Below are 142,829 nucleotides of genomic sequence, written 5' to 3'. Positions count from 1 at the left end.
TGAAGCAGCTTTCATCGCTCTGCCTTGAAGAAAGTGGGATTTAAGTTAAAGTCTGTTTTTTATGGAAAATTTGTTCCTCCTCGTGGTTTAAAAAAACCGTAAACACCATCAGGACAGAGAGGACACATCACCACCAGGGGGCAGCATGAAGATGACTCCGTATCCATACCACATATTTAGGCACTCTGGTGTAGACTCCATACACTCTTCGACTTCCACACTCCTCCGGTCCGCCCCAGGACACCAACCCAAACACCACCCACCTCTGGCTGACTTCTTCCTCCATCACAAACGCACCCCCACTGTCCCCCAGGCAGGTGTCCTGCCCCCCCTCAAAGAAGCCGGCACAGAACATATTGTCAGTGATGTTGTAGCTGACAGAGCGCGATGCATAGCTCGCCTCACACTCAACCTGGGAGACCACCGGAAGCTTCACATACTGCAGGAGGTCAGAGGTCATCCCAAGTTCAGTGGTCAATGCAGGGTCAGAGGTCAGTGTGGGCAAGGGAGAGGAAGAAGTAGAGGCATTGGGGTTGGAGATTCCCCAACCAGCAACTACACCCAGAGAGTTGGGGAGAGGTGCAGGGGGGTCATCCTGGGTTAAAGAGAGAAGTCAGAGGTCAACCAGCAGGTAGGTCAGGAAAACATTTACATCATTATTTTGGTCCTCACTGTCCTCACATAGCAGCCGTCCTTCCTAAAACTGTCCTCCCTCCCTGACAGATCTGCTTTCAATGCCCTGGTGGTGGTGACATCACCAATAAAAAAACAAACTTGTTTCAAAGATGTTGAAAATCTTTGTGACACAAATACAATGTCATTTAAAGCTGAAATAACAGAAGACAGTCCAAAGACAGTATGTGTGTGGATCCACACTGTTCTGGTTTACACATTTGCCTAATGTGAACAAGCTCTGGTTAGCTCCTGGAGCTCTGGAGGACACATATGTGGCAACTGGTGGTTCCACAGCAGTGATGTTCTTTTCTATGTAGATGACCCCCAACTGTACAGCCACATAAAGCCCACTGAACGTAGTGTTTTTAAAATGTTCCTGTAGCTGTAGAGAGAGAAAAAGAACCCCAATAAGAAAAATTTACAACAACCAATCATATGCATTCAGTATACATATCCACCAATCCATTCAATCACCCAAACGTCTACAGCTGGTGCTTCATTGGTGGATAAATATACTTGATGTAGATGATTGGCTGGTTTAAATGTTTCCTGTTCTTCTGATTCTTTTTCTCTCAACTCAAACATGGATGTCATTTAACGTGCTGTCTGCGATATAGCTCTTGATAGCCCTGAAGAAGGCCACAGGCCAAAACATGTTGGTCAAGTAATAAAGCTGTGCTTTATACTACAAGGGCTGCTGGAGCTTCAGCCTCTTTAGGACATTCATTCATTCATGAAGGTCCCAGCAGAGCACTCAGTCAGGCTAAGGTCTGGACTCTGACTGGGCCGTTGCAGCACCTTGATTTTATTTTTCGGCCATTGTGTTGCAGATTTGCTGCTGTGCCTGGGATCATCGTCCTGTTCATGACCCAGTTTGGTCCAAGCTTCTCCTGTAGGGCAGATGGCCTTGCATGTGACTCTAGAACACTTTGGTATACAGAGGAGTTTATGGTCCAGTCACTCCCTCCAAGGAGCCCAAATCATCAGTTGTTCCCACGCTAACCCAAAGAGGCAGTCCCAACAGCATCGCCTGGGTCTGCTCCAGGGCTCTCTCCCGGTAGGACACCAAAACACCTCATCTAGGAGGTGTCTAGGAGGCATTCTGGTTAGATGCCTGAACCACCCCAGCTGGCTCCTCTCAATGTGGAGGAGCAGCGCTACACTGAGTCCCACCTGAATTACCAAACTCCTCACCCTGGATCTAAGGCTGAGCACAGCCACCCTTCAGAGGAATTTTATTCTTTCTGTCACTTCTGCCATCAGTGAAGGTGGGAATGTAGACTGAGCATGCTCAGCTGCCTTCACCACAACAGACCAGTGCAGCGTCCACATCTCTGTGCCAGCTGATGATTTTTATGATGTCCTGAGACATAAAATCTCGGATTGGGCTATGCCAAGCAAACGCACCGACATGGAAACTAAGACCTGTAAAGGTGAGGAGGCCTTTGCTGTCTGGATCCTCCAACTTCCTGTCTGAAGATCTCAAGAAAGCCAACTCAATGTAATCTTTGAGATCTCTTCACTTTCATCATTAAGTTTTCTTATGTGATTAGATCCGAAGTCGTTATATTTATTTTTATTGTTGGTTTTTCATAAAGCAAATTTTTATTATTATTAAATATTTGTACTCAGTGACACAGCCTTTAATTTCTCAAAATTTAATTTCCTTCAGGCTCACTTTCTCTACCTTATAAAAATGTGTGGACACACAGAGAACGTGGGAACCTCAGGAACCCTCTCTCTGTGACCCGTCTTTAGACGTCTGCTTTGGGAGGATCACACGGCTTTGTGTAGTGCCAGCTGGAGCTATTTTCCCACCTGTCCATGAGGTGGTGGGAGACAGACTGGACGGATAAGCTGGTTAAACTCCACCCGCTCGCTCAGCCTCAGCAGGGCAATGTCATTGTTGTAGTTGTTGGGTTGGAAGTCCGGATGGAGGAAGATCTGGTCCACTGAGCGGTTGGTGGCCTGACGTTTGTCTCTGGCATCGTGGAAACCAAGGAAGACCTGAAGGACGAAAAGAGACAATCACTTCCTGTTAATAACCAGCGGATCCATTAGGATCCACGAAGTCGTGAAGAAGAAACAATCTGTTCTTCCAAAGCACCGCTGAGGAAAACTGACAGTAAAGAACCTTGACGTGGTCGGCAGCCACAGGGACGACGCTGGTGTCCCTCCTCAGGGACCTCAGGACGTGGGCAGCCGTGAGGACCCAGGACTCAGACAGCAGGGCCCCGGAGCCGAACCAGCGGTCCTCAGGGACCCTGGACAGGTCCTCCACACTGAGCAGAACCTGCCAGGGGAAGAAGCCCGGCCGGGCACTCCGACCGCCCACAATCCGCTTTGCCTGAGGGGGGAGAGGTCGGGAAGGACGGCCGCAGGCTGGAGGAGACACGGACAGGCATCACACAGGCAAGTGAAGAAAAAGACAGGTGGAGAGACAGACGGGCAGTTACCTGGCAGACAGCTGGGAAGCGCAGTTCTTCCTTCGGAATCAATCCAGTCTCCATTTGGACCACAGCTGTATGAAGCTGCAAGCACAGTGATACGGCTGTGAGGAGGGCCTGTTGGCTATTAAAAACTCCACCTTAATAATCACTATGAGCCAGTTCTTTCATTATTTTCAGCGAGAGGCATAACGCAGCCCATCAGGTCCATTTTTCTCTCAGCACATTAAAGATCAGAAAACAGTAAAACACATTAGAAACATAAAATCTACCTGAGTAGAATCACATTTCAGAGAACAAACAGGTTCTGTGAACAGGAGGAGGCTCCCCTTACTGTTCAGCTGCACGCCGCCGTCCTTGCACACGTATCCAACAGTCGCCCCGAACAGCGTGCTGTTGTCATGGTTACCAAACACCACATCAGCCCTGTCAACCATCTTTGGACTCCCACAATCCACCACTGTGACAGATGGGACAAAAACACCAATCAGCTTTGAGTCTGAGCAGAAAGGAGGCAGACAATCAGACCCAGTACCACACCCAGACCCAGTCTGAGAACTAAAACCAGAACCAAGATGGATGGGATGTGCTGATTTAGATCTACAGATGAAATCAGGAGTTTCTTTTGGGGGTTTGCGATGTTTCATTTAGTTTTAAAATAGCAGTGTCAGAGAACTCCAACAGCTCGATATGGGCAGCAAGCTCTGGAGATCCTTTTAAAGAAGTCATGCTGCATACGCACGGAGTTAGACTGTCAGTTTGTCCTGAAGGTGGCGTCACGGGAACACATCAATATGAAGAGTGCAAGACATAGGTGCACATAACTGAAGTCCATGTGGTCTTAAGCAGCATAACGCGGACACCGTGTGAACTAACAGACTGTTGCACATCTGCACGTGGGATCCAGAGGATCCAAAGACAGACGACGGTTTGCTGTAACTAATGTTCAGGTATAGAATTTATAAATGCAATGATTCACTGAAGGGCTCACAGACACGACTGCAGCTTCTGGTTTCATGTGTTTTATTGGAAAATAACTTCGAGGCAAACACATTAACACTGCTTGCTTCTGCAGTATCTTTATCAGCCAATCAGACTTGCTCACTAATCTAGGCTGTGATTATTCAGGATGCTGGACAGAGATCTTGGCTTCATCCTGGAATCTGTTCCTATGAAGAGAAGAGAGGAGAGCCAGAGGAAAAGTCTGTGAGTAGAGACCTGAACCTGCAGGTTTTTACCTGCACACTCAGTTACCTGTCAACTTCGTCCTACAGGAGGAGGCCGCTGTACCTTCCGAACACAGCACAGCAGGACTGATGTGAAGCCTCAGTTAGTGTGAAACTGTGAAATCTCTTTCAGAGCTCACGGCTCTGCTGACACACCAAATCCCACTAAAATGACTTCATCCAGTGTGTTTGCATCTAAAACTGCCCAGTGATGGTTCAGGTTTCATACAACTAAACAACCATAAGCCTGTGAGGCTGAGAAATGAAGCCAGTGTGGAAGCACCAACACCTGCAGTTCCTCTGGTGTCCAGCAGAGGCACCCCAGTGAGTCAGTCCCCGTAGACTCCCATGTTATACCTTTCCATGTTTACAGCCTGATACAGAAACTGCTGTACAGGGGGCGAGAGTTTCTGTAACTCACCTGTTTGCATATTAGGGGCATGGCCTCTCTGACTGACAGGTGGATGGTGACACAGGCGGCTGTAACTGCTAGCTGTCTGCTAGGCTTCACCTCAGCCAACTGTTGTCCCTGAACTGGACCTCTAGACTGTGTTTGTGCTGTTGGAGCCTTTTTAATAATATGACCGGTGTGCCTTCATTGGTCGAACAGACTGTCCAAGAAGGCGGAGCTCCAGTTTGCTGAGTGAGATTCCAGTTAGCACTGATATGTGTGATACAGTTAGCATTAGCTGATAACTCCACCTTCTCTTCCAAATATGGTCACATGTGAAGATTTTAAAACAAACCAGCAGGTGACGCATGTCACTGTTTTATATGCTCAGTTTTTATCATCGCGTTTCCTTCTAAACCTGAACCTGACGTTCAGAAAAAGAGTTTCATCACCCTGATTTTAGCAGTTTTACAGGAAATGAATCAGTTCCATTAACTGTAGTCACAGGAGAGCAGAGCATTCAGCAGAAAGAAGAATGTGACACCAGCAGCTGAGCATCAGCACTGTGGTCTGACCACATTTAAACACAGAACATAATCCACAGGGCCTGGGCGTATTAATAAACCTGATCAGGAAACACTGATGCCAACCAGACTAAATCCTGCTTTTATACTCAATGAAACACAAACACTGTTGAGAGGTCAAAGGTCGTGCAGTCTTACTTTGACACGGAGGAGGGCGGCTGCTCCACGATCCGTCAGCCTGACAGTCTATCTGATAATGATCCAGATATTCCCGGTCCTGAAGCAGAGACAGCCGAGAGGAGACTCAGAAACACACTGAAATCACTCGTGAATACAACAAGCAGCAGGCCACCGCCCACGTCCCCGAGGGCCAATCAGAGCAGACGGATTTGCTCAGTAACACTTGCAAAACGTCGGTCGGGTTTCAGAACTCGGTGTAGCGTTCAGCCGTGTGATTTACTTCTCACTGCGCTCATCACGTGGTTAGCCTCAAACTTTTCCACTGTAGTTCTGTGTTCAGGCCTCTTTAACGGTTTTATACGCGGCATCATTTTCCTCACTTCACTGCTGACATCACACAGGTATGTCTACCTTTGAATCATGAGGACTAAACCTGCACGGCTTCCTGGTCATGTTCTCCAGGAGGGGAGATGCTGTCTCAGACTGAGTGATCCGATTATCATTCAGACACGAACATCACAACGGCTTCAACTGACCAGGTTCACGCTGAAGTACGCAGGTATAACCCCGCCCACATCATGGGACCCAAACAGGAAGCGCAGAGCACATTTTAGGATTATTTTTGTGAAGCTGTGTGCGGTCAGCTCCAGAGGACAGACTGCCTCCCAGAACAGCTGCGTTTAGTGTCAGACCGCCGAGGAGGACGTCGCCCTGCCATAGAAAGAAATACGGTTGATACATTTTTATGGCTCCTTGTTCAGGTAAACAGATGTGAGGGAGATGTTTTTGATTTCAGGAATCTTAAACTGTTCTTATGATTTGAGATAAACATGATTTTTAATCCTGTTTTTAATCCTCTTACATTTAACACTCACACCTAGTGTGAGTCCTTCCGCATCGAGGCTTTGAAGCGTGTCGAGTAGTCAAGGGAGATTTTAGCGAAGCGCGGATCGAGGCTTATGTTGATGACGTATGTGGCATTCAAAGTCTCGCGAGCAGGCCGTACCACAGGAAACAGTTTGTGCATTTGGCATACGGTTTAAAATATAAGGAGCAGCAAAATGCAATGGGACCCCCCCCCCACACACACACACACACACACACACAGAAGCTCAGCTTCATCTGTGCCCTGTGAAAGGTTATTTTCTAAATCATCTAAAAATAAAAGAAACCACCTGAAGCCCAGCACAGTGGAAGAGCTGTTATTTTCAAATAAAAATGAATAATTAAAATGTCCTTGTGACATAAGCACAGTTACAAACCAAGTCAAACAGTCACGTCATAAACCTCTCCCCAATTTGTTTCTTCTGTCCCCTTTGACCCCACCACTGTGTCATAAAGACCATATAATAAGTTCCGATTTATGTATCGGCATCACAAACACCAAAGCCACTCTGAGGTTATAATCACTGTTTTACATTTACTGCCCACCTGATGGCGCAGTAGAGCAAATGAAGCACCATGAAGCTTTGGCCCATCGCTTCACCAACTGACTGGAAAGCCTCAATGCTTCATGAAGCTTCATCTCACCATCACTACTCACACTGGTGTCTTTGCACACAATGATGTCATCACTGCTGACCTGCTGTTCCTCCAGCTGATCTATGATTTCCTGGTTCTCCGATTCTTTGATGAACAGGTGATTTTCCTAAAGCGGAGCGCCTCACATACAAGAGCAGACTGCAGGAAACCGAGCGCGGCTCAGACTCAACTACACGTGTTTGTTCATGTGATCAGCGACTGATATGTTGGCCTGCTCCAGTATTTTTGAAACAGAATCACATGATATGATTCGATTGAACACACAGCGGTGAATCACTGGGATGCGACAGGACTTCTGCAGGAAGCCAACACGAGAGTCCCCGTTACCTTCAGCAGCCGGTATCCAGGCTCACAGGTGAACAGGACGTGGTCTTTAAAGGAGTATTCTGACTGGATGGGGTTAATCAAGGCATTGGGTGGAGTCTCAGGCACTGGACACTGACTTCCTGTTAGGAAAAATAAAAGCATTTACTCAAAGCTGTGTGTCTTTCTGTAGCACCTGGACATTTAGTCACCTGTAGCTGTGTAGGTGAGCCTCCAGCCGAGGTTTTCTCCAGAGTTATCGCTGTGGAAGACGACCGTGGCGACGCTGCTGTTGGTCTGGATGACTCCTGGAGAGCGACTGCCACAGAACGGACCAAACTCACCACTTACTGCTTTAATCTGACAGGGAAACAGCTGATTAACGGCTGAAACACATCACCCAAGTGTGTGCATGTGTGTCTTTCTCCACCTTAATGTAGTCGTAGGGGCAGCTGACATCAGGGTGATCCTCCACATCGAAGTGGGGATCAAACTGGAGGCGGAGCCTGAAGCCCTCCTCCACCTCAATACGGTATGAGCACTCAGAGCTCTTTGGGTACGGAGCAGGGAAATCAAGGCTGCTTAGAACACCGGAGCGTTCCCTGAACACATCACTGCTGCACTCCACTGAAAACACACACACACACACACACACACACACACATACACACACACACACACAGAGTAAATGGGTGGCACATTTCCACTTCCCATCCTCTGTCAGCAGCTGTGCATTCTGGTCACATGACCTTTTGAGGCCTGGTGCTTCACTCAGAGCTGTGTCCCCAGCATAACCCACAACCTCAAAAACCACCACTGAGCTGACATTTGTGGACATACATTCAGACATCCAGTCTAATAGGAATGGGATCTAATAAACATGTTGATGGTTTGGAGGAAGTAACTATTGAAGTTAACTCTGAAAGATCATCCAGAGTCTAAAAAAATACCAGCAGTGCTGAAAGCAGCCGAACATGAAGTCTTTGAGATGGTTATGAAGAGTTGGCTAAGAGCTTTTCTTTGCACGCTTTGAGGTACAGCAACCAGAGACAGCCATCCAACATCCATCAGCAGGCAGCAGCAGCATCCTCAGGCTGCAAGAGCAAGAGGTGAGGCGTATGCTGGAAACTGTGAACCCCAGGAAAGCTGTGGGGCCCGATGGTGTCTCTGGACGGATACTGAAGGTCTGTGCGGCTCAGCTAGCTGGTATTTTTACCAGCATTTTTAACCAGTCCCTGAGCCAGGCTGCTGTCCCTTCCTGCCTGAAGTCCTCCATTATCGTCCCCATCCCCAAGAAGAACACTATCAGAGGTTTGAATGACTACAGGCCAGTAGCACTCACACCAATTGTTATGAAGTGCTTTGAAAAGCTTGTCCGGGCTCACGTCATCTCCAGTCTCTCCCCCAGACTAGACCCCCACCAGTTTGCCTACAGAGCCAACCGGTCCACAGAGGACGCCATTGCCACGGCCCTCCACTCTGCCTTCTCTCACCTGGAGCAGGGGGGGAACTACGCTCGGCTGCTCTTTGTGGACTTCAGCTCGGCGTTTAACACCATCCTTCCTGGCAGACTGGTGACTAAACTGTCAGATCTGGGGATACCACGCTCCACCTGTCTTTGGATCAAGGACTTCCTGACAGACCGTTCCCAGAGGGTAAGAGTAGGTCCCCACCTCTCTTCAGCCATCAGCCTCAGCACCGGCTCTCCACAGGGCTGTGTGCTGAGTCCCCTACTCTTCACCCTCTACACACATGACTGCACCTCCATACATGCCAGTAACTGCATCATTAAGTTTGCGGATGACACCACTGTGGTGGGTCTCATATCAGGCGGGGATGAGTCAGCATACCGGGACGAGGTGCAGCAGCTGTCAAGGTGGTGCAGTGAGAATAACTTGATCCTGAACACCACTAAGACAAAGGAGATGGTAGTAGACTTTAGGAGGACAACACATGTCATTCAACCTCTGTTCATCGAGGGGGATGAAGTGGAGCTGGTTTCAGATTTTAGGTTCCTGGGAGTACATCTGCAGGATGATTTGACCTGGAGTATCAATACGACCAGCATTGTCAGGAAGGCCCAACAGAGACTGCATTTCCTGAGGGTTCTTAGGAGCAACTATCTGACCCAGAATCTGCTGGTGTCCTTCTACCGTTGCTGTGTAGAGAGCATCCTGACCTACTGTCTGTGCGTGTGGTTCAACAGCTGCACAGCAGCAGACAGGAAAACACTCCAGCGAATCATCAACACGGCTCAAAAGATCATAGGCTGTCCCCTGCCCTCCCTCCAGGAACTGTTCAATGCCCGCTGCCAGAGGAGGGCACAGAACATCCTCCAGGACCCCTCACACCCTGGACACTCCTTGTTTCAGCTACTGCCATCAGGCAGACGTTTCAGGACAATGAAGGCCAGAACAAACAGACTGAGGAACAGCTTTTATGCCAGGGCTATCATTGAACTGAACTCTGTGTGGTTTGGACAGTGATGTGGGGTGGTAGTGCTGACTGTGTGCGTGCGTTGGTGTGTATTGGGGCTAGATTCGTCTGTTAATTTACTATTGTGCACTGTATTTTAGTAATCATTTTTATCACTCATATTTTTATTATTTTATTATTTATTGTCTGAGGCACCTAGAAAGGAATGCATTTTAAATTTCGTTGTGCAACTTCTGTGTACAATGACAATAAAGATTCTGATTCTGATTCTGAGCTAAGCTAATAGCTGCACATGGGCATCAAACTCAATCACAGGACAGGCCCAAACTGCAAACACAGTCTAAGTTGTGAGCCAAACAGGATTAATAATTACTGAACATCTAAACATGAAGATATTTTAAAATGACAGATGAGAAAATGAGAACATTTCAAGCTGATGAAACTTTGCAAATTTCTTTTTTTGATGTAATATCAGCAAAAAGTCCAGAAATCAGAAACAACAAGCTATTTAATTTCTCTCTTATTCCATTTCTTTCTTACTGACAGATTTCCTCAGAAATTCAGATTCAGAGGCTGTTTCCTCCAGAAAGACTGAACCTGCTGGTGATTTAAACCTTTGCCTCATAAAGTTCAGTGTTACGGTGCTTATGGCGTGTTCTGTCTTCAGGACTTTGCTGCGCAGCGTTTCCTGTTGTGTGATGCAGTGATGCACTGGCAGCTCACCTGTGCAGGTCTCCCTCTGCATCTTCTCCCACATCTGTCCCACCAATCCACTCTCTTCCCCGCACATCGCAGGCGAGGAAAGAGTCACACAGGTTTACTGCCGATGTCAGCGAATAGGTCCTCTGCCTCCCACCTGCTTTCAAAGTCCACTTTTTGTTTGGCCATTTTTGGGGGTCAGGCAGCTTAACTGTTACTGTAAAAAGTGCTGATCAGTGGTTTTATCTGCTGATCACTGATCAATGTGTGTCATTGGCAATGTGGGAAAACAGGTTAGTGCACAGGTCTTGACCTGTGCGACAGTTGTTGCAGTGCACGGTGAGATTTGTAGTATAAGTGGTGGGAGCGCTATTTACTGCCGGGCCATTAATCATAGCCATATGAAATTATCTCACGGGCCATTTTCAGTCACAGGTCAGAGTTCAGAGGCCTAACAAACATAAAAACATGGTCACGTACGAGGACTGGACTAAAAATAAGTGAAAAGCAGCAGTTGTCCAAAGAAGAACTTTGAAGGCTGGAAAAATGTTGCTCAAGAGCACTTTAAAAATGACTGGAAAGTCTGAGTGCTGGGAAGCAAAATATTAAAAAATGGGGAGGGGGGGCTCAAGACTTTTGCACAGCACTGATCTCTGATTTCAGTTGGTCCTGTTTTAATGGTTTCTGTGACCTGCAGTAGTTTGACATCAGGATGTGTTGGTGATCAGAGAGAGCTGAAATAAAAAGGCTGTTCCTGACAGAGGTCAGTGCTCTCCAACAAACCCTCAGACACACATTAGTGTGTGTGTGTGTGTGTGTGTGTGTGTGTGTGTGGGGGGGGGGGGGGGGGGGGGGGGCTCCTCCACACAGAAACATGCAAATATTTACCACCAATCAGCTGCCACTATCAGATCGCCATGTGGACTGTGACCTTGCTGTGACTGTCAGTGCACTGACACCCCGCATTCCCAGATCTGAACCCTGAACCCGAGTCACAAACTCTGCTGATTAGCTGCTACACAGCAGGAGGGGTCTAGGTTATTACAGACATGTGAACAATGAATAACAGAGATAACTGAGAGGCTCCACGAGGACAGCAAAAATTCAGACCGAGGCGTGGATGGACGAGCGCGTCACTGAGACGAAGTTTCATGTCTGCACCCCGTTTCAGTCACACTGAAGAAGGTTTCTGAAAGCTGCTTTTGGCCCACAGGTCAGCTGTTGTTGAAGAACCTCATAAACTACCCATCATGCAGTGCTTCCCAGCTGACCCCCTCACAATCAGAACTCAGGTCCCGCAGGGGCGTGGGAGAGCGTCCTCTGGGTGCAGGTCAATAACATGTTATCACGGCTGCAGTAATCAGCGCTGGGGCCTCTGTTACTCAGTCTGTACGTTAACGATGTACACAGTCACTTTCACGCAGCAGCTGTTAAGCTAGGCTAATGTGTTATTCATACTCATTATGAAGTGCAAAGAAAGTCCTTTCCAAATATTTACGTTGATAATAAAAACATAAAGAATGTAAATACAGTTAGAAACAAACCAGTTAGCTTAGCTCTTAGCTTCTCAAAGCAAATTACGATGATTAACTCAATAGGGTTCGCCTTACATGGGGTTTCTATGAATCAAAACTGTGGGTTTGCCCTGCCCACACCTGCCCACTGTGGGCCCATATGGCATGGCTGCTGGGACATTAGTTATCATAAGGAAAGAGCATACAGGGAAAGGTGACTGTTGAGAAGATGAAACCACAGAACATGTTTTATTACACTGTCAGAAATATGAGGCTGAGTCAAAACCTCAGTGACGTGGATCTTTTTAGTTCTATGACTGAATGGAGTACAATGACTAGCATGGCCTCACGGGCTACCAGAGGCCCACACCCGAGACTAGAGTCCCTCAGAGGTCCTTGGAGACCTGAACACCATTGTGTGGATCAGCTGGGGAATGTTTGGACACATCAGCGCGCTCACCTCTGCAGGTACAGTTGTCAGAGTGCAGCAGGTAACCATAGCGGCAGGAGCAGTAGTATCCTCCAATGTAGTTGTGGCAGAAATGATCGCACAGCAGGTTCTCGTCGCTCTGCTTGCTGCACTCGTCTACATCTGCAGAGGCGGAGTCAGAGGACAGTCAGAGGCGACAGGAAAGGGGCACCAGGTGACAAAACATGCAAGGTGAGCACAACTCTGTGCCGTCTCTTCAGGCCACCTCTTTGAACGTGCACCTGGAAGGTTTTGATTTGATCACTTATTATTATACAAACCCTGCAATATTCACACACTACACAAGTCTGTGCGTGCTCTGCATGGAGAGCTGAAGGAAACGTATGAACGGAGGCAGCTCACAAGCCCCTCCCACAGCTAAAGGTCAGAGCTTCTGTTCAGACTAATGGAAGCACTCACTCTCTAAGGGAAGCATGTACAGTGTAAAGAGAATTGGTCCTAGCACAGAACCCTGTGGAACTTCGTTATGACTCTGGTTCTCACCCACAGCGCTGTAGTGAGCCATGAATCCAGAGAACCTCTCCTCATTGGAGAAGTCGGAGGAGAAAAGGAGACTGAGGGAATTTCTGGGGGAGGTGATGACCTGCTGAGCTGGCACTGCCTCCGTGTCCGTCTCCTCCTTCCCACAGAACAACGCTAGCACTTCCCCTTCAGCCTCAATCTGCAGACAAAGAAATGGGAATACGTTATTCTGATCCTTGAATTTCCTGAGAGACAGAGACTGTGTGACATCAGCCGCAGGAACACACACACACACCAGAGGTGGGAAGTAATGAGGTACAAATACTTTGTTATTGTACATAAGTAAAGTATATGTACTTTACATGAGTATTTTTCTGACAATTTTTTTACTTTTACGCCATCTTTACACAAATATCTGCACTTTCCACTCTGACAACCTTGTTATTTTAGGTTTAACTCATTATTTTACGTCACTGCGCCTTCAAACATCAAAGCGATCTGAGTCTAAATGGAGGAACAATCCTACTGGTGTGTCCATCACCAGGCTTAGTGCATACAAATAGATGAAAGAGGCCATTTTAAATCAGACCTTGGATCTGTGTATGTGTGAAGTTATGATTTTCATACTGTGAAACATCGTGAAAAACAAAGTGAGCTACACTAACTTTGTGTTATTCAGATCCTGCAGCTTGGTGCAGGATAAACAGGTCAGTTTGCTGTACTGTGGTGAGTTTACAGTGAAGCTCTGTGTGGGACTGGTGCAGAGCAGCTGTGCTGTTCGTGGTCAGAGTTACAGGTTACATCAGTGCAGCAGAGATTAGTTTGAATTAAGCTGATGATGCTGAGATTCATTCACTGGATTCCACCTTTATAGCAGCTGTATGCTCTCAGTTGTCAGAACCTGAATGTTGTTTTGTTATTGGACTTCTGTGCAAAGCACAGTTTGTCCATAACGAACATAAGAATGTCCATAAGGGCACCAGGACACTCTAGGTCACAGGTTGATGATTGATTTTGTAATCATAACATCAGATCTGCAGTCATATGTTCTGGAGGTGAAGGGAGTCATCAAGCTGAAGAAGCAGTCCCATCGGGCCTGGTTAGCCTGTGGGACTCTGGAGGCAGCCAAGCCAAGCAGAACATGGCTCGGACGGTGGTGGAAGCAAAACCTCGGGTTCCTCCACCTGCTGGATCCACTTTAACCTCCCCTTTATTCTCAGTTCAGTTAGCTTTGCTGGTAGAAACATCCTCCAAAGAGCTGCTTTTACTTTATTACTCTGACTACATTTCACAGCCTGTACTGAACTTTTAACACAAGTATCTGTACTTCTACTTAAGTAAAGAATGTGTGTACTCTTGCTACCTCTGAGACACAAGCAGCATTGCATTGTGGGAACAATGATGACTACGCTGCGGTTAACGGACCTATGATAATGAGCAGGAAACGACAGATAAAACTCGACGTCGTTCTACAGACTGAACTTAAATCATGGACGTAGCGTCCTGATGAGTTTATGGTCTCAGTCTCTAGTTTCAAGTCTTACTGAATAAAACATGATGTTCTGTAAATCACGGTCAGACTATGGTTACAGATTTGGGGGGGGTGTTGACAATTTGTTACCAAAAATTTGTGAAGTTTTAAGTCTAATCTTAAAAATAGAGAGGGTGTCTGTCTCCTGAATCCAAGCTGGGAGCTGGTTCCACAGAAGAGGGGCCTGAAAGCTGAAGGCTCTGCCTCCCATTCTGCTCTTAAGTATCCGAGGAACCACAAGTAAGCCAGCAGTCTGAGAGAGAAATGCTCTGTTGGGGTGATATGGTACTATGAGGTCTTTGAGATAAGATGGTGTCTGATTATTCAAGACCTTGTATGTGAGGAGAAGGATTTTAAATTCTATTCTAGATTTAACAGGGAGCCAATGAAGAGAAGCCAATATGGGAGAAATCTGCTCTCTCTTTCTAGTCCCTGTCAGTACTCTAGCTGCAGCATTTTGGATCAGCTGAAGGCTTTTCAGGGAGCTTTTAGGACAGTCTGATAATAATGAATTACAATAATCCAGCCTAGAAGTAATAAATGCATGAATTATTTTTTGAGCTTGATTTTCAGCAGCCATGGTAGCTGCTGGAAACAGTAAAGAATGTGATCTTCATCATCTGACTCTCTCTGACGCTGTATCAATGTCCTTCAGTTCCTGTCTCACCTTGACGTAGTCATACTCGCACAGGTAGGACGGCTCCAGGTCAAAGTGGCTGAAGTAGAGTTTGATCTGGAAGCCATCGGGAACACTGATGTTCCACCGCAGCTCCGTCTCCCGGGGATACGGCTCCGGAAAGTTCGGCGAGTGCAAGATGCCGTACATTCCTGACAGTGACTGCTCCAGAGCACCGAGTCTGAGCGAGAAGAGCAGCGGGATCACAACGAGTCTGAAAGGAAGCACAACGAGACTCCCATCAGAACTTCACTGCAGTGTCCCTCAGGACAGAGAGTCCACCAAAACCAACCAGCTGCTCGCTCTGGGCTCAGGCTGGTGTCGGGTCACGGGTGAGTTTCACTTCCACACCAGCAACACCACCCACACCATTACAGGCTGCAGCTGTCGAGCCTGCAAAGGCCCAAGACTAGATTCGCTTTTAAAATAATAAAGTTGGTGCACAGTATCCAGCTTTCCTGTTTCAGCCACAGGAAGGTGAAGAACAGGTTTGGAGCTCCAAAGCCACCCTCAGAGTACACTGCATGCTCTGAGAGTACAGAGAAACCTGAGCAGGACTCACCTGACACCCTCTTCCTGCTCCTGCAAAAATGAAAGCACCTGAAAGCTGTTTAACCTCTTCACCGGGTCACCTGACCAGGGTTAGCTTCACATCAGCCATCACACACAGCAGAGCTGATCTGAAAGGTCACAACGTGTTCCTGTAATACTCACGTGGAAAAATACATACAGGCATAATTCAATTAATATGCTCATCATATAAGCAGATACCAACTGTATAAGTAGTATAAAGACAGTACAAACTGTGTACTGTCGGTACGAAGTGTGTACTGTGCAGGGGATGGCGATCAGGATTGGTCGATCTACTTTCAGTAGTAAGTTTTGTGTTTAGGGGTGGAGGCAGAGTCGCCCTCTACAATGTAGGCAAGAGTATCTCTACTTCTACTTAAAGAAAGAATGTGTGTACTTTTGCCACCTCTGCTCACCAGACACTTTATTAGGTACACCTGGTACTAACCAGCTTTTACCTTCAGAGCTACCTTAATTCTTCACAATGTCCCTCAGAGATTTTGGTCCACGTTGTTGCAGATGTGTCGGCTGCATCCATGATGAGACTCTCCTGTTATACCACATCCCAAATGTGCTCTGCTAGACTGTGACTGTGGAGGCCGTCTGAGTGCAGTTAACTCACTGTCATGTTCAAGAAACCCGTCTGAGATGATCTGAGCTTTGTGCGTTGTCCTGCTGAAAGCAGCCATCAGGCCAGGCAACATTTATCCAGTCTGCTGTTGTCCAGGTTGGTGAGTCTGTGACCTGCAGCTGACAGCAGTGACACCCAGTGTGCTCTTCTGCTGCTGTAGCCCATCTGCTACAAGGTTCACAGACACTTCTGCAGACCTTGGTTGTAATCAATGGTTATTTGAGTTCCTGTTGCCTTCCTATTGTTGTAATATTCATGGTATATGCCACATATATATCTTACATACATTTACTTTCCTGAGAAATTTGTCTGGAAAATAACATAACTGATTAAAAATACAGAAGCTTATAATGTTCTGTGTCATCATGAACTTTGTATTCTGACTGTACAATGAACCACACTGATGAAGACTACACAATGATAGAAATGGAGACTTCGAGGTCACCTTGTTGTTGAATTTTTCTGTTTTCCACATTCTGTTTTGTAAATGATGTAATCAAGACTGATATGCTGTGACTATATGAAACTGTAAGCTGAATTAGAATGAGCCAGTACTTCATGCCGTCTCATAGCATGCAGTCTGACCCAGATATCTGTAAACTGTTTGAAATGGCTTCATTAAATTTAATAATTGGACTCCTTATTCCTGTTTTGTGTCATTCTTGTCGATAAACGAACACGCAGAAACCCAAAGGCTTAAGCAGCTAACACACACACTTATTATTTAAATTCCTTCACTATCAACTCAAAGCAGTTTGGCCATTTTCCTCTGACCTCTGACCTCACTGTGTTTCCTGTTTCAGAGCTTCTCTGTAAAATCCAGAGATGCTGTGAGGAAGATCCCAGCAGATCAGCAGTTTCTGAAACACTCAGACCAACCATGGCATATTAACGTTCTTCTTTATTCTGATGCTCAGTTTGAACTTAAGCAGGTCGTATTCACCACGCCTACATGCATAATTGCACTGATTGCTGCCACGTGATTGGCTGATCAGATATCCGTGTTAACAAGGAGCTAAATAGGTGTACCTAATAAAGTGGACAGTGACTTACTGCGAAGCGAAGCTTCAGATTTTCACTGCAGTTTGGAGAAAGCTGCAAACTGAGAAACATGTGCCCACAGGAAAACTCATCACGTCAGTCAGGAACGTGACGTTTCCAACAACTTTCATCCACTTGATCCTGTGACCAGCTTCAACCAGCCACAGGTGGAAGTTCTCCTGCTCACAGCGCTGATTAAAGGAGCCTGAAATCATGTGACCAGAAACTCTTACCTCATGATGCAGGTGGGAGCTCCTCTCTGCTCCTCCGCCGGTTCCTCCGCTCCTCTCTGCCGCTTCGCGCACTGACCCACGGCCTTCAGCCTCACGCGTGACGTCTGGCGTCATCACGTGCCATGTGAGAGGCAGGCTGAACGAGCACCAGCGCCCCCTGGTGTTTAAAACGGCTCAAACTGACTGTTTGCAGCTAAAAAGAACCATTTAACTTCCTGTCTCTGATTTTACTGAGTAAAAGTACTTCATTGCACCCTGTAATAATAATAATAACAATAATATTTTTTATGTATATAAGATTATAAGATACATTTCTTCTGTTATTATTTTCTTGTTATCTCTTATTTTTTTATATTGTTATATTTTTATTTATTCTTTACTATTCCCATTTATAGTGCCATTCCTATATAGTCTTTAGCATTATCTCTACTTCTGTAAAGTGCTTGAAATCTGCTGCTCGACAAGTTGATTTATCCCCAGTGGGATCGATAAAGATGTCTGTCAATAATTAGACACTAGACTCGCCCTTTCCCACCTCCTGCCCGTGGCCTTAGGTTCAGGACAGCATCGTGGAAGATGTCTCGCAGCAGGAGGAGCTATGCTCAGGGACAGAGGTGTTTTTTACCTGTGATGCTATGGTGACCAGGTATTATTCGGCCTCCACGTTTTGGCCGACTCTAGTTTATAAATGTGAACTCGTGTTTTAAAAAGCGAAGACTTGCGGACCCAGCTGGAACCTGCGGTCAGTGCGAGCAGTGAAGCCTTTCTGTGCTTCCTCAGACCCCCCAGCTTCTCTTTGATGATGTTTCCTCTGCTGGAAGGAGGACGTGTGAATAAATGTTTGTGTCTGAGATGGTCTGGAGGAGCAGGACGTTACGCTGTGGATTTAATGCAAAGTCAGTTCATAAATGTTTTATTTGCATATGTTTTATTAGCGTTTCTTTATTCTGATAATCTCTGATTTTCTGCTCTGTGCTGTTGAACATGGTGTCTGTAACATGTTTGATGATGAGCACAGTCTGAAGCAGTAAAGATTTTCTCTTCATACTTCAGGAGCAGATGAGGTCGCGCCACAGCCTGAGGCTGGGGTGTGTCGTCTGTCCCGGTGTGCTGGGTGGGAGGATGTTGCCGTCCGTGCGGTTAGTGCTGCTGCTGAGCGGCTGCATGTGTTTGAAAACTCCTGATGAGCATTGAAATCACAAAAGTCCAGAATTACTAAAAGAAAAGTACTTCATATTTGTATCTGAATACTCTGAAGTACTTAATTACTTTAAACCATCGCTGAGTTTTGGTATATCATGAGCTGCCACTGGGGGGCGCCACCTGCCCAGATGCACAGACCTCACATTTTCTACTTTCCCACTGCCAGTGCAGGTGCTGCTTTCAACTGAATTTATGTTATTACTGCCCCCCCCCCCCCCCCAGTACCTTTACGGCTCACACTTTGAGTATTTAAAACTGGGTTTCTTTTTTTTTTTTTTTTTAAAGCCTGTCATGTCTGGTAGATCTTGCAAGCAGAACTGTGATCTGAATGCGTTGTTGTGCCAAACATATTTGCTATTTCAAGATGAGCTCTATAGGTTCTCAATAGGCTCTTCTTGTTGATGTTTTAACCCTTTATTTTATTTATCTGAGTTATTTTTCCACATACTATGTAACAGCCAGAGCTAACAGGCTGAAGAAGAGGAAAATAAAGAGAAGAAAAAGGGAGAGAGAAAGGGAGCAAAAAAAAAAAGGGGAAAGAGCACAAGTCTATTAATCAGATACTTCATCACTTTAACATATAAAAAAATACTATCAATACTTGCAAAAATAAATTTGTGTGTGAAAAACAAAACTAACAAAGCATGTTACGCACACCAACAATTTTGTTGAGTTGTAAAACTGGGTTTCTTACTGCTGTTGTTTACTGGCAGCACACAGGAAATGATGAAATGTTGAAGGTTTATGGAGACTCTGAATATCACAAATATCATATTTGACCTTTGACCTTTTACAGTTCACCTCTACTTTTCTTTCAAGCTGCCTCCAGCTCCAGTTTTGTTAAGCATGAAGACAGCAGCACACTGATGCTGCTGAAACTGAGTGAGTACAGGTGGGTACAGGTGAGTGCAGACTGAAGAAAGAAAAACGATCAGATAGGAGGGGGGGGGGGGGGGGGTCACGCTTTAACACTGACATGTCAAACTTCTGGGGCGCACCACGTGACCACGTCCTACCTTCAGGACAGACCCCCCCCCTCCCTTCTTTCTGGGTGTAATATGAACCATTGTTGCCACAGTGACCCGGAGCCCAGCAGCTCAGGTGTGTGCAGTCACCTGTCTGCGGACTTTTCCAGCTTCTGCGGGGTGACCCCTCTCTCTGGAAGTGCTGGGGGCGCTGGGGTGATGGAGCGGTTTCCTCCCCCGGCTCCTGCAGTCTGCTGACCAGCCTCCCCTCTCCTCCCTCCCTTCCTCCCACCGCCATGCCGAGCCGACAGAAGCAGCTCCTCTTCTCCGTGTCCGGGATCCTCGGCTTCTCCTGCGCCGTCACGGCCGCGGTGGCCACCGGCCTGCCCTACTGGCTCAGCGGGGCCGTGCTGTGCCGCACCGGGGCCGAGCTCGTCAACGCCACCGGAGCTGAGCTGGACAAGTTCGTGGGCGAGCTGAGCTACGGGCTTTTCCATGGGCAGAGGGTGAAGCAGTGCGGCCTGGGAAGCAGAGCGTCGCGCTTCTCCTGTGAGTGATCATCAATGATTCAGCGCACAATGAATAATTCACAGAACTGTCCATCAGCCGCAGGCTGGGAAAGCTCCACTGTGACCCGCTCATGTCCAGGCTTTAATAATAATAACCAGGCTTTAATAACAACCAGGCTTTAATAATAACCAGGCTTTAATAATAACCAGGCTTTAATAACAACCAGGCTTTAATAATAATAACCAGGCTTTAATAATAACAACCAGGCTTTAATAATAATAACCAGGCTTTAATAACAACCAGGCTTTAATAATAACAACCAGGCTTTAATAATAATCAGGCTTTAATAACAACCAGGCTTTAATAATAACCAGGCTTTAATAATAATAACCAGGCTTTAATAACAACCAGGCTTTAATAATAACCAGGCTTTAATAATAACCAGGCTTTAATAACAACCAGGCTTTAATAATAACCAGGCTTTAATAATAATAACCAGGCTTTAATAACAACCAGGCTTTAATAATAACAACCAGGCTTTAATAATAACCAGGCTTTAATAATAACAACCAGGCTTTAATAACAACCAGGCTTTAATAATAACAACCAGGCTTTAATAATAACAACCAGGCTTTAATAATAACCAGGCTTTAATAATAACAACCAGGCTTTAATAATAATAACCAGGCTTTAATAACAACCAGGCTTTAATAATAACAACCAGGCTTAATAATAACCAGGCTTTAATAATAACCAGGCTTTAATAACAACCAGGCTTTAATAATAACCAGGCTTTAATAATAATAACCAGGCTTTAATAACAACCAGGCTTTAATAATAACAACCAGGCTTTAATAATAACCAGGCTTTAATAATAACAACCAGGCTTTAATAACAACCAGGCTTTAATAATAATAACCAGGCTTTAATAACAACCAGGCTTTAATAATAACAACCAGGCTTTAATAATAACCAGGCTTTAATAATAACCAGGCTTTAATAACAACCAGGCTTTAATAATAACCAGGCTTTAATAATAATAACCAGGCTTTAATAACAACCAGGCTTTAATAATAACAACCAGGCTTTAATAATAACCAGGCTTTATTAATAACAACCAGGCTTTAATAACAACCAGGCTTTAATAATAACAACCAGGCTTTAATAATAACAACCAGGCTTTAATAACAACCAGGCTTTAATAATAATCAGGCTTTAATAATAACAACCAGGCTTTAATAATAATAACCAGGCTTTAATAATAACAACCAGGCCTTAATAACAACCAGGCTTTAATAATAACCAGGCTTTAATAATAATAACCAGGCTTTAATAATAACAACCAGGCTTTAATAATAACCAGGCTTTAATAGCCCGTCCCAGGCAGGTGATTGTAGCGAAGTAAAAGTGTGAAAATATTTGACCTGAATGAGAGTTCTTCCTAAACATAAAGCTGGAGGACATGTCCGTGGTTTCAGCTACACTGCAGGGCAGTCAATCAGGACAGGGAGGAAGTGAAGCTGATGACTAACAGGAAGCGGGCAACAATAATGAAACAGAAAAACACAAATAAACTCAACACAGAACGACAGAAAGAAGCCACGGAGCGAGAAACTGAGAAAACTCAAAGAAAAGAAGCAGTCAGAGGATATTTAATAACAATTCAGTCTATAAGCTCAGGACCACGACACGTTTACAGTTTTCAGCAGCTCGTCAGTCTTTTCTATTGTTCACAGGTGCTGCACCTTAATTATGATACATTCAAATAAAAAATGCTTTGTGAACATTGCTCACTGTCCTGGAACTGATCTGAGCTCCTTACAGCTCACCAGCGCCACCTGTCTTAAGCTTTGACAGTGCGCTGTCTCTGCCTTCACTCATATGTTCATGTTGGAGCTCTGCAGGTAAACTCTACAGGTAAGCTCTGATTGTTTGGCTTGTACAAACAGCTGCTGACCCCAGGCTTCCTTTATAAACAAAGGTTATTGATTTGGAACAAAAGCTGCAGATAATCATTTACAAACCTTATTAACATTTATTCATCGACATTAACTGAAGCTGAGCGCTGGCACAGGAAGCAGCTTCCAGGCTTCATGCTGAAGCTCCTCTGAGGCTGCTCGCTGGACCAGTGCAGGCTCATTACTGGTCCCAGTTAGCGGGAGCAGCCGTCCATCACTAAAGAGGTTTCTGCTTGACTGCATCAGATCTGCTGAGGACAAACAAAGCTGCTCTGTTCCTGCAGGACCTCCGTCCATCCCTGACAAACAGCTCATTCACAGTAAAGCTGCTTCTTCTAGCAGCCATTCCTGAACTGCAGCCAGCCGGTGTGGAAATGCAGCAGAGCTCTGAAAACCACGCGCCCCCTTCTCTGGGTTCATTCTGATATTACGATGATTCGCTTGTTGAGGCTGATGCTTTCTATTTAAAATAAAAATATTTAATGGAAACTTTGAATGACTAAACTGAATTCAAAGGCTTTTTTTATTTATTGTCTGTGGTCTGAAGGACGCCACACGTCTCCAGATGTTTTAGACATTTTAGGAAACGTGCTTCAACTGGCAGCAGTAAAGTCTGTTAGCTCTGATCTTTACTCAAACTTTATTTTCATTGATTTTTTTTAAATCACATACTGATGGATCCTTCCGGGAGCTTTTTTCATTGAAATGGAGCAAACGTGGAAGGTCCCACCCTATTCCAGCTGAAATAAAGATGTGTTTTTGTGCTGTTGCAAAGGTGAAGGCTGGAGGTGGAGATATAAGCTTTCTGCCAACAGGCATCATGTGAACTCTGCCAAACAACAGTGATGAGCTGCAGATACAAAGTACAGCGTGAGTGCAGCCTCATGTGTTTTACTGAAACATGATAGAATCCAAACACGTCAGACTCTAATGTGGATCTACCTGGTTGGAGGTGGCGGTCTGGCTCTGTTTGTGAAGCAGAGATGATGCAATCCTGCATATGATGTGCTGTCCTGATATTGAACGATTGGCAGCTGGTATGTGACCATATTATGTAGCAAGAGAATTCAGTCAAAACAGTACTGGTGTACATCCCACCCAGGCAACAGTCTCCATGAAACTGTTGCTAGGACACGGATGAAACATCCAGAGACTTCTTCATAATTTCAGGAGACTTCAGAGTGGAAGCCATGCTGAACCACTCTGATCACTTTAGAACATCTTGAAATCGTTGTTACCCGCAGCCGTCAGGCTTTCCTCCAACAGACTGTCAGACAGCTCCCTCTGAGACCATTAAAATTATTCTTAAGAAGTCCGCTGGGTGTCGGCCCGATTCATCTCTGGAGCCGTCGAGTTGTTTGTGGGTCGTTTTTGAGCCTTTTGTGGGACATTGTGTTGTTTCCTGAATCACACTGTGGTTGTTTCTGTTCGCCAGTCAGAGCGAATCCTTCAAATGAGCAGCTGAACTTCCCGAGGATGGTGGAGAGGTGGAGCACGCTGTGGATTTAAACAGACTGAATGGGCAGAGGACACACTTTTAGATTATCTGATTTATTTTCTCAGATTATTCACATTTTGACAGTGTTAAAGATTCTTTTTTGTTTATTTTGTACTGATTTATCATATTTCTTGTACCTCTTTGTGCTGTTTGCACTTGTGTCTGTTTTCAGTCTCTTGGTGGTGATTCTGATGTTTGACCCTCTCTCACTCTCTTCCAGTCTTTCCCGACCTCCTGAGCACCATCCCCACAGGCCTCCATGTCACTATCATCTTCTTCTGTGGTGCTGTGGTCCTCTTCTCCTCTGTGGCCACTGGCTTCTTCTTCTTCAACGCCTTCGGCAGACCCTACGAGACGCTGCGAGGCCCCATGGGACTTTACCTGTGGACCTTCATCACCTGTGAGAACCAAAGCACACCATTATACCAGAAAATAGGCTTCACGCTGTCAGCCAATGGGAACAAGCTTTTCTTTCTATTGTAATCTGTTTAAATATAATTCCATTTTATTCATATAGCGCCAACAACAGTAGGCTCGAGGCGCTTTATACTGTAAAGACCCTTCAATAAGCAAGAGAAAGCCCCGTCTCATTTGGCCTCCATCATACAGCCAGTCCTACAGATCACAGTCAGATCAAACTGGGTATAAAAACGCTCACAACAAGACCGAGACAGAGGAGAGCAGAGGAAGGAGAGTTGAACTGAAATGCATGCTGGGACAGGAGCCAAATTCCCTGTGCCCCCCTTAATGAGGCATAAAATATGGATGGATGAGTTCAAAGTAAATTTAAAGAGGATTGCAGATGCAGACAAACAGCCTGATAACAGAGCCCGAGGCAGGAGAGAGATGAAGCAGGAGGGGGTGGCCTGAAGCTGTTCAGTAAGACACAACAATCCTCTGCTCATTTCCTCCTTCACCGGCTTCATTTCACTTAATCTGCCGCTGCAACCACAGACCCCAATTAGTGCTGAGTAGCATCAACTTTCAAAGTCGGAGCACACCTCTTAGTTCAGGGACTCCAAAAAGCCCAGCAGACAGCTAGCAGCTTCAGCCGCCTGCGTCTCCATCCACCTGTCAGTCAGAGAGGCCACGCCCCTAATAATGCAAACTTTATTTAAACAGGTGAGTTATTCCTTCCCCCTGCAGCTGTTATGAAGGGGAAATTAGACCAAAGCAGTTTGTGTATCCGGCTGTAAACATGTTTATTTCTGGAGCCTCTGCTGGACTCCAGGGGAACTGCAGGTTGTGGTGTTTCTGTGCTGGCGTCAGAGTCTGATGGTTGGTCCAAACCTGTGATCCACCTCCTGTCTGACAGAATCAAAATCAGCAGAGAAATGCATGAATGAATGAATCATGAGACTTCAGAGTCCTCTGAAGCTCCAGCTTAGCTGGAGAGATGAAACCCTTCTGAAACCAGGAGGCACATTGAGGGAACCTTCCTCACATTTAACACGTGAACTCCATCACGGTTTTTAGCTTCTAGCTTTAGATGACATCATGTCTTCTTCTGTTGTGGTCTAATTGCTCTGGATGGAGATTTATCTCCTCCAGCTGTTTGAAAACATCAATATGAGTCAGTTATTTTCCTTAAATCTGCTCAAATTTGGAGGCAACTCAGTTCCTGATGCTGGTTCTGGTTCATCCCTGAGGTTTAATGACTTGGTTTGAGACTCTATGAAGTCCATTTAAACTGTTGCAGAAAGCATGTCTCTGTGTAAGCAGAGCTGTCTGAGATATGATGGTTTGTTGGGACAGCAGAGGTCAGAGGTCAGCCTGATTGTTCCTGTCTGTGTTTGTCTGCAGGTATCAGCAGCTGCCTCGTCATGATTCTGTTTGCTTCAGAGGTGAAGCTCAATCATCTGTCCGAGCGGATCGCCAACTTCAACAATGAGAACTTCATCTTCCAGACGTACACTGAGCGCTACGACCAATGCTTCTGGCTCTTCTTCCTCATCTTCCTCCTCCAGGGACTGAACGGCCTGCTGGTCCGACTGGCGGGAATCCAGTTTCCCTTCCAGGAAAGCAAAGAGGTGGACCTGAGCGGTGGAGCAGCCGACCTCATGTACTGAGACGAAGAAAGACCACAGCGCAACCATCTGCTGGGAAAGTTCACAACCTGAACTCCAGACTTTATCCAACTGATCTGTCACATACAACTTCCTGTCTGAGAGACATAAAAAACTGGAACTTTGAGCACTGAGACAACTCAACCATGTGCTGCTCTGCTATCAGATCTGAACTTACAAACGCCCAGTCTTTGTAAGTGTGAAGAGGTTTCCATCAGTAACAGCAGCGGGACCTTCTGGAGTTCAATTTGAAGACTTTGAGCTGGTGGACATCAATCATGAATCTGAAAAAAAAAATGAACCCATCAATTAAGAGTACTAAACATAAACAGTTTGCATACTTTTATAGATTAATTGAGATGATTTTTGGTAAACTTTCTTTGATGATGATGGATGTGAGTGTACTCTAGATGTAGGCCTGTAGTTTTCTCTCTTTCTTCGTTTATTAGCAGACTGGTGAAACGTTGGTGGGTCAGGAATGCTGTTTAAGTTCTTCACTGGTTCTGTGCAGCACATCCTTCTCTGAGCTGTTCTTCTTGTATTTCACTGATCACGACGGCTTCCTTTTACTGCTGCAGTCCATTAAACCAGCCAACCAACACCAATGAGCGGAGATCTTTACTACGAGTGTGATCCAGTATATTTCTTGACCTTAATGTTGTCCAGAGTACAGGCCAAAAGAGGCTCCTGGAGATCCCATGGTATTGTTGGTTTATTTGGAAAAGTGTGCCTCCAGATAAAGGAAATGTCATTCTGTGAATTCTGTGGGATGACACCTCCTAACCCTAACCCTAACCCTGTTAGGACAAATTACTCCTAGGAGATGTTTTCCATAATTGTCTGTCTGAGATCTGTTTGCTGAAATTTTTGTTCAATCAGATCTTTGAGGCTTTTCTTGTATGTTTTGCTTCTTTCAAAGACCCACAAACCTTTCAGGTGGATTCAGATCTGGATTTGATCTGTTCAGAGCACATTTTTCCCAAAGCCGCTCTGTGACTGCACGATCGCTGGATGATCGCTGGCTCTGATGTTCTTCTTGGACAGTAAAGGCTTTTTCCTGCAGGGCAATATGTGGACTCTCTTCAGGATAATAGACACGGCACTTTGACTTATTTAGTCTTTTTAATGTTGCATGTTCCACCTCTCCACTAACCTTAGACAGTTCGCGTGGTCAGAAACAACTATAGTGCTATTCAGGAAACAACAATGCCCCACAAAGGGTTAAAAATGACCCACAAAGAACCAATTGGCTGAAGTGGGATGTAGTTTAGTTAGAATGTGCTGGAGTAGCCAGCCCACTTCCTCTCAGTGGAATGACTCATTTTAAATGATTATGAGATCTTTTTAAATCCATCTCATCAATTCAATTCAAAGATCTTTATTGTCCCCAAGGGCAATTATTTCCACAGGCAGTAGTACCGAAAGAAACATAAAAACAGTTATACCATGACAACATATAAAACCACAACAAATCATTTAAAAACCCAATTGCTCTGTTCGTCTGTTCATCCTACATCTAGGTGCCCGATATCTGCATCCAGAAGGAAGCAGCCTAAACCCCTGGTGCAGTGGGTGGTCTGAATCCACTGACCTCACCTTATCTACATCAGTGAGGTTGCTCAGGGCTGTGCCAGCAATTTTCAGGACAGCAGCAGCTTATTCCTGTTCTTAACGTTTAAAAATCCGAACCCACAGATGAAATTAAAAGTAAGAACAGATTCAATAAAACCTTTTCATAAAAGTAGAGTCCACATTAAAACCACAGAACGTCTGATAAAAGTACATCCTCCGATGAGCCTTTTCACAGAGTGAGTCTACATGCGCTCCAAAGGTCAGCCTGCCGTCACAGATCGTTCCCAGGAGTTTATACTGGGTCACGACCTCAACATTTTCCCCAGAAATAACCAAAGGCACGGTGACTGCAGTGTCTTTTCTAAAATCAATGACCATCTCCTTTGATTTGGAAACATTTATCTTTAAAGAGGAGGATTCGCAGCAGTCAGTGAAATCCCTGACCAGGATCTGGGTCGTCACTGCTGAGGAGGGACAGGATCACTTTAAAATGTGGTGCTGTGGATACTGGCTGTGACAATCATTGGTATATAAAATAAATAAAAGGGGTGAAAGAACACAGCCCTGAGGAGACCCAGGAGAAGAAAAGAGGACATCAGAAAGAACCTCGTTGACCCTCTGAGAACGTACAGTCATAAAGTCTATCAGCCAACATATGAGGCCAGAGTCAATACCACAGAAACACTGTAATTTCTTAGCCAAAATATGTGGTTGAATACAGTTAAAAGCAGATGAGAAATCAATAAAAAGTAACCTGGCAAAGGTTTTTGTGCCTCCAGATGTCTTAAAATATGTTTATAAGGGTTCCCGTTGTGTCCTCCACTCCCCTGGCTGACCGATAATCAAACTGAAGTGAGTCCAGATGTGCTTTAACTTTAGATAAAAGGACTTCCTTAATAATCTTTTCAAATGATAATGAAGTAAGGGCAACAGGCCTGAAATCATTCACAGACTGAGTGGCCTTACTTTTGGGGACAGCGACAATGAACGTGGGTCTGCAGAGACGTGTTGAAAAGAAAACTAACAATGCCTGCCAGCTGATACCTGAGCTTTCCCCTCCTTAGAAAAAGATTAAAAACAGTTCCTCTATCAGTGTGTCCTGTGATATCTGAGGGCACGCTTTTAAAGCCAGAAAGCTCCTCAGTAAAATCATAAATATTAAAACAATTATAAAAACCATTAAAATCATTAGACAAATACAGGCAAGGAATTAAAAGTAATCAAAGTCCTTTTAGTTGGCATCCCCATCATAGACTTAACCCCGTCCCAAACCAGTCGAGATTATTGGACCTAAACATGTTCTCCACCCTCTCCTTGTAATTCACTCTGGTTATTTTCATAGACATTCACAAGCCTTTCTGTGAAGGCCTCAGAGAGCTCTTTAGATCTTTACATGATGCCACCACAAACGCCACCAGCAAAGAGAACAGCAGAACATCGATGTCAGAGGTTCCACTGCCTGAAGAACTGAAGGACAGAGATTAATAATAACTAATGATTAAATGTAGAGTGGGGTATAAACACTCAGTGCATTATGGGAACCCTCCAGCAGCCTAGGCCTATAGCAGCATAACTAAGGGAGGGTTCTAACTATAAGCTTTATCATAAAGGAAATTGATTACTGATTACTCTTTTAAACTACTTATTTAAACTGTTGTAAATGACTTGTTGACCTATAATCTGTCAAACATCTCTCTCATGAATGATATCAGGTCATTTTGAGTGAGAAACAGCATTTCTTTTTTTTTTTAAGCCTGTCATGTCTGGCGTTGTTGTGCCAAACATATTTGCTATTTCAAGGTGAGCTCTATAGGTTCTCTATAGGCTTCTCTTGTTAGTGTGTGACCCTTTATTTTATTTGAGTTATTTTTAGCATACTGTGTGATGAATTTTGCCAGAGCTGACAGGCTTAGGAAAAGAAAAGAAAAAGGGAGAGAGAAAATGAGAGAGTAAGAGAGAAGGGAAAGAAGAGAATAGAGAGAAAAAAATAGGATGAATAAACCAAATAATTAGTCACTTGTTAAACATAAAAGATACTGACAATACTTGCAAAATTAAAAATTGTGTGAGGAAAACAAAAATTGCTTGATTACACAGACCAACCCTTTTGTATTATGATTACGTGAGTATTTGTGTTTACCAATGAGGGCAGAACGCCGCAGCTCCGCCCATCAGAAGCTAGAGGCAGGCAAAGAGAGCCCCAGGAAGCCCAGGCCGCCAGCAGCCCACCAAGACCTACGAAGACCCGCGGCCACTCATTCCAAAGACAACCGCACACCCACCCCAGCAGACAGGGGAGGGAGGTCTCGGACAGAGCCCCCCCAGTCAAGGAGCAAGGGCACCAAAGAATCCAAGGCAACGAGAACCCAGCCCCCCCAGCGGCCAGCCCCCCACACGGGTCGGCAGCAGGGCCCCAGGGCCCCAGGGCCCCCTTTCCCACGCCGAAGAGGCCAATGCAGCCCCGCGCCACAGCCCCCAGGGGAGCAGGTCACCACCCACGTCCAAAAATCCAGCCCTACCCAGGAAACCGGAGGTACCCACACCCCAGGGGGGCAGGGGGGAAGAGGCAACCAGCAAGGAACGGCCAGGAGGCAAGGCACAGGCCCAGACCCAGGTCCAGCCAAACATACAACCCCACGCAAACCCGCAAGCACACCCATGTACACATTTATGCACAAATACATATACATGCACATACACACTCACTCATACATATATAAACATAGATACACCATACATATACATCCACTCACCCACCCATACTCACGAAGACTGTGACAAATACAAAGACACACATTCATTCATAGCTACCCACCCTCTGAAGATGGGGCGAGTGGAAACCACCCCAGGGCCAACAGTGGCCCCAAGACGCCGCCAGCCCGGTCCCCAAGGAACCACCCGACCCCCACCCCGGGCGAGGTGTAAGAAATCGGGGTGTGAGATGGCCCACCCCCCCTCTCCCCGCCCAACTTGTGAGTGTGTTTATGTTTGTGAATGAATGAGGTGTGTAGGGTGCAGTTAAAATTGAGAAAAAGCATTTCTATCACAAGGTGGAAGCTGCACTCAGTTTTTGGCAAAGTCACTTTTATATGTTCGTTTTTTTATCAGGGTAAAAACAGAAATCTGGCTCAGAAGGCTGCAGAAATCTCAACAAATATAACATCACAGATCTATAAAGATATTTGAAGTGGCCAAAAAGTGCTGGATTGGCAGGTAATTTCTTCATTTATATATAAGCCCTTCATAAATCATGCTGACTGCACTCTGTTTACCAATATAAGCAAAGCCAACATAAATAAATGCTGCCTCAACATAAAAATGACAACCATGAAATGAGGGTGAGTCAGCCATGTTTAAGGTCAGCATTTCCTCTACTACATACTGTCCGACAAACTTCTTCAGCTCCCCCCACTTACTGGTTTGTACCGAAGTCCAGCTTTTGTTGTTTGGGTGCTGGGGGGCTCCTGCATTAGCTGCAGCTCTGCTTCGCAACAACCTCGTACAACTAACCTTGATGTTGCCATCTTTAGCTGACACAAACTCACAATAGTGCCTGTATTTCCAGCTAGAAAACCCGCATCTCTCTCCTCCCTCCATTGTTTCCGTTTGTGTCGCTGTGCTGTTATTGTCCTCCAATCTCATTGTCCATCCTGTATAATGACAATAGGCGATCTATTCTATTCTATGCTGAAAACGGGACTTAATTGTCACATCGGCCAGACGTCACTCCCCGAGACACAAGAAGAAGGCAAAAATACATCTTTGTACTGAAGGAAATGACAAAAATAATAACGCAGTGTTAAGTTACTTTAATCTGATTACTGGACTGCAAATAGTAACGCGTTAGATTACTCATTACTGAAAAAGTAGTCAGATTACTGACATCACTGCAAATATGAGCAGCAAATATGTGTCCAGCTGCTGTATTTCCAGAATGAGAGAGAGAGGTTCACTCAGGGAAGGAGAAAGGTGGAAGAGAGAGGTTCTGTTTAAAGGGAAGGACTGCTCAGGGACCTCTGATAACCTGGAAGCTTAAAGCTGAAGCTTTAAATCAGATCTTGGATCTGTGTATGTGTGAAGTCATGAGCTGAGGTATACAATATTTCAAAAGCTAAGATAACTCTGAAACATCTGCTTCCATCTCTCTGAATTCAGCTCATCCACACAGAGCTGATCTCAGCTGCACACAAAGAAAATCTACTTTCAGTAGAAACCTGTGATTCTTTTCCCCACGCGGAGCCACTACAGCCGATCTTTAGGTTCCTCCGCCTGCTGGATCCACTTTAAACCCCCCCCCCCCCCCCCCCGTTATTCTCAGTTCAGTTAGCTTTGCTGGTAGAAACGTTCTCCAAAGAGCTGCTTTTACTTTCTTACTCTGACTACATTTCACAGCCTGTACTGAGTCAGTACTTTAACTTTTACTTCTACTTAACCACAGAATGTGTGTACTTTTTTTGGGAACCTGTAATGAGGTGAAAACTGAAACTTTGGATTGAAGCTCACCTGTTTGCTGATGCGGCCTTGACCATGAGGCCCATTAAGGCGGTTTTGCTGCAGGACGGTCTGATGAGGCCTTCTTTGCCCCCTGCAGCGACATCGAGCCGGTCCGTCCGTCTTTGGACGCGTTGACAGAGCAGACTGAATTGGGCTTGAGCAGACCCGGATCCTCCTTTGAAGAATACGACTGCGTGGTCCTGCAGGGGGGCAGTGTCCTGTTGTTTCCACTGTGTTTAATGCTGGTGTCTTGTTTAATAGGCCGGCCAATTAAAGGCCAGGATTTCATCTCGCTGATGGCAGACTGCAGCTCAGCTGGACCCCCTTCAATACACTTTATTTTAAGCCCTGTTCAGCAGTCTGAAGCATGAACGCTGGATTATTTTTGGTAACGGGGAGAGCTGGAAGCAGAGAAACGTTTATGGACACGTCTGACTGATGCATCCAGCATCAGTGAGGTTTATAGGTGGACACTGCAGATTACAGCTTAGCCAGGGTCATGTGGTCACCGTGGTTCAGGACATGAATCCTGCTTTGCTTCAATCTTTTCTGGCCAGGACACATCTGAATGATCTCCCCAGTACCAAAACCACTGCAGAGATGTCTTCATAGGAGATCTTATAAGATGAGATAAGGATTCTTTATTGTCATTGTTATTTCTATAACATTAACATTTAAAAGTGCAATTCTCTGTGCAGACAATAAATAAAAAACACAACCATCACATCACACTGTTGCATTTATATGATATACAGCAGTGTTATATTTAAGAGAGCAGCATCCTCTCATTTACAGTGCAGTGATGCTTTTGGATCAAACTGTTCTTCAGCAGGTTCGTCCTGACTTTAAAGTCAGGGATCTCCTTCCTGAGGGCAGCAGCTCAGTGTCCTGAGTGGCAGAAGGCCACCAGCTTCTTCTGGGAGAGGTGGTCCTTCCTGAGAAGTCTAAGGAAATAGAGTTAGGACCTCAGGTCAGGTCCTCCTTGTTCTGCATGCCCAGGAACTGAACATTACACTTTCAGCCCTCGTTGCTGTGCAGGGACCGGGTGGCCGTGTTCCGGCCAGGAGGCTGGAGCTGGACAGCCGCTCCATCTCGGCTCTGTAGAAGAAGAAGAAGAAGAAGAAGAAGAAACAGCCTTTATTGTCCCACAGAGGGGAAATTTGGGTGTAACAGCAGCCGCAGTTATTATAAATATAAATAAAGATATAATAATTCACACTATTAAGAAAAGAATATATATAAAATCAACAAACAATATTAACCTTAATACTACTAATAATAACACTATATACAATGTACATGATGTGCCTGTGTGTTGAACCTTAACAGGCCGGACTATTTACAGTATATTATATATTATCCTACATTGTGTAGGTTATTGTGGTTTTTGTTGGGAGCAGTGATGGTTATAAAGTCTTACAGCTGCTGGGAGGAAGGATCTGCGGTAACGCTCCTTTGTGCATTTAGGATGCAGCAGTCTGTCACTGAAGGAGCTCTCCAGCTCAGCAACAGTTTCATGCATGGGGTGGGAGACTTTGTCCATCAGTGATGTTATTTTGGTCAGAGTCCTTCTGTCTCCCACCACCTGCACTGAGTCGAGAGGACATCCTAGGACAGAGCTGGCTTTCCTGATGAGCTTGTCTATCCTCTTCCTCTCAGCTGTAGACAAGCTGCTGCTCCAACATACTGCTGCATAGAAGATGGCTGATGCCACCACAGAGTCATAGAAGGTCTTCAGGAGTGTCCCCTGCACTCCAAAAGACCTCAGCCTTCTCAGCAGGTAGAGTCTGCTCTGACCCTTCCTGTAGAGCGCATCAGTGTTATGAGTCCAGTCCAGTTTATTGTTTAGGTGAACACCCAGGTACTTATAAGAGTCCACTATCTCAATGTCCACTCCCTGGATGTTCACCGGTGTCCGTGTGGTGGGTCTGCGCCTGCGGAAATCCACCACCAGCTCCTTGGTTTTAGCGGCGTTGATCAGGAGGTGGTTCCGCTGGCACCAGTCCACAAAGTCCTGAGTCCACTGTCTGTACTCTGAGTCATCCTCACCTGTGATGAGGCCAACTATGGCAGAGTCGTCAGAGAACTTCTGCAGATGGCAGCGTGGGGAGTTGATGGAGAAGTCTGCAGTGTAGAGGGTGAAGAGGAACGGTGCCAGCACAGTTCCCTGTGGGGCCCCCGTACTGCAGACCAGCCTGTCAGAGACACAGCCCTGTGTCCTCACGTACTGTGGGCGGTCAGTGAGGTAGTCCAGTATCCACTCGGAGATGTGGTGGTCCACTCCTGACAGTTCCAGCTTGTCTCTCAGAAGTCCTGGCTGGATGGTGTTAAAAGCACTGGAGAAATCAAAGAACATGATCCTCACAGTGCTTCCAGGCTTCTCCAGGTGGGTCAGAGCTCGGTGCAGGAGGTAGATGATGGCGTCATCCACCCCGATGCCAGGCCGGTAGGCGAACTGCAGCGGGTCCAACGAAGACGACACCATGAGGCGTAGATGGTTGAGGACCAGCCTCTCGAGGGTCTTCATTAGATGCGATGTCAGGGCTACCGGCCTGTAGCTGCTAAGATCCTTTGGATGTTTGGTCTTTGGTACCGGTACCACACAGGAGGTCTTCCACAGTTGTGGTACTTTCCCCAGCTTCAAGCTCAGGTTGAACATGTATCCCATGATGCCACACAGCTGATCTGCGCAGCACCTCAGGAGCCTGGAGCTGATGCCGTCTGGACCAGCAGCCTTTCGCACCTTGATCTTACGTAGCTCCTTCCTCACATGATGAGTTGAGAGGGACAAGATGGAGGTGGGGGATGGGGGTTGTGAGATGGAGTCCTCAGAAGTGAAGGGGGTGGGTGATGGCTGAGAGCTGAGAGGTGTGAGGTCCCAAGAAGAAGAAAGGTTGGCAGTCATTAAAGATGGTGGGGCTGACAGCAGGGGGGACTGGGCTGGGGGAGGGGTGGGTGGCTGGTCAAACCTGTTAAAGAACTGGTTCAGGTTGTTAACCCACTCTAAGTCTCCCACAACCCTAGGGCTTGGTTTGTGGCCTGAAATTGAGTTCAAACTCCTCCAAACCCCACTGATGTTGCTCTGCTGTAGCTGGTCCTCCATCTTCTTCCTGTAGATGTTTTTTCCATCCCTGATTTTCCTTCTCAGATCCTTCTGCACGGCTCTCAGCTCCTCCTTATTTCCTGATCTAAAGGCTCTCTTCTTCTCCTTCAGGAGAGCCTTTATTTCAGAGTTGATCCAGGGTTTGTTGTTTGAAAAACACCGTACCCTCCTGGTGGGCACAGTGTTTTCCACGCAGAAATTGATGTAATCAGTGATGCAGTCCGTGATGCTGTCGATGTCCTCCCCATGAGGGGCACAAAGCTCTTCCCACACAGTGGAGCTAAAGCAGTCTCTCAGAGCTTCTTCAGTCTCCTCAGACCATTTCTTCACTGTGTGTGTCACAACTGGTTCTCTGTGTACCAAGGGTTTATACACAGGCTGGAGATGAACCAGGTTGTGATCTGAGCCCCCCAGGGGAGGCAGAGGTGATGAGCTGTATGCCTCCTTGATGTTGGCATACAGTAGATCCAGTGTGTTGGTATTCCTGGTGTGGCAGGTGACATACTGGGTGAAGGTGGGGAGAGTGGAGGACAGGGAGACGTGGTTAAAGTCCCCTGAGATCAGAAAGAGGGCCTGTGGGTGCTGTGTTTGGAGTCTGCTGGTAGTAGCATGGAGGACATCGCAGGCTGCAGCAGCGTTAGCAGAGGGCGGCACATACACAGTTATCACAATAACATGTGAAAACTCCCGAGGAAGAGAGTGCGGTCTCAAGCTAACAGCGAGCAGTTCAATGTCCTTACTGCAGAGCGTCTCTTTGATGGTTATATGTCTGGAGTTGCACCATCTATCGTTCACAAACACAGCCAGACCCCCGCCCCTCTTCTTACCACTCTCCTTGGTTCTGTCGGCACGGATCAAATGAAAGCCGTCCATGTTTATGTGTGAGTCCGGGGTTAGCTCGGTTAGCCACGTCTCCGTCAGGCACATGAGGCTGCTCTCCCGGTAGCTCCTTTGATGTCGCGTTAGCGCCGCCAGCTCGTCCACTTTGTTGGGAAGAGATCTCACGTTTCCCATGATGATGGACGGGATGACGGGCCTGTACCTTCTCCCCTGGCAACGACGACCTATGCCCGCACGTCTCCCGCGTCTCTTCCTTCTCAGTTCGCGGGGAATATCGAGTCGTTCAGCAGGAGTAGGCACAGCGGAGCGCCCGATGGAGATCAGCTGGTCCCGAGAGTAAACAATAGGAGCGTGGCCACTCTCGCAGTCTCCAAACATAAACACCATAAAAAGGGTAAATAAAAACAAAGTTTTCCAGAAAAAAGTCTGCTCCATCATGAGGAAAAAGAGCATAAGATACAGAAACACAATAACACATCTAATACTAAACAAAATGAGAAAAAACACGGAATTAGTGCGGAGCTGCTGAAACTGGCTGCCTGCTCGCGCGGCGCCGGAAGATGAATTGCCCTCTGAGATGAATCTGACCACCTTGGTGTTGGTATTACATGGAAATAATAATAAGTGAATATCAGTTGATCGTTTGCTTTAATTCCTCTGAAGCTGGTGTGCGTTAGGCTGAAACAGTAGGAAGCGTGCACTCATCATCTCTCTGATGTGTTTGTGAGAGTTTGTTTAAACAGGAAGTGATGTGAATGCAGTTTAACTTCCATTAAAGTGTTGAGTGCTGAGCTCGCACTCTGAGGGCTTAATGCCATGTTTAATCGACCCCATGCTGGGACCACACTGAGACCGGGGGCTGGAAGACTGAGCTGAGGACAAAAGAGCACCGCTGTAGACGGCTCGGCCTCGGCAGGCTCTCGGACACAAAGCTTCCTGTCACTCAGACCGGCTGCAGGTGAGGCGCATCCTCATCACAGCGGGACTACAGAGGTAACATTCCTGTTTTTCCTCTATCATTCACTGGAGTTATTCAGGCAGAGCACTGAACCACTGAGGCCCTTTATTCAGTTAGTAAATCACTTCTGAATCCCACTGAGACTGTGGGCAGAGGACGATGGATGGATGGAGGCAGGACTGTCTGCAGACAGAAGCAGCACCTTCATGTGAACTGGTGTGTGAGTGTCAGGCTGATCTGATGCTAAGATGCTAAGATCTGCTGAACTCTGTGTGTTCAGATGGAGGCAGAGATCGAGCAGATCCTGGTCCAGGTGTCAGAGCTGCAGCATCGAAGGAAAGTTTGCACTCAAAAATCTTCTTTTGCTTTCTTTCACAGTAAGAAGTAAAAATCTAAAAATATCATCAGACTGAGAATTTATTCTGTTGTCTTCTTCCTGCAGGCTGCAGTCAACACACACCGCTGTGAGTATCAGCTTTCATTCATGGACACATCCACATACATGCACTGTGTCTGTCTGCATATCTGCACATTTATCTGTACATTCTGAACATCACACAGCTCTGTTATGGTGACCATGCTGCACACCTGCTGAGACCTGCCAGGTTTGCAGCTAACAGCTCTTTGGGAATCACCCTGTTGGTGCTAAACTCCCATTTTCTGCTGTCAGACTGAGTTCTCTTTGGCATTTTTCACAGAAATGGAACAAATGATGTGACAGGCTGCTGGTAACAAAGAGCCTAAGGATACAGTTTAAACTGGTTCTTTGCTCAGTGGTCTGTGATGTGTAGACACAACACCGAGAGTGTGGAGCCTTTTTATTTCTGAATGAGTCACAGGTCAGAGGTCAGGCATGAGGACTGGACTGAAAATGAGTGAAAAAGCAGCTAATGTCCAAACAAGAACTGTGGGAGGAGCTTCAGGCAGCTGGAGAACTGTTGCTCAAGAGCACTTTAAACATGGCAGGAAAGTTTGGCTGCTTGGAAGCAAAACATAAAGAAATGAGGGGTGGCTCAAGACTTTTGCACAGTGCTGTAAATGTATTTATTTCTATACATTAAAAATTCTTGTATTTCTATTTATACACGTTTACATTCTGTATACCTTCCACGGTAAAACTCATCTTCTAGTCTGTGACCGACTATTTACTGGGCCACGATTTTCTGCATAAACACACATTAATACACCACCGTTCAAACATCCGGGCTCAAATAACACAAAATTAATCAGAAATTCTTCTACTGACAATAAACGATCAGTGTAATCATCACGAATCGATGATTTTTATGGAGCATTTACTCACACAGAGGATCATCACACCTGTGACAGACAGAGCAGCTCCGCCCTCTGCTGGTGATCCAGCTGCACTACACTCCGCTCAGGTTTCAGCTGCTGTTTGTTGCCTCCCACAGACCGATGCAGCGTCAGTGCTGCTGTTTGTTGCCTCCCACAGACCGATGCAGCGTCAGTGCTGCTGTTTGAACAGGGTGGAGTTGGTGCAGTGTTGGTCGGGGTAGTTCTTGGTGATGACAGACTGCAGCCTGGACTACATCGAGCTGCTCCAACAGGAAGTCAGCAGGAATCCTGGCGTGAGTCACCTCAGAAAATACTACTACTGCTGCTGCATTTACTATACTGCTACTGTACTGCCTCACCATGTCAAGCTTCAGCATCACCACGCTCACATTGTTTTCACGACACAGCAGCAGCTTTTTACAGTGACTTCCGTTTATCAGTGCTTTCTATGAGCTCTTATTTCTGTGGTTTGCAGCTTTCTGTGTTCCACTGGACACAGATGTTTCAGTCTGTGCATTAATGAAAGAACGACAAAGGTTAAAGTTCTCCTCATTCATATTTATGCCGGTTTGCTGTGAATCACTGTGTGGTGTTTCCAGGAGAAGTTCTACAGTCCCTGTTTGTTACCTTTGTGACTGTCAGGTTGTTCTGCTCCTCTCCTTCCCCTCAGAGGCTGCTGGATGTGGGGAAGGAGGAGGAGCAGGAGGAACCGCCTCCACCCTGCAGGACCCTCTCAGCCCTTTGCTCCATCCCCCGGCGGCTGGCCATCTCAGCGGGCCTTGGGGGAACGCCGGTCACTCCCCAACTGACTGAGGTAACCACAACAATTCAGAAACACAAACAGGTCACCTGACACCTGACCAGCCGTGTTACATAACAGCACTCCCACCTGGTTTACAGGTGGGGAGCTTCATGGTGATAACTGCCATGATCCTGGGTCCACAACACACTGTTTTCAGTTTTGGGCTTAGTATACCTTGTTCTTGGTTCCGAGTAGCTTTAGTTGGATTCTTCCCTCAGTGTTCCCGCCTCCCTTGTGTCATGTCCCCTGTGTTTAGTTCTCACTTCCTGTTTTATGTTCCCTGTGTGTTGTGTTGAGTTTTGCTTCCTCCCTGCCTCAGTGTGATTCTGTCTCTCCTGTTGTCTCATTAACCCTGGTGTGTATGGTTCGTGTGTTTCTCTTGTCGTGCCGTCATCATTGCTCATTTGTAATTCCATGATTTTATTCTTGAACTGTAGCACAGCATCTCTGCATGATTCGGTTATGAAGCCCCTCAGTGCATCTTCTGTTTTAGCTCCTCCCCCTTAAAGTAAACATTACTCCGAATGGCTGCCAATGGCAAACAGAAGGTTTGAACAGCTGGTGGGTGGAGCTTCCCTTCTCTGTGACATCGTTGAGATCCAACAGTAGAACAAACTGCGATAAACCGAGTGTTCAGAGCAGGTTTGGGCCCACACACTGAGCTCACTATTAGAAGCTTCATGTTTATTGTGAACGTCCAGCACAGGAACAAGAGATGTGTGACAGGAAGTGAGGAGTAGCAGCTTTGATCTGTTGTTTCCTGCCAGCACACATTCAGCACACGTTTCTCTGTTTTGATGTCAGAGCCTGAGGAGGGTTCTTTTTGGTGGAACCTTTCATGTCTTCAACTACGAGTGGAGGAGATCCTTCTTCCAGTTCAGGGAGCCAAAGTCGGAGTTATCGTACGCTTTGGAGGCCCACGGGGTGAGAAACTGATTCTGCTCACAGAACACATCAAGTACTACAGTTACAGTTTATGCTACTAAATCCTATTCTGCTGTTAGCTTCTGGAACTTAGAGGACTCTGTCTGAAATCACGTTATCCTTTACTGATCCTCACTGAGATGAGGATCAAAACAAGTCAAATAAATAAGTTAAAACATCTGAGACCATCTAAAGTGTTCAGTCAGTGAGACATTTGGTTCTAAAAAAACTGCACAAATATACAGCAGAGACTCCAGCTGCTGAAGATCCTCACTCCACTTTGAAGCTGGAGGAAACTCCCTTAATAAATCCAAGTCCTGTGAACAAAGCAGCGACTCACACATTCACGTTCCCTTCATGAACGACTTAACGAGCACGAAGTGCTTCAAAGTGCAGCAGTCTGAAAAAACGTGGCCGACTGGATCGAGATTTTAATGATTAATGATTCTTTTTCCAGGGTGGAAACCATACAGCATGCACCTTTAACGACTTTAAAAACTTTTTGAATTGACTTTGGATCTGCTCTGATCCACACAGGGTTATAATAGTTTTGGATTTTACATTATAGTTTTATTTCATTTTAACTTTTTTCTCTAATTCAGTTTGTTTTAATGAGTTTTTAGAGTGGTTTTACTCGTTTTTATTTTTTGTTTTAATGCTTAGTTTTACTTTAGTTTTCATTAGTTTTAGTTTTTCATACTTTATTTGTCAGGTGCAAGAGAAACTATTCAATTCAATTTTATTCATACAGCGCCAATCACAACAAACAGTGGCCTCAAGGCGCTTTATATTGTAAGGTGAAGACCCATCAATAATACAGAAAAACACAGCAATCAAAACAGCCCCCTGTGAGCAGCACTTGGTGACAGTGGGAAGGAAGATTAATAGAGAGATTAATAATGGAGATTAATAATGATAACAGTAATAAGACCTCAAATTATACCATTAAAAAAATGTATTCAACAACCAGCTGTTCACAAGAAAGCAGCATTATGTGCTAGCTGTGTGTAATATCAAGGACACACATGAACATCAACAGGGAGCAACATAAAGAAAAATCCAATAAACCTAAACTCTCAATAAACTCTTATCTCAAAAATGTTAAAATATGAATAAAATATTTATCTAAAAAATAAATTAAGAATAAATTGTAGTGCCCAGCAGTAGATGCAGGTCCAGCTTCAGTGCAGTAGATTAACATCCATGTGGTTTATAACATCAGAACACAGCGAAACATTATGAACAACAAAAAACTGAACTCAAAGCTCAAATACAGCTTTTCAAGATGGTTCTTGTACAGTCGTCCCTATATCGTGGGATTTTGCGGTACATAGGTATTTATGTAACTCCCCATAAATATGTTCATCACTCGGATGAAGAGGTCAGTTACGCCTTCAGCGGAAATAGAAGTTACAGTCGAGGGCGGAGATGCTGCACCACCTGATGGAGCACCTGATGGAGCAGCTGTAATCTTCTTGGCTGTGCAGTACTGTACATTCATCTCATCGTCATCACCTTCATCGCCATCAGTATTGCACAGCTACATAATTCATCATCTTCATCATTCAAGTTGTAGTAAGAGAGTGGGAAAGTTTTTAAAGCCTTAAAATATATATAAATAATAAAATAAATATAACGCCACTACTTAGGGGATTTTCACCTATGGTGGGTGTTAGGTTCGGACCACCGTTAAATAAAGAAAGACACAGAAACCCGTAGTTGATCTTTTTACCTGCAGGGAGAGTCTCCGTCAGCCAACACGCGTGTGTGTATGTCTGAGGGAGAGTCTGAACCTTCTTCCTGCTTGGCTCTTTTATTTTAGCATCATGTGAGTTTACACAAAGCTCAGGTAACAACATCACTCACTTCACATGATGTAATCATGTATGTGTATGTGGGTGTGTGTGTGTGTGTGTGTGTCCTCAGGAAACAGGCGTTACCTGCTTTCCATGTGCATGTTTATGATAAACACATTGTGATACATAGAAAAACAGTTAAGCGTTTATCTGTTCTAACAGCGGGGGTCTCTGGAATGTAACCCCCGCGATAGGTGAGTGTGCGTTGTATTTGTGTGTGTCACACAGTGGTGTGGACATCCCAGTCTCAATAACACATCTGCATCCTCCCACTGACATCATTAGAAATAAAAGCAGAAATATATATATATATATTTCTGCTTTTATTTCTAATGGTGTCAGTTTTGGTCCTCCATACTGATGGTGTTCCTGTGTATTAACCAGGCAGCAGTTATTTTTAGCTGAAAACGGTCCATCGTGGCTGTCACCTCGCTGCGTGGCCGTGATGCTGGTTCTCTGTTGGAGCTGCTCAGACAGCTAGCTTGGTTACTTACTCACTAATTAGACCTCTGCACTGGTTCTTAGGTACCCTAACCCAACTGGCACTGATTCTTGTGTAGCTGCATTATGTGTGTTAATGATCTTGTCGTCTGTGCTGGTGTTTTATCTGTGGTGCCGATAGAAACAAAGAATGCTGGGACCTTTTCCCTCCTGCCTCCTCCCTCTTTGTGCTCAGTTTGCTCAGGGCTGTGTGGGCCCGACATGATGTTTTCTTGAGAGGTGCAGGTCAGGTTAGGTCGTAGGTCACTGTGTAGGCTCAGAGCACTTTCTGTAGCTGCCTTGAGTGCTTCTCAGGTGGACTTTGGTTGGTAGTTTTCTCCTTGAGAACACGCGCACACACACAGGCACACACACACACACACACACACACACTGAGGTGCCGGATGGCGCTCCCAGCTTAAACTGCTGGAGTGGAAAGAGTGATTTCATATTGATACACAAGGCTTTAAATAAACTGAGAAACAGGAAAACAAATCTATGATTTCATTTTGTTTTAGTTTTGTTAACACTTCAGTTTCAGTTATCATTTTTTCCTGTTCTCATTTTCGTTATTTCAGTTAACAAAAGTTTTTCTATTTCAGTTTTCATTATCGAGAATAACCCTTTTTTAAAAAATCTGTTGTCTCTTTTATAGTCACTTAACACTATCTTATACCTTGCCAGCTTGTGTAACACTGTTTTTGTTTTGTTTTTTGTCAGCTGTTTCTGTGTTTCGGTTATTGTTCAGGTGTTTAATGTCTTTGTGTACTTTGTGATCATCTTGAAAATCTCTATAAATAAAGTGTTAAAGAAAAGAGAACAGCCTTGATCCACACCGGCTCAAAAGCATACAGACTCCAGTGTATAAATATGTGTATAAATATACCCCACTAATGTTAGGTTAAATATCTGTTTATTGTGGCCCTCAGACAGCGGTGAGTTTCTGCAGAATGAAATGGCCTGTGAACAAACACTTCAACAGTTTTCTCTGTTTTAGTCTGTGTGTGGTCTCACCTGGTCAGGTATGTGTTTCAGGGTGGGGCTCGGGCCATTCAGATGGTCGTTCAGGCGCGCATCATTAAACACCTGCTGTTCAACCGAGAGAGTGGCTCAGGCGAACAGGCGCTGCACAGGTGAGGACAGGTACCATGACATCATCTTCTTTGGTGGGTTTAAGCATAAAGATGAGACTTCCACCTGTAAACAAGATGTCACATGATCAAAAATTAACGTGTTGGAAAAATAATGTGCAGCTTCATCAGCAGCGCTCGTCGCCACGGGAACAACTCGAAGGTAACTGCTGGCGCTTCGTGGTGACGGATTACTGCGTTTCTGTCCGTCAGTTCGGGCAAACTCTGAAATTGTGTCTGTTTACCGCCCAATTCCTGTTTCACCTTTGACCTGTAGTATCAGCCGCTCTGAGGGTGAGCGAGGTCACCTAGACTCTAATGTGTTTCTGTTATTTTGTCCACCCCGTCACTCACGTCTCTGCAGTCTGGGAGAAGTAGGACAGCAGGAGCAGGACAGGGCACTGGCGGCAGCGCTGAGCGACAGCCTCTGGTTGGCCGGCCAGGAGACGAGCGCCACTGTCACCTTGGTAACCGAAGACTATTGCATCACGCCTCACCTGGACTACAAACTGGACACTTTCACAGAGAGGGTACGGCCCGGTCCTCACAGGACTTCCAAACACTGCTCTGTCTCCAGACGGCGTCTCGTCATACGTGTTCTTTATGTCGTGACTTTCAGCTGCAGCTCTTCACGTTCAGCAAGAAGGACGACGCCAGGAAGTTCATCCTCGACCACATTCAGTGTGTGAGTACATGATCCAATCAGGATGTGTGCTGTACTCACTGACTGGTGACTCAGGTGATGAAAATATGTAACACCCTAACACATCAGCAGGTACACAAAACACAAGGTAAGCAACACAAAATCTCAACTCCTGAGATCTTTACACGCAGGCTGCAGTGTGATTGTTTGGTTTGGAGAAACTGATGCTCTCCTCTGTGATGAGAACTTAGCTGATTGTATGAGCGCGTCACTGCTGCAGAAGAAAACATGAGTGTGATAAACGTCCTCCACATGCAGCCATCACTGTTCTCTTGTAGTTTAAGGAGGAGGGCAGCCATGGCGTCATCCTGTTCCTCTACAGTCTCATCTGCTCCCGTACGGTCGAAAGGTAACAACACAGTGCAACCTTACAGTGATGTTAGCGCCCCCAACAGGATACACTCTCTATTACACCCTGCAGTATACAAGGTTTCATCAGGTTTACTGTGCGCTAACATTTGTGTTTAAATCACTGCTAAAGACCACAATGACAGTCAGCAGCACCCAGATATGAAACAGCTTAACACTGTTGAACCTTAAATACGCTGATGATGTGCCATCCTCTTCCTCACAGGCTGAGGGAGGATCTGGACTCTCCAACGTCCCACCTGCTGCACCTCAGCTTGGGCAACTTTGTCTGTCGTCAGGTAAGCAGCTCACCTGCTGTCTCAGGTGACAACAATTAAAAGCAGACGCACTGTAAAGGTGTTTCTACCTGTGCAGTAACAATACATGAACATACAGCCAAGGCCTGAATGGCAGCGATGATCAGATATCAATTTAACACCTGCTGCCCTGATCCCAGGCCTGCTCTGTAGTTTCTATTACAGACGACTCACATTACACTGACATCTATAGACACTTACAGAGACAAGCAGCCTGCTGCACAGACCCACTGCAGCCAGACACCCTCAGCAACTGAGAGTAACTCAGAACATCAAACAGACCTCAGCTGGGATAAAAACCTGTCAGCTGCTATCGTTGCTCCTCCGTGTTAAACCTGCGTTTGTGGGAAAGCTTAAAGTCAGTAACAAAGGCTGCAGAGGGTATGTGGGGGGATAAACAGTGGGCAGAGTGATATTTGGTGCTGGGTTTCCTGTTAGTGTCTCTGTGGAAGCTCATAATTCACTGATGCAGCTTCCAGGGAAGCTACAGGAAACACTTTCAGTAACTTTGTCCTTCCTGTCTTTGTTTCCCAGAAAGTTATGAGCTGTTTTTCTCCTCTTCGTTAACATCGGCTCTCAAAGGTCTGACCCTTCAGAGCAACCTGCACACCTGCTAAAGCTCAGAGCTTCTAAAACTCACAGAACATGCACACCTGTGGTGGCCTCAGAGAACGTGCAGTGCACAGCTTATGACATGTCATATTAAAATAGTGCTGTAGAAGGCATCTCCCTTCTTGGTAGAGAACTAATCTCAACACAACCTGCAGATGAAGCAACACTATGAGAATGAAAGCTGGATCCCTGCAGCCATTAATGTAATTCAGTCTGAATAAATGTGAGCTTATGGCTGTCAAGAGCTGCACTAAACTTGAACTGTATAAAGGAGGAAGTGCCCAATCACACGGAAAACCCAAAGTCAATGAAATCAGAGATTTTTCCTTGAAAGGAAGAATTTTAGCCAAGCCAACTTTATTTATAAAACACTTTAAAAACAGCAACCACTGACCAAAGTGCTGAACGTGGGAACAAACACACCAGCACGAGTGAAAGTACAGATTGAAAGAAAATTAAAACATAAAATAAAAGCATCAATAAAATACACAGTTAATCATAATCATAAAATAAATAAAATAGGTAAAAATCAACATCTCATACTAGGTTGAAAGCCAAGCGGAAGAGGTGGGTCTTAAGAAAAGATTTAAAAATGGCAAGTGAAGAGGCCTTTTTAATTTATAATGGCAGTGAATTCCACAATTTGGGAACTGCCACAGCAAAGTCTCTGTCCCCCAGAGCCTCCGCTGTGTCCTCGGCACATCTAGGTGCAGTTGGTCAGCTGATCTGAGTGACCGGGAAGGGGAGTGTAAGTGCAGCAACTCAGAGGTACAGTGGGGCAAGAATGGAACTGAAGGGCAGCAGATACAGAGAGAACAGCAGAGGTCCAAGTATCGAGCCCTGTGGCACCCCACACAACAATGGAGCAGAGGATGATCTGAAATCATTTAGGCTAACACAAAAAGATCTCTGGGCCAAGTATGACCTAAGCCACTCCAGAGCAGTGCCTTGACACAATGCTCTAAATGAGAGATTAAAATACTATGATCCACTGTGGCAAAGGCAGCTGTTAAATCTAAGAGAATTAAAATTACATGGTCTCCTGCATCTGTAGCCAGAAGGATGTCATTAAAAACCCTCAGTGGTGCAGATTCTGTGCTATGAAGAGGCTTGAAGCAAGACTGAAAAACCTCAAGGATATCATTTTCATCTAAAGAGGCTTTCAATTGGCTGCAAACAACTTTCTCCAAAATTTTAGAAAGAAAGGGGAGCTTAGAAATGGGTCTAAAGTTGGATAACACAGTGGGATCCAAGCCAGGGTTTTTGATCAGTTTAAAAGATTTAGATTTTAGTCAGTAAAGCAAAATGAATCTCAGATCATGCAGCCTCAGCTCTCCATCTCAGTGATGAGACCCTAAAAGCCATTGACTAAATGCTCTTCAAGTTTATATGCAAAAATAGGAGTTACTGTCTGAAATTGTTATGAATTCATGTGAAAATCTCAATTTCCTGGATTTTTATACATTTAAGATTAACTGGACCCTGAACAGGAGAAGTGGAAGAGAATGGATAGAAACAAATTTTATACAAACATAAATCTGTTTTTGGAATATTGTTTCAGGACACCATCATTTGGGTGGAGCAGTTATTCAGTAGTGAAGGACTTTTGCTCACCTATGAAGAATAAAATACGATATTCCTTTCATTCCTGGAGACGATGCTGAGGTGTTCAGAGTTGTCCGTTCTGCTGTGCTTTCAAGAGCCAAGAGGCTCGATGCTCACAGCCTCATCTGTCTGCCTGCAGCAGATACACCTGCAGGGAGAATCTCCTCATCACGTAATTAACAGATCCATGAGAACCTTGTTTCAAAAGAACATCACAACATGACCGGATGTTCTTCCACATTGGAATAGGTCTGTGGCTGGGATACCATGGAAAAACAGATCTCTGATTACAAATTAAATTAAAGATATTTCTTATAAATTTACCCATAAAATGTTTCCAGCTAAAACGAATGTTAAAAACAGATCAAATATTAACTGCAGCTTCTGTGATTTTGTCCTGAAACTGTGACTTTATTCACAATAACACAGAAACATTTCATCTTATTGTGGAAGAATCTGTTTGTTTGAAAACTGTACACACATGAATCAATCTGACTGATAAGTTTTCTATTGTTAAACATCAGCTTCACTTTCGCAAATGCTACTGCTTTCATACTTCAGACAATTCAAGATTCAAGAAGACTTTATTGTCATTATATGTAAACATATAACGAAATTTGTGTTCCAGAGCACCCATCCAAGAGAGATACAAACACAGAAACAAACAGGGGGGGGCAGGTGTCTGAGGTCGTGCAGCCATTTTGCCGGCGCTACCTTTAGCAGGAAAACAGAAAGAGATACACTGGGATAGGTAGGTTAAAAAAAATCATCTGGTACTGTGTTCATTAAGAACACCTTACGAGGTTCCAAACAACACCTCAGCAAAGCAGCAGCACATTTAAAGCCTGGAGAGCACTAGGGTGGGTAGGGGAGGGGCTGCCAGCGGAGATGAGCAGGATACTGTGATGGCCAATCAGCTTCCAGACCAGCAGTTCATGATGATGTTCATGATAAGATGGTACAGTCAGCCTTGGTTGCCAGGATACCAGTTCATACAGATCACAACACGGGGCGGGGGTGAAGAGCATCTGTTTACAGACATCTCTAAGAGGCGATTTAGACAGACAGCATCCAAGGCCGTCTGGGAGCCAAACTCCAAATACTGCAGTTGTTTTGGTTCAGGCCGTCATAACTATTTGCTGACAGACTTACAGTTTTCTGGTGACCTCTGAGAAGTCCAATCATCCAAATCTGGTTCTACTCCACCATGCAGAACAGAGACTCCAACACTCCTCCAGATGTAATCAACTTTGATTCAGCTCTATTGAGTCTGATTGAGTTCGTACTGTAAAAAACAAAAAGAAAAAAAAAAAGCTGCAGGACTCTCCTGTGTGTCTGCAGGCTCTGATGAACCTGCTGCTGACCGGCAGAGCTGGTCCACACGTCTTCAACGGGACTCTGTACTTCGGGCAGGACGGCCTACCTCTGCAACGCCCCCTGCAGGGCATCCTGTCCCGCAGCGATGTGGGATATCTGCACTGGAGCCGAGAGCAGATGGAGCGAGGCACACTGCCGCAGGTAGAGTCCTTTTATTACCGTCAAACCAGCACAGGAAGTATTTACCTGCCCTGTGACTGATACTGGTTAACACTCAAAGAGTAATCTGAGTACTGCTGTCGTTGTTCAGGTGGAATTACATGACTGTCACAGAGTGCACTGAGCATGTGCAGACACATGCTTTACAGTTCAGTGTCTGATTTCCCTCCCTGACAGAAACAGTTGATCACTGTGATCAGGATGCAGCAGGATGAACCAGCTGATCCAGGGACAGCCTGTCATCAACACACAGCTCACCCAATAATGACTTCAGTTGTGTTACGGAACTGAAATAAAGTGCTTCTGTCCTTTAGCTATTCTCTGACTGGTTGGTTCCGGATGTCCTCCTCTGATGGTGCCCATTGGCTCCAACAGACATTAGCAGCATAGGTAAAGCCCAACAGAAGCTCTCGCATGTGGAGGCAGCTGGTTGTGGTGGTTGAAGGTGATGCTGTCAGGAGGCTGCTGTAAAGCGTCTTGTAGTGCTGTGATATATTTTACTACATCAGAAACCCGTAAAACACCTAAACATGGAGGTGCATCCTTTATCTTACCCCCCGCCATTGTGTATTTTTTATTTCATGAGCATCACAGTTTTGTTTGTTCCCCCTTTATTCCATCACACCCATAAAGTGAGAGTTTCAGCAGTTCTTCAGTGCTGACTGAGGGGAAACCTCATCAAAGCACCAAAGCTGCAGTTCCTCTGGTGTCCAGCAGAGGCACCACAGTGAGTCCGTCCCCATGTTAAAACTTTCCAGCACAAATGAACATGTTTACAGGCAGATACACAAACTGATAGTTTCCTTCTTCATAGCAGCTTTGATTGCAGAGGGTTCTGCAGCTCATCCACCTGCATAACTCGTGTTAATTGGCAGTTGTTCTTCTAGGCCCTGCCTTAAACTGCACCTGTTCACAGTGAGCAGCCAGACACCCTCAGCAACTGTGAGTAACTCAGAACATCAAACAGACCTCAGCTGGGATAAAAACCTGTCAGCTGCTATCGTTGCTCCTCCGTGTTAAACCTGCGTTTGTGGGAAAGCTTAAAGTCAGTAACAAAGGCTGCAGAGGGTATGTGGGGGATAAACAGTGGGCAGAGTGATATTTGGTGCTGGGTTTCCTGTTAGTGTCTCTGTGGAAGCTCATAATTCACTGATGCAGCTTCCAGGGAAGCTACAGGAAACACTTTCAGTAACTTTGTCCTTCCTGTCTTTGTTTCCCAGAAAGTTATGAGCTGTTTTTCTCCTCTTCGTTAACATCGGCTCTCAAAGGTCTGACCCTTCAGAGCAACCTGCACACCTGCTAAAGCTCAGAGCTTCTAAAACTCACAGAACATGCACACCTGTGGTGGCCTCAGAGAACGTGCAGTCAGTGCACAGCCTATGGCATCTCCCTTCTTCATAGAGAACTAATCTCAACACAACCTGCAGATGAAACAACACTATGAGAATGAAAGCTGGATCCCTGCAGCCATTAATGTAATTCAGTCTGAATAAATGTGAGCTTATGGCTGTCAAGAGCTGCACTAAACTTGAACTGTACAGCATCCCTATAAAGGAGGAAGTGCAATATTTATCTCAATAATGAAGGATCAAAACAGTTTGATTTCTGACTGCGCCAGTCCTCATGCCAGATACTGCGAGATACTGAACTCTGAGGTGCTCTCCGAGCACCTCAGAGTGTGAATGCGTGAATATTAGAAAGAAAGCACTTTGAAGTAGAAAACAGTGCTTGTATGAATGAATAAATGCAAACGTGTTATATAAAGAGCTTTGAGTGCACAGCCTGAGTAGAAAAGCGCTCTATAAGAACCAGTCCATTTACACATCCTAGCACTCCACCCTCTCCACCCTAATGCCTGGTTTCAAAAAAACAAACTAATGTTAAGCTTCAAAATGCAGAGTCCAAAACCAGTAAGTGACATTAGGTATGTGATGGTTGATGCTGTCTGTGGTACTGCCCAATCAGAGGCAGCACCCACCTGAAAATTGTGATGTGGGAGATTGTAAATCTTAGGGGTCAAAGGTAAAAAAGTCTGCAACCTAAGGGTAAAACTCCTGATTCCCGAGAAGTTCCTGAGACGGTAACGCACCATATAAAGTCAGATCCTCACTGAACTCCACCTGCCTTGTTACAGCCACGTAAAAACCTGCGGGTACTCCTACATAGCCTCTCATGCTGTGTCTGCTCTGTCTGCAGGTGGGCAGCATGCTGAAGACTCCCAGGTTTCCAGTCTGGGTTTGCTGCATCAACAGCAGCCACTCGGTCCTGTTCGGCGTGAACCGCTCACTGCTGTCCGACTGGAAGATGGAGCATCTCTTCCAGCTGTACTACTACAACGGACAGAGCTCGCAGACAGCGACGGCCAGGCTGACAGTCGGTGAGGGCCGCAGTCGGGTGTCTGTGGGTCTGATCGGGATCAGTTCATGTCTCATCCACCATCTCTTTTCTGCTTGCTGTGCAGATACTCACTCCCACCACTGGGAGGCGTCATCCAGAGACGGAGACCCAGAAAAAAGGTTTCCTTCACTGGAAATGACCATCAGGACCAAGTGGGACGGAGCTGCCATCAACTGGAACGACACCCCCCCCTTCTACTAAACACTGGCACAATGGTTCCCCAAAGGCTGATCTGGAGTCACCACAGCATCCGCTACTCTGTTTTTATGATTACAGGAAAATGGACATTAGGAAGTCCAAACTCCACAGGACGATCCAACCGAGCAGCTCAGCGCCGACACCTGAATCCAAAGGTGCCTCCACAGTTTTTCAGGAGCAGTCTGCTGATGAAGGTGAACAAGCCAAGGAAGCCAAAGCTGTGTGGACTACAATACTGTGCAAAAGTCTTGAGCCACCCCTCATCTCTGTATTCTGCAGGAAACAGGAAATAGGTGCAGAGATTTATCACCATCTCCCCAATGTTACACTTTTATTCTCTGAAGTTCTGTCTGATGTTCTATCTTCTGTTCTCTTAGCTATACAGCACTTTGGGAAACTGTTTCCAAATGTGATACAGAAATAAATAAGATGTGAACCGAAACATGCAAACATAAATGATACAGTATACAAGTTTGTACAATTCTAACAAGTTTGAAAATCAACTCTTCCTGTCATTGCTTTAAGCAGGACCAGGCTCAGGGAGGGGCAGATGACTGCCCCTCCCTGAGCCTGGTACTGCTGGAGGTTTCTTCCTGTTAAAAGGAGTTTTTCCTTCCCACTGTCGCCAAGTGCTGCTCATAGGGTTGTTTTGGTTGTTGGATTTTCTCTGTAATTATTTTAGGGTCTTTACCTTACAATATAAAGCTCCTAGAAGCAACTGTTGTGATTTGGCACTAAATAAATAAAGTTAAATTCATAATAACAATAATAATAATAATAGTAATACATTTTAGTTATAAGCAGTGTTAATTTCATTGACAAAATATTTTTGTCATAGGTTTCGCCAATGACCCTTTTTTCCATGACGAAAACGAGACTATAACTAAATTAAAACCACCTAAAAGGATAAAAACGATGCAGAAATTAATTGACACTTTCGTCTTGTAAATTTCGCAAATTAATTGACAATTTCAAAAATGGTTTAGTCTTGACAAAGCGTCATCGTTTTTATCATTTTAGGTGGTTTTAATTTAGTAATCGTCTCGTTTTCATCATGAAAAAAGGGTCGTTGGCGAAACCTATGACAAAAATATTTTGTCAATGAAATTAACACTGGTTGTAAGCACCTTTCATGACACCCACGGACACTTTACAGGGGTTAAAACGAAAAATCACATAAAGCACAAACAGAAACTAAAATGACCAAAGGAACTAAAGTGAGTATGCAATCTTGAACAGGTAAGTTTTGAGTCGTGATTTGAAAACTTGAAGAGAGTCAATATTGCGAAGGTCTGGTGTTCCACAGCTGGGGAGCAGAGCGGGAGAAAGCTCTGTTCCCCATGATGCTGAGGCAGGCAGAGGGAACAGTAAGGCGGATAGAGGAGGAAGAGCAGAGGGTGCGGGAGGAGGAGGTGATGTGAAGAAGTTCGGCTAGATAAGGAGGGACAAGGTTGTGGATGGCCTTGAATGCAAACAGGAGGATTTTGAAATTAATTCTGAACTTAACTGGGAGCCAGTGGAGCTGCTGTAGGACTGAGGTGATGCGGTGAAATGAGGGTGTTCTGGTGAGAATGCGAGCGGCTGAGTTTTGTACCATTTGAAGCTTCTGGAGGAATTTGTGAGGGAGGCCAAATAAAAGACAGTTACAGTAATCAATACGGGAGGTAACAAGTCTATGAACAAGGATGGAGGTAGTATGTGGGGAGAGGGAGGGGCGGAGACTATTTATGTTTCATAGGTGGAAATATGCAGATCGGGTAATATTATTAATATGGGAGTGAAAGGATAGCGTGCTGTCAAGGATGACACCCAGACTCTTAACCTGAGGGGAGGGGAAACTGAGGAGCTGTCGATGGTGAGGGAGAAACTGCCAACTTTGGAAAAGGTGGATTTTGTTCCGACGAGGAGGAACTCAGTTTTGTCGCTGTTTAAGAAAGTTTGAGGTGAACCAGGATTTGACTTCAGATAGGCGGGTGGGAGGGAAGAGTTAGGCTTGGTGGATAAGTAGCGCTGGGTGTCATCTGTAAAAACAATGGAAATGGATGCTGAATTTGAAAAAGATATTTCCAAGTGGAAGAAGGTAAGTGATGAAAAGGAGAGGTCCCAGGACAGAGCCTTGAGGAACACCTGAAGAACGGAACCAGTCAAGGGGTGTGGGTGATGCCGATAGAGGATAATCTACTGAGGAGGACATTGTGGGAGACAGTGTCAAAGGCTGCACTCAGATCAAGGAGGATGAGGAGGGACAGTAGTCTGGAATCAGCTGCCATGAGAAGGTCATTAGTGATTTTTAGTATAGCAGTTTCTGTGGTAAATTGAATTGTTCTCCGGGCTTCCTGAAGGACATTCAAAGCTGCTCTCTGTCAGGATGATCCCACACTAGAGACCGGCTCTCCCTGTTTCCCTTCATTAATAATGGCTTCCTGACAGCTGCCCTTTCTCTGAGACTGTTTCTGATGAGGCTTCAGCGAACAGCTGATGGATCAGCTGAAGGTCCAGATGATCTCCCAGGTCCTGTCAGGTCTTTGCTGGACTTGTTCCTGTTTCTTAAGGACGTGACTTTCAGATCCTGATCATCTGCTGAGGATCGTTTTTCTATCTCACATGTTAGAATAGATAAACGTTTAACTGTTTTTCTATGTATCATAATGTGTTCATCATAAACATGCACATGACCATCAGATTGTAAGCACAAAACATACTCACACACACCCGGACCCTCCAGGTGAGGAAAGCAGGTAACGCCTGTTTCCTGACGTCACACACACATACACACACCCCCACACACTTACGTGACGCTAAAATAAAAGCACCGGCAGGAAGAAGAAAGTCAGACTCTCTTTCAGAGGCACGTGAGTGTTAGCTGACTGAGACTCTCCCTGCAGGTAAAAAATCAACTACGGGTTTCTGTGTCTTTCTTTATTCAACGGTGGTCCGAACCTAACATCACAGTTCTTCTGTCCTCCACGTGTCCAGTTTCCTCACATTTTTAAGCACACACTCCACACATGCTGAGAAAAGTTTGCAGCTAACATCTCTTTGGGAGTCACCATGTTGGAGTAAAAATCCTATTTTATCCTGTCAGACTGAGTTTCTCTCAGATTCAACTAAAGAAATGGAACAAATGACAGGCTGCTGGTAACAAACAGATACAGTTTAAACTGGTCCTTTGCTCAGTGGTCTGAGTTTGGAGCCTTTTTATTCCTGAATGATTCACAGGTCAGAGGTTTAATGGTCAGGTATGAGGACTGGACTGAAGATGAATGAAAATCCACAGTAACTGAAAGCACCCTGAGATCTGATTCTGGAACCGTTCAAATGACCTGAGAGGTCAGAGATGTGCTGGGGGGCCAAACCACTGAGAGCTTTATGAACTAGAAGGATTTTATAGATGAGTCTGATATTCCACTTTCAGTTCTGGTCAGACTCCCTGTTCCTGCAAGGTCTCTGCTGCTCTGAATGAGCTGAAGTCGTTACTGTTGATCTTCAGCTCATTGATGACTTCAGTTATTTGTAAACATTTTCCTTTAAATATTTTTCTGTGCTAAGAAAGATTAGAAAGAGGTCTGTAATTAATTACTTGAGTGATTACAGCTGCCTGCAGAGAGCTGCTGGTAATATTTACTAAATTATTTATGAAACAATGAAATCCAGACTTGAATAGTGGGGGTGGGGTGGGGGGTGTTACAGGTGTGTTTACAGGTGAAGATTACATAACTATTGATGGATGAGAATAAAAGAGCAGAATTAGACTGATGATTGTTCATCAGCTGTGAGGTTCTCTGGCTCCTGACTTCATTGCAGCAGTTAAGTGCATTTATGGTTTCTCTTTTCTCCGTTTGACCTTTTCCCTGTTTCTCCAGGTGGACCACAGACAGTCTGTGTGCAGGTTCACTGATAAATGCCTCAGCCGTGAATACAGCAGGCAGAACTGCAGCTCAATGTGGCAGAAATCATATTCACTCAGGTCGACACGTCACAGTCATTAATACAATTGTTCATTTGGAAAAAATTCGTATTCACATCCTTCCAAAAAGGAAAACTGTATTTAATTTCCTTACACTGCGATTGAAAGTGTTGGGAAATAAATTTGGATGGAACTAAGGGACGCTTCACAATTATTGACATTTTCCAGAGCGTACAAAGCGTACGACGACGGGGGGGGGGGGGGGGCAGTGATATTCCGTGGTCTGCAGCGATATGGCCTCCGGTCTGGCAGATCAGTTCAAAGGCCTCATTGAATTCTCTAAAACAGTCCATCACCGATTCACAAAATGACTCTACAGATGATATTAGAGAGGAACAAGCTGTGAATGCGGCGCAGCAGGTGTGGGAAGCAGCCAAAGCCACCGGAGATAAATTCAACAAGAAGTGGAAGCATTGTTCCAAAAATGAAAACCATACGCAGTAAACCGCAGAAAACAGGGCGCTAGTGAGCAGGCAATGGAGTAAGTTGTGTGTAAAGAGAGCTCTGCTGACAATCTGATTTAACCTTTTCTTTTCTGCACCCTGCATCATCACTGACATACAAAATAGCTAACCTAAGGACTACTGATATTTTTAGTCCCTATCGCTCATCTTAAATGGCAAGCAACCTCCAAAAATACAAGTATACCAGTAAGAATTCTGCTATCAAGATGGAGGCTGCGCTACCCAGCACTAGCAACATGTCCGACCAGCGTGAGGAAGCCACCATAATGGACATGAAAGCAGAGTTACTGTCTTCACTCAAAATGGAAATAATCGGTCTTCTACGGACAGAGGTAAAGAACGCATTGGCCGAGGAATTTGGTGAGATTAAATCGGAACTACAAGGCGTCAAGATGGAAATGGCCAACAACACCGCAGTGCTACGTTCTGACTTGGACAAAATTAAAGCATCAGTGTCGGATATGGAACGGGGCCTCTCGGCATGCTTGGACGATATAACAGCTCTTCAAAGCACCATACAAAAGCTGGAAAAAAACATGGAGAGCCTGCAGAAGTGTTTGGACCTGGAGGGGAGAATGAGGAGGTCAAACATTCGTATTTTGAACGTAGTAGAAGAACCTGGATCAAGCTCGCCAGCATTCGTCTCAAAGATAATCAAAGAGACACTGAAAATGGACAAGGATGTCCTGATCGATCGATCCCACCGGACCTTACAACCCAAGAGAACAGATGGTAAACCCCGGGCCATTATCGCAAAGTTACACTACCATCAGGACTGTGTAGAAGTACTCCGCCGGGCCAGAGAGGAAGGCTCGCTGCAGTTCAGAGGCTCCACCATCCTCATCTTCCTGGACTACCGACCGAGTGTTGCGCGTGCAAGATCGGCGTTTAACGATGTCAGAAAGCTGCTGAGAGGATGGGACGGAGTCTGTTATGGGATTCTCCATCCTCCTGTCTTCGTATCACATACAACGGAACTGAGAGACAGTTTCAGGACGCGACTGAGGCTATGGCATATGTGAAGGCAAACATCATGTAAGACGATGACCCCACCTCGTCCCGAAGCGGACTTAAAGGCTCCTGTAAACATTATGTGGGTCCTGACCCCTGCTCGTCTTCCTTTTTTTTTTCCTTTTTCTCTTCTGTCTTATATTAGCCGGAGATATGAATTGTGTACTCTCACCAACCATGGACCGCAGTTCGTGCCAAGAAATGACCCTATCAAAAGACATTTCAAATGCTCCTCGAAACTTATGGAATGACCGATACCTGGTGTTTTCGAAACCCTGGCAGCAGAAGCTATTCTTTCTACTCCCCAGTTCACAAAACATACTCACGTATAGATTACTTTTTCCTAGACAGTGAGATGCTGCCACTGGTCACAGAGTGTGATTACGGAGCCATAGTCATCTCCGATCATGCCCCATTAGTGACCACTTTGTGTTTACCAAGTACACAAGCCAGCTACCGCCCTTGGCATTTCGATACACTGCTACTCTCAGATATAAAATTTGTAAAGTTCTTATCTGAGTACTTAGCACATAATCAAACTGCGGGGATGTCCTCCTCCATAGTCTGGGAGTCTATGAAAGCATACCTAAGGGGTCAGATTATGTCATATAATGCGCAGATTAAAAAACCCCCAAAATGAATGCCTCAAAAAATTAACCCAAGATATTTTACAGCTTGATAAAATGCTAGCTCATGCATCATCACCTGATCTACTTAAGCGACGCCTACTCCTTCAAACCGAATTTAATCTCCTGGCCACTAAACATGTTGAAACCCTTCTCAATAAATCAAGACATAAGATATATGAGTATGGCGAGAAGACAGGGAAAATCCTGGCTCACCAGTTGTGCCAAAGGATTGCAGACCAGTCTATTTCAGGAATAATAAATGAGAAGGGAATAAAGGTAACTGACCCCTTGGAGATCAATCAATGTTTTCAAGCATATTACTCCAAGTTATATACCTCTGAATCCAGTCACAGTGAATATCTAATTAGCTCTTTTTTAAATAATCTTAACATTCCCGCTGTAGATCAGGATATCGCTGCAGAGTTAGAAAAACCATTCTCCAAAGAGGAATTTATTAATGCAACCAGATCCATGCAAAATGGGAAGTCACCCGGTCCAGATGGGTTTCCAAGTGAATTTTTTAAAAACTTTTGCTTCTGAACTTGCCCCTATTTTACTTTCAGTGTACGAGGCATCTTTGGTGTCTGGATCACTACCTGAAACCATCTCAGTCCTCTCACTGATCCCTAAAAAGGATAAAAAACCCTTAGAGTGCAGCTCATACCATCCCATCTCTTTACTAAATGTTGACAATAAATTGCTTGCAAAAATGTTAGCTTGTCACTTGGAAGTGGTTCTGCCTTCTATAGTTTTGGATGATCAGATGGGTTTTATTAAAAATCGGCACTCCTTTTTTAATATACGTAGATTAATGAACATCCTTTATGATCCCACCTCACTCGACACTCCCGAAATTATTTTATCATTAGATGCTGAGAAAGCATTTGATTGGGTGGAGTGGGATTATCTTTTCCTTACCCTGAAAAGATTTGGATTTGGTGCAAAGTTTATATCACAAATTCGTATTCTTTACTCTTCTCCCCTAGCAGCAATCCGTACAAATAACAGCCTGTCAGCCTTTTTTCTGCTTGGTCGAGGGACAAGGCAGGGCTGCCCTCTATCCCCCCTCTTGTTTGCCCTGGCAATTGAACCACTGGCAATTGCTCTGCGCACAGATACTTTAGTTAAAGGTGTTTTAAGAAAGAACATAGAGCATAAAGTATCTCTCTATGCGGACGATATGCTTTTATATCTGTCCGAACCATTAAGCAGCCTGCCACAAGTACTAAGATTATTAAATAAATTCGGTAAAATATCAGGTTATAAAATTAATGCACAAAAAAGTGAACTCATGCCTATCAATCCAGCAGCTAATCAGATCACATTGAATCTATTCCCCTTTAAAGTCATAAAGGATAAATTTAAGTATCTGGGAGTGCTGATCACGCATGACATTAAACACCTCTACCAAGCTAATTTCCCCCCTTTAAGGTCTGTGAAACAAGACTTTGAGCGCTGGTGTGTGTTGCCCTTGTCTTTAGGAGGTAGGATCAATACGATTAAAATGAATATATTACCTAAATTTTTATATTTATTCCAGTGTATACCTATTTTTTTGACAAAATCATTTTTCAAAAATATAGACAATAGCCTCATTCATTTGGAACAAAAAGAATCCACGAGTCAGTAAGAATATTTTACAGAAACATCGTAAACATGGAGGTCTATCACTACCTTGTAGATGCCTCTTAACTCCTGGGCCAAGACTGGATTAATCTTTTTAAAACATCTGTATATCAATGAAAAATTTGCATCTTTTGAACATCTGAGATTAAAATACAAAATCCCTAATTCACACTTTTTTAAGTATCTGCAACTTCGTAGTTTTGTTTCGTCTCATTCAGCTCACTTCCCATCCTTACCACCTAGCTCTCTCCTGGACACTGTTTTAGAGCTCAGCCCCCTTCTTAAAGGATCAGTTGGCAAACGCTATACTTTGCTTATTTCCTATAATGATAAACCCCTGCTGCAGTTAAAATGGGAACAATGGGAAGAGGACTTAAATATAAAACTTCCTGAGAACATATGGGATTCCGCAATAGAAAAAATACACTCTTCTTCAATTTGTTTAAAACACAAAGTTATACAATTTAAGATTACCCACAGGTTACACTGGTCCAAAGCAAGATTGGCTAAATTTGCACCAAATATAAACCCCAACTGTGATCGCTGTGGATCATCACCAGCAACTCTATCTCATATGTTTTGGCTTTGTCCAAGACTAAGAAACTTCTGGCTATCAATCTTCAGTTTCTTTTCAGATGCATTAGGAATAACTATAGAACCTCTTGCTGTTATTGGAATATTTGGAGTGGTACCATTAGAACTTAATCTTAGTTTGCACAGAAAAAAAATGATAGCATTTGCCACCTTATTAGCAAGGAGACTACTCAAATGGAAAGATAAATTTCCTCCAACTTTTGCTTCATGGGTTAGAGATCTTATGCATCATTTAACTCTGGAAAAAATTCGCTATACTGTAAGAGGTTGTGCACACAACTTTTACATCACCTGGCAACCAATTCTGAACCAAGTCGAAGAAATGGCACCTCTAGACATCTCCGATTCATAGAACCCCCCCCCACCCCCCCACCCCTTCTTTTTTTTCCCTCTCTCTCTTACTTTTTTTTTTTTAAACCTCATGTATTTGTTTCTCATAAATAACTTGTATGCAAATGCATCTTTTTTTTTGTTGTTGTTGCTTTGTTTCTCTTTAAAGAAAATGTTATGCTCAATGTAATTTTCACTTTCTGATTGAGTATTGTATGTTTATTATAATCTTGGTGTAAGAGGGCAGGGCTATGTTTGGGGTGGGATCTAGGAAAGTTACAATTTGTATCTCAAAGTAATTTCATGTGTATTTAAAAAAACAAATAAAGAAACTTTGAACAAAAAAACCCCCCCGCAGAAAACGATGATGGATTTTATTCTCCATGTTCCTGGACTGTTTTCATCAATGCTGGCCCGTATCTTTGTGCGTAATCTGGCGATCGGTGGCCGGCACAACTTTTGTGCAACAAAACTTGCTGTCGGCTGACTCAAAAATCGCTAAAGGATGAATCGAGGTCTTGGGGGGTATTAGTGCAACAATACAATGTTTTAATAGGTAGGAAAAAGTGTCTTTAATACCAAGATCTACAGAATTTTTTTTAACACCAGGATGTGTTTTTACAGAACTCCGCAAGAACATGGGAGGAAAAAAAAAATGAGGAAAAAAAGAGGGATGTAGTTTTGCAAGATCTCACATACACACACACTCAGCTTGAGCTTTTATTTTATGAAGGAAAAAAGCAAAAATTTTATATATTTTAGGGGTGGGACTTTAACGCGTTAATTTCAATTAATTAATTACGGGGAAAATAACAAATTAAAGTTTTAACGCATTTTAATCGCACTTTGCACCATGGAACGTTTCTCAGTGCATGAATTCCAGGCATACAGATTATATCGACGCACAATGTCCAAATTCAGGGGCCGCATCCAGCACCCGGCCTACGTCCTTCAGAGCCCACGTAGACCACAAAGGCCGGAAGTGAGCAGCTAGCCTTCATATCAGCTGCCCTCACCTCTGCGTAGCTCATGTCGCCTAGCAACCGTGAGTGCGAAGCACAGCTGTGTAAAAGCAGCTGTTAAACGGAGAACAAACTTTTTCTCCTTTTTGTGGTTTAATTTTAAGTCTTTAATTCAAAATAAGCTGTTAAAACAAGCATAACACATTTCAGCATCAAGGAATACAGCTGAGAGAATGATTAATTTCCAACTATAACAAGTGAGACATTAATGTTGAATAAAACTATCCAGTTATGATGCTTAACTTTAATTTCAGGAGTTTGCTTATCACAGGAGCACTTCCACCCTTCGTTGGTCTGTGTAGTAGACATGTGGGAAAATAAAGATTTTGAAGTTTAAGCTTATGTATATTGATTCATTCATCAACCAGACTTAAATTAATATTTATCATGTTAAATATTTAAATGTGATTAAAATGCGATTAATTTCGATTAATTAATTACAAAGCTCCTAATGAATTAGATTAATTTTTTTTAATCGAGTCCCACCCCTAATATATATATGATATAGATAAACAGGTGTGCGTCCTCATCACTATGGCTGTTAATGATCTGAGTGGCTGAGAGGAGAAGGGGGCGGGTCAGCACTGTGTGTGTTTGTGGTGATCAGTGGAGCAGTGATGGCAAGTCAGTCAGGTTCAATCCTTCATGCCTGTACAGTTTTGGTTACGGGCAACAGGAACCACTGAACTATAAATTAAAGGTGACTTTTGCTGCAGTCTCTCACCGATCCTTTCAATGTCCTGACGGACGCTGCCGTATCAAGATTAACGTGGAAGCGCGCGGCCTAACATTAAAAAGTTTTGTGAGATCTCGCAAAAGTACATCTTTTTTTCCTCCCATGTCCCTTGTGGGGTTCCATAGTTTTAATACTTCCTAGTACATTACAATACCAAAGAACCAGGTGAAATTAAATATTTTTAAAAAAAAAAATTTCTTTGTACGCTTTTTTTTGTGTGTGTGTGTGTGGGTGTCTGATAAAGAGTACTCTTTGTACGCTCTGGAAAATGGCGATATTTGTGAATCGCCCCTAAAATATAGTTTTATATCTCCAGCATTAAACTCTATTTTTGTAGGTGCGCAGCTCAGAGAGCAGAGCTCGAACCAGTGGGCAGGTCCACGGTAGAGGATTCAGCCTCAGGTACGCAGCTCTGACTGAGCAGCACGCCATCTGCTGACCGCTCGTTCATCGTGCACGTACCTGTCTGCTGAACTCCAGCGTGAACCTGAGCCTCTGACTCGAACCTGCACCTGCAAACATCGGGCTTTATAGGCTGGAAAAAACACATTTTGTTGTCACCAATTTTGATGTGTATTATATTGTGTCTTAAGGTGCAGTGTTGGTGCAGTAGCATCACCTGGGCACCAGGGGGCTCGGGCTTTAGATTGGTTGTTTAGCCCATTTAAGGAAGACATTTGGGGAACAGGAGGAGGGGCTTAGAGCCACATGTTCTGGGGATGATCTTTTCATCATAGCTCAGTTTTTTAAGCTGTTTTTAAGATTTAGATGATAAAGTGTTAAAAATATTGGACCTCAGTTTTTCACAACCAGCTGGAAATGAGGTTCCATCTGGTGGTCTTTTGGTGGTTGGATTCCTGTTAAAAAAAAAAAAAAAAAAAAATCATAGAAGCTAAATCCAAATAAAGATGAAAATAAAATCAAGTGCGCCATTTCATATTGGTCAAAGATTAATAAATACTGAAAGAGGTTACTGAACAAAATGCTCAGTGAAGTCTGCAGACCTCCGCTGGGTCTGAGATCAGTGACGCTCACATGAAAGAGGAAAAGATACAGAAACAAGATCAGAAAAGATCGAATGAACACGGTTTTATTTTTGTCGGTCATCATCACGGACAAAATGAAGCTGCTGCAGAAAGTTTACACTTGTTTGGAAACAGTGAACACACGAAGTCAGCTCTGATATTTGGCTGCATGCAAGACGTAAACCCCAGTCACCTGCCTGCCAGTCACATGACCCCCATGAAGGGTTTCTGGCAGGACATGGCTGTGAATTTACAGAAACCATCCTTTTTTGATCTGACTCACACCACTCTGTGATGCTTAAGCAGCAGGCGGTCTGCAGGCTCTGGACAGATACACAACAGGAAGCTAGGCTCAGAGTCCACGTGGAGCCTCCGAGAAGTCTGTGGTGTCCTGATGTTTGAGCCGGGTCCCTGAACACAGCCTGGCAGGGGAAATGCCCCATCTGTAGGACTTAAACCATCCCGCTCCACTGAAGCGATGTGTAGCAGACGCCCCCATCTGCCCCCGGCGAGCACAGCAAAACGGTCTTCTTCACGTTGGATCCTAGGCGAGTCACGGCGAGGACGTCCAGCAGGCAGATGGACTCATCCAGAGTCACACAGACAGCGATGAAGTGAGCGTGGAACCGCAGGGGGTCACCTGAGCGAGGACAAAAATTAGAATCAGGCAGTGGACAGTGGCCCTTGTTCAGTGCTGCTGAAGGCTTCAGAGGAGCGATCAGCCAATCATCAGCATTATTCCAGATATCTGCATTCCTGATACAAAGTAATTAATATGATGCATCCACCTCTCAGCCTCCTCTCCAGGGTCTGGAGTAAGAGCTTTCTGATTAGTTCATGAGTGTTAATGAATGGCACATTCAGTCTGAGGCCCAGTGCTCCAGCAGAGCTGTGGCTCCACGTTAACAAACATCCTCATCATCCTCACTGCTGAAGCTGCAGAGTTTCACACTAACACGCACCAATCATAGACTCTGCTGCAGTAACCTACTGAAACCCGCCGTGCACCGCTTCAGAAATGTAACTGCACGTCGGGCCGATGCAGCCCACGGGGGCTTGGACTGCGCAGGGTTCAGAGGGATTTCTGACCCGACACAGAAGTGTGATTCAGGCCTCGATTGTGTGTCAAATGATCAGCTGTCTGTCTCTATCGTATCGGACCTGAAAAATTAAAAACTCATCGACCTCAAGCTCACAGCCACCCTGAAAACTCCCAGCATGCTCAGGCTGTTTGGATTTACCGAGGTGATGCAGCTCCAGTAAAAACCCAAAAACCTCCAACGTCAAGTTTGTGAAGGGGTTTCTCAGCAGTAATGCTGCCATCCTCTGAAAACCAATTAGCTTCACTGATTGTGAAGGTTTCTGATGAGGCGTTAGGCTCTGACTCACCTGGATACACGAGGAAGTCTCCTCCAAACTTCCCTGCTGAGGTCAGGTAGAAGCCCCGGCCCCGCAGGTCTCTGTACACCTGGTACCTGGCATCACAGTGGGGCTTGCACCTCTGCCTGATTGGCCAGTCGGCTTGCAGCAAGGCCCGGGCCTCAGAACAGTAACTCAGCCCCGTCCTTGCTGTGCTCAGCTGGACTGCCAGCGCCGACCGCGGGAATGTGAAGTTCTGGTCCAGAGTCTGCAGGCGGTGCTGCAGGGCTTCATCTGAGGTCCCAGCTCCGGACTCTGCACCTGAGAAGACCAGGCCCTTTAGACCAGACTCCAGGTACAAAACAGACAAACATTGTCACGGTAACACTCACTTATGTGTGATGAGGTCATAGCTCGGTGCAGCGCTGACTTCCGGTCCTCCAGCGCGAGGACACTCTGCTCCTCAAAGCTTCTCTGCTGCTGCTCTTCGTACTGCTGACAGAGCTCCGCCCTCACGCCATCCTGCTGACAAGAGCAACAAATCACATGCGTGAGCCTGGTTCTGCCAAAGGCTTCTTCCTGTTAAAGGGGGTTTTTCCTTCCCACTGTCACCAAATGCTTGTTCGTAGAGGGTTGTTTGATTGTTGGGTTTTCTCTGTATTATTGTAGGGTCTTTACCTACAATATAAAGCTCCTTGAGATGACTGTTGGTTTTGATTTGGTGCAATATAAATAAAATTGAACTGAATTGAATTGGCATGTTACTGAGCACTAGTTAGCAGGTATCTCTGTAATGCTCATACAGTCTAACCAAGCTAGCTAGCATTAGTCACCTTCTCGTCCAAATATGGTCACTTCCTGCTCCAAAGAACCTACATGGCAGCCAAAACACTGATGTCATTATGGCTAAATCCACCTTTAATAAACCAGACATGGCCTGGCTGCGGTCGGGTTGTGGCAGGGCTGCAGCGGCGTGGTGTTCCCTCAGCAGCCTCTCCTCCTCCGGCAGCAGCAGCAGCGGTCGGCCCAGTCGTCCGTTCTGTCGGGGAGCTCGGGGCAGTGAACCCAGGAGCGCCCCCACTAAACCTCGAGACCTAACGGTCCTCAGATCCTGCATCCTCCACACCAGCGGGGCCGAGTCACACAGGCTCAGACCCACAACCACGGCTGGGTCCTCCTTCTCTTCCTCAGAGCCTGGGGGCCGCTCCCTGCAGGAAGGAGCCTCCATCAGGACAACCTGTGGCGACAGAGGAAGCAGTCAGCTGGCAGCGCGGCGTCAGTGTTAGTTTGAAAAGATGAAATAAGTCGAAATGTTAACAGAAATGATAAATTTCTTAACATTCGTAAAAACTGTCCCTACGACTAACGTGCGTTTGATCCGAAGCTGGCCGGACAGGCGGTGCTTTGCTCGCCCACAGCCGCCTATCCTGTCACATGACCCCACAGAGCTTCAGGTAAAGCCTGGCTGTGTTTAATAGTCTGCGCAGTTCTGTATGTCCTTTGGCGCCTCAGAGCCACCGTACAGCACCAGCTGGAGAGAGATCCATCAGATCGCTGTGACCGCTCGAGCACAGCCAACAGAAATGTCCACGATTCATGAACATAACCACAGGTGTACAAAGGTGAACCTGTGGAGGGTCCTCATTGACGCATTCAGGGTTCTCACCAGAAGAGGAGTCACTGTCAGAGTCACGAAAGCAGGGACTTATTATTGCTTCCATATAATGTGATTACTTCAACCTTGAGCCTTTAATCATCACGCTGCCTTCCGCGGAACACGTCAGTCACTGAACACAAGGAGCTAACCGGTGACCTCCCGCCTTACCTGCTGCGCTGCCTCACGTGCTCTCTCCCGATTCGGCTCCACGACCTGCCGTAAACTGCTGCGGCTGTAGTTTTATCCATATGATAGACATATATATGTCTATTGTTTTATCATCAGCCCGGTGAACCACGACAGAAACAAGCGGAGACGCGGAAGAAACAGAACGGAGAAGAAGAAAAAAAAGACCGGAAGAAACGGCTCCACTCCCGGGTCACCTCCGCTTTCACGCCGTCTCCTCTCAGCGCGGGCGGGGTTTACCACCATACAGCAGGGTGTGCGCGCACCGCCTCCTTCAGCTGCCCCTGAAAACAGAAAAAAAGAGTAAATACAACCAATCGGAGCACAGGGTTACTAGCGGAGGATCGAGCCAATGACAGGACGTCACAGCAGCAGCGCCTCCTCCTGGCGGACCTGCGCGTTTGGCTCCTCCCGCACGGCCGTGCGGGTGAAAACGTGTGATGGGCAAAGCGGGGCTGAAGCTTTCGAAGCATTTGTGCCCGGAACTGTTTATTTAATGAACGATCGTTTTTTCTTGTATTTCACTTAATGCTGGGAGCTTAAGAGACATCACCAAAAGAAAATCTATATTCTTGTTTTGTGGGGGCGAGAAAGCCAATTTTACAAGAAACTCATTCCAAACCGGAAGATGGAAAATTCTGGATAAATCAGGGGGGATACAATGATCTTTGATCATGCTTCTGCAAAATCAGCAGGCTTAGCTATTCTTCTGTGTAACTCACCCGGTTAAGTTTTGACTTCTAAATCCAGCATGAGTGGTCACTGGTTAATCTGTGTCCTACACCCTGATGAGCAATACATCATGGAAAACCTCGAGCTTTCCTATCCATCTGCATATATTATGGTAGGAGATTACAATATGGTTTATGATGAAGGTCTTGACTGACAGCCTCCCAGGTGTCAGCAGATCTTAGCTCCTCTCACAGATCACAATAATTAAGATACCTGTGAAATCTTCTGCTACTTGTAATAACAAAGGATACTGGAAATTCAACTCCAGCTTATTAAAGATTAAATCTATAATATAATATCAATGTAATGACTGATAGCACTTTGAGTCAGGGTAGGGAACACTAGACCCTTTTGTTTTGTCTCTTCAGCTGTTGTGTTGCTGACCTTTTCTTTGGTGTGGTTGGAGTTGCACCTGATGTTATATCCAGGTTACCCGCAGGCCAGGGACCAAATATGAATGGGGGGGGGGGGGTTGTTTGTTCGATAATTATTAGCCAGCTTGCTGACAATACAACAATCTTTATGAAGTCCCAAAGATATTACAATTAATACTTTGTTTCTTTCTCTCATTGGTTTCATGCTGGCAGTAGGGACCGCGGATCATCTTATTGGTTTGTTAAATACAGATATCTCTGGTTCAAAAGTCAAATGTGTGGTGTGTATAAAGAGGAATAAAAACACTCCTGAGGTTCTCATAATTGATGCATGAAAGGGTTAAATATGAAAACTGAATTCAAACATAGGCTCAGTCTGTGTACACTGATCTGAGGTCAGTGAGTGCAGTGTAGCTGTCCTGTTTCAGGATCACATACGCTTACAGAAAAATTAAACATCGGAAAATTGTTTACTGCCAAGCAGGAAAAAATAAGCATCCTAAAGGATCAGTGGATTTTTTCTTCCTGACGGCACGGACAAATTCCAAGAAGACAAATCCAGGATTCATCGGGCTCAAAGTGTGAAAGAGCACTGGGAGCGTTCGGGACTTCACACGGCGCTCCGACTCTGCAGTTAATGCAACACTGGCCAGAAATAATGCTGCATGAGCTCATGGAAACCACAGTGACAGCACACCACCATCTGAGCTGAAGGCGAGTCAGTGAAGGGTCAGAGTGCGTGTGTCTGTTTGTGTCGGGCAGTGTGTAACCAATCATTTAATCTGGAACTCTCTTTACTGTCAGGATACCGGCTGAAAGCAGGACAACACACAGACACACACAGACACAGAGCTGCTTTATTAACCCAACACGTCTGCACTCCTTACAAAACATTTACAACAGCTGACATCAGATCGCAGCGTTCAGGTGAAACAACAGACCTGACGGTGCATTTAAGGCTCATTTGGACTCAGGTAAACACCAAACTCCAAACGTATGGTTCATGGCACACCGCCTCCTGGTAAAGGACGCTCTGACATCACCGGGTGTTCTGATGCCACAGGGCGCAGGGTGAGATTCACGGGCAGGAGGAAGTTCTGGCATGATAAGTTCATCTTTAAATAAACAACAGAAGAAAACCAGAACAATATGAAACACGAAGCTGCAACCGGAGAAAGGCTGGAGTTTAAAAAGCTGATGAAGACGCTATTCATCGCTGAGGTTAAGGCTTCTCTAAAACCACAGAAGAAGAATCCACAGGTGTCTCTGCCTTTCCACACAAACACAATTGAAACAAACTCAGTGAATTCAAACTGTCTTTGGTCCCTTAAACGCCAGTAAACTGTAAACTCAGGGTCACCTGACCTCCCCCCAGCATCTCCTCGATACACCACTTTGTAAGGACACTTCCTGGACTCCAGAAGTCAGTTCATACAGAAATAAATATCTGATCTACTATAAAACAGCCCCTCCCTCAGGCGTCCACCCTTCAGGTGACCCAAACTTTGCTTGATGAAGTCACAGAGTTTCTGTTTGGCAAGAAAAAGTTATTTAAAGGGTTTCAAACATGTCAGGGACCAGAGTCACCTGTGACTAGTCAGCTGCTCAGGTGACTGGCTCACAGGTGAGCACCTCAGTCCTGTAGATGGGAGCTGGTTCTCTTAGAAGTTTAAAAGTGGAAACACACTTCAGGCACCAACTGAGGCTCGTGATTGGTCAGGTGGTGGAGCTGCACTCTGCTCTGACACTCAGACTAGTGAGGATGTTCTAACTCCACCTGGCAGCGGACTCAGGTAAAATATCTCAGCGCCAGGTTTTCGAGTTTTTCTGACTCCTGAAACGTCGCAGAGACACTTGTAGGAAGGAGACGCCGAGCCGTCAACCTGACAGTCTGGACGTTTTCTGGCTCCACCAATCACAGGTAGACAAATGTTCTAATTGATAAACCCCACCCTCCTCCCTTGGCTGGTGGGGCGGAGTGACAAGGCACTATCAGGTCATCTGATTGGTTGTTTCTCCTGCCAGTTCTGGGTGTTGCTGTGGAGAGGTTGAGTCAGTTTACCGAGAACCAGCGCAGACGGTCACAGAAGTCTAAACCTGGTTCTGTAGGCTGCAGCGTTGATCCAGGGTCAAAGGTCAGGTGGATGAGGTGGTGAATAGCAGCACAGATAGGAGGAGAGGAGGCAGCTGTTGCTAGGCAACAAAAAGAAAAATGTCAGTTAGGGAGGTAGTTAACTCCGCTCAGGATTAGTGACGCAGTTCAGCTGCAAAGCCACAAACAGATTAATACGGTGTGGGAAATAGTCCCAGCAGCACCAATCAGTTAGCTGTGCAGCTGATGCTAATGCTGCAGTATGATTGTGCTACTGATAGCATTAGCAAGCAGCTAGCTGTAAGTTAGCTATGGTGCATGACGGCTGGTTCTTAATGTTAAGATTCAAGGATCCTGTATTCGCATCACATTTACATGCAGTGGAATGAAATTTCTGTCCTCAGGTCCCAGTGTTGCTCTTAAAGGAGAATTAATCTAAATATAAAGTAACTATAATATAAAAGAAATTTTAGATCAGTCCCAATAGTTTGGACAAATCAGACACTCAGGATTTTACCATGTGAACCAGCTAACAATTAATCTGTGTTATCAGCTAAGCTAACATTACTAGCATTAGCCAGAAGGAAGACCCCTCAGGGTCAAATTTAATCCCGAAAACCAAACAATCCCTCCATGATTCCCTTTTGCTCAGACGAGCTTCATGAGAAAAACTGCTTTCTGGAGCTGTCATCATGTTAACTTACTTGATACTTAGCGTAACAGCTAGCTGGCTAACTTTAGTGTTCTCTTCAATATTGCCTGGATCAAAACTGCCCACGCAGTCAGCAGCAGCACGGCGCTCACCTGGCAGCAGTTAGGCCTCGCTGGCACTGCTGTTCCTGTTCAGCTCTCTGATGCCCTGCAGGATCCTCTTCATATGGCCCACCTTCGTCACTCCGAGGTCCTGAACACAACAGAGGAGGTTAAAGAAGCTGGACAAATCCTTCACCTTGTAAACAATCACCCATCAAACATCTATCAGCAGTTAGCGATGACCCGGTGGCGGTACCTTCAAGTCCCTCCTCTCCAGGTGGATGAGCTCAGCTCCGCGGACATCGTGTCCAATAAAGATGTCCTTATACTCAGTGAGACAGAGAAAGTCCAGCCATGCCCCCACCTCCTCCGTCCCCCACTGGTGAACTGAAACCCCAACAGGAAGTGGTTCAGATAGACAGGAAACACCTCCAACAGTGATTTAACAAAACACCGTGATTCTAGCATCCACCATGAACTTAATCTGCAGAGAGAGACAGGTCAGAAAGGTGAGGACGGCAGCAGAGAGTTACCTGGCAGAGAGAATGTAGCACACATCTCTTTGTTCTTGTTGTTTTTGTCCTTCTTGAACTTCGGGACGAGGCGGAACTTCGCGCTCCGAGTACGCTTTGAGAAATCAGTCAGAGGACCCTGAGAGGCAGACAGAGAGACAGTCAGGCAGAGAGACAGAGACACAGGATTGGTTACTGTTAAATGTTTTCATGGTTGGTGCTTTAATATTTCCATAATCATCACATTAGACCTGCTGAACACCTCGGAGTGTGTGTGTGTGTGTGGGGTGTTACCTCGTGGTCTGATGGATCGATTATGGGACACAACCAGGGAACATCAGCCAGGCGGCGGAGCTGCTGAGCCACAGAACTCAGAGCTGCATTCAGCTGTTCCTGCTGAGGAGGATCTAGCTGCTGCACAAACACAGACATTACGTTAGCGTCGGGCCGTGGCTGGGGGGCCGGGATCAGGGTTTTTTTTGTTTTGGGATAAAAACTGATGGCATGCTTATACAAATCAGAGCTTATTTCAGAAACACAGCAGGAAACCTGTGAACCTGCATGATTGTGTAACGTTCAGATAAAGTGATCCACATTTAGAGTTAAAGTGAAAGGACCAGAGCAGTTACCATGGACATCCTTCCAGCCAGGAGGAGCTCGGTCTCACTCAGTAAAGCTTTGACGTTATTGACCATCTGAATGACCACGCTGCAGCTCAGAGCCTGAACACACAAACAAACACTGATGTTTTATACAGCTGAAGGTGTACTCAAGAGAAGAACCTCTCTGAAGGACAGAAAACGGCAGAAGAGAAGATCAGCTGTCATACCCTGAAGCTCTTGGAGTCAGCGTAGACCACATCCATAGCCTTGGAACTGGCATTGACAGCGTGAGCCAGTTCCTGTTCCAAGCTGTGGTGAGACTGAGCGACTTCACGGATACTGAAACACCAGAAACACACAGCAGGGTGAACCCTCTAAGGTCTAAGAACCAAAGCCACCACAACCCACAACACTGTTCAACACTGTTGGCAAAGAACTCAAATAGTTTTTGATGTTTGTCAGTTAGAAGGTTTAGTTTTTGCCAGGGGTTTGGAAAATCATGGCCATCCGTCCATTTTCCGAGTACCCCAGTGAGAACATACACACAGGAGGGAACCAGTGAATTCAAAGAAGGACCTTCTTGCTGTGAGCTGCTACCCAGTGCAACACCATGCTGCAGTTTAACCATGAACCATGTTCAAAAAATAAAATACATGTATTCTGATGGCACTGGGTAAAATACTGCCAATAATTCAGACCTCAGTCAGTGATGGTGGGACTGAGGGGTGGGGTCTCACCTGTGTATGAGCGCTCCAGCTGCCTGACCGAACTCGCTGATAAGCAACGCCTCTTCCTCGGAGACAATCTCAGGCTGGGAGGACAGCGGGGGCTGCGGTGGTGCCCGGGGAAACTCGCATTTCTGTTTGTCCTCCCAGGACTTCAGAGTACTCTCAAATGCCTGAAACACACAGAGAGATGCTGAAAATCCCAGCTGGGTTGGATTAAGACCCCCCGAACGCACAGCCGGCTGCAGCACTCACTCGGTCTCGGGTCAGAGTCTGGGTCCGGTTCTTATGGATGATCTTTATGTATCCCGGAGGCTGGATCCAGGCCTCCCCGTCCACCTGAACCGGGACACCCTCGTCCCCTAGGATGGTGATCTTCACTGTCCGGCACTGAGAGAGGGACAGGAAGATGGTTACAGACAGATGGACAGGAGGGACAGACAGACAGGTAGGTAGGTAGGTACCTGTGCGATGCGGTGGTGCTGCAGGTTGATGACTCGGGAGACGGCCATCTGCATGCTGCCGAACACGGCTACCACCTCCAGGATCTTATCATCAAAGGACGGAGCTGTGAAGGTCTGACAGAACCAGACAAGCCGAATCATGACATCACCAACCAGCTGACCGAATTCCCAAGCTACTCACTGCACAATGGATCAGTCACAGTGACTACAATGAACCCAAAGTATCCCACTTTGCCTTTCAAACATGTACAGTAATCCCTCGCTACTTCACGGTTCGCTTTTCGCGGGTTTTCAGTCAATATTAGTGTAAAATATTTATTGCGGTATTTTCACTGTTTCGCGGGTTTTTGCGGTACTCGTTCTTCACATGCGTAGTACGTGTTGTACAGTAATGTATGTATTTGGTGTATAAGTGTGTGGGGAGGGTTTATCAAAACTTAAAATAGTGTATAACTACTAAAATAATGTATAAGTATTAAAATAAATATAGCGTCCCTACTTCGTGGATTTTCACTTATCGCGGGTGGTCCTGGAACGTAACAGAGCTGTGAGGGATTACTGTACAACTAAACAAATAAACATTTTATACTTCCTGTTCCATAGGGGGCGCGCTGGAGTTTGGCCAGAAGATGTGAAGTTTGTGGTTAAAACACTACTAAAACAAAGATGTTCTGAGAGAGCTGAATATGAGGGGCTTGTGCAGATATGAAATACTGACTACTGTTACCTTCACACAGGAGATGAGAAATAAACATGAGCAGTGTAAAAGATTACTTTCTACAGGGAGTAAATAAAGTAATGCATTACTTAAGTACTTTTTAACAGTACCTGCATTTTTTCAGCATTTTGCTGATGAGCAGATCTGCTTAAGTAACTGCCTGAATATACAAAGACACGAGACACTGCAAACAGTATATTCTGATCTGTGCAGACAGACAGGCGGGCGGGTGGGGGTGGGGGGTGGGGGTCTTACGTCATCCTCTTTGGTGCCTCCCCAGAAGTTGGTTCCTCCTGCATAGCTCGGGATGTTCAGCACAGCGATTCCCTGCAGACTGGGCAGAGGGATTGGCCGACCATCACACTGAAACACACACACAACAAAGAATCAGTTGTTTACAGGTGTGTCTTTCAGGTGATGTTGTGTCTTTAATTCGCTGATGATAAGTCAAGTTCGGGTGGTTCACAGAGGCAGTCTGTGGTTAGGCAGGACGTCCTGCTCAGGACTTTAAGTGGGATCTGTGTGTGCTGGAGGTCTGCAGCTGCAGATGGTGGATGTCTCTGGAAGCAAAAGGAAGCAGACGTTTTTTTTTCTCCTCTGCTGTCCACCTTCCAGCTGGCTGCAGTTTGTATTGTCTGGACTTTGTCCCTCTTGTTTCTAGTGGTTTTGTTTTTACAGCTTTATTTCTAATCATGTTCAAGCTGCCAGAAAAGGTCAGCATGGGGTACGCTCTCTGTATGTGCATTCATAAAAAAAAAAAATAAACCCACCGCTTCAAAGATCTTCAAAGACGCGTAACTGAAAATATTCATAGTTCAAAGGTTTGCATGACTTTTTTAAGCTGGGGAGAAGCAAACGCAGAGTGTGAGGGAACCATGGAGAACCTAGCATGCCCGGTCCTGGTTTTAGTCTCACCTCCAGCAGGACTCTCTGCTCCAGGTTCTTGTAGGTTCTGTGCAGCAGCTCCTTGGTTCCTAACACTCCGTACCACATCATGTTCTTGGTGCGACTCCTGCGGATCAGTGACACATCTGCATCAGTTTACGCTCTCCGAGCTCGCCACGTCTCCATCTGTGTGCTCGGTCCTACCTGCACTTCTCCGGATGTTCATCCCGCTTGTTGTTGAAGTCAAGAGAGATTTTGGCGTCCAGTCCGATGCCGAAGTAATTGTTCATGACACATTTCTCAGTGTAGCAGTCCCTGACACACACACACACACACACACACACACACACACACACACACACACACACACACACACACACACACACACACAGAGCAGGGTTAATGAGAGAACATGAGGTCATGGCAAGGACTCAGAGTCAAGAAATCTCACATGTTATCGGGGTCGCAGCTGAACGGGTCGGCATTGACCAGCAATCGGCTGATGACAGAGCTGCTGGACAGAGAGCCTGTGAGACACACACACACACACACACACACACACACACACACACACACACACACACACACACACACACACACACACACACACACACATTACTCTGCTGTCATTATAAACACACACTTTAATGGATGTAGACATGCAGGCCTCTTACCAGGATACAGAATCTTTGTGTTGAGCATGGGCATGTTGTCCCTACTTCCTGTCTGGACAGGAAGTGATGCAGAGCTGCCCAGTGACAGGCTGCCTTTGCTGATGAGCTTCTCGCAGGGCGTCTTACTGACTGAAGACAGAAAACAAACCATGAACACTGCTGCTGTCCCAGAGGAAACCAGAGGAAGCTGTGGGTGTTTCTGACCTCTGCGAGCGCCGCGTTGCTTGGAGCTGTAAGACGACTGCAGGGACATCTTGTCCTCTTCCACGTCTTCCTCCTCATCCTCCTCCACCAGCCCCTCCTCCTCGGCTCGGCTCAGAGAGAAGACCTGCTGCTGCTGAGTCTGAGCGTTCTGCTCGTCCACGGCTGGAAACATGGAGAAGCAGGTCAGCTCATAAACAGTGTCTTGTAAGTAAGAACATGAAGGTGGAACCACCTTCATGTTCTTACTCTAGGACTGTGTTTTACAGGTAACCGTACTGACAGGTGCAGGAAAGACTCTGTGGGCCACGCTCTGGTTTCTGACCAAAAACATCCACAGTCCCAGATAAAAACAACATAATTAAACTAATAAAAATATTAGATTTGGTCATTTATTGATTTATAACGATGATCCGATATCTCATAGCTGTTGATCTGTCACTTTGGAAACTGAAAGGTAAAGTCTGTTGTGTGTGGACTGAATCTCAAGAGAACATGAGTCAGGAACCCCGAGTTGAAGCTGTTCTGTAGGAGCTCATCAGCAGACAAAGGAACAAGCTGGTCAGACACTGAAAGTTCTCCTCAGATAACTACAGATAACTAATGTTGGATTCTTCAGCCATTTCTTTAACTGCTTCATTTCTACCTTTATGAGGAAAGTCTGATTTCAGTCAAATGTTTGCAGAAGGACAGAAAATCACGTTTCCTTTAACCATATTGGCCCTTTGTGCAGCCCCTTGGTGAAATAAACCTGTTATCTTCCATCTCTTTAAAGCCCTCCCTAAACACCCGCTTTCCTCTGATTGGCTGGCCTGTGAAAGCCTGCTAAGTTGCAGCTGTGATAACTGTCGCTGTAGTAGACGGGCTGTAACCTGTGTATTCACAGCAACATCTTACAGAGTACTCTGACTTCATCCTACATGTGACAGAAAAGTAGCAGTAATTCTCCTTGAAACCATTACACCTGTGCAGGTGAGTCCTGACCATGTCCAGCCCACCTTTCTCCGTGTGCTCGATTATCTGCCGGATGGCCTTCTTCAGGCTGTTGGCTCTCAGCATCAGCTGCTCTCGAGGTTTAAAGATGGCAGCTGCCGCCACTGAGGAGGAGGTGGAGGGGGTGGGTCGTGGAGAGCAGGGGGCGGAGCTGGGCAGCACATGAGGTGGAGGGAGATGAAGAGGAGGCAGGACAACTCCCTCCATCTCTTCTTGCTCCTCAGCAATGGTGGGGGGAGGAGCTGGGTGTAGCACGGAGGATGCCTGAGACTCCTCATTCAGAGTCTTCAGTAAGGAGTCCAGCTTCTCCTTCAGCACACCACACTGAGACAGAAAACACGACTCATCACAACAGATTAGAGCATGTCGTAGGTTTTAAAGGTGCTGCGCTGCAGTGGTCTGATCACATCTATTAGACTCTAGTTTATGCTCCTAAACAAGGAGTCTTCTTCACACATGAATGTTAGTCATGGAGTTCCACAGGGTTCTGTGCTGGGGCCAATACGGTTTCTATTATACGTGCTTCCCTTAGGCAGTATTATTAGAAAACACTGCATACATTGCTATGCAGATGATACCCAGCTTTACTTCATCAAACTACATGATACAAATCAGGGTGTTAAACTTCAGGGTGTCGTTCTTAGCTCACAGATAAGGATCTGATTTGTGGTGATAGCAGCATGCGTACATTTGTGAGCATCTGTGCACTTCAAAGGAACATCAATGTTAAACACCATCATTTACCAGGTTCTCCCCTCTCTGCAAATACTTCATTTACTTTCTGTGTGACAGTAAATAGCTGATCAATATAATCAGCATCCTCTAGTCCTAGTCTATCCTCCACCTCTTTGTTCTGCAGCTGGTAGTCCTGGTTTAGTCCCAGTTCTGCTTGGCTCATGAACCAGTTCTCAACCTGCTGCAGGTTCTGGTTAGAGTACCCAGCCAGCTTACAGAGGACCTCCAGAGCAGAACTACCATCACCAGCTGTGGCCTACAGAAAAAGGAGGCTGTCTGAGACGGGTGAATGATACCAACACAACAGGAACCTGCTCAACGAGCCAGCTCGTATGGAAACTCGACACAGGAAGGACGGGAGCCGACTGGCTAGCAGTCACTGAATTTTCAGAATAAAACCAAGGGAGTTCTTTGCTATTAAATGTGGATGAATGGCTGAGGGAAGGGCAGAAGTTAATATACTAGAGTAGCCTGCAAAAGGAAGGTTTATGTGTGGGAAACAAAGACCTGCCACATCCCAGATTAACTGTTAATCACTCTACTTCCCATTATCAATATCCCAAATATAAAATAGCATTTCATCAGAATAACAGTGTTAACTCAGTGCCAACAGGTTGATCAAACGCCCTAAAACTGAACCCTGACGAACACCAAGACAAACTCTCAGTTTAAGCCAGCTCGCCTCAAGTCTCAGTCACACTTTGAACCTAAAGGAATAAATCAGAGCCGCCACCATTCAAAGGGTCGAAACAGCTGAGTGTCTCCTTTAAGTAAATTAAGTTTCCTTTGACCTTTATTTTTCTATGTGACGAATAACCTCACACTGGACAAGCTCTTATTATTTTTACAGGAGGATCAGACGTCAGAGGAGAACCCAAACAGTAGCAGGTTTTCCTTCCTCTCGGAACAAAGATTGGTGCTCTTCCTGTCTTGGCGTTTTAAAGGAATGATTTTAGGAAACTCTATGAGCCTCATTGATGTCCGGACTGCAGTGAGTGTTGTACCTTCTTGGCCATGGCCTCTGACTCCTCTGAACTTTCCGTGTTCTTCTCGTAAGCTTTACCAACCCGGGCCACAAAGTCCTTCACGGTCTCACACAGAACTCTACAAGGAAACACACAAACACCACCGTTACTCAAACACATCCAGGACACAATACACAGAGGGCAGGCGAGCAGGCGGGCATACTTAGCCGAGGAGATGACCACAGAGTGCTGGTCTGAGGTCAGGATCTTTGACAGGTGAGCAGCCACTGAGTCTTCATAGGTGAGAATGTGCTGGACCTGGATCAGAGGATGGAAACACTCAGGTCAGACAAGTCATTAACTGACTGTTTCTGAATCAGCATCACAGGTTCTTAGAACACATTTAGAGAGCACAGCGACAGCGTGACTTCATTTTTGTGTGTGTGTGTTCTCTGGGGGTGTTCTATTGGTGTGTGTGTGTGTGTGCTCTATCGGTATGTGTGTGTGTTCTGTTGGATTGGCTCCTCCTCTCTGCCTGAATGCAGCCACAGACAGACCCACAGGTGTGCTGCAGGATCTTGAAGCAGCAGCTGTTTAAAATGCAGGTAATGCCTGAGGCATTTTTTGTACAGCTATTTACAGACAATCGGGTGTCACAATAACAGTTCCCGTCCTCCACAGACAAACCTCAAGATCAATATCAGTCGTTCACCTGTTCCTCAGCAACCAAATACCATACGTTGCCATGTAATTTTTTGGTTGATGTGGTGTATTTTGCCACCAATAGGAAAGCGGATGTCGTTTTTTTGGTGTGTGTGTTCTGTGGGGGTGTTCTATCGGTGTGTGTGTTTCTTTTGCTCACTTCCTGCTAGCAAATATCCCATTTTTGCAGGACTCAGCAGCTGTGCTGCAAACATGTTGTTCTGGTGGCGACTAGTTAACTAAAGCACTTCCACAAAGCTGTTACATTGTAAACGTGACATCATGTCAGGCTGCAGGAGGGTTGCAGGTACACAGGTGAGTATCCATGGATACAGGGAGATGATCTGAAGCTCTCGTGATCCCCAGTAAAAAATCCTAAGTTGTTATAGCCAGACTGTGAAATACTAAAACCTAGTTAAAGAGGTATAGTGTATATGTAGATAGTGAGTTTTTAAAGTATTATTAAGGGTATAGCAGTAAAACAAAGTCAGCCCTGTTAACATCATTTGGGAGTTATTTTGTTCTCGCGAGATTGTGTGGAGAGTGAGCTGCTCTGTTGTTTGGTATGGGAAAAATGGCGGCACAAATAAATCTCTGTGAATATTAGACGTCGTGTTTTTGGAGTTTTCAATGGTAGCAGAGGATGGTTACCAATTACTGAGTACCGCCAAAGTTTGATGAGGCCAGGCCATACGAGTGCTGGAAAAATGAGGTTAACATTTGGAGACTTGTTACGGATTTGGAGAATAAGAAACAAGCACTCACGGTGGCGCTGGGGCTCGAAGGGAGAGCCAGAGAGATTGCATTGGAAATACCCGCGGAGGATCTGAACAAAGATAACGGTATGGAAACCTTGTTTGTTAAACTGGATGCGGTATTTTTGAGAGAAGAAAAAGACCGAGCTTATGAAGCATACTCCCACTTTGACTCGATATCTAAAGACAGTACAATGTCCATGGCGGACTTCATTATAGATTTTGAGCAACGTTACAATCGCATGAAGAAGTACAACATGGTGTTGCCTGACGCTGTGTTAGCGTTTAAACTCCTGGACGCGGCTTGTCTCGAGGAGAAAAGTAGGCAGCTTGCCCTGACGGCGTGCGCGGATTTGACATTTGCCTCCATGAAGTCGGGATTGAAGCGGATTTTCGGGGGAAAAACTACTGGACCGAGAAATGACACTGAAACTCAAGACACTGTTTATTTTTCAGAGCAAAAATCACAGGGCAAATTCAGAAGGAGCAACGGCTCTGCACAGGGCGGACAGCGGCAGCCACAGCAGGGTACAAATCCCCTCGACAAATATGGTAAGCGAACAAAATGCGCCATTTGTCAGAGCACGTACCATTGGGCCAAAGACTGTCCGCATAGGAAGAATGAAGTAAAGGTGACACAAGATGCAAGTATGGAGGAGTGTAACATCACTTTGTTCACAAAGATAGGAAGATCTCAGAGTCCGTCTCTAACTGAATCACTGGGATCAGCTATTATTGATACTGCTTGCACACGTACTGTTTGTGGTGAAAAGTGGCTGGACAGTTACATGAAAGACCTAAGCCAAAGCCAAATTAACAAACTGCTGCAGACAGAAGCTCCTAGCTGCAGACCTTTTAGATTTGGAGATGGTCAGGTGGTACACTCTAACAGAAAAGTAAAACTTCCTGCCAAGATTGGGCAAACAAAGTGCCACATTGAAACTGAAGTGGTTTCAGCTGATATTCCCTTATTACTGAGCAAAAGGTTTCTAAAGATAGCAGAAACTGTTTGAGACATGAAGAATGACAGAGTTGTCATGTTCAAACAACAAGTTCCACTTGAGCTCACTAGTTCGGGACACTATTGTGTGGATATTAGAGATGAAGATGCAAACGTGGATGACAAAGAAAGTGAAGTCCTTACTGTCACAGCAGAGATGTCTACAAAAGGGAAGCGTAAGGTTCTCCTGAAACTTCACCAGCAGTTTAGCCACGCCTCTGCAGACCGGCTGCAGCGACTCATTCATACCTCTGGAAATACTGACAAAGACTGTCCAGTCCTCTTGCAGGAGATTATTCGTGACTGTGAGATATGTCAGAGGTACAGCAGGGCAAAGCCCAAACCTGCTGTTGGTTTGCCTCTGGCCTCAGAGTACAATGAGACGGTGGCAATGGATCTACACGAGTTGGAGGCTGGCGTATGGTACCTGCACATCATCGACCATTTTACACGCTTCAGCGCTGGAAACATTGTGAGGACCAAGAAACCCTCCGAGATCGTCAACTCCTTCATTCACTCGTGGATAAGTGTTCATGGTGCCCCCAAACGAATCTACACTGACAATGGTGGGGAATTCAACAATGAGGAAGTTAGAGACATGGCAGAAAAATTTAACATTGAGACAAAGACTACAGCAGGCTACAGTCCATGGAGCAATGGACTGTTAGAGAGACAACATGACACTAACTGACATGCTCCTGAAGGTGAAAAAGGAAAATGGGTGTGGTTGGCAAACTGCTCTAGACTGGGCTCTTATGGCCAAAAACAGTATGGTCAGTGTACATGGTTATAGTCCACATCAGCTTGTGTTTGGTCACAGTCCTAATCTACCTTCTGTTTTGGTTGATAAACCACCTGCTTTAGAGGACATGTCTATGAGCACTAGAGTAGGACAGCATCATTACATGCGTCCAGAAGAGCTTTCACAGAGGTGGAATGCTCAAACAGAATAAGAAGAGCTTTGCGCAGGCAGCTAAGACCTACAGATGAAAAGTATGAGACGGGAGACAAGGTGTACTATAAGAGAGCAGATAGTACAGAGTGGAAGGGCCCTGGTGTAGTTATTGGTCAGGACGGAGTTGTGGTTTTTGTGAGACATGGTGGGATTCTTGTCCGAGTACATCAGTCCAGGCTAAACAAAATGAATACACAGGATGAGAATAAAACAGTCCTGTCCAGTGTTCCTGAAAAGGATGAAGTAAGTGAAAACATGGTTCACACTGAGGCGTCAGAGAGCTCAGATGATGAAATGAGTGTTAGTGGAGAACAACAAAATACTGGCAATACAAAAACAGAGGAGAGGAATGTCAGACAGACTAATGAGACACATACTGAAGAAGAGAGTAATACAACGAATACTCAGGGTCCTACAGAGGTCAGACTAAAAACAGGTCAAACAGTTACATTTACTAACAGATGATGGTACCAGACACACGGCCAGAGTTTTAGGCAGAGCAGGAAAAGCCAAGGGGCAATACAAAAACTGGTACAATGTACAGAGTCTTGAACCTGACGACAGTGAGGGACAAAAACGAGCGGTAGACATGTCACAGGTTGATGATCTTCACACTGTATCTGGAAACGCAGAAGCTGATGTACTCATTGCTAAAGACATTTCTTTTGATGCTGCTAAACAGCAAGAGATTGATTGTTGGAAAAATAACAATGTCTATGAAGAGGTCATGGACAGAGGTCAAAAATGTATTTTGACTAGATGGGTCTGTACATTAAAAGAAACCTGAGAAGGTATCATTCCTAAAGCCCGCCTTGTGGCGAGAGGTTTTGAAGAAATCAACATTACCGAGTTACAGAAAGACTCTCCCACATGTGCACCAGAGTCACTCAGGCTGCTGTTGGCAGTGATCTGTCAAAACAAGTGGAAAGTTCATTCTATGGATATTAAATCTGCCTTTTTACAGGCTATGGAACTCTCACGAGACATTTTCATTCGCCCCCCACCTGAGGTGGGCGCGGAGAATGTTGTGTGGAAGCTAAAGAAATGTGTATATGGACAGACGCTTCCCTCTACTGGTACAACAGGGTCAAAGAACTCATGCTCAACACTGGTGGTAAAATGTCAAAAGTTGATCCTGCAGTGTTTTACTGGCAGAATGAAGAGTCTGAGGTGACAGGAGTACTGGCGTGTCACGTAGATGATTTTCTTTGGGCGGGATCAAAGCACTTTGTAACTAATGTTCTCCCTGTACTTCAGTCTGCTTTTCATGTGGGCCGTGAAGAACATGAGAGTTTTTCTTATGTGGGAATGGACATTACTACTTTGTATGGTATAGTGCACGTGCATCAACACAGTTATATTGACAGACTACAACCAGTTCATTTAAAAGCAGCACGGGCTGTGCAGAGAGATGCTCCACTAAATGAGACAGAGAGAGACCAGCTTAGGTCCAAAATAGGACAAATTTTGTGGGTTGCCAAACAGACGAGGCCAGATGTTATGTTTGACACTTGTAGCCTGGCATCTAGCATCAAAAATGCCACTGTTCAGTCCATACATGAAGTGAACAAAGTGATTCGCAAACTTAAGTCAGAGACAGTCACACTAAAGTTCCAACATTTGGGCAACAGTAGTGATTTGAGCTTAGTCGTGTTCAGTGATGCCTCTCTGAGTAATCTTCCAGATGGAGGTACACAGGGAGGGGCTTTAATTGCTCTCATTGAAAAGACAGGAAAAATTTCCCCTTTGTTTTGACAGTCTAAAAAGATCAGGCGTGTGGTAAGAAGCACACTCGCAGGAGAAACCCTTGCTATGTCAGATGGTATTGACAATGCGATATTCTTGGCCACGCTCTACTCTGAGCTCACCACTGGTAAAGCAGATCCCAACTCCGCTCATATGCATTACAGATAACCATTCCTTGTTTGATGCACTTAGGTCTAAAAAACAGGTCACTGAAAAGAGGCTCAGATTAGAAATCAGCAGCATCAAAGAACTCTTGCAAGCAAAAACAATCAAAGAGGTTTGCTGGTCAGAAGCTAAGTCACAGCTTGCTGACTGTTTGACGAAGAGAGGTGCTTCCCCACTTGTGCTTCTTAAGGCGCTGGATGAGGGTGTATGGGTACTGTGATGCTACATGCACTATGTAGTATGTTGGTTGCAGTTCGTGTTTACAATAATGTTAATCTGTTTATCAAAACAAAAAAAAAAAAATGTTACTGTGTTCAGATGCACTTTTGTCCTTGGTGACAGTTTTTAACCGTCAAGGTGAACCTCTCATTTATTGTTTTCTATTTTTGTTTTAAAGAGAGAGGGAGATTGTTAACATCATTTGGGAGTTATTTTGTTCTCGCGAGATTGTGTGGAGAGTGAGCTGCTCTGTTGTTTGGTATGGGAAAAATGGCGGCACAAATAAATCTCTGTGAATATTAGACGTCGTGTTTTTGGAGTTTTCAAGCCCATCATTCCACAGGAAACGTGTCACTGACAGAAGAAAGAAATGAACCCAACGTATGAGCGCATTTTGTGTAATTTCCCCATTTACATTTAGTTTATCTGTGTATTCAGCGCATGCCATAAACAGTTCATGTTCCATGTTCACAGTGGATTAATGAAACCTAGCAGATAAATACAGTGCAATGACAAAAATGGTGTAAAAGGAAAGTGATTATTAAAGTACTCTAACAAGCACTGCAAAAAGAAAAGATGGATAAGAGTAAGTGATGTAACTGCAGGCAGACGTCATCAGCTGGAAGGAGCTCCTGCTGCTTGACTGTTTCACCATCGTCCTCTGACTTCAGTCTCATACTAAAGCACGTAATGTTTGACACTTTGTATCAAATTTACTGTAACACGTAGAAAATTACTTTAATGTAAACTGTTGTATAAAACTTTGTTGTTTGCTAAATATGTGCATACATTTTATTAATAAATATATATAAATAAATGTGATTTTTACAGTAAAAAAAAAAAAAAAAATCAAACTTTTTTTAAAAGATTTTACATTTCTGTGTGATTTTAGGTCCAATGTGTTAATACAGTGTGTCACACATGTGAGGTCCTGCTGAAAAGAATGATACCAGACAAGGCATGGTAAATATGAAAGTAAAATCAAAAGTAGTCAAAAACGGCAAATTATACCCCAGAATGATAATAAACTCTTCTTTATGAGATCCACAGCTGTTCATCCAGGGTTCAAGGCCCGGGCGCCCAGGCCTAAAGATGTACCTGGAAATACACTAGACTTACTCATCATTAGACTACTGACTGTAGATATAAACACTAACAATCGAGCTATTGATCGGCTCTGTCACTGGACGGTGATGTTGCTCCTGCACAAATAAAATGGCAGTTTACTCCAAGAATCAGCAACACATGCAAACCCTTCTAACCTCCTGCTTTAACCCTTAAATGTGAAGAACCAGCTTCAATACTTTCCACTGAAGAAAATCCTCAAAGACACACCCACAGCTGCTGAAAACAAACACATGACCAGCACAAAGATGAGGAGGTCAGGTCTTACCTCAGAGTCATCGCTGCAGTCCTCAGTGACCGTGGATGCAGAGTGTTTCCGTGGAAACTTAGTCTCATAGACCATGATGCTCCACCTGCAGCAGGAAGAGAGAAAGGTAACTGTTTACCTGAGCTATAGCGTGGACTTGTAGGTCACCCCAACACCTGTGTGACATCAGATAACCTATCCACCTGTCAAGCATCTTGGTGCTGGCTCTCTCCAGTTTCTCCAGAATTTGTGGCAGCTGGGTGTCATCGTCACAGGCGGAACCCCAACCCAGAACCCGGGCCAGGTCGTTCCCAGTTCCCAAAGGAAGAACGCCGAGCTGGCACTGAAACACAGTCACACGGTCAGCGGTGCAGCGCCGTGTGCGGCGGCCTGCGTGTTAACACACAAGCTCGTACCTGTTTGTGCAGCGTGAGCGCGTCGATCTCAGACAGCACCCAGCCGACGCTGCCGTCTCCTCCACACACCAGGATCCTGAAGGTGTCGAACTTCTGGAACAACCGCAGACTGACAGACACACAGGTGTCACCTTTCCACACACATGCTTCATCTCAATCAATCCTATGTGTGCACGCGCGCGTGTCTCTCACCCTAGGTGAGGCCCTCCGTTCATCAGGTCAAACACTTGTGCCGGGTTCAGCAGCTGCTTGAAGCGTCGCAGGAACTTCACACCCTGATTGTCTCCACTTTTAGAGTTGACGAATACCAGCAGAGGGCTGGTACAGGATGGAGGACACGACGCCTTCCAGAAACCTACAACATGGGCGCGCACGCACACACACACACACACACACATGCACGCACGCACGCACGCACACGATCAGTGCGATCAGCAGCTGCTGGTTTCCTACTGCAGAGGATTCAGACCTCTGCTGTGGAGTCAGTGAGAGCAGCAGCTTCAATGTTAACAAACTGAGAGTGAATATCAGTCTGTTAGACATTAAAAGTTCCTCACTGAGAAAAACTGAGCTTCATGTCCCAAACAGAATGCAGCGACACAAATTGCAGGGACGATTAAAGAAGACATTTAGTTTTTATTGAGCTCATACTCATCTTTTTATTTTTGTGATTTCATGTGAGATGATGTATGAATTTTTCTGTGGACCTGTGGAAATGTAACCCTGGCTGTGCTGCAGTGACTGTCAGTGCACTTATTACTCTCTGGTGTAGGAAGAAAATCACCAGCATTTCTCTGTGGGGCCCCACCAGCGTGATGCTGGCTAAATGTTAAAATATAGTGATGAAGAGCTTAAACATGTTGATGGTTATTATGACGAAGATCTGCTGGAAGCAAACTGAAATAAATGGGCGTAGCTGCTGGACAAACGCCTCCATGAGTGGACTCTCTCTACGCCAGGGCTCTTCAACTCCAGGCCTCGACAGCCCCTATCCTGCAGGTTTTAGATGTGTCCCTGATCCAACACACCTGAGTCAAATGGCTGAATTACCTCCTCAGTATGCAGTCAAGTTCTTCAAAGTCCTGCTAATGACTGCTATATTTGACTCAGGTGTGTTGAAGCAGAGACACATCTAAAACCTGCAGGACACCGGGCACGAGGCCTGGATTTGAAGAGCCCTGCTCTACACTGAGGTTGTGGCTGTGAGCAGGCCTGCAGTGAGTGTGTTTGCCCTGTGGGGGGCAGTAGGGTGCTCAGTGTGGCCTCAGACTGACAGAGGCAGACTCACCATCTGAGTCGATGCTGTTGAGCGCTGTGGGAGGGATGACGGACACTTTGCACTGACCCAGAGGACACTTGGAGGACAGCTGCTCCTTACAGCCGGAGTGTACCTGTTGAGACAGCTCACCTGTTGACACATCTGACATCTAAAGACGTGTGTGTGTGTGTGTGTGTGTGTGTGTGTGTGTGTGAAGAGATGAAGGACAAATGTGCATCTCACCATGGCTTTGCACCACAGACACCTCCAGTCCTGCAGCCGCAGCACGCTGCCGCACGTTTTATCGCACACAGTACACTTCGCCGACACCGGCAGGTTTCCCTCCAGCCACTGATGAGGCATCGAGACCTGAGCACAGAGGTCAGAGGTCAGCGGTAAGGTGTTCACTGACTCAGAGAAATGACACCAACCCCGTGATCTGTGTCTCACCCCATCCTCGTCCTCTATGATGTCCTTCCCGATAGAAGCCAGAGTCGTCCACTTACAGTTGTTGGTGGCTCTGACCGCGCAGCGTTTATGAGCCTTAAATTTACACACTGAAACACAAATGACACAAAAATGTCAAAAGATTCTGCTACAAATACAGAGACTGAAAATAAAGTAACAACTCCTCACTGACTAAATCTGAGATGGCTCTGCTCAACCACCTTAAACCTGAATCTCAAGGAGTAAAACATGACATTTCCTGTTCCCAATAGGTGGCGCTGTGATTATCATTAAATATACTGTCGGGGCAGACCCTTATCACACGTGTCAAGTACGGAGCTAATCTTTTGCAACTTTATAGGTGGCACTATAGAGCCATTTTAAAAGTGGCTGCAACTGAAACCATTCAAATATGTAAATTTTCACTAGACCTGACACTGAGCATTTGTCCTAAAAAAAATTAAAAATTAAGGCCTTCGCACACTTTGAGCTTGAGCCCTCACGATGTGCTGCAGAAATAAAACTGCCATTGCCTTATAATATCCAGGACTGAGGATAAAAACCCAAAATTCCTCCAACATTTTTGAACCTTAAAGCCAACAGTCTGCACTTTAATCCCACCCTGATCACTTCATTTCAGGTGTGTAGCATCACATCTGATTGGTTGGTTGGATTATTGTGTCATGCATCCCGAACAGGCTTACAGACACAGTAAGAAGGAAGTATTCAAACAGCCGCTCCTCCTGCACGACCAACAGACAGAGGATGCTTCCTGCTCACGCTGTGCAGCTCAACATCTCTTTAATAAAACACCTTTCAGCATACATATACTGACGTTCAGCTTCTCACAACCAGCATGAAGCTCAAACTGTGTGAGTTACTCCAAAGAAAAACTATTGTAATTCATGAAGTGACTGAACAGTTAATGATCCAGGGATCCATCACAGATCGGGCTGAGCAGCCAGTGCAGCTGCAAAACACCTGAAATAAGCTGCGTGCTGCATCACAGCCTTTAAATCTCTGCAGCATCATTTTAACACACAGCACAGCTGTGAGAGAAATATTTCATATTTAAACAATCGGCCCTGAAGCTCTCCCAGAAGAACGCTGAATTTAACTCCAGCTTCACTGGTCACCATCAGAGGAAATCCTAATTTACCATGAGCTGAATGCTCAGACTGGACCAACAGTCCACCTGCAACAGTTCAAATAAACACAGACACACCAGAGAGGCAACGAAAAGCCCTCAGGCTGCTTCAGCAGGGACAGGCTTCACTGTGACCACTTCAAGAAGGAACCCAAAAACACTTACACCCTGCCAAAGAGCACCAACACGGGGCTCACAACATCTGCAATAAAGTCACCTGGGCGGATGAGACTGGAGAACGGTCTACAAGGCCTACAGCACAGCACGTGAAACGTGGAGGTGGATATTTGATGGTTCAGGCTGTGCGAGCTACAGAAGTACAGAGAAGCAAACCAACAGCAGCAAGAAGGCACTGAAGACACTCATGGACACTTTGCACTCATCTGCTAAACCTGAAAAATGGAAGTGGTAGCTGTGTGGAGTCGTATAGTGATAGTTGTGTACCTTCACAGGAGAGACCGTGTGATGTGACCCCAGACAGCGCCTCCCTGCACACGTTGCAGTATGTGGGTCTGGCGTGTGAGCAGGCGTACCAGTTGTGCATTCCACTGAAGTGGTCCATGCTGTACTGGGTGGACTGGGACACACACACACACACACACACACACACACACACACACACACACACACACACACACACACACAGAGTGAGCAGGCTGTACTGGGACCAGCCTGTGTATACTGGGAGCTCTGGGGATGGGACTGACCTCATAGTTCTGCCTGTTCTGGACGCTGCGCAGCGCTGCCATCCACTCCTCCATCTCCTTCCTGTTGTCTGCACACAGGATGAGGCGCCTGCAGGGCGTGATCACCTAAATACAGGTACACAGGTGTGCTCATTAAGGTGCGTTCACAGCCCACAGTTCAGTTTGGGAATTTCAGACATCACACTGAGTTTAAAGATTTCAGCTTCATGAGGACACAGCTGAAAGCTTCCAGAGCTGCTGTTCTTATAATAGAACTGTGTGTGTGTGTCTTCCTGTTCAGCTACTCTACAATGGAGCTTATGTTCCCACACTGATGGAAATAAACCTCTGAGAATGAAAACATTTCTGTTCTATTTTTGCCTGAAGCGCAGCCATCAGACAGGAAATGGTAAATGGACTGATTCTCATACAGGGTTAGGGGTAGGCACGCAGAGCACTTTATACATGTCTTCAGTCACACACATTTATACAAGCAATTTTTCTACACCTAAGTGCTTTCTATCTAACATTCACACTCTGATAAACACAACAGGGTTCAAGGTTCATCTTGCCCAAGGATACATTGGCATGCAGACTGGAGAAGCCAGGGACTGAACCTCCAACCTTCTGATTAGTAGATGACCTGCTCTACCTCCCGAGTTATCAGAAAACAGCCAATGGTTTCATCCCTTTTACCCTTTCCCTTACCTGCACAAAGCCAGCCTGCTCAGACCCGATGCGAGTACAGTCCCTATGTGGCATCTGACACTGGAAGTGATCACAACAAATCCCAGAATCATCGATCAATACATGTCATTTTTGTCTGTTCAGATCGACAGCAGCTGGAGGATCACATTAACCCGACAAACAGGAACAGCAAGCTAGCACCAACCGAGGGAGGATCGCTGCGTTAAAGCCAAACCGAGCAGCTGATGCGACGTGCTCATTACCATCCTGTGCTTCTGCTCTGCAGTTTTGACACAGATCCGTCTCAATAAGAAATTTAAGATAGACGATTATTGAACAGATTTTTTGTTGATCTGTAATCTTCACTTCACAGTTTGCAGCATTTCCTGATTTTTTGGGGGGCCTTATTGTTTCTATCTGCTCCTTTAGAGCACATTTTAAGCACCTTAAAGGACATTTGTTATCACTGCCATGCAGATGACATTCAGTTACATATTTAAGCCCAAAGACTTTTCTAAGCTACAGGTCTCGGAGAGGTGCTTAGACTCAGAGTTAGATAGCTGACAGTTTTCTCCAACTTAAGAGGAATCAGAAGTCCCTGTTTGTGCCCCAACACAAGTTAAACCTCTGATTCATCACCTAAGAAATATTGCAGCATTAAGTCCCACTGTGTCACACCTTTGGGGACTTTTTGTTTTATGTTTTTAATGTTGTGAAGAAATTTGTGATATCTATCCTGAAAGGTGCTACAGATATAAAACTGTGCTTACTTAGGGCCGCTCTAGGACTCTGCGAGTGCAGAGTCAGTTTGGGAGGAGTATAATTCACACAAACACAGAGAATCATAAAGTAAGGATGCACTCACAGTACATATGATCGTTTAAAACATGGATAGAGGTTGTACTTTAAGAACTGCTGTCACAAGAAACCAGTTTAAATTTAAAAGTCCAGCTAGTCAGAGGTTCAGAGGGTTTGGACTTGGTTTTAGGGTTAAAGTCAGGATCAGTTTTAGGCTGAGTTTGGCACTTAGTTGTGATGGCATTACTTTAAAGCCAGAGGCATTAATGACAAATCAGCTGAAGATCAGAGGAACATACAAAGATTCATACAGCAGTAGCAGACAGGAGGCTCCTCCTCCTGTATGACAACTTTTTTTCTGATTGGCTGGCTTTGGGAAGCCTGCAGATGGGCATCTCTCAGTGCATAGGAGATGTGCTGTGTCTGTAGCAGATAGCCTAGCCGCCTGAGTTTTTGGCTCATGTGGATTATTTTTACATTAAGTTGGTTCCTGCAGAGGGCGCTCCACACTAACTCACACTCAGCTACTCACTGATCAATTAACACAACTGACAGCTTCGTGCGTGGAGCTGCTCAGTCTCAATCTGCAGGAGCTGCTTTAAGTAAACAAGCGTCACAGGCAGGAAATGACATCACACTATCGCTCGTTCACAATGGGCCTCTGTGAAGGCAAACAGAGGCGTCAGTGTTTCCTCGCCCTCCCTCCATTGTCCCTGAACCAAACCTCTGCTTCCTCTCCAGATCATCATCACTACATTCATCATCACCCACTGTTTCTGCAGCCAATCATCAGGCCAAACACAGTCATCTGATGATTCCTCCTCCTCTGCCTGGTTTTGGTTTATTATGAAACACTGTGAAAATAACCACACGCTGCACGTGCGGTTCAAAATAATCCTTCGTCATCTGATCCGGGACACACGGCTGGAGGAAAGAGTGCGTGATATTTAACAACAAATGAGCTCTGTATAGAAAATGAAAGCCTGAAGCTGCTCGATTAACTGCCGAGCCCCAGCAGAGACCGTGTGGACAGGTCCAGTTGCTGCTTGTCCTGAGAACGCTCAAAGCTAGATGAAGCCTGAGAGCAACAGACCTCCACCTCAGAGAACATGGCACCAAATTCTTCTTCATAACTGCAGTCTCAGAACTTACATCCTTAAAATGTGAGCAAGAAGGGGATGAGCTGAAGAGAGGAAACACTGACTGAACGGTGGAGCGTAAAATATGTCTGCCATCACCCATTAAATGCTTGTAATGCACTGACAGGAGGACAGCGTGCTCATAAACTCATCCTGAAGACCACACAAAGAATCTGTGGTGAGCTGATCTCACACACAGCGGCGAGTCTCATGTACTCAGCGTGTAACGTAAACAGGAGGCTTTAAATAAAAGCAGAAGAACTCATCTTTGAAATGTGCTGCCGGTCAGCTGCACCACAGCACTGACATCACGACCTTCTGACCAATCAGCTGACTTACCGTGTCCTCTGATCCAGATGAAACTTTGAAGTTCAGCTCAGAGTCTGATCCAGGTTCTGGTTCAGGTCTGCTGCTCCGTCTCAGTTTCTCCTTGCACCAGCCCCACCCACTTCCTTTCTCATGACTCACGCCTACTGTTGTCATGCCCCCCCCAATCTAACCAGCAAGAGGGGAGGAGGACTGGTGTGTGTGTGTGTGTCGGGGTGTAATAACACAAATTCTGTTTGCTAAAAATACACAGTCACATGAATGCAGCCTGACACACACACACACACACACACACACACACACACACACACACACACACACACACACGGTCTCTAAACAAACTTCAAAGACCTCAATTACAGGAAATGACTTGGCTTGCCAAAATAAGACGCTCTCTTTCTGTGAGTCCAAAATGTGTTTGATGCTGCGACTAAAACAGAAACTCTGCTAACCACAAACACCTCTGAGCATCAAACCAACAACCTCAAACTCATGTTTGACACACACAAAAACATCTTAAAATTTATTAAACGAGAAAAAATGAAGACATACAAGATTATTCGATAAATGTCTAAAATTGTCAACATGTAAAAAATAAATAAAAATGAAGGAAAAAGTAAAAATATTTCTAAATTGTGGAGAACAAGTCCCCCAAAATGTTTAACATCTAATTAAATGTTAAAAAAAATAAGATATACAGAAAAAGGAAAATTACCAAGAAAAATATTTTAACACCCTGTTTTTTGATTTTTTGGCTGACAAGCTACAAGCAACAAAAAGGACGGCGAGGATCGGTGCGTGTCAGAGCCACCATCCAGGAAACGACCCGCAGCCACGTATACAAGGAACGTGAGGTGCTACAAGATAGGCAGTGATGAAGAACAGGAGGACAACGCCCCTGCGTAGGGTTTTCCATCGACAGATAAAGGACAGCACAGGACACTCGCGGCAGCACAAGAACAGACCGAAAGCACCCGATCCACTAAGGCAGGACTCGAGCTGCAGGCTGTGCAAAAGTGTCCCCAAGACTGACTGTAAGATGCACACTGGGACTGCGTACACTGAGATGCACAACCAAGTGGCTGGGATAGCGTACAGGAACATCTGTGCCACATGTGGACTAGAAGTCCCCAAGTCCTGATGGGAGACGCCACCAAAGATGGTTGAGAACAACAGGATTCTAGTTAAAGACAGACAAGCAGACACAGAGGTGGTTGATAAGGAGCAGAAGACTGCGGTGACAGACGTGGCGATCCCAGGACACAGCTGAGATACCGCGGGACCCTCAAACACCCAGGCCTCTGGTAGAGGACCTGAACACCAACCACCATCAGGGGGCAAGAGGGAGATTTTTTATAATTTATATATGTAGTGGTTTACACATTCATGTAAAAGGTTCACAAAAGATCCCTGTTAGAGGCCAGAAGGTGCTACAAACCCTGTCAGGGTTATACCAGGAGGAGCGTTCAGCATAAAAACGTGCAGCAGATCAAACGTGTGGCTCCACCCGCTGTGGCGACCTTCTTTCAACTACAGGAGCTGCTGAAAGAAGCTACGAGATCTCAGAAACCATTCAGCTGAAAACGTATTCAGGAAATGTCAGAAAAGGGTCATAAAATTAAATATTTGGCTCCAGATTTAGCCTTAGTAATAATATAAAATTATATAATAATATAAAATTCTTTGAGTAAAATACGTGAAATATGTAAATATAAATCTGTCTGAGCAGCCAGGTGTGCCTCCACCTATTGATCAGCTCATTGGTTTATTGGAAAGACATCAGAGCGTGTTAATCTGAATTAATCCACAGTCTTAGGTCATTTCCTGTAGTGTAAACACACAGCAGAGGCACAGAGGTAAGTGTGGGAACTATTTTCAGTGGCGGATGAACCTCGCTTCGCTGATCTAGTGGGTTGTTAAGACTCACGGTGAAGCTGTTGTTGACGTTCTTGGTGCTGGACTCTGCGACGCTGGCGTCAGTCAGGTCGACTTCGTCAAAGATGATCGACTGGAGACACACAGAGGAGAACATCACGCTCTCAGGTGCGTCCTGAGAACATGGCCGAGGGCCTGCGCGGCAGAGCGGCAGCTCACCTTAGCGGTCTGAGCGTAGTACAGCGTCCTCCCTCTCAGTTTGAAGTATCGTCTCTTCCAGCGCTGGAATGAACTCGTCTGTTTCAGCAGGTTTCCCTCCTTCAACACCGTCTGAAACACACACACACACACACACACACACACACACACACACACACCTGTGAGCACTGCCTCTGCCTCCTGTGGCCCCACCCACCATCCATTTGTTAATTTGTTAGGGGCAGCCAATCAGAATGGACTCTTAATGGGCTCTTATCTTAAATGAGGAGGACCTTGCATCAGGAAGGATTACTTTGAACTCTGTCTCGTGAGTCCCAGAGTAGGAACATGGAGCTGCAAATGAGTATTCTGACTTTTTATGTCATTTATCATTTATATTTGCTGCTCAGGTTAAAGCGGAGGCCTGAGCTGTGGGGCCTTCAGCGACGGAGCCTCTGCAGCTCTGCACCAACACGGCATCTCGCTGAAAATAAAGTTCAGGCTTTCCGGAAAGAGCGGCGTCTGACTCAGTGTCTTGTGATGCAGTTTAACAAAGCAGCTGTTTACAGCTGGATGTTTGACAGGAAAGCATGAGGGTCTGAACATGGCGGCTGATTTGATTTAACCCTGATATCCAAACTCCGCCTGAGACACCATGTGACAGCTTAGAGGGGAACAGCACTGAGACCTTCAGCATGATTTTTCTTTTTGTTTCTTAAAGCATAAAACATGTTTGTTTGCAAAATGTTGGGAACTCTGAAGAAACATCAGCAGCCTTCAGTTTACTGAAGGCTCACAGTCCCTGCAGCAGATGCATCATCAGCCTCTGTCTGCAACGCAGCAGGAATACTATAAATACACAGCGGGGGAACAAGCATCTGCCCCCTGCTCAGCTCATGACTCAGCAGACTGCCATTTCAATGGGACGGCGATTTTAACAGTGAAAGATAAATTAGGGACAGCTGCTGTTAAATCCAGGTCATGGAGTCTCAAGAGCTTGAAAAAAAAAAAAAAAAAACTGGACTTCTTCAAGTTGCTGAAGACGCTTCACCTCTCATCAACGAGGCTTCTTCAGTTCTACAACCAAAAGGTGGAGAGACCCAGGTATTTAAACCCTCCTGAGACAACAGTCCACCATCAGAGCGTTCATGAAGAGCATCAGCGTGACTGACAGAGCTTCAGATCAGAGATGCCACCAGAACCACCAGAGCGGTTATATCCATGTAGCAGAGCAGAGGAATCACTCAAACACTGCCCACAGTCTGCTCTCACTAAAAACCTTTCACACAGCAGCGTGAGAACAGCTGACACTGCTTCCTCCGTGCTGCTGCAGCTCTGCTGCCACTCAAACACAAAACACCAAAGGGCTCTGACCACGGCAAAGATATCGGATTCAAATATCGGATCAGTCAAGTCAAGTCAAGTCAAGTTTATTTATAAAGCACATTTAAAACAACGACGTTGACCAAAGTGCTGTACAAGATCTGTAACCCCAAGGACTATACTAAATAAAAATAAAATATATAAATAAATAAATAAAATAATAAAATAAAAATAAATAAATAAAAACATTAAGAACAATAAATAACATAAGAAAATTAAAAATTAAAACGTTTAAAACAAGTACCATAAAATACCATAAAACAATCATCTAAAAGGAGGTAGCACTGCAGCCAAATGCCAAGGAAAAGAAATGTGTTTTTAATAGAGATTTAAATGTGTGTATCGTCTGAGCTGTGCGGATATGGAGAGGTAGATCGTTCCATAGCTTTGGTGCTGCTGCTGCAAAAGCTCGATCACCTCTCTGTTTTAGTCTAGTTTTAGGCCTCTGTAAGAGCAGCTGGTTCGATGACCTCAGAGCTCTTACAGGGGTGTGACAGTGAAGCAGCTCAGACAGATACAAAGGTGCCAGTCCGTTTAAGGCTTTAAAAGTAAGCAATAAAATCGTAAAATCGATTCTAAAACGGACAGGGAGCCAGTGAAGGGATGACAGGACTGGGGTAATGTGTTCATGCTTTTTTAAACCGGTTAAAAGACGAGCTGCCGCATTCTGGACTACCTGCAGGCGGCGCACAGTATCAGTGCACCGCGTTATCGTGAATCACACAGACCACAGCTTTGCGATCAGCTCGTGTCCTCAGACTGGACCCCGCAGTGATGTCAGCAGCCATCCTGATGTTCTGCATACTCAGTAAAGCTCGCAGTTATGTTTCAGTCTCCTGATGTGTATGTGAGTGTGTGTGTGTGTGTGTGTGTGTGTGTGTGTGTGTGTGTATGTGAGTGTGTGTGTGTGTGAGTGAGTGAGTGGAGGTGTGAGTGAGTGAGTGAGTGAGTGGAGGTGTGAGTGAGTGAGTGAGTGTGTGTGTGTGTGTGAGTGAGTGAGTGAGTGTGAGTGAGTGAGTGAGTGAGTGAGTGAGTGAGTGGTGAGTGAGTGAGTGGTGAGGTGTGAGTGAGGAGTGAGTGAGTGAGTGTGTGTGTGTGTGAGTGAGTGAGTGGAGGTGTGAGTGAGTGAGTGAGTGAGTGGAGGTGTGAGTGAGTGAGTGAGTGAGTGAGTGGAGGTGTGAGTGAGTGTGTGAGTGAGTGTGTGTGTGTGTGTGTGAGTGAGTGAGTGGAGGTGTGAGTGAGTGAGTGAGTGAGTGAGTGAGTGGAGGTGTGAGTGAGTGAGTGAGTGAGTGAGTGAGTGTGTGTGTGTGTGAGTGAGTGAGTGGAGGTGTGAGTGAGTGAGTGAGTGAGTGGAGGTGTGAGTGAGTGAGTGAGTGAGTGGAGGTGTGAGTGAGTGAGTGAGTGAGTGGAGGTGTGAGTGAGTGAGTGAGTGAGTGGAGGTGTGAGTAAGCGATTGCTCGTTGTGTGATGCTTTTTAAGCTGATGGCTGGTTGCTCGTGGACGTTCCACATTGCCTAGGTAACCCTCTGATGCATTTACTACCAGGTCACATATCAATCAACAGTATCCTGTGCGTTCATTGATAGTCTCTTCAATCGCTGGAAGTCTGGAAAAATTTATCACAGGGTTAGGGTTAGACGTCACCCACAGTTGCTTGAAGTTTCCAAATGTCCCTGTGTGGCCTCCAGTTGCCACAGTGCGTCTGTCAGTGTCAGTGGTAAAGAGCCGCTGTGTTAATAAAGTTTATCTGAAGCAGGGAGGACGGCGGTCTCAGCATCACAGGTCGTTAAGATACGGGATGGATCCTGATGGATTCCAGTAAATGGATCAGACTCTGAGGAGCAGAGGTATGCGGAGCTCGGCTCTGTGAAGTGAGGAGTCAGTGCAGATCTACAGGTCAGAGCCCGAGCCTGGCACCGCTCTGATGACCTCTCCCAGAACAATATTTGGTGAAGTCCTGATTTATAGCAAAGAATAAAGCAAAGAATCCCCGTTCATGTTAGTTAAACCCGCTGATTTCACCTGTAGTCACACATCCAATGACCTCAGCTTCCTATCTTCCTGTCAGGGACCTCACCGCTGCTGCACAGCTCTGCACCACGGTCAGGTCAGTTCAGATAAACAGGTAAGAGTTTCACCCAGAGGTCAAAGGGCATCCTGCAGCAGTGTGCGGTATGAAGCCTTAAACCTGTCCCAAAAGACCTCAAAAATAAAATGCTGAGCCTGAAACTGAGCAGTCCAGATATTAGAAAACCTCTCTGCTGACATCTCCGCTTGCCCCTCCGTCCAAATAAATCACATTTCCTTCTGTTTCCTGTGTTAAATTCAGCCATTAGCATAAACCTCAGTACACAGTAACTTCCCCCCAAAACTCACACCAACACCCCAGCAGTTAAACACCTGTCCATACCTTTCAGTCTCTAACCTGACAGTAAACCTTTAGACCCTCGTGTGATCTGATCTCTGAGGGCTCTTCCGTCAACCAGACCATTTCCCAGTTGGCCTGGTTAGTCAGTGGGGACTGCTTTTGGTATCCATTGAGCTTTAATCTAGAACATATGCTGCTCTGGAGCAGGTTAAGGGTACAGCATCAGTTACCATGGCAATGTACCTGGTGAGGAGTGAATACTGTAAACAGTGTTCACCTGAAGTGGTGCCACCACCTGTCTCAGTTAATGGAAAACACCTCAATACATTTAAAAGACACTATTACAGACTTATAGCATCAGAAACCACCACAGAGCCGAGCACTCCTCATTAGGAGCCGAAGAGCAGGGCTTCCTCTTCTTCAGTCACTATCACGGCTGTGGCACTAAGGGTCACTACCCTTACTCATTTCAAACTGTTTATTATATGTTGTTACATTTATTCAGTTATGTATATGTGTATGGGTATGGATGTATGCATATATGTGCGTCTGTGTGTGTATATGTATTTTTTCTGTTAGAATATTGTTACTTTCTATTTATACTTATTCTTCTTTAAGGACAACACTGGGACCTGAGGACATCGTTCCACTGCATGTAAATGTGACAATAAAGAATTCTTGAAACACTGTTGCTACTTTCCCACCGCCGAGGTTCTGGAGCCGGAGCAAGTTCCCGTGCTGTTCCCAATGAACCGGCGAAACGCTTAAGAACGGGCCCGCGTTCCCACCGCGTTTCTGTGAACTGCTCCTTTACGTATGAGTGTGGGCGGGTCCTCGTCTGGATACGGAAGCTGAAAGGCACAAACGTGGGAGATCACGCTCCCCTTTCTGTGCTGCAAATACGTTTTAGGGTCCAAACCAAACTACTGCAGCATCTGTGTGCAGCACAGAGGGAAACACAGACAGCGATTACAGCAAGACGACAAGTACGCACTTTGTGTCCTTTTATCTGTGATATGAACTGATACAAAGCAGCAAGTTCAGCCTTAGAGCCCAACCTAATTCACAGCCCTGAAAATCGCTTCGCTTTTCTCATGTAATACACATGAAATATGGTAGAAAACTTGATGTTGAGACGGCAGAGTCACGCCTCGGCACGGGTTCCTGGTTCCAGACCAGCTAGTTTGCGGGGCCGGAATTTAACCCGTTTTTCGGCCGAGCACCGAGTGTTTCGGCGGTGGAAAACCCGCCTAACGGTTCAATTCACGGCTCCGGCTCCGGAACCCTGTTGGTGGGAAAGAGGCTTGTGACTGCTGCAGCTCTTTAAGCCAGGCATTAGTGATGCTTCCTGGACTAAAAAAAAAAAAAAGGTCTTTAGATGTTCAGTCCTGTTGGTCAAAGAAACCTTCATCCAGTGAGCTTTAAAAGCTCTGGGGCATTTTTTCTAAACACAGCTGAGGATTCGTTTCTTAACGATGCTCTTTAAAGTCCTCTGACCGGGCTTTTTCGCTGTGAGTACGGAGCCCATATTTCCGTGCTTTTAGCGGGGCCATGAAGGGGACAGTGTGAAAACGATCAATAATCAATAAAAGTATTATCTGGTCCACGTTGATCAGCAGTGCCGGTTTGAGTCCCAGCTCTTTACTCTTTGAGTTCAATTCCATTTGAATTACCAGATAAAGCGCCCCGTAAGGCCGCCCGACGGTTCAGTCTGGACGGGACCGTTATGTCACAATGCTAAAGCTAACCCAGCGCCTTCTTGCCCGCCTCCCGCCGCTGTGCTCCCGGTCAGCAGCGCGTGACTCTCGCGCAACAGTGCTAGGAAACACCGATGCCTCATACCGGCCCACATCTTCCTGTTATCAAGAGTGAGCCCGCTTAGTTACCGGTGTATGTTGCCGGTTCGATGACACGGCGTTTCTCTTTTGTTTCCGTGTGTTTTAACGCTTTCTGCAGCCCATTTATTCCGCTGACTTTATCCGGTTTCTGTCCTAATTAGGTTTAACACAAGCTCCACAAACGGTGGAAAACGAATTAAAACCTGGTCAGTTACTCCCGGTCATCTCCTAAAACTCGGTGTTTGACGGCAGCGCTTCCCGTTATATGCTTTACCGGCAGTGACAGCCTAGCAGCTGTGTCCCTTAAACCCCCAAGTACCGTTTTCTGAAGTCCGGGCTCCAAACTCCGTTTAAAATCCGTCAGATTTAAGGTAACATTAACCTTTGAACAAGAGGCGCACAGACACAAAAAAGCGTAAGGGGGTTTAAAGGTACAAACACATCCACTCTTCCATCCGTCTTCACCAACATCCACCCTGCATCCCAGATTTTTGTTAAATACCTTTTAAAGCCAAGGATAGCGCCGCCTGCAGTGGCCAGTGGAGCAAGGCTGTCCGGGAGAAAAGACGTCAGAGTGGCGCTGAAACGGGGTTTCTAAATAACACACGTAATGTTTAACGGCTGTCCTACGTGCCGGACTATAAAGCGGCGGATACATATTCTGAACATCTCTTACTGTAATACTGAACGGTGTGTTTAACGGTAGAAAGAGGGACCAGCTATCAAAGCGTCAGTTTTTAACAGGGAGTTCGTCGTCCGGTCTGCCGGTGAACAGAGCCGTGCCCTAGGGCTGTGTGGCCCTGCGCCGCTGAATGAATACTGCCGTGACCACCGGCTGTGCGTGACGAACCCCCGGATGTTAGCAACCATACCTTGCTGCGGATCTGGCCGGACGTCGACACTTTTCGGATGAGTTTCTGCGGAGTTCCGGGCTCCTGTTCCGGCTCACTGTCCGATGACTCGTCCGGGCACCGGGCCGCAGCGGACTCCGGTACCCCTGCCTCCGCCATCCTGCCATCAGACCCCGGTGTCTGCCGCGGGGGGACGCTGCTTCCCCTCGCGGCAGACACCGGGCAGTACAGCGGAGCGGATGAGAGAGGCGCGTACTGACCTCTGGTGGTCACCCTGTGACATTACAACAGTACGGCGGTTATTTACCTGGTTCTTCACATGACTTGCGAGTTTAATTACCTGATTCATTCATTAGCATGAAAACAGACCATGAATTATTCCGAGAGGCTTCAGGTGGCTTCTACAGTGGCAGGCACACATGAGGCAGGAACACACAGAGCTCCAACAACAGGCCAGTCTCTCTGTGAAGGAAGACATGCATTGCACCAGGTACGTCACTGAAACAATGTTCACAGTTTAAAGTTTCCCCCATCAACAACTCCTCTTTGACACAGCCCTGAAACACATCCCTCTTTCCATTTGGGCAGGTGTCCACCGAGGGGCAGGGCAGGTGTCATTAACTGGCCAATAGAATGAAAAGAAACCATTAAGATGGTGGGAAAGTGCAGACACTGGCCAGTGCTAGATCCTTTCTTTCCTTCACAGCTCTGTCAGAAAGCCAGCAGGCTGGAGTCTATGCTAATGTGTCAAACCTAGATATTCTGAAAGTATGAGGTCAGAGGTTAGAGGTGAGGGTTTGACCTTTGGTCTCACAGGATACTAAAGCTTCAGCCACACACAGCAGAGGCTCTGATGTGCTTGTCTTTTCAGAGAAGGGAGGACATACTGGTGTGAGAGGTTTTACTGATCTGTTTTACAAGTAATACTTGTAAAACAGATCAGTGTTTTTGATAAAAGAATAAGGAAATTTTATAACTTCCTTATATTCTTTTATCAGTAAAACAGATTCCAGCTTTGCTAACATGTGGAAAGATTAACTGGACGAACCTGCAGCAGGTACCACAGTGTATTCCTGAAAGGCCTCTGTAGGTGCCCCATTAGAAATCTTTTGGGTTTTTATCATGTTAATGTCTGTGTATAAATAGTCCTGGCTTCTTCTTTGAGCATAACCTTTCTTTCTCCACTTTTTGATTCCTAATTGTGCAGCCTTTTCTTGGACATGGTTTCAGGGTTTTATTTTGTCTGGTGCATTTGGGTCTTCCTGGGTCCAGGACAAGGGGCCCATAAAGTCTGTGGCCTCCAAGTTCGCAGCATCAGTTTTAAGGTTAATATTGACAAACAAAATGACTCCACAAATATTCAAACCATCTGTAAAGACACACAAAAAAAAAAAAACTCAAAATGAGGAGGGTTGGAGGTTTGAGGGTGTACTCACATTAGGATGGATGGACCTCAGACTCCCTCCTGTTTTCTGTCACTGGACTGTTTAAGTCATCTTAATGAACCAGTTAATCACATTTCTTTATTGTCATTGTACAAAGAACTGATACTCTGTGCCAAGAAAGTAGGAAGTAATAAATCCAAAATAGGAGAAATGTATAAAACCATGGAGATGTGTGTAGCAGTGAAACATGGAAAACAGTGCTGGGAGCAAAGGTTCATTTAATTGGAGAGCAGAAGGATTCAGATAAGAAGCAGCATCAGAAATGCACAGGAAATACAGCTTCAGACCTCTGTGACTAACAGCCTCATTCTCTTTAATGTGTCATGCTGATAAAGTGGAAAATGGAACCCCCACACACACTCTATGTCAAGTATTCGTGGACAGATAAATGAGTAGAAACAGGTTTGACTACACTAGAAGCACTAGAAGCACCACTACCTGTGAAAATAACCACACTGATCAGCTTCTACTTCATAATTTAATAACCTTTAATCACCGTACTCATCCTCTATACTCACACAGATAAAAAGCTTGTTTCAAAGAACTCAACTGATGCATTTTGTCTACATTCATCTACACACTCAGAGCTTCACAGCAAACACAGCCTCAGCATTTAGCCCAATCATCAAACCCACTAAGGACGGGAAAATATTCAGCTCTGCCTCCAAGAAATGACCCTGAGTCACTCAGCTGGTTTTGTTTGAAAGGCATGAATTTCCACATGCTGCGGGAGGAGGTTGAGGTGGATGGAGGACACGTGGTGCAGGTAAGCATCCAGACCAACAAATCCTCTGTGGCTCAGGTTCAGGGCAGCTGGAGGTTTGGCTTCATTGTGGGTGTGTTATTGGATTAAACAGGTTACAGTACTGTGGTCCAGACTGGAACAGCCATCAGATAGTTCTTCTACCCTCAGCAGATAGAACAGAACGGTTCCTCCAAAGAAGAACTAACGAAGCACTTAGAGGATCTCCTTCATTATGGCGACCCTAAAAACAAGCAGCAGCCAGCCAGCTGTCCTGAAGTCAGCCTGTCCATTCACCCCAACACCCACAGTGATGACTACATCACCCAGCTTTGCTCCCGGCATGAACACTGTGGCAACTGGAGGGCACTGCGTCTGCTTTTAAGTGTTCCAGTTTTTGGGAACTCTGACAACCCACTTATTCGGTTAGGGCCTCATTACACTGGCTGTGTGGTGCCTCGCCAATGCCAGTGAACAACAACGCTGACATTAAATTGGTGTCACATCTGCTGTCACAAGAACCTGTTTCTTCTGGTTGTGCGTCAATCTTTTTGCCACAGCTGCTGCAGCTGGGTGAAGACAAACCGACACAATGATCTATCAGTACAGAAGCTCACAGATCACAGTGTGTATAAATAGTCCTGTCTACACAGAGGGAGATATGTGAGACTTTGTGGAAAAAGATCTGAAAATCTTCTCTATCAGCGCTGATGTGTCCTGAGTGGTGACACCTATTGTTCAGGAGGATACTGCAGTGGGTACCCACGGGCGTAAATGCACGTGGCTGTGTGATGATGTCAGCGGTGTGACAGGTATCATGGGGCCATTACACAACAAAACCAGCTGTGGAGGAAGTACTGCAGTCCTTTACTGAAGGAAAACTATATGGAAATACCCAGTTACAAGTAAAAATACAACATTCATTGTTACTCGAGTAAAAAGGAAGTACTCTGTGGTTTCCTTAGGAAGGTGCTGGAGACCAGCTGAGTCTACAGGTCATTTCTGGCTGACAGAGATTTTAGTTCCTGTTAGTGTCCCCTCATGGCCTTAGTTTGCCCTGAGGGTGGCGCTGCAGGAAACACCATGGAATCGTTAAAATAATGAGGAAACCACTCTCAGCAGGTGGACAGCCAAGCTGTGTTTGTCTTCAGCTCTGCATGGCCACAGCGCTGTCCAGCCCGAGGTGGCATTCTTTGCGGTTTAGGCGTCGGTGGGAGACTCGTCGTCGTCCCCGTAGACCACACCCTTCAGGTAGGCACGTTTGAATTCCTCAAACACCATGTCGTCTGATTCACTGAGGACAGACACAGAGTACAGGTCAACAGCATGCTCCGCCTCTTATTTTACCTTTTTCATGTTAGGCTCACTTCCTTCACTGGACTGTGATGATCAAGAAAAAGCTGAAACTGATCAGAGGTGTGAACAGTCACATGACTATACCCTAGGTAAGTAAACTAAACATGTGAAGCTTTTCTTTGTTAGAATCTAGATGTTTGCTGCTCTTCATCCTCCTTCTCCTGAATATTACCAATCAGCTTTGAGCCCCTCCCTCCCTGTGTAAATCTGAGAATCAGCCCAGGGAGGAAAGAGCTGATGTTTCCCTGCATGGCAGCTCCTGTACTGGTAAATCGCCTAATTTCTGTCATACAGATGTGGTGGTGGGTGTTTGTGTGGCTCAGTTGCGTGGGGGGGCTGGCTGTCACAGTTGGCTGGCATGTACTAATTGAGACCGGGTGTGCATGACTGGAGGAGAGGAGCTGATGACGTGCATCAGAACTGACCAGGAGAACTGTTTAAACACTGAGTGTAAATAAAGAGTGTGCAGAGTCGAGATGCTGTGTGTGTGTGTGTGTGTGTGTGTGTGTGTGTGTGTGTGTGTGTGTGTGTGTGTGTGTGTGTGTGTGTGTGTGTGTGTGTCAGTCACAGACTTGATTACAACAGATAAAGAACCAAACTGCAGGCAGACATGATGAAAATGAGAAAGGGTTGACTGCACAGGACAGAAGATGATCTACACGAGCTGTTCGCTGTCACACTGTGAGAGGAACACCTTACCTCTCCTTAGCTGGAGTTCAGGCAGCAGGAAGAAAAGAGAAACAGGTTAAACACATGAACACTGAACAACTCAGTGAGCACTGTGAGGAGGTCCCGCTGAGCCTGAAAACACCATAAATACAAGGCTGTGTGTGTGTGTGTTTGAAAGCATGTTAATCTGTATAGATTATTGGTAATCTGGATGTTAATCTGTGTGACACAGCTTCTTGTTTATGTCATTAAGTGATGTCAACAATACACAGCAAGCTGCTTAAAACACACGCACACATGTGCACTCGTGCACACACAGACACACACACACCTCTATATTTATGTCCTGCTGACTCAGTCTGACCTTAACCTCTGTGAAATTTAGTATTGAAGGAAATGAGTTTTTATGAAGTTTTAAATATACTCATGGTATATGTTTGCCCTTCCATCCTACATTTATTTGCCTGAGATATTTGTCTTAGACTGGAAAATAAACATAACTGATTAATAACACAAAAGTACATAATGTTTGGTGTGTGCCAAGAACACTGTGTTTGTTCTGGGTATGTCTCCATCCCTAATAGATTATCAGTCACAGACGCAAGGATTCTGTCTGGGCAATGGTCAGCCACTCATGGAGACTACACAAGTGATAAGGAAAAACTCTGAGGTCATCTGAGGAAGCAGCTGCTGAAATTCTCTGTTTTCCACATTTTGTTTTGTATAATGATGTAATCAAGATAGATAAGCTTTGACTATATGAAACTGTGAGCTGAAGAAGAGAGTGTACTTCATGTCATGTTCAGTCCCACACTGGGCATGGTGTGCAGTTCTGACCCAGATTAATCTGTAAACTGTGACAAATGGCTAATTAAATTTAACAATCGGACTCCTTATTCTGTTGTTTTGTGTCATTCCTGTTTGATAAATGAACACGCAGAAACCAAGTAAAAATGACCACGTTCTTAGTTTGCAACAGTAAACAGCTTTTAAAGGTTAGCTTAAACTTTAACTGAATATATTTACTCCTAACAATGAACATTTACTAATCATCAGTAAATCATTAGTTTAATACAAATATACTATGAATGGCGTATATTGTGTTAGACCCGATTCTGATATTTTATATTTGTGTTTTCATGGACAGGATCTCAGAGTGTAGCTAGGGAGGGTGTCCTTGTTGTGAACCTCAGATCAGGTGACCCTGAACCCTCCCTTAGTTATGCTGCTATAGGCCTAGGCTGCTGGGGGGTTCCCATAATGCACTGTTTTTTTTTTTCATTCACCTTATTTACTTTGTTTATACTTGATTCTGCATTTAATCATTAGTTATTAGTAATCTCTGTCTCTCTTCCACAGCATGTCTTGTGTCCTGTCTCTCTTTCCCCCTTCAGCAGATGACCCCCCCTCCCTGAGCCTGGTTCTGCTGGAGGTTTCTTCCTGTTAAAAGGGAGTTTTTCCTTCCCACTGTCACCAAGTGCTGCTCACAGGGGGTCGTTTTGACTGTTGGGTTTTCTCTGTATTATTGTAGGGTCTTTACCCACAATACAAAGCGCCTTGAGGCGACTGTTGTGATTTGGCACCATGTAAATTGAATTGAATTGAATTGAATTGAAACAGCATTCCTGCTGTCTGAGGTCATGGGTCTTTGCCAGAAAACAGAGGAGTGCTGCTCAGGGGTTGGAGGAGGGAGGCTGGATGGATGGATGGACAGATGATGGATGGATGGCAATCAGTTCTACTAGACTGTTCAAAGAAGTCCTTTAATTTTTTAGCTGGCTGTGTACCACAGGCTTTTAAGGTGGCAGTAGTTAAACCGCTTCTTAAAAAGCCATCCCTGACCCAGCTGTCTTAGCTAATTATAGGCCAATCTCCAACCTTCCTTTTCTCTCCAAAATCCTTGAAAGAGTAGTTGTAAAACAGCTAACTGATCGTCTGCAGAGGAACGGTTTATTTGAAGAGTTTCAGTCAGGTTTCAGAATTCATCACAGTACAGAAACAGTACTTCTTCATATATTAAGGTTAATTATGGAGTTCCACAGGGCTCTGTGCAAGGAACATTTCTATTTACACTATACATGTTTCCCTCACGCAGTATTATTAGAAAACATTGCATACATTTTTATTTTTATGCAAATGATACTAAACTTTCTCTGTCCATGAAGCCAGATGACACACATCAATTAGTTAAACTGCAGGAATGTCTTAAAGATATAAAGGCCTGGATGATGATGATGATGATGATGATGATGATACTTTATTGATCCCACAATGGGGAAATACAGTTAACAGAACACCCATCCAAGAAGACAAACAAACAAACATGGGGAGATAGGTGAACTGTGGCCATGCTGCCCCCCTTCTGGAGGCGCTGCCATTAAAAGACAGAAACAATAGTGAAAACATATCTGGATGAGTGAGGAAAAAATCATCTCATACTTTGTATACATACACAGTATAAGGTTACAAAAACCTCTGCGATAGAGCAGAACATATAGCATGGGAGCACTAGGGTGGGGAGGGATGGACAGGGGAGCCAGCGGAGGCGAATGGGGGGGGGGTCGGGCTACTGTGGGGCTGACTCAAACTCCCTCCTCAGCTAACAGTTCTGATAAGATGTAGAGTTCATCAGCAGCTAGCTCAGGGAGATCAGTCCAACACAGGTCAGAAGAAGACAGGACAGCGGGGGGGGGGGCAGAGCATCTGTTTACAAACATCCCGGAGACAATTTGATAAGCGGCAGTCCAAGGCCGCCAGGGAGCCAAATTCCTGATTCCACGACTTGTTTTGGGTACAGACTGTACTGATTAATTTGTTGACAGCCTTCAGTCTTTCTGGCACCTCTCTGTGGCGAAAAAAATCCAATTCACCCGAATCTTCTTGGTTCGTTCGCTGTGCAGAAACAGATACATGCATCTCCAAGATCTTACCCCTCAGAATCAGCTCCAGATATACTGAGTCTGAGATGAGTCTGTACCTTCCTGCATTCCCGTTATAAGCAGCCTTACCAAGGCCAGACAGCTGCCTAGACTTCCTTAATTGCAGCGACAAGCCAGGTATCTCCAGGTCCAGTTCAGAGAAATCCCAGTGTCAATAAGCCAAATGTGTGTGTATTCTATTGACAATACGGCCAGGCACGTCATCTTCCACACCACACAGGAATCCATTACATAGCCAGCTGGAATGTCAGTTGACAAGAAGGAATAGGGTTCTCCTTCCCCCAATCGCCTCATGGTGAAAATTTGATCAAAACAATGGCGTTGAGAGACCAGCTGAACAGATCCATAATTATAAATTCCAGTTTGGAAGTTGTGTGAAGAGAGGCTCTAAAGCAGCAAAGCAGGGCAGAAAGGAAGGGCTGGGGAGAGAAGAAAAGTGCGACTGTCTCCGCTGAGAGCTGAAGAAAAAAAAATTCCTGCAGTTTCTTGTGCTCGGCCCCACAAATCTTAGAAACCATATACTTACTCTGGATAGCATTACCTTAACCTCCAGGAACACTGTGAGAAATCTTGGAGTCACTTTTGACCAGGATATTTCCTTCAGACAGGCCTCCCTCCTAATCTGTTGTATTTGAACCCAAACTGATTGACTAATAATCGTATACAGTGACTGAAGTTAAGAGAAATTAGTATATGCAAGCACAAACATCAATTTCAGCTTCACAATAACAGCTAGATGATGTCTATCAATGGTTTACAAACATCCATCCATCCATTCTCTTCTGCTTATCTGGGGCCAGGTCGCGGGGGCAGGAGCCTAAGCAGAAAAGCCCAGGCTTCCCTCTCCCCAGCCACCTCCTCCAGCTCATCCGGAGGGACCCCAAGGCGTTCCCAGGCCATAATCTCTCCAGCGTGTCCTGGGTCTACCACGGGGCCTCCTCCTGGTGGGACATGCCCGGAACACCTCCCCAAGAGGCGGCCAGGAGGCATCCTAATCAGATGCCTGAGCCACCTCAACTGGCTCCCCTCGATGTGGAGGAGCAGCAGCTCTACTCTGAGCCCCTCCTGGATGGTTGCACTCCTCACCTTATCTCTAAGGGAGAGGCCAGCCACCCTTTGAAGGAAACTCATTTCTGCTGCTTGTATTCGCGATCTTATTCTTTCGGTCACTACCCAAAGCTCGTGACCATAGGTGAGGGTAGGAACGTAGATCGACAACCTTGCTTTTACACTAAGCTCCCTCTTCACCATGACGGACTGGTGCAGCGTCCACATCACTGCAGAAGCAGCCCCGAGCCGTCTGTCAATCTCCCGCTCCCTCGTGAACAAGACCCTGAGATACTTGAACTCCTCCACTTGGGGCAGGAACTCGTCCCTGAGCCAGAGTGGGCACTCCACCCTTTTCCAGCTGAGGACCATGGCCTCAGATTTAGAGATGCTGATTCTCATGCCGGCAGCTCCACACTTGGCTGTGAACCATTCCACTGTGAGCTGGAGGCCACCCCCTGATGAAGCCAACAGGACCCACATCATCTGCAAAAGCAGAGATGAGACTCTAAGGCCCACCAAGGCAGAAGCCTTCCTCCACCTGGCTACGCCTAGAAATTCTGTCCATAAAAATTATGAACAGAATCGGTGACAAAGGGCAGCCCTGACGGAGTCCAACACCCACAGGAAACGAGTCCGACTTATTACCGGCTATACGGACCAAGCTCTCACTGCGGTTGTACAGCGACTGAAGGGCCCGCAACAACGGGCCAGACACCCCATACTCCCGCAGGACCTCCCACAGGATACCCCGAGGGACACGGTCGAATGGCTTCTCCAAGTCCACAAAACACATGTAGACTGGTTGGGCAAACTCCCACGCACACTCAAATATCCTTGAGAGGATAAAGAGCTGGTCCAGCGTTCCACAACCAGGACGAAAACCGCATTGTTCCTGGTTTACAAACAAATGATTAAATATTTTGTAAACTTTCAAATGATCATTTCCCTGTTTCCTTTTATACTGTCAAAATGGCTTAGTTTACTTCTTTTTTTTTTTTGTTCAAAGTTTCTTTATTTGTTTTTGTTTTTTTAAACGCACATGAAATTACTTTGAGATACAAATTGTAACTTTCCCAAATCCCACCCCAAACATAGCCCTGCCCTCTTACACCAAGATTATAATAAACATACAATACTCAATCAGCGAGTGAAGATTACATTATGTGCATAAGCTTTCCTTTAAAGAGAAACAAAGCAACAACAACAAAAAAAATGATGCATTTGCATATGTTATTTATGAAAAACAAATACAAATACAAATACATGCATATGTTATTTATGAAAAACAAATACATGAGGCTAAAAAAAGGGAGAAAGGAAAAAAAAAAAAGAAAAAAAGGGAGAGAGAGAGAGGGGAAAAAAAGGGGGGGGGGGCGGGGGGGGAGGGTTCTATGAATCGGAGATGTCTAGAGGTGCCATTTTTTCGACTTGGTTCAGAATTGGTTGCCAGGTGATGTAAAAGTTGTGTGCACAACCTCTTACAGTATAGCGAATTTTTTCCAGAGTTAAATGATGCATAAGATCTCTAACCCATGAGGCAAAAGTTGGAGGAAATTTATCTTTCCATTTAAATAGTATGAGTCTCCTTGCTAATAAGGTGGCAAATGCTATCATTTTTTTTCTGTGCAAACTAAGATTAAGTTCTAATGGTACCACTCCAAATATTCCAATAACAGCAAGAGGTTCTATAGTTATTCCTAATGCATCTGAAAAGAAATTGAAGATTGATAGCCAGAAGTTTCTTAGTCTTGGACAAAGCCAAAACATATGAGATAGAGTTGCTGGTGATGATCCACAACGATCACAGTTGGGGTTTATATTTGGTGCAAATTTAGCCAATCTTGCTTTGGACCAGTGTAACCTGTGGGTAATCTTAAATTGTATAACTTTGTGTTTTAAACAAATTGAAGAAGAGTGTATTTTTTCTACTGCGGAATCCCATATGTTCTCAGGACTTTTTATATTTAAGTCCCATTGTTCCCATTTTAACTGCAGCAGGGGTTTATCATTATAGGAAATAAGCAAAGTATAGCGTTTGCCAATTGATCCTTTAAGAAGGGGGCTGAGCTCTAAAACAGTGTCCAGGAGAGAGCTAGGTGGTAAGGATGGGAAGTGAGCTGAATGAGACGAAACAAAACTATGAAGTTGCAGATACTTAAAAAAGTGTGAATTAGGGATTTTGTATTTTAATCTCAACTGTTCAAAAGATGCAAATTTTTCATTGATATACAGATGTTTTAAAAAGATTAACCCAGTCTTGGCCCAGGAGTTAAAAGAGGCATCTACAAAGGAGGGCTTAAACATGTTATTTTTTGCTATGGGGGCAGTCAATGATAGATCGTTTAATGAAAAGGTTCTTCTGTATTGTGACCACACTTTGAGGGCATGTTTAACCACCGGGTTTGTAATTTGTTTGGTTAAAGGTTCAGGTGGTGGAAATACAGAGCTAAGTAGGGCATGCAATGAAACAGGTTCACACGATGATATTTCTAATTGCAACCATTTTGGAATATTATCATTTGGCTTCATTACCCAGTATAACATAGTCCGTATGTTGGCTGCCCAGTAATAGTATTGGAAATTTGGTAGTGATAGACCTCCATGTTTACGATGTCTCTGTAAAATATTCTTACTGACTCGTGGATTCTTTTTGTTCCAAATGAATGAGGCTATTAATTTGTCAATATTTTTGAAAAATGATTTTGTCAAAAAAATAGGTATACACTGGAATAAATATAAAAATTTAGGTAATATATTCATTTTAATCGTATTGATCCTACCTCCTAAAGACAAGGGTAGCACGCTCCAGCGCTCAAAGTCTTGTTTCACAGACCTTAAAGGGGGGAAATTAGCTTGGTAGAGGTGTTTAATGTCATGCGTGATCAGCACTCCCAGATACTTAAATTTATCCTTTATGACTTTAAAGGGGAATAGATTCAATGTGATCTGATTAGCTGCTGGATTGATAGGCATGAGTTCACTTTTTTGTGCATTAATTTTATAACCTGATATTTTACCGAATTTATTTAATAATCTTAGTACTTGTGGCAGGCTGCTTAATGGTTCGGACAGATATAAAAGCATATCGTCCGCATAGAGAGATACTTTATGCTCTATGTTCTTTCTTAAAACACCTTTAACTAAAGTATCTGTGCGCAGAGCAATTGCCAGTGGTTCAATTGCCAGGGCAAACAAGAGGGGGGATAGAGGGCAGCCCTGCCTTGTCCCTCGACCAAGCAGAAAAAAGGCTGACAGGCTGTTATTTGTACGGATTGCTGCTAGGGGAGAAGAGTAAAGAATACGAATTTGTGATATAAACTTTGCACCAAATCCAAATCTTTTCAGGGTAAGGAAAAGATAATCCCACTCCACCCGATCAAATGCTTTCTCAGCATCTAATGATAAAATAATTTCGGGAGTGTCGAGTGAGGTGGGATCATAAAGGATGTTCATTAATCTACTTTTAATAAAAAAGGAGTGCCGATTTTTAATAAAACCCGTCTGATCATCCAAAACTATAGAAGGCAGGACCACTTCCAAGCAACAAGCTAACATTTTTGCAAGCAATTTATAGTCAACATTTAGTAAAGAGATGGGATGGTATGAGCTGCACTCTAAGGGTTTTTTATCCTTTTTAGGGATCAGTGAGAGGACTGAGATGGTTTCAGGTAGTGATCCAGACACCAAAGATGCCTCGTACACTGAAAGTAAAATAGGGGCAAGTTCAGAAGCAAAAGTTTTAAAAATTCACTTGGAAACCCATCTGGACCGGGGTGACTTCCCATTTTGCATGGATCTGGTTGCATTAATAAATTCCTCTTTGGAGAATGGTTTTCTAACTCTGCAGCGATATCCTGATCTACAGCGGGAATGTTAAGATTATTTAAAAAAGAGCTAATTAGATATTCACTGTGACTGGATTCAGAGGTATATAACTTGGAGTAATATGCTTGAAAACATTGATTGATCTCCAAGGGGTCAGTTACCTTTATTCCCTTCTCATTTATTATTCCTGAAATAGACTGGTCTGCAATCCTTTGCGTAACTGGTGAGCCAGGATTTTCCCTGTCTTCTCGCCATACTCATATATCTTATGTCTTGATTTATTGAGAAGGGTTTCAACATGTTTAGTGGCCAGGAGATTAAATTCGGTTTGAAGGAGTAGGCGTCGCTTAAGTAGATCAGGTGACGATGCATAAGCTAGCATTTTATCAAGCTGTAAAATATCTTGGGTCAATTTTTGAGGCATTTCATTTTGGGTTTTTTTAATCTGTGCATTATATGATATAATCTGACCCCTTAGGTATGCTTTCATAGACTCCCAGACTATGGAGGAGGACATCCCCGCAGTTTGATTACGTGCTAAGTACTCAGTTATTTCAGATGACAAAAACTTTACAAATTTTATATCTGAGAGTAGCAGTGTATTAAAACGCCAAGGGCGGTAGCTGGCTTGTGTAGTTGGTAAACACAAAGTGGTCACTAATGGGGCATGATCGGAGATGACTATGGCTCCGTAATCACACTCTGTGACCAGTGGCAGCATCTCACTGTCTAGGAAAAAGTAATCTATACGTGAGTATGTTTTGTGAACTGGGGAGTAGAAAGAATAGCTTCTGCTGCTAGGGTTTCGAAAACACCAGGTATCGGTCATTCCATAAGTTTCGAGGAGCGTTTTAAATGTCTTTGCTGCTTTTGATAGTGTCATTTTTTGGCATGAACTGCGGTCCATGGTTGGTGAGAGTACAAAATTCATATCTCCTGCTAATATAAGATAGTGTGTATCTACATTAGGTATATGAGTAAAGAGATTCGTGAAAAATGTACTGTCATCCCAATTCGGTGCATATGCATTTGCCAGAATAACAGGGGTGTTGTTCAACCTACCCACTACTATGATGTATCGACCAGCTAGATCTGCCTCTACCCTTGTCATTATAAATGGAATGTGCTTCTTGATGAGAATTGCAACTCCCCTAGATTTAGAATGAAAGTTTGAGTGATAACACTGCCCCGGCCATCTCCCCCGAAGTTTAGAATGCCCAAATGTATTTAAGTGGGTCTCTTGGAGAAAAGCAATGTCTGCATGGAGTTGGTTCAGATGAGAGAGTACCTTTTTACACTTCACCACATGGTTCAGGGATTTGACATTCCAGCTCACAAACGTGATCTGGCAACCACCTATTTTGCTATTTGTACTTAGATGTTGCCTTGCCATGGTCCGTATTAAAGATCGTAGAGACAAAGCACCCCCCAGTGGGTTCAGCCCGGGTCAGAAGAGGAACCTTCCCAGGTAGATAAAACAGAACAGTAAAAAAAACATAAAGAATAAGCACAAGATTACAGCTTGGTGTAATAATTCCCCACCCCCAGTCACCAACCAAAACACGGTGACAAAAAACCCCTTTGCAAAAACATCCACACAATATGTGCTTATAGGGGGACATACCAAACTCAGAGACCGCTCTATTCTTAGGATTCAACTAATTGTCTTAATTTTAACCTTTTTAACTCAAAAAAATCATTTAAAAATTGTAATAATTAAAATATATTCAAAAACAAAACGAAACGAAAAACGGTGCACCCTTTGTACAGCAAATTAAGATTCATAGCTTCCACATAATGTTACTATCAAGTGGGTACATATATTTGGCAGTTGTATAGCTTTATCAAAAGAGAATGTAGGACTTCTGCCATTAAATATAAATGCTTTAACCCCTGCGAATAGAAATACCTTCTGCTATACCAACGTTAACAGTAACTGTGTTAATATAACCATTTTCAGTTACTCACCAAATAGTGATTACAGAAGAGGAAGAAAAAAAAGGAAGACGAGCAGGGGTCAGGACCCGCAAAATGCTTACAGGAGCCTTTAAGTCCACTTCGGGACGAGGTGGGGTCCTCGTCTTACATGATGTTTGCCTTCACATATGCCATAGCCTCAGTCGCATCCTGAAACTGTCTCTCAGTTCCGTTGTATGTGATACGAAGAAGGGCAGGGTGGAGAATCCCATAACGGACTCCGTCCCGTCCTCTCAGCAGCTTTCTGACGTCGTTAAACGCCGATCTTGCACGTGCAACACTCGGTGGGTAGTCCGGGAAGATGAAAATGGTGGAGCCTCTGAACTGCAGCGAGCCTTCCTCTCTGGCTCGGCGGAGTACTTCTACACAGTCCTGATGGTAGTGTAGCTTTGCGATAATGGCCCGGGGTTTACCATCGGCTCTCTTGGGTTGTAAGGTCCGGTGGGATCGATCGATCAGTACATCCTTGTCCATTTTCAGTGTCTCTTTGATTATCTTTGAGACGAATTCTGGCGAGCTTGATCCAGATTCTTCTGCTACGTTCAAAATACGAATGTTTGACCTCCTCATTCTCCCCTCCAGGTCCAAACACTTCTCCTGCAGGCTCTCCATGTTTTTTTCCAGCTTTTGTAAGGTGCTTTGAAGAGCTGTTATATCGTCCGAGCATGCCGAGAGGCCCCGTTCCATATCGGACACCGATGCTTTAATTTTGTCCAAGTCAGAACGTAGCACTGCGGTGTTGTTGGCCATTTCCATCTTGACGCCTTGTAGTTCCGATTTAATCTCACCAAATTCCTCGGCCAATGCGTTCTTTACCTCTGTCCGTAGAAGACCGATTATTTCCATTTTGAGTGAAGACAGTAACTCTGCTTTCATGTCCATTATGGTGGCTTCTTCATGCTGGTCGGACATGTTCGGAGGTTGCTTGCCATTTAGGATGAGCGATAGGGACTACAAATATCAATAGTCCTTAGCTTAGCTATTTTGTATGTCAGTGATGATGCAGGGTGTAGAAAGAAAAGGCTTAAATCAGATTGTCAACAGAGCTCTCTTTACACACGACTTACTCCATTGCCTGCTCACTAGCGCCCCCTTAGTTTACTTCTTTAAATTGATGGTTATTATAAAGCATTAGCGGCATATCATCTAATCTACACACCATCAGTGTATTTATACACACTGATGTGTGTTCAGGGTTGCTCAGAGAATACAGATTCAACAGGTGAACTTCCTGAAAACAAACTAATGAACACAATTAACAGAATGAGTGGAGTTCACTCAGTTTGAACATGATTCAGATTTCTTTTGCCATGTAGACTGGGATCCTGAGCAGGTCCATGTTCTGGTCTGTGTGGGGGTGGAGTGGAAGGTAGTGGAAGCTGAAGGAAATCTGTACCTGGTTCAGGTTTGGGATGCATGAGCCTGAAGGGGACCTCCAGAGGACACCTCGCTGTAAAGCACAGACACAGCTGTGAATCTAGATGCTTTACATACACACACACACACACACACACACACACACACCACACACACACACACACCACACACACACACACACACATACACACACACAACGTAAGTGTGAATGTACCTGGATCCCACCGTCCTGTTGTTTGATGGGCAGCAGAGAGAACAGAGACACAGCTTGAGAACATTTCAGAGGTTCATTTTCCCTCTGGTCCGACTGTCAGGAGCAGCAGGACAGTCAGGGACGCTTTTCAGTGTCACTTTCATTAGATCTAATCCACACCCTGCAATAGACTTAGAAAGACTTAGAAAGGACTCCCACCCACATTTAAAGCTAATGTACCATCAGTCAGTTTTATAAAGACAGGATATTTGAGATGATTTCCCATCATCCTCCTGATGTAAATTTCCAAGAAGACAAACTGTTGAACAGATGATGGAGTTTTATGGCCACTGCAGGCTGGCATCAGTATCAGCATACCCACGAGGTCACATTGATAACTGATCAAACATACATGTTTTTTAAACTGCTGCCTCATTTTTCCCATTAGTCATAACTGAGCTGCTGTGAGTCCGGTCAAAGGGCCTGTCCTGACCTCTGACCCCTCACTGGACATGTGAACAACATGGAAACATTAAGAGTGTTAACAGCAGGAAGCATGGGACTCACCCTGAAGCAACCATCCTCAGCACGACCTTATAGGAGACCAGAATCCCATGAACCTCTTTCAGCACCTCCTGCTTCACACTGAGACACAGACACCTCTCATTAATATTCATCTTCATCACTCAGACTGCATGAGAACACAAACCACCAGCTGAGTCTCTGCACCTGCTCCTTGACTCTAAAACATGACTGGTCTAAAAGCCCTGCTCTGCTGTTCGGGGATGTTTAAAGGTTGGAAGCTCTGAACACTGTGTCAGGATTTGAGAATTTAACCTCTCAACTGGCCACGTCCTGTCCGCTGGACGTTTATAGTTTGTTTTATAGACCCTTTTACTGTTTGTAAACAATGATGACGTAGGTAGCAATGTGCGCACATTTTGGAAACAAAATTATGGCGGAGTTCAATAGCGTTTCAATCTACGAAAAAGGATTATCAAGAAAGATCGTGAAACTTCCTCCAAAAATTAACTTTGACCACCGGCAACCAACTCACCGATCCCTGTGGTATGTTAGCAAGTGACCCAGTATCCAGTGGCCGGATATATACGTGTATTTGGTGGGAAACCCAGCGTATACACCAGAGAGAAATTATACGCGTAGTCAAGGATGCCTACAATTATGTTGTTTGCGGCCGTGTACCGAACGTCAAATATCGTGACACAGACTCTGAGTTTTGTGTCTTGAAGGCAGAAGTTCTTCCAAGTCAAACAGGAGCGCTGTGAATGAGGCTCGGGTCATTGTAAACAAGTCAGAGAACTACGTCCTCACAGGAATTGTACCTGCGTGGCAGCGTGAGTACTTCATCAGATTGCTTTTCTAGCTTGCTAAGAGTTTTCTGGCTGCATATATTATTGATTTACAATGAAAAATATATATACTGTTCCAGTCAAAAGTCTGGACACACTCAACCATTCATATGTGAGTCTGCTCAAACTTTTGACTGGCACTGCATACTGGAATCTATAGTGTGATTAAATATTAATTTAAAAATCAGGACTCTCTGAGTCCAGCGATGCCTCACCTGTAAATAGCCAACACTACAGTTTAAAAGCCAAATAGCCTACCAGCTGATACTGTTTACTTTAGATATTAGTATTTATCTAAACCTGACATCCCAGTATAACCAGAGTAGCTAAATAACTTTACCTGATATAAAATGGGCGCTTCAAACGCGAACATTTCTGATCGTGTCCTCAGTCCAATTTTTAGTTCAGTACAACTTCAGTTGGCTTTTGGTAGAGTAGAAATTCTGACAGCCAAACAAGCAACAGACTTTTTGATGCTGATATCGCTTTTAAATCATATTTAACCACTGTGCAATCTCGTTGTTCTTATTGATTTGAATAGAGTAGCAGTTCACTTCCGTTGCCAGAATGCGTGCACATCCTTTGATGACTTAGGCTGTAAAAGGGTCTATATGGCAGGCTAGACCCTCCCATTTTGATTGACACCTCATTCGGCCAATCATCAAATCACCTGACAAAGCTACATGACACCCTCTGGTTATTATTGGCTCTGTGAAACCCATTTCTTAACACGATTGGCCAAATGAGGTGTCAATCAAAATGGGAGGGTCTAGCCTGCCATAAAAAATGCACTTCATACGTCCTGTGAACTGGACGTGGCCAGTTAAGAAGCTATGAAATGGGTTTTCCAGAGCAAATAATAACCAGAGGGCATTATGTAGTTTTTTTCCAGGTGATTTTGGTGCTGCCAGTTAACAGGTTAATGTCTAAATCAATGTGATCAACCTGAAATTGTCTTCAGAGCTGGAGCACAGCTGCTGTCACACAAGGACAGGTTCACAGCTTGGTCAGAGGTCAGAGGTCTGAAGGCATGAGAAAAGTGAAGATCTTCCACTGTTTCAGGCTGAGCTCAGGAACCTTTTAAAGGACCTGTGACTATCAGAGTCTGAATTCAGGTCCAGCACAGAGTTTCAGAACATCCAGAATGCTCAGACAGTTCTTCTGAAGGACCAGGCTGAATGAGGTGGAGGTCTCAGTGTTTCTAACCCTGCAGCTATAAACAGTTCACTCTGTGTGGAGCTTTGATCTCTGTAGAGGGCCACGGTCAGAGTGAGTCTGAGCTTGTCAGTTTGCTCTGAATCACCAATCACATTGTTTGGAAGCTGTGCTGGAGTTTCTGGTTTCAACTCCGAGAAGAAAGTTTGTCCTAAACTGTGGAATTTCTCCATCTTCATAACCTGACAGAACAGAATGAGAAGTGAGCTTTGGAGCTGCTGGCACTTGATATAAATGTGTCTGATCTGCTGCTCCTCCCCTGGATTTTTTAAATCACATTTATTATTTCGGTGGTCGACTTTCTTTAAAACAGATTTCAATCTCAAAGTAAATTATCTGTCTATCAGAAGTAAACATGGACCAGTCAGATCAACTACTGCAGCCTCTCGGCTTCGTCTTCTACCAGCCTTCAGCTTCTCAGCCTGACCTGATGGATTCCCTGGAGATTCAGATTGGAAAATCCAGCCAATCAGAAGAATCTTCAGAATTATTTCAGATGAACCTTGGGGTGTCTTCTACCCAGAATGCTCTGATCTCACCTGCCAGGTTAAATCCTGTGAACCTGCCCTTTAACAAGCAGCCATGTTTCCTGTCTGCCTAACAGCTTTATTCAAATCTCAGTGGGTCTGACATGCTGGATGAAGCCAGGCTGGTGTCTTCATATCTGAGCCGTCCATCCAGAGCGAGTCCTCGGCGGTCTTTGTTGTAAGCCAGCAGAGGGTACAGGGTGTACTCCTTCTTCAGACTGGTACCCGAAGGCACAGAGTCACTGTGGGGGGGGGCAATCAAACACAAAAAATCAGCATCGAAAAATGACTCCAGAAACACACACACACACTGCAGCAAGATTGCTGGTTTGTGTCCATTGTGCATTTTGGTTTGTTTTGTTTTTATGTGTTTCTTGCAGGTGAGGCAGTTATGATGACTTTTATTTTACGTTCTGCCCTTTTTTCTTTTTTCTCTCTCCTGTCAGCTCTGTTCTCACTGTACTGAACACGTATACATGTGAATAATATAAATAAACACTAACAAGAGGAGCCTATAGAGTGTTTATACAGCTCATCTTGGAAAACAAGTGTTTGGCACAACCGTGCATTCAGATCATGATTCTATCAAAAGCTGCCAGACAGGACAGGTTATTTAAAAAGAAAAAGAAATTACCCTCAAATCCCAGAAAAACACTTAAAGGTCAACACTAAAACACGATGTAGGATTAAAGAATGGTTCTTCAAGGTCACCCCTTGGAAACGTTTGTGTTGTACCACAAGGGCCTATTTTAGGTCCATTATTTTTTTCCATCTGTATTATTAACATGTCTCGGGCTATGTCTCGTGAATTTTCCTTCATGTGGATGATTCTGTTATTGTAGTTAATGATGTTGAATCGTATCAGGGATTAGAGTCTTTATCCTGTGGCATGAGGAAAATAAACTTTCACTCCACCTGAACAGACTGAACGTTTCTTTTTTGCTAATAACCAAAAACTTGTCAGTGAAATCTAACACAGAAACTTAGTTCAGCTAGTACCTAGAAGTAACTTTAGACCAAAATGTATCAGATACAAGCATGGCTGCAGCTTTTATTACAAGGATAAAAATTAGATTTTTGTACAGGAAACAAAAGAAAAATGTTCTGCTCTGGGCCAATCAAACTGGGATTATGCAGTTTAGGGTTCTACAGAAAAGCTTCAAAGCTAATACATTATACCATAACTATGACTCACCTGGTCTCCTCTTTGGCCACAGATTTGACGTACTTGTCATTGGAGTAAAGAATGATGTGGGTCACCTGATCGACTAAACACAGAAACAGACTCAAAGTAAGCCCACTGCTCCGCTGCAAGGAGGAAACACACCTGTCTGCTGAAAGCTGCAAAGGCCCGCAGGTCAGGCAGATTGTCATCGCCACAATTTCAATTCCTTACACCAGGAGCATGATGGGACGTCATCTCAGTAGGAATCTAGACAGTGACCCTGCAAGGTTCCAGTCTCTGGAAAGCCCTTCTATTCTCTGACTGATGTGAGAGACTCTTACACATCTGCTCAAAGTTTTCTCATGTATTTGCATGGGAAGCTTAAGTAGCTCTGCAGAGAGGAACCTACATCAAGTCTCCTGACTGTTAAACACACACCTCATGCTTCTACGTAGATGGGAATCTGTTTCAGTGTGGGAAGAGAGCTGCATCATGGGAATAAGCTGGCTTTAAAAGCACAAACAACTCTGTTTGTGGCCTCCTGTGTGAAAGCCCCTCCAGTCAACAGACAGCTGAGAGCTTCTGAGATGTTCTGAAGGAAATCTGTTCATTTTATCAAAGGACAAACTGAAGAAATTATGTTTTGTGGCAGAGACACGCTGCTCTACGTCACCTGTTCAGGTACTCTGAGACCAAATTGATGTTGGATATCACCTGACAAGCTGATGTCTTTGATGTTCCTGCTGGATGAGTTGGTGATTTCAACGTTGGCTTTGAGTGGCTCACCGTGGTAAAATGTCTGCAGACAGGTAAAGTGCTTTCATGAGTACATCTGTGAAGGAGTCCTCCAGTTTTCAGAAACTGGAGGTTGAAGTGTCTGATTCAGGACTGGACTGAAAATCATTGTGGCTGACTCTGACCTCTTTGGGCAGGCTCAGTTTGACATGCAGGGGTTTCTCAGACATCAGGAACTCAAAGGTGGTCTCTGCACTCGGAACCAGTTTGCTGTTCTCTGGACTGAACTGGATCTTACGGATGGTGAGACGGACAGAGCTCCTACAGAGAGGAGACAGAAACATGTGAGAGCACATCCACAGAGTCCTCAGACTGAGGTTCACTGTGGGTGGACTCACTGTTTGTCAATCTTCTCGTCCTGGTTCTCACCACAGAAAGCTCTCACCTCAAACTCCACTGCACATTTCTGCCCAGCACACAGAAACACACAATGAACAGGACTTTGCAGAGAAAACACATTTAGTTCTCATATCAGGTGTATCAGTTGGACTTCAAAGGACTGTGAAAACACTGAGAAAGGAAGCCTGATGTTAAAGATCGCAGTGTGTGGACATCAGACTTTGTAATGCTGAAACAATAAAAAAATGAATAATATTAAAGGATGAGTGTAGTGATGCCATTACCTTCCCCACGTCGGATGGTCCGGGCTGCAGAGCGATGGAACAGGGCAGGTTGTCTGGAAACTGAAACACAAACCCATTTTGTTAGCGTTACATCCTTGTACTCATCCTGCACTGTAACTGAAATCACTTCAAACTGTACGTCTCATTCTAAACCTTCCAAAAACATCCATCCATCCATTTATTCATTCTCTTCCACTTATCCTTTTCGTGATCACATGGGTGTGTGTGTGTGTGTACAGGGTACACCCTGTATAGGTCGTCAGCCTGTCGCAGGGCCAACACAGAGAGACAGACAACCATTCACACCTATGGGCAATTTAGAGTGACCAATTAACCTAACCCCAGTAACTGCATGTCTTTGGACTGTGGGAGGAAACCCACGCAGACACGGGGAGAACATGCAAACTCCACACAGAGAGGCCCGGGCCAAGGTAGAATCGAACCCAGACCTTCTAGATGTCATTCTAGCTGTGAGGCAGCAGTGCTAACAACCAGACAACTGTGCTGCCAAAAATCATATGAAAATAGAACATATGAAAGTATAATTCATTGAAAGACAAACTACACGATTAAAAGAGTAAAACTAACCAGTTCCTCTGTAAGGGGGACACAGACAAAGTGTGGTGACTACACAATAATTACCCCATCTGCGTTCAGATTTTGATTAGGTTCTCAGAAGTTCTCATACAGCTGTATTGGACGAGGCCCTGGTGGATGGATCCCCAGCTACTGAGACTGCCTATTGTGACATGGAATGTCACCGCTCTGGTGGGAAAGGCGCCTGAGCTAGTGCGTGAGGTTGAGAAATACCAGCTAGAAGGGCACCTGGGTGGCTTAGTGGTGAAGCTGGCAACCACATATATATGTTGCGGTGCGGGTGGCACAGGTTTGAGTCCCAGCCTATTGCCAGTTTGCTTGTGTGTCTTCCCCCATTTCCTGTCTCTCTACTGTGGATAAAAGCCACTGTGGCCAAAAATTAAAAATTAAGGCTGGACTCTGTTCCAGTTTGGAGAAGCGATGAGAGGCGAGATGGGGTGGGTATTCTTGTATCCCTTTGGCTTACTGTACGTTGGAGTTTTCACTAGTGGATAAGAAGGTTGCTTCCCTGCACCTTCAGGTCGGGGAATGGGTCCTGACTATTGTTTGCACTTACATGCCAAATGACAGTTCAGAGTACCCACCCTTCTTGGAGTCACTGGGTGGGGCGCTCAAAGGTGCTCCATCCAATGACTCTGTCATCTTACTGGGAGACTTCAACGCTCATGTGGGCAATGACAGTGAAACCCTGAGGGGCGTGACTGGAAGGACCGGCCTGCCTGATCTGAACCTGAATGGTGTTTGTCCATAATAAACACCATGTTCAAACATAAGGATGTCTATGAGTGCACAGGGCACCAGGACACCCTAAGTCACAGGTTGATGATTGATTTTGTAATCGTATCATCAGATCTGTGGCCATATGTTCTGGATATTCGGGTGAAGAGAGGAGCTGAGCTGTCAACTGATCACCACCTGGTGGTGATTTAGATCAGGTGGCGGGGAAGGATGCTGGAAAGACCCAGCTCAGGGTGCACTGAGAACGCCTGGCAGAGACCCCAGTCCGCAAGATCTTCAACTCCCACCTCCAGCAGAACTTCAACAGGATTCTGAGGGACGCTGAGGACATTGAGTCTGAATGGCTCGTATTTCACACCTCCATTGCTGAGGCTGCTGCTCAGAGCTGTGGCTGCAAGGTGGTTGGTGCCTGTCATGTGGTAATCACCGAACCAGATGGTGGATGCCGGAGGTGAAGGGAGCCATGAAACTGAATAAGGAGTCCTATCGGGGTTGGTTAGCCTGTGGGACTCCAGAGGCAGCTGTTGGGTACAGCTGGCCAAGCAGAATGCGGCTCAAAGCAATTCTAGCAAACCATCAGTCCACTCAAGAGGGGAAAGTGGTGCTCTACTCACACCGTTTATAGTGCAGGAGGGGTGCTGCCAACATCAACTGAATACATAGTTATGAGCAGTGGAAGGAATACCTCGAGGACCTCCTTAATCCAGCCTTCTGTAGAGGAAGCAGAGTCTGGGGGAGCAATTCAGCTCCTGTACAACCGCAGCGAGAGCTTGGTCTATATTGCCGGCATTAAGTCAGACTCGTTTCCTGTGGGTGTTGGGCTTTGTCAGGGCTGCCCTTTGTCACTGATTCTGTTCATAATTTTTATGGACAGAATTTCAAGGCATAGCAAATTACAGAAGACTTCTGCCTTGGTGACCTGAGAATCTCATTTCTGCTTTTTGTGAAGGATGCGGTCCTGTTGGCTTCATCACTTGTTCAAATGATGGGAAAGGGAGCGGGAGATTGACATACAGATTGGGGCTGCATCTGCAGTGATGCGGATGCTGCACCGGTCCATCCTGATAAAGAGGGAGCTGAGCATGAATGCTGGTCAATCTACGTCCCTACCCACACCTATGATCATAAGCTTTGGGTAGTGACCGAAAGAATGAGATCGCAGATACAAACGGCGTAAATGAGCTTCCTCCGAAGGATGGCTGGCTTCTCCCTTAGAGATAGGGTGAGGAGTGCAGTCATTTGACAGGGGCTCAGAGTAGAGCCACAGCTTCTCCACATCAAAGGAGCCAGTTGAGGTTACTCGGGCATCTGACTAGGATGCCTCCTGGGCGCCTCTTGGGTGAAGTATTCTGGGTATGTCCTACTGGGGATTGGGGAGTCCCAGGGCAGACCCAGGACATGCTGGAGATATTTTATCTCTCAGCTGGCCTGAGAACACCTTGTTGTTGCTCCGGATGAGCTGGAGGAAGTGGCTGGTAAGATGGAGGTCTGAGTTTCTCTGTTTAGGCTACTGCCCCCATGACCCGGACCCGGATAAGCAGAAGAAAATAAATGTACGGATGGATGGATGGAGGTTCTCATACAGCTGCAGGGCACATTCAATTTTTTTCTGTATTTCTACATGAGTCTGACCTAAAACCTCAGATTTTCCAATTGAAAAATGAAATGAAAACATGAGACTTGTTCATGTACAGTACTTAACACATCTATTAGAACACCACCTAGGTAAGGTTTATGCCACAGATGCCCTAAATTAACAGTATTGGTAATTACCACAATAATTTTTTATGTTTCTACTAAGGTTAATCCATCAGTGTGCACAAGCTGTTGAAGGAATATACTCATGATATATGTTTGCCCTTATTTGCCTGAGAAATTTGTCTTAGACTGGAAGATAAACATAACTGATTAAAAATACAGAAGCTTATAATGTTTCATGTCATCAGGAACTTTGTGTTCTCACTGGGCAAAGGTCAGCCACTCATTGAGACTACACAATGAGAGAAATGGAGACTTCGAGGTCATCTGAATACCCAGCTGTTGAAATTCTTTGTTTTCCACATTTTGTTTTGTATAATGATGTAACCAAGATAGATAAGCTGTGACTATATGAAACTGTGAACTGAAAAAGAATGCGTCAGTACTTCATGTCTATCCAGTAAAACACTGGGAATGGTGTGCCGTTCTGACCCAGATTAATCTGTAAACTGTGTGAAAAATAGTTAATTAAATTTCATAATTGGACTCCTTATTCCGTTGTGTTGTCTCATTCCTGTTCGATAAATGAACACACAGAAAACTAAAAGGCTTAAGCAGCAACTCATATTTTTTTTAAATTTCTTCACTCTTTAATCATAATTATATTTTTAATGCTAAAATATAATTATTGTTGGTATCCATGAATTTTCAATTTTACAGTTTTATAGAAAAGCTTAAAAAATCGAAAGCATTATTATTATTTTTAATTAAAAGTCCAAATTATAATCATTTACTTGCATTCCTGAACAGAAAAATGTCTTTTAGTGGTTGAATGTCATTCTCAGAGAAGTCAAGTCAAGTCAAGTTTATTTATAAAGCACATTTAAAACAACGACGTTGACCAAAGTGCTGTACAAGATCTGTAACCCCAAGGACTATACTAAATAAAAATAAAAATATATAAATAAATAAATAAAATAATAAAATAAAAATAAATAAATAAAAACATTAAGAACAATAAATAACATAAGAAAATTAAAAATTAAAACGTTTAAAACAAGTACCATAAAAATACCATAAAACAATCATCTAAAAGGAGGTAGCACTGCAGCCAAATGCCAAAGAAAAGAAATGTGTTTTTAATAGAGATTTAAATGTGTGTATCGTCTGAGCTGTGCGGATATGGAGAGGTAGATCGTTCCATAGCTTTGGTGCTGCTGCTGCAAAAGCTCGATCACCTCTCTGTTTTAGTCTAGTTTTAGGCCTCTGTAAGAGCAGCTGGTTCGATGACCTCAGAGCTCTTACAGGGGTGTGACAGTGAAGCAGCTCAGACAGATACAAAGGTGCCAGTCCGTTTAAGGCTTTAAAAGTAAGCAATAAAATCTTAAAATCGATTCTAAAACGGACAGGGAGCCAGTGAAGGGATGACAGGACTGGGGTAATGTGTTCATGCTTTTTTAAACCGGTTAAAAGACGAGCTGCCGCATTCTGGACTACCTGCAGGCGGCGCACAGATGATTGATCTATGCCAAAGTACAGAGAATTACAGTAGTCCAGGCAGGAAGTAATAAAAGCATGAATAACTTTTTCCAGGTCCTGCTGCGGGAGATAAGGTTTTACCTTGGCAATGACTCTGAGTTGGTAAAAACTGATTTTGGTAACAGCACTTACTTGCTTCTCCATTTTAAAACTACTATCTAAAATGACACCCAGATTTTTCACAGCATCACGACAGTGAGGAGCCAAATGACTCGGAGTGCCAGAGGAGTAGCTTGAGGGGTCAAATTTACCAAAGCATATGACCTCGGTTTTGCTTTCATTAAGATTTAGGAAATTGTTTCTCATCCAGGACTTGATGTCAGTTAGACAGTTCAGCAGGGGTTCCCATGGATCTCTGCTGTTCAGTTTGATGGGCATATACACCTGGATGTCGTCAGCAAAACAGTGGAAACAAATATTATGTTTCCTAAAAATCGACCCTAGAGGCAACATATACAATGAGAAAAGAATTGGGCCCAGAATGGACCCCTGAGGCACTCCACAAGAAAGCTTTGCTGTGGTAGAAAAACAGTCTCCTAGATGGACAGAGAAACTTCTATCAGTAAGATATGATCTGAACCAAGTCAGAACCGTGCCTTTAATGCCAATTTCATGTTCTAGGCGGGATAGAAGGATCTCGTGGTCCACAGTGTCAAAGGCAGCTGACAGGTCTAGAAGTACTAAAACTGCAGGACTACCAGAGTCCACAGTTAAAAGCAGATCGTTAAAAACTCTTAAAAGAGCCGTCTCTGTGCTGTGACGCATTCTAAAACCTGACTGAAACTTTTCCCACATTCCATGTTCACTTAAAAATGCTTGAAGTTGCTTAAAAACAACTTTTTCAAGAACCTTGGATAAAAATGGTAATTTAGAAATTGGTCTGTAATTTGAAAGAACATCAGGGTCAAGGTTCTTCTTCTTGATTAGAGGCTGTACAACTGCATGTTTAAAGGCAGCTGGAACACAACCAGATGCAAGCGCACTGTTAATCAGAGCGAGGATAGTTGGTCCCACTGAATCAAAAGCCTCTTTAAAAAGGCGAGACGGAACACAGTCTGTGGGAGAGTTTACAGGTCTCATATTTTGAATCACCTCCTTTAGTGTGGAGAGTGTGACAGGCTCAAACTGCTCAAAGACAGCTCTGCTGGGAGGAGGTGCAGATGAGTCTGTTTCAGCCTGAGGTGATGAAGGCCTGAGGGCAGAAATTTTTTCCACAAAAAATTTCTTAAAGTTTTCGCACAGTGCAGGACAGACCTTGGCTTGGTTTACATTACAGCGAGGATCAGCGAGTGAATTAAAAACACTAAAAAGAAAATGAGGCCTGTGACTGTTACTTGAAACAATGTTAGAGAAATAAGCAGACTTTGCATATTTTACTGCTTTCTGGTATTTCAATAAACAGTTACGCAGGATCTCTAAGGAGACATGGAGCTTATCCTTTTTCCACCTTCTCTCAGAGAAGTGCTAGCTCAAAATTTGGGTATTAAAAGATGAATTCAGTTTGTTATTTAATGAATAAATAATAATATAACTTTTCATTTTAAACACGTTTTTGACAGATATTTGTATTTTCTGTTGTATTGAGAAATGTTTTTCATTTCATTTTGTAATCAGGTTTTCCTTTTCGACCTTCAGGACTTTGGATGAAGGTTTAGGTCAGATCTGTAATTCTGTCGGCCACTGAGTACAAAGCCCAACACGACAAACAGGACTTGATTCCTGAAGTGATGATGGGGTCTTTCACCTGGAGATACCAGCAGCTTTACATTCTTGAACCTGAAGCAGGGATTAAACCTCGCAGCCAGCTCAGATTCCTCTCTCCAGGAGGAGATATAGGATGTGGCCCAGGAGAACAGCCAGGCCTGATAGGTCCAGCTGTTTCAGGTCGTTCCTCACCTCAAAGAAAAAGGGGAAGGCGTTGTTTCCAAGTTTTTGCAGCAGCTTCTGCTGAATCTTGGTGTGGGTCAGCTTCTCTTTGTCCTGCAGCTCGGGGTAAACCTGCCGGGTCACCAGAAATAGGTCCCTCCTGAAGGCCACACCCATCACATCCATGTCTTGACGGCCATACCGAAACGTGCATGACAGCATCACGTACACTAACAGATGCAGAAAAACAGGAATGAAGCCACACGCCCATCAAACTTCAAATCAAGTCTTAAGAAATGTCCACCAGCCAGAAATCACCAGAAGCTTTAATGTCTTTGTTACCTATTGTTCTCTGAGATCTTTTGTGTTACACTCATCTCACACTGCTGTGTAACAGTTCATTCAGTGAAGTATGTTTTCTGCAGGAACCACAGTTATAGCTCTTCCAGGCTCAGTAATCTGTGCTTCTCCACACTGACTGGCTAAAGGAGGCAGTCCCACAGCTGCTGTTTCTGGGTCATATGAACCAACACAGTCAAACAAACTGACCTTTCTTCCCTTTGAGCTGCACCGGGTCGATCACAATCACACCGTCTGTAGGAAACAGGAAGTGACCAAATCACAGCATGTTTCTGGTTGTTGTAAAGGTTTGTAACGACTACATTTAAGAGGCTGCTCACCCCACCTGAACACAATGAAAAAGATGACTGTCCTCTTACTGGGCATGACCAGGACACATGAAAAGACACGATCAACTCTTTCCTGTTCTGCATGGAAATTTCTGGTATTACTCACCACTCAAGGCTCTTTATTCTACCATCCACACATCCACAGCCCATTTAAAATAACCAGTTAACCCAGTGAGTATTGTTTTCACTGTGGTTTATAGATCACAAGATAGGCAGATTAACAGTCCCTGAACATGAAAAAATAAAGTAAAAAGTTCCTAATTCATGAGGAAAGTTACTGTGGTGGTGAAGGGCTGTTTAAAAAATCTCAAAACGAGGAAACATAGTGGTCTGAAGGAACCTCTTAGTTCCTGGAGGAAGGTTCTTAAAAACTCTTTGGGTTCACACATGGCTGCAGGTTCTGATGATGAATTTTAATCTGTTGATTTAAACCTAATTAAAAACATGCTTGAATAAGCAAGGAGATAAAAATCACCTTACACAACAATCAAACCCTGTCCACAGAGCGCTGACCCCACCGAGGACTATAACATTCTCCTCGGCTCTGCATGGATTACATAACTCAGAGTTTACCTCTCTTTTCTCACATGGGGCTCAGCACATGCATACATCATCTGTCAGTTCTCATCTTCAAACCTTTTTATTAAACATTTTTCAAACAGTAGCAAAAGCAGAACAAGAGCAGGAAAGTTAAAATCAGGACTCACCAACTGGATCCACAAAGTCACAGTGATCCACAAAGTCCCTCTTGGCCATGTAGACTGTCACCTGAAGACACAGGAGGGTCACATGAGGGTCACTGCCAGGCTCAAGAGCACTTCAGTGGGTGATATGTCCACACTTGGCATGAACACCCAGCTGGGTGATGTGCTCCCAGCTCTAACTGAAGTCCACCCTCCCAGGCTGCACTGAAGGAAAGCCTACACAACTCCTCAAGCCAGGATTGCACCAGTGTTTCCTGTTTCCAGTTTGTGATGGTTTGAGTAGACGTGGCATAAAGGATGTTAGGCAGTGAAGCTCAGTGAGGACTTCTGTGGTAAAACTATACTACTTGCAGTACAAGTGCACCTACTAATCAAGTATCCTTGAGCAGACGCATGAATGAAAAGATTGTTTAATATTTTTTTTTGTATGAACAAGTCAGTGACTTGGGGGACACACACAGTCTGCACCAAGCTCCACTTTCACTCCCTGGTGGACCACAGTGGACCATCACACACTCACAGAGACAGAACTGCTAACACTGCTCTGAGGGAAGGTCTTTATTTTTAACTTCCTGCAGACTGGATGCAGGAACTACATCACTGCCCCCTACAGGTTACAAACAACACACGTAGTCTGGAAATGGTGACCATGCAGCATCAGAGATGCACTGAGGCTGGATAAGTTGGTCAGGTGGGCTGGGTCAGAGGTTGGATTGGAGTTGGACTCTCTCACTGCAGTGGCAGAGAGAAGGACACTGGACAGACTGCTCTCTGTCATGGACAATGACGGTCACCCATTACGCACCAGTACAATGAAACAGAGGAGTGTGTTCAGTGGAAGGCTGCTCTCACAGAACTGCTCACCTGACAGAGCCATCAGACTCTTTAACGCTTCACTCGGGGGACGATTACATACAGTCATCATTACATATGTTTGCCACTCTGTAAATCATACACTTTATCACTTTACTGTATATTACTGCATATTACTGCACTGCACTTTTTGTACATCTGTCTCTGTACTATCCATCTGTATATGTATATTGCACTACCGAACTCATTCATATCCCTGTATTCTTTGTTTTGTTATAGTTTGCCAGTCTGTACTGTTAGTATGTTTGTGTAATTTATATCTCCATTGTTTGGATTCTGTTAATTTCCTTCAGGATCAATAAAGGATCTTTCTATCTATCTATCTATTACTATTTGTGTATTAGTCATCAATATCAGTGGTTAATCTAAGTACTGGACTCATAAAGCTTCGGATCAATGAATGCAGTTGTTGCTATTGAACCTTTTCCTATTCAGCGGTCAGAAATGGAAAAAATAAAGTGATTATCTGCAGGTAGAACAGAAAATACAACCTCAGTCTGATTCTGCTGCTACTTTTTATATGATTATACTATATTTAATCTATATTTAGTCTGTTGTATCTCAGTTTAATTTGGATTTCAGCACAGTGTTGATCAGATCCCAACGTCTTTCTGAGCAGAACTTACCGACTTGTCACGGGACACCTTCTTAAAGACGATATGCTTGGGACTCATGCTGAGTGTCCGATCTCGACCTGCAGCGCAGAAATGTTCAGACATCAAACTTTCATCATCTCTACATTAAATCACAGTCCACAGTTCAAAGGCATGTTTGGCCTGAGCTTTCTCAGCCCAGAGGTTTTAGGAATGATCCCAGCTCTTGAAGCAGATCTGAGTTTTTTCTTTCAGATTTTAAAGCCAGATTAAAAACAGAACAGAGAGAGCCGTCTGCTCATTTTGAATTTGATGCAGTAACATGTTTAAATAAAGTTCACAAGGCTGGCGTGAGGACCCAAATAATAATGATACTATAATAATAATAGTGTATGTATATTTGTATGTTCCCTGTCTCCTCCTAGACAAGTGGCCCAGTGTAGATGAAACTTTGCATAAACATTTCCAAGTATATGTCTAGAGAGTACACACATATTTTATACAAATCCCACAATCGTATATATTTTTGTACTTTTGAAAACTGAACTGAGCAGTAAATGGAATATCAGATTAGAAAGGTGTGTCAAAAAATGGTGTATCATAGCATCATACTATAATGATCTATGATCCGTAAAGCTAGGACATCTTACTACTTATCATTAATTGAAGAAAATAAGAACAACCCCAGGTTTCTTTTCAGCACTGTAGCCAGGCTGACAAAGAGTCAGAGCTCTGTAGAGCCGAGTATTCCTTTCACTTTAACTAGTAGTGACTTCATGGATTTCTTTACAAATAAAATTTTAGACATTAGAGAAAAAATTATTCATAACCATCTCAAAGATTATTCTTCATGTTCGGCTGCTTTCAGCACTGCTGGTATTTGTTTAGACTCTTTGGCTCCAGTTGATCTTTCAGAGTTAACTTCAATAGTTACTTCCTCCAAACCAGCAACATGTTTATTAGATCCCATTCCTACTAGACTGTTCAAAGAAGTCTTTCCAATTATTGATGCTTCAAACTTAAAAATGATCAATCAGTCTTTATTAGTTGGCTATGTACCACAGGCTTTCAAGGTGGCTGTAATTAAACCTCTGCTTAAAAAGCCATCACTGACCCAGCTGTCTTAGCTAATTATAGGCCAATCTCCAACCTTCCTTTTCTCTCAAAGATTCTTGAAAGAGTAGTTGTAAAACAGCTAACTGATCATCTGCAGAGGAACGGTTTATTTGAAGAGTTTCAGTCAGGTTTCAGAATTCAGTTAGATTTTTTGATATACCACCAGTCGCTTCAAGGTGCTTTATATTGAATTGAATTGAATTGGGAGAGAAAAAAAGACATGCTGTGGAAGAGAGACAGTGATTAATAATAACTAATGATTAAATGCAGAGGGGGGTATAAACAGTAAAAAGAGATGAATGAAAAGAAACACTCAGTGCATCACAGGAACCCCCCCAGCAGCCTAGGCCTATAGCAGCATAACTAAGTGAGGGTTCAGGGTCACCTGATCCAGCCCTAACTATAAACTTGATCAAAAAGGAAAGTTTTAAGCCAAATCTTAAAAATAGAGAGGGTGTCTGTCTCCTGAATCCACACAACCTTCATCATCACAACCGTCATCAACACAACCTTCATCAACACAACCATCACCATCACAACCTTCATCAACACAACCTTCATCATCACAACCTTCATCAACACAACCGTCATCACAACCGTCATCACAACCTTCATCAACACAACCATCATCACAACCTTCATCATCACAACCTTCATCAACACAACCATCATCGCAACCGTCATCACAACCTTCATCAACACAACCATCATCAACACAACCATCATCGCAACCGTCATCACAACCTTCATCAACACAACCATCATCAACACAACCATCACCATCACAACCTTCATCAACACAACCATCATCATCACAACCTTCATCAACACAACCATCACCATCACAACCTTCATCAACACAACCATCACCATCACAACTGTCATCATCACAACCGTCATCACAACCGTCATCATTACAACCTTCATCAACACAACCTTCATCAACACAACCATCACCATCACAACCGTCATCATCACAACCTTCATCATCACAACCGTCATCATCACAACCTTCATCAACACAACCATCACCATCACAACTGTCATCGTCACAACCGTCATCACAACCGTCATCATTACAAACCTTCATCATCACAACCTTCATCATCACAACCTTCATCAACACAACCATCATCAACACAACCATCAACACAACCTTCATCAACACAACCATCATCGCAACCGTCAACACAACCTTCATCAACACAACCATCATCAACACAACCATCAACACAACCTTCATCAACACAACCATCATCATCACAACCTTCATCAACACAACCATCATCATCACAACTGTCATCGTCACAACCGTCATCACAACCGTCATCATTACAACCTTCATCATCACAACCTTCATCATCACAACCTTCATCAACACAACCATCATCAACACAACCATCATCACAACCTTCATCAACACAACCATCATCGCAACCGTCATCACAACCTTCATCAACACAACCATCATCAACACAACCATCAACACAACCTTCATCAACACAACCTTCATCAACACAACCATCACCATCACAACCGTCATCATCACAACCTTCATCATCACAACCGTCATCATCACAACCTTCATCAACACAACCATCACCATCACAACTGTCATCATCACAACCGTCATCACAACCGTCATCATTACAACCTTCATCATCACAACCTTCATCATCACAACCTTCATCAACACAACCATCATCAACACAACCATCAACACAACCTTCATCAACACAACCATCATCGCAACCGTCATCACAACCTTCATCAACACAACCATCATCAACACAACCATCAACACAACCTTCATCAACACAACCATCATCATCACAACCTTCATCAACACAACCATCATCATCACAACCTTCATCAACACAACTGTCATCGTCACAACCGTCATCACAACCGTCATCATTACAACCTTCATCAACACAACCTTCATCAACACAACCATCACCATCACAACCTTCATCATCACAACCTTCATCATCACAACCGTCATCATCACAACCTTCATCAACACAACTGTCATCGTCACAACCTTCATCAACACAACCATCACCATCACAACCTTCATCAACACAACCATCACCATCACAACTGTCATCGTCACAACCGTCATCACAACCGTCATCATTACAACCTTCATCAACACAACCTTCATCAACACAACCATCACCATCACAACCGTCATCATCACAACCTTCATCATCACAACCTTCATCATCACAACCTTCATCAACACAACCATCACCATCACAACTGTCATCGTCACAACCGTCATCACAACCGTCATCATTACAACCTTCATCATCACAACCTTCATCAACACAACCATCATCAACACAACCATCAACACAACCTTCATCAACACAACCATCATCACAACCGTCATCACAACCTTCATCAACACAACCATCATCAACACAACCATCAACACAACCTTCATCAACACAACCATCATCATCACAACCTTCATCAACACAACCATCATCATCACAACTGTCATCGTCACAACCGTCATCACAACCGTCATCATTACAACCTTCATCATCACAACCTTCATCATCACAACCTTCATCAACACAACCATCATCAACACAACCATCAACACAACCTTCATCAACACAACCATCATCGCAACCGTCATCACAACCTTCATCAACACAACCATCATCAACACAACCATCAACACAACCTCATCAACACAACCTTCATCAACACAACCATCACCATCACAACCGTCATCATCACAACCTTCATCATCACAACCGTCATCATCACAACCTTCATCAACACAACCATCACCATCACAACTGTCATCATCACAACCGTCATCACAACCGTCATCATTACAACCTTCATCATCACAACCTTCATCATCACAACCTTCATCAACACAACCATCATCAACACAACCATCAACACAACCTTCATCAACACAACCATCATCGCAAACCGTCATCACAACCTTCATCAACACAACCATCATCAACACAACCATCAACACAACCTTCATCAACACAACCATCATCATCACAACCTTCATCAACACAACCATCATCATCACAACCTTCATCAACACAACTGTCATCGTCACAACCGTCATCACAACCGTCATCATTACAACCTTCATCAACACAACCTTCATCAACACAACCATCACCATCACAACCGTCATCATCACAACCTTCATCATCACAACCTTCATCATCACAACCTTCATCAACACAACTGTCATCGTCACAACCGTCATCACAACCGTCATCATTACAACCTTCATCATCACAACCGTCATCATTACAACCTTCATCATTACAACCTTCATCATCACAACCTTCATCATCACAACCTTCATCAACACAACCATCATCAACACAACCATCAACACAACCTTCATCAACACAACCATCATCGCAACCGTCATCACAACCTTCATCAACACAACCATCATCAACACAACCATCATCACAACCTTCATCAACACAACCTTCATCATCACAACCTTCATCATCACAACCGTCATCATCACAACCTTCCTCATCACAACCGTCATCATCACAACCTTCATCAACACAACCATCACCATCACAACTGTCATCGTCACAACCGTCATCACAACCGTCATCATTACAACCTTCATCATCACAACCTTCATCATCACAACCTTCATCAACACAACCATCATCAACACAACCATCAACACAACCTTCATCAACACAACCATCATCGCAACCGTCATCACAACCTTCATCAACACAACCATCATCAACACAACCATCATCACAACCTTCATCAACACAACCATCATCATCACAACCTTCATCAACACAACCATCATCATCACAACCTTCATCAACACAACCTTCATCATCACAACCGTCATCACAACCGTCATCATTACAACCTTCATCAACACAACCTTCATCAACACAACCATCACCATCACAACCGTCATCATCACAACCTTCATCATCACAACCGTCATCATCACAACCTTCATCAACACAACTGTCATCGTCACAACCGTCATCACAACCGTCATCAACACAACCATCATCAACACAACCATCAACACAACCTTCATCAACACAACCTTCATCAACACAACCATCACCATCACAACCGTCATCATCACAACCTTCCTCATCACAACCGTCATCATCACAACCTTCATCAACACAACCATCACCATCACAACTGTCATCGTCACAACCGTCATCACAACCGTCATCATTACAACCTTCATCATCACAACCTTCATCATCACAACCTTCATCAACACAACCATCATCAACACAACCATCAACACAACCTTCATCAACACAACCATCATCGCAACCGTCATCACAACCTTCATCAACACAACCATCATCAACACAACCATCATCACAACCTTCATCAACACAACCATCATCATCACAACCTTCATCAACACAACCATCATCATCACAACCTTCATCAACACAACTGTCATCGTCACAACCGTCATCACAACCGTCATCATTACAACCTTCATCAACACAACCTTCATCAACACAACCATCACCATCACAACCTTCATCATCACAACCTTCATCATCACAACCGTCATCATCACAACCTTCATCAACACAACTGTCATCGTCACAACCGTCATCACAACCGTCATCAACACAACCTTCATCAACACAACCTTCATCAACACAACCATCACCATCACAACCATCACCATCACAATTCACACAGAGGTGACACATTCTCAATGAACTGTCTGACCTGAAGCAGCAGCAGAGCAGATGATGGAAACGTGCGAGACAGAAGCAGTTTGTAGGTGATCCGAGCAATTAGCTGTATTTATAATCTGCACACAGCCTGCTCAGCATGCACATCATTACACTGAATAATCCTGCAGGCTGATCTACTTCCTTTATTCTCTCTCTCACACACACACACACACACACACACACACACACACACACACACACACACACACACACACACACACACACACACACACCAGTGTAATAAAAGTAAAACAGAGCCGTGAAATCTAAACTCTTTAATGTGTTTCACACTGACCCCTGGTCTGCAGTCTGATATCACCATGAACCTGACCATGGCTCTTTGGAACAAATTTGAAGCTTTTAATTTATTTTTCCATTGTTTCTGACCCTTCATAACTTCAGAAGTCCAGCAGAGATCAACATGAAATGTTCAGGGCTGAGAAACACATTTAAGTTTTAAAATCTGAAACCAAATCTATTTCACACCCACTGCAGGGTCACAGTCTGGGTTATCAGTGTGATGATCCACCACAGTCTGAATCAGCTGCAGCAGTTTGATGTCTGTGACGCAGAGCAGCAGAAACAACGTTGGTACCTGGATGTTTGATCTGTTCTTTTGCTGCAGAACACTTCACAAAGTGCATTCTGGGTAAACTTTGAGGCTTATAAAGCAGGTTTGAGAGGTGGCTGCTCAGGACAGGTGAGAGCAGGTGAAAGGTCTGTAATCACATCTGACACCAGAATATCATCTTCTCATCTTCTAGCTGTGAGTCCTTATATATAAGGATATATCTATCTATCTATCTATCTATCTATCTATCTATCTATCTATCTATCTATCTCTCTCTCTCTCTCTCTCTATCTATCTATACACACACACACACACACACACACACACACACACACACTATTAATATTATCAGCAGGATGAGACTCAGCTGAGCCGATAAGTTTCAGTCAGACTCAGCAGTCTGAATGCTGACAGCAGCAACACACACACACACACACACACACACACACACACACACACACACACACACACACACACACTCAGAGCTGAAGCTTTGTTTCCACTTAAGAGGGTCCACCTATCAACTCACCTGCTCATCCAAAGTCTTCCATGTACGTCACCTGCAGGACTAGAAGCAAAAGGAGGTCCAGTGCCCTCTGGACTCTATCAGACCTGTGATAACAACACACAGCATTAAAACCTGTGTGTGTATTAAACTGTCAGCTGTTGGCCAATCACTGCCTGAGCTTATTCATGAAGTGTGAGCAACCCTGAATAGGATAAGCAGAAGAGAATGGATGGAAGGATGGAACTCTCGGTGGCCCTCGCTTTTATCTGGTTTCTTTGGTTAAGAATCTGTTTCTTTGAGTGTTTATTTCCTTTAATAGTCAGAGATCCTCTGGTTTAACCTTTATTTATCTTGCAGCTGTAGCATCAATTTTTATTTAATTTGTTTAATAAATTAATTTGCCATGCCTCTGCCTCATCAATAATGAGCCTTTGTGGTTTTGTGATTGGCAATATAATGTTATGTTTGCTGCTGTGGCAGGCAAGGCAGAAGACCTCAAAGCAGGACTCACGAGACACGACTGAGTCAAACTTAACATTTATTTCTGAACTCAGATGATACAAAATACTGGACAGCACAAACTAAACTAGAAACACTAAACTCACAGGCACACAGCAGGAGAACAAATGATGATGTCACAAGGACCAAAAAGAAATGCATAGAATAAATATACCAGGTGATAATGAGGGAAGTGGAAACAGGTGAGGAGCACAGCTGAACATAATTACACTGAAGAGACACGGGGAAGCAAAAATAAACACAAGCACACAGGACAAAGGACTGTCAAAATAAAACAGGAAGTAACCAAACAAGGTACACACACACACACTTGACACATAGAGGGACCCTAAACATGACCAAAACAGAAACCTAAATACAACACTCAGAGAAACACTGGGAAGAGAAACAAAACATGAGACAAGGGACCCAGACATGAAAAACAAGACACATGAACACTGACCAAACAGGACATGGTAATCAAAACATAACACAGATGTTTTTTTTTTTTTTTAATAATTTAAATTTTTATTAAATTTGAAAGACAAGCAAACAAACAAACAAAAAACAAAACAAAAGAAAAAAAACCCCAACCAAACCCCTGCCCCATTCAAACATACAAAACAAACATAAAATATCATAAACATAAAACATCCTACAATACATTTAACAGCACAAACTAAACTAAACCAAACTAAACCAAGCAGCACATGCCCACTATACTTTTAACAAAGGATGAATAACTGTAAACTCCCCAACAACTATGCTTCTTTTATAAAAAACAAAAATCTATTCCAAACAAGTGCATAGGATTCCTGTCGGTCCTGTAATTTAGCTATCAACAGTTCAAAAGATGCAATCTCCGTCATAGTTTTTATCCACTCCATATATTCAGGTCTTTCTTGACTTTTCCATTTGTGAAGTATAATCCTAGCTGCTGCAATATAACCAGTTAGTAACAAAGCTGATGCATGTTTAGAAATTTTTGGCAAACATGACCTATCTCCTAAAAGACACAACTGGGGCAATACAGGTAAAGGTATGCCAAGCCATTTTCCCATTGTTTTGATTACCTTTTGCCAAAAAGGCTGTACCAAATAACAGGCCCATATTCCATGAATAAAAGTACCTTCCTGACTCTTACATTTCCAACACAGGCTGTTCTCCAGTACACCCATTCTAAAGAGACGACTAGGTGTGAAACAATAACGAAGTATCTTATAATGTGTCAATTTTCCTCGAGCCTCTCTTGTAAACCAGCCCATTTTGGAAATTATTTTTTTCCATGAATCCCTATTGATATTAATCTGCAAATCTCTTTGCCAGATCAGTCTAAGGCTCTCACTGTTGTCATAAAGTCTTAACCATCATTTTATAAAACATAGAGGCTCACTGAACACTTTGTGATGCTTGAAAATAAAGCTGTACTACATTGACTTCCCCTGACAAGTACTTAATCACCTCCCTCAAACTGCTACGTATTTATATATTTCCAAAAATCTAATTTGTTTTCTAAACCGAATTGAGTTTTTAAGTCTTTATAAGGTTTAATTGTTGTATGAGTAGCCACATCAGCAATAATTCTTATGCCCCTAGACAGCCAGGAATTCCAGAAAACTACATTCTTCCCCACTTTTACTGCTGGTTATTCCAAAGTGATGCGTATACCTGTTTATAATGTGAAATCTTTAACATTTTACGGAGTTTAACCCAAACATTTTTAGAGTGTTGGAAAATCGGATTAATCTCCTTAGTTCCCGTTCGTTTGAAACCGGGGTTCTTTGTGATAAAACTTCAATTGGATTGAAGGGGGCAGCATATTCTTGTTCTATATTCACCCACCCTAGGTAGTCATTCTCCTCCTGCCTACAATGTCTTGCCAATTTAGTCATCTCATAAGCAATGTTATACAACTCCACATTGGGTAGTGAAAGCCCTCCTTCCTTCCTTATTACATAAAGTTTATTTAAATGAATTCTTGCCTTTTTCCCATTCCATAAATAATCTTTAATCATTTTATTATATTGCGCGAAAAGCTCTCAAGATATTGATTTTGGAAGCATTATTGACAAATAGTTAAACTGTGGTGCAATCACCATTTTGACTGTATTTATTTTCCCCCACAATGTTAAATTAAGCATCTGCCACTTCTCCAGACTGCTCTTTATCTTTACCAGGAGCGGAGTCATACAAACCGGATTCCAAAAAAGTTGAGACACTAAACAAATTGTGAATAAAAACTGAATGCAATGATGTGGAGGTGCCAACATCTAGTATTTTATTCAGAATAGAACACAAATCACAGATCAAAAGTTTAAACTGAGAGAATGTATCATTTTAAGGGAAAAAATATGTTGTTTCAAAATTACATGGCATCAACAAATCCCAAAAAAGTTGGGACAAGGCCATTTTTACCACTGTGTGGCATCCCCCCTTCTTCTTACAACACTCAACAGACGTCTGGGGACAGAGGAGACCAGTTTCTCAAGTTTAGAAATAGGAACGCTCTCCCATTCATGTCAGGCCTCTAACTGTTCAGTCGTCTTGTGCCTTCTTTGTTGCACCTTCCTCTTTATGATGCGCCAAATGTTCTCTATAGGTGAAAGATCTGGACTGCAGGCTGGCCATTATAGTACCCGGATCCTTCTCCTACGTAGCCATGATGTTGTGATTGCTGCAGAATGTGGTCTGGTATTATCTTGTTGAAAAATGCAGGGTCTTCCCTGAAAGAGATGACTTCTAGATGGGAGCATATGTTGTTCTAGAACCTGAACATAGTTCTCTGCATTAATGGTGCCTTTCCAGACATGCAAGCTGCCCATGCCACAAGCACTCATGCAACCCCATACCATCAGTGATGCAGGCTTCTGAACGGAGCGTTGGTAACAACTTGGGTTATCCTTGTCCTCTCTGGTCCGGATGACATGGCGTCCCAGTGTTCCATAAAGAACTTCAAATCGTGACTCATCTGACCACAGAACAGTCTTCCATTTTGCCACACTCCATTTTAAAAGACCCCCGGCCCAGTGCAAACGTCTGAGCTTGTGGAGCTTGCTTAGAAATGGCTTCCTCTTTGCACTGTAGAGTTTCAGCTGGGAACGGCGGATGGCACGGTGGATTGTGTTCACTGACAATGCTTTCTGGAAGTATTCCTGAGCCCATTCTGTTATTTCCTTGACAGTGGCATTCCTGTTTGAGGTGCAGTGACGTTTAAGGGCCCGGAGATCATGAGCATCCAGCAGAGTTTTACGGCCTTGACCCTTACGCACAGCGATTGTTCCAGATTCTCTGAATCTTTTGATGATGTTATGCACGTTTGATGATGATAACTTGAAAGTCTTTGCTATTTTACGCTGGGTAACACCATTCTGGTATTGCTGCACTATCTTTCTGTGCAACAATGGTGAAATTGGTGATCCTCTTACCATCTTGGCTTCAGAGAGACACTGACACTCTGAGAAGCTCTTTTTATACCCAATCATGTTGTCAATTGACCTAATTAGTGTTCATTGGTCTTCCAGCTGTTTGTTATATGCTTAATTTCCTTTTTCCAGCCACTTATTGCTACTTGTCCCAACTTTTTTGGGATTTGTTGACGCCATGTAATTTTGAAACAACATATTTTTTCCCTTAAAATGATACATTCTCTCAGTTTAAACCTTTGATCTGTGATTTGTGTTCTATTCTGAATAAAATATTAGATGTTGGCACCTCCACATCATTGCATTCAGTTTTTATTCACAATTTGTTTAGTGTCCCAACTTTTTTGGAATCCAGTATGTATTAATATGTATTACATCTGATATATTTGCACACAGTTTAACACCTAAATATTTCATACCAGATAAGAGCCATTTAAAGTGTCCTGCACTGACCATATCTGGGTGACATGTCTTGGATACGGCTATAGCTTCTGATTTATGCCAATTAACCTTGTAACCAGAAATCTGAGAAAATAAGTCAACCTCATCAAGAAGAACCTGGGTAGAGGACGCAGGATCCGACACTAAACAAAGGATGTCATCTGCATATAAAAAAAGCTTATGTTCTCTTCCTCCAGCCTCCACCCCCTTGATTCTAGCCTCCTTTCTTATCGCCACTGATATCGTTTCTACCACTAGTGTAAACAGCAGCGGAGACAAAGGGTCCCCTTGTTTTGTGCCTCTAAATAACCTAAAAAAAGGGGAAATCAGACCATTTGTGACCACTGCTGCTCTTGTTTTTGCATAAACCGTCTTAACCCAATTAAGAAATTCTTTCCCAAATCCAAATTTTTCCAATACGTTTATTAAAAAGCCCCATTCCACTCGATCAAACGCCTTCTCCACATCAAGTGAAAAGGCAGCTACTGGTACATCTTTCTCATGACTTAACCACATCAAGTGAAGAAGCCTCCGAAGGTTATCAGAGGCAGATCTCCCTTTGACAAAACCGACTTGATCAAAATGAATAAGTGATGGCATAACCTTTTCCATTCTCATAGCTAAGATTTTTGTAAGAATCTTACAATCCACATTCACTAGACTGACTGGTCTAAAACTACCAGGATCCACTGGGTCCTTATCTTTTTTTCAGAATGAGTAAAATAAGGGCTTCATAAGGCTTCTCAGGTAGGCATCCAATGGAGCCTGCTTCTCTATAGAGCTCGGTAAGAATTGGTGCCAGCAAGTCTATATTGTACTTATGATATTCTAATGGAAATCCATCGATTCCAGGAGATTTACCAGTTTTCATAGACTGAACTGCCGCTCTAATCTCCACTTCCATAACTGGTGCATCTATAACTCTTGCCTTATCTGGAGAGAGCTGAGGTAGCTGTATTTTAGAAAAAAAGGCTTCAATTTTGTCTGCATCAGTCGGTATTTCAGAGGAATAGAGCTTTGAATAGAACTTCTGAAATGTATGATTAATCTCATAGGATTTAGTTACTATATTGCCTTGTTCATTTCTAATTCCTGGAATTATATAAGTGGCTTCCTGCTGTTTCAGCTGCCTTGCCAATAGCTTGCTAGTTTTTCCCCATTCTCAAAGAAATTTGCCCTTGTTTTAAAAAGTGCATATTCTGCTATTTTGTTATATATCTCATTTAAATCACATTTCAATTTGCAGACTTCCTTCCATAATTGATCACTTTATTTGCAATTCCAATAGAACCAATTTAGTGCCATCTGTTTTTTTCTTTTGGCTAGAATATGCAATAATTTTGCCCCTAATAAAAGTCTTAGACGCATCCCAGACCGTATTAAATTTATCCGTGGACCCTGTGTTTATCTGAAAAATTGGCTTAATATTTTCACGTAACATATTTTTGAATACTGTCTGTTGAAATAAAGATGTATTAAGTCTCCATCTTCTACTTTTAACTGCCACCTCCCCAATCAAAATATCTAGCCGAGGGCGGAGGCCCTGGCGGACTGATCCCTGGCTATCGAAACTGGCTATTGGGACATGGAATGTCACCTCTCTGGTGGGGAAGGAGCCTGAGCTAGTGCGTGAG

At 44.5% G+C, this 142,829-nt stretch overlaps 6 protein-coding genes across 13 annotated transcripts in view; 2 read left to right on the top strand and 4 right to left on the bottom strand.

The window, feature by feature from the left end:
• Positions 1-17,656, bottom strand: part of masp1 (MBL associated serine protease 1) — an 18,180-nt gene extending 524 nt beyond the window's left edge. Inside the window, exons 1-13 of one of the 2 annotated variants that reach the window (XM_030745119.1) lie at positions 17,572-17,656; positions 15,088-15,310; positions 12,911-13,088; positions 12,398-12,529; positions 7,719-7,915; positions 7,501-7,648; positions 7,313-7,431; positions 5,462-5,540; positions 3,457-3,582; positions 3,132-3,206; positions 2,810-3,057; positions 2,494-2,682; positions 1-595 (exon numbers count right to left, since the gene is read on the bottom strand). The exon at positions 1-595 is cut by the window's left edge and continues 524 nt beyond it. In XM_030745119.1, the coding sequence (XP_030600979.1) occupies positions 128-595; positions 2,494-2,682; positions 2,810-3,057; positions 3,132-3,206; positions 3,457-3,582; positions 5,462-5,540; positions 7,313-7,431; positions 7,501-7,648; positions 7,719-7,915; positions 12,398-12,529; positions 12,911-13,088; positions 15,088-15,310; positions 17,572-17,576 (2,187 nt within the window). In that variant the 5' untranslated portion in view covers positions 17,577-17,656 and the 3' untranslated portion in view covers positions 1-127. Of the gene's footprint in view, positions 596-2,493; positions 2,683-2,809; positions 3,058-3,131; positions 3,207-3,456; positions 3,583-3,610; positions 4,292-5,461; positions 5,541-7,312; positions 7,432-7,500; positions 7,649-7,718; positions 7,916-12,397; positions 12,530-12,910; positions 13,089-15,087; positions 15,311-17,571 lie in introns of those variants that run through there. The other variant, XM_030745120.1, reaches the window with a different exon arrangement.
• Positions 17,657-19,954: 2,298 nt separating this feature from the next.
• Positions 19,955-27,292, top strand: clrn1 (clarin 1). Its single transcript, XM_030744471.1, has 3 exons — positions 19,955-20,288; positions 23,926-24,105; positions 25,509-27,292. The coding sequence occupies exons 1-3, from the start codon at positions 20,036-20,038 to the stop codon at positions 25,772-25,774; spliced, it is 699 nt and encodes a 232-aa protein (XP_030600331.1). The 5' UTR covers positions 19,955-20,035; the 3' UTR covers positions 25,775-27,292.
• A 10,910-nt stretch (positions 27,293-38,202) lies between these two features.
• mindy4b (MINDY family member 4B) lies at positions 38,203-51,314 on the top strand. Its single transcript, XM_030745141.1, has 11 exons — positions 38,203-38,327; positions 38,705-38,848; positions 39,641-39,760; positions 43,132-43,229; positions 43,591-43,756; positions 43,846-43,911; positions 44,208-44,278; positions 44,504-44,576; positions 48,153-48,329; positions 50,544-50,724; positions 50,809-51,314. The coding sequence occupies exons 1-11, from the start codon at positions 38,265-38,267 to the stop codon at positions 50,943-50,945; spliced, it is 1,296 nt and encodes a 431-aa protein (XP_030601001.1). The 5' UTR covers positions 38,203-38,264; the 3' UTR covers positions 50,946-51,314.
• Positions 51,315-62,395: 11,081 nt separating this feature from the next.
• On the bottom strand, positions 62,396-65,802 carry tsen34 (TSEN34 tRNA splicing endonuclease subunit). Of its 4 annotated transcripts, none has more exons than XM_030743618.1 (6): positions 65,531-65,800; positions 65,066-65,385; positions 64,622-64,942; positions 64,098-64,230; positions 63,736-64,026; positions 62,396-62,986 (listed from the first exon to the last, which is right to left on the bottom strand). In XM_030743618.1, exons 3-6 carry the CDS (start codon positions 64,931-64,933, stop codon positions 62,799-62,801), a joined length of 924 nt encoding a protein of 307 aa, XP_030599478.1. In that variant the 5' UTR covers positions 64,934-64,942; positions 65,066-65,385; positions 65,531-65,800; the 3' UTR covers positions 62,396-62,798. The 4 variants fall into 4 exon arrangements, with proteins under 4 accessions (XP_030599478.1, XP_030599477.1, XP_030599479.1 ...); XM_030743617.1 differs by having other exon boundaries at positions 65,073-65,385; positions 65,531-65,799; XM_030743619.1 differs by lacking the exon at positions 65,066-65,385 and having other exon boundaries at positions 64,098-64,227; positions 65,531-65,802.
• A 1,691-nt stretch (positions 65,803-67,493) lies between these two features.
• dgkd (diacylglycerol kinase delta) lies at positions 67,494-100,807 on the bottom strand. Of its 3 annotated transcripts, none has more exons than XM_030743610.1 (32): positions 99,675-100,807; positions 99,327-99,579; positions 92,887-92,997; positions 92,720-92,800; positions 87,863-87,967; positions 87,600-87,732; positions 86,012-86,118; positions 85,805-85,930; positions 85,592-85,694; positions 84,496-84,658; positions 84,304-84,412; positions 84,091-84,230; positions 83,909-83,993; positions 77,197-77,291; positions 77,013-77,112; positions 75,279-75,597; positions 74,284-74,445; positions 74,080-74,208; positions 73,857-73,932; positions 73,610-73,720; positions 73,436-73,532; positions 72,776-72,883; positions 71,803-71,916; positions 71,594-71,728; positions 71,351-71,511; positions 70,841-70,952; positions 70,641-70,733; positions 70,306-70,425; positions 70,033-70,150; positions 69,756-69,886; positions 69,551-69,650; positions 67,494-68,847 (listed from the first exon to the last, which is right to left on the bottom strand). In XM_030743610.1, the coding sequence occupies exons 2-31, from the start codon at positions 99,462-99,464 to the stop codon at positions 69,561-69,563; spliced, it is 3,672 nt and encodes a 1,223-aa protein (XP_030599470.1). In that variant the 5' UTR covers positions 99,465-99,579; positions 99,675-100,807; the 3' UTR covers positions 67,494-68,847; positions 69,551-69,560. The 3 variants fall into 3 exon arrangements, with proteins under 3 accessions (XP_030599470.1, XP_030599472.1, XP_030599471.1); XM_030743612.1 differs by having other exon boundaries at positions 70,306-70,422; XM_030743611.1 differs by lacking the exons at positions 92,720-92,800; positions 92,887-92,997; positions 99,327-99,579; positions 99,675-100,807 and adding an exon at positions 90,805-90,972.
• Positions 100,808-100,951: 144 nt separating this feature from the next.
• Positions 100,952-136,912, bottom strand: LOC115789988 (S-arrestin-like). 2 transcript variants are annotated; one of them, XM_030743614.1, is made up of 16 exons: positions 136,856-136,912; positions 129,904-129,971; positions 128,408-128,468; positions 127,561-127,605; positions 127,042-127,241; positions 120,574-120,633; positions 120,289-120,356; positions 120,076-120,211; positions 119,870-119,954; positions 119,186-119,258; positions 118,095-118,232; positions 115,446-115,523; positions 114,900-114,914; positions 114,705-114,758; positions 103,548-103,557; positions 100,952-102,786 (listed from the first exon to the last, which is right to left on the bottom strand). In XM_030743614.1, exons 2-14 carry the CDS (start codon positions 129,949-129,951, stop codon positions 114,710-114,712), a joined length of 1,056 nt encoding a protein of 351 aa, XP_030599474.1. In that variant the 5' UTR covers positions 129,952-129,971; positions 136,856-136,912; the 3' UTR covers positions 100,952-102,786; positions 103,548-103,557; positions 114,705-114,709. The 2 variants fall into 2 exon arrangements, with proteins under 2 accessions (XP_030599474.1, XP_030599473.1); XM_030743613.1 differs by lacking the exon at positions 136,856-136,912 and adding an exon at positions 135,748-135,840.
• Positions 136,913-142,829: the final 5,917 nt, after the last annotated feature.

This window comes from Archocentrus centrarchus, chromosome 13 (assembly GCF_007364275.1).
Source record: "Archocentrus centrarchus isolate MPI-CPG fArcCen1 chromosome 13, fArcCen1, whole genome shotgun sequence".
NCBI classification, from domain to species: Eukaryota; Metazoa; Chordata; class Actinopteri; order Cichliformes; family Cichlidae; genus Archocentrus; species Archocentrus centrarchus.
The sequence above is the reverse complement of the archived record's forward strand: the minus strand, read 5'-3'. Positions and strand labels throughout refer to the sequence as shown.

What these genes read in the sequence shown, in the direction of transcription:
- clrn1 (XM_030744471.1), top strand. Translation starts at nt 20,036, where the DNA reads ATGCCGAGCCGACAGAAGCAGCTCCTCTTCTCCGTGTCCGGGATCCTC. An exon ending in CAGAGCGTCGCGCTTCTCCT is followed by an intron (nt 20,289 to 23,925) that starts GTGAGTGATCAT and finishes ACTCTCTTCCAG; the next exon opens with TCTTTCCCGACCTCCTGAGC. An exon ending in CCTGTGGACCTTCATCACCT is followed by an intron (nt 24,106 to 25,508) that starts GTGAGAACCAAA and finishes GTTTGTCTGCAG; the next exon opens with GTATCAGCAGCTGCCTCGTC.
- mindy4b (XM_030745141.1), top strand. Translation starts at nt 38,265, where the DNA reads ATGACAGACTGCAGCCTGGACTACATCGAGCTGCTCCAACAGGAAGTC. An exon ending in AAGTCAGCAGGAATCCTGGC is followed by an intron (nt 38,328 to 38,704) that starts GTGAGTCACCTC and finishes CCTTCCCCTCAG; the next exon opens with AGGCTGCTGGATGTGGGGAA. An exon ending in ACGCTTTGGAGGCCCACGGG is followed by an intron (nt 39,761 to 43,131) that starts GTGAGAAACTGA and finishes TATGTGTTTCAG; the next exon opens with GGTGGGGCTCGGGCCATTCA.
- tsen34 (XM_030743618.1), bottom strand. Translation starts at nt 64,933, where the DNA reads ATGGAGGCTCCTTCCTGCAGGGAGCGGCCCCCAGGCTCTGAGGAAGAG. An exon ending in CCATGTCTGGTTTATTAAAG is followed by an intron (nt 64,231 to 64,621) that starts GTGGATTTAGCC and finishes TGCTCTTGTCAG; the next exon opens with CAGGATGGCGTGAGGGCGGA. An exon ending in TATGACCTCATCACACATAA is followed by an intron (nt 64,027 to 64,097) that starts GTGAGTGTTACC and finishes TGGTCTTCTCAG; the next exon opens with GTGCAGAGTCCGGAGCTGGG.
- dgkd (XM_030743610.1), bottom strand. Translation starts at nt 99,464, where the DNA reads ATGGCGGAGGCAGGGGTACCGGAGTCCGCTGCGGCCCGGTGCCCGGAC. An exon ending in TCATAGAGGACGAGGATGGG is followed by an intron (nt 85,931 to 86,011) that starts GTGAGACACAGA and finishes CTCTGTGCTCAG; the next exon opens with GTCTCGATGCCTCATCAGTG. An exon ending in CTGACTCCAAGAGCTTCAGG is followed by an intron (nt 70,734 to 70,840) that starts GTATGACAGCTG and finishes TTGTGTGTTCAG; the next exon opens with GCTCTGAGCTGCAGCGTGGT.
- LOC115789988 (XM_030743614.1), bottom strand. Translation starts at nt 129,951, where the DNA reads ATGAGTCCCAAGCATATCGTCTTTAAGAAGGTGTCCCGTGACAAGTCG. An exon ending in CCTTCCCCTTTTTCTTTGAG is followed by an intron (nt 120,634 to 127,041) that starts GTGAGGAACGAC and finishes TTTGTGTTTCAG; the next exon opens with TTTCCAGACAACCTGCCCTG. An exon ending in GACGAGAAGATTGACAAACA is followed by an intron (nt 120,212 to 120,288) that starts GTGAGTCCACCC and finishes TCCTCTCTGTAG; the next exon opens with GAGCTCTGTCCGTCTCACCA.